Raw genomic sequence first — 144,179 nt, forward strand, 5'->3', positions numbered from 1 at the left:
TTACAAGCCCATTTAGTATATGCAGTGTAGCCTATACAATTTCCAAATATGCGTAAATGTTTATTAAGTTTACAATGGCAGAATCATTTTACAATCGTACACACAAATCTATATTAAACAACACACCAGCAGCACAAGTAATGCGAAAAAATATGTCGAGTGGTTAAACTTATCGGAATTCAAATGTCTCTTCAACTTGGTCTGTGACCAATCAGATTTTGTTGCTCACTGCCTTCAGCCAATCAGAGCTGCTGACGTCACGGTCGTCGCCTGAATCCCCTCGCTCAATGTCGCAATGTATAATTTATTTAATAAAACACTGAAAGCGCAATACATCGATCAATCTTGGGGATTCTGACCAGGGGTGCGTTTCCCGAAAGCATCGTTGGTGAACCATGGTCGTAAGTCCCATTGAACTCTATTGGTAACGACGGAACTTGCGACCATAGTTCGCTTTGGGAAACGCACCCCAGTTCAATCAAGTGACATCGCAGACTGACCGTGATGGCGACGACAATCGGCTAATCTAATGGCCTACGCGATCCTGAAAGAACCGGAGAAATGTGCTGCTATTGGGAGGTGAGTTGTAGTCTACCAGTTAACAAACTTTATTTTATTTTCTTTAACAAACGGAGAGCGATATTTCGGATTGATATCTCCTTTTTGAGTTTTTGTGTGGTGGTTTATGGACTTGGGTAAAGTTGGTTTTATATTCGCAGATTCGGACATCCGTATTCAGTAGCCTTGTTAATCACACTACATTGGACATTCAGTGGACATTCACAAGTAAATATGCCATTAAAACAATAACGTTACTTGCCTATTTTGATCAACTGTGAAAAATGTTGTAAGTTGACAATCGTTGGTTGTCAATATCATGTCGCTGCTTAAAATTCGCAAACATTAATTTATTGCACATTTATTGGAAAGTCTGAATTTATCAAAAGTCCGAATGTGCGAATATAAAACCAACTTTACCCAAGTTCCGCTCTGTGCTCTAGTGTCTCTGGACCGGAGCAGACTGTGCTCGCACTGCGGTGGTTCATGTGACACTAATGTGAAAGCGGACTTCATTTGCGTCAATGGAAAGCATATTTACACTGTCTGAATCGTTCCCTATTGTCTATATAGTGCACTATGTGCCACTCACCATGTAGAAGCTAGTAAATGTGTGAACAAATGACTGATTTCAGCCGCAGCTTCAGTGTAGGAGGGGGCGGGACTTCAGATTCTAGAGAGCACTTGATTGGACTGAAGATTTGATGACATGTTGAAGTGTAATGTGATGTCATAAAAAAATCCATGATCCATTTTAGCGGAAGTGAGAGACTGCAAGTTTTGAATGTTTATTCGGTTGTTAAGTCTGACGTCAAGCGGCAGCGCTTCCGGGTCCTAACGCTCTATTTCATACCACAAGAAAAGAACAAATGGTGCTAATATACATACACGATGTAGTGTAATACTACAAAAAATTATAATCATAACCTTTATCTCCATACCAAAATTCCAGATGGCCAGACAATGATTCATCTTTTATAAATCGTTAAAATATTAATGTCTGTGACGCTGTGAGCACGGAGACTGTTGTATAGACTAAGTATTTAAAATGTTTAACTTTTTAAAATGATTGATGTTTAATATGAATAAATATCGCTCATAAACGGCCGTCGATGGCATTCTCAAGTGAAATGAGTCGAGGCTTGGACCCGGAAACGGCATTCTTTACGTCACGACTTAACAAGCGGATATCTCCTAAATGTGAATTTTGTCATTGTTTTGGAACACACCAGCTTATTCATAACATTAAGGTTAACATATTCATACTAAAAGCTAAAAAAAAAAAAAAAAAAAAAACTTACATTTTGATTTTAGGGGGATTTTAAATTATGACATTTTAGTAGCTTTTATAAGTATGCTTTAGATGAAAAATATATTATTGGTGTGCACTGAGATAAATCTATGGCACTGACATATTTTAAGATCAGTGGAAGATTCAGTTAAAGCAGCTCAAACATGCATTTTAGTCTAAGACTAGCTTAAGTCTTGTCTGTGAAACCTAGCATTAGAGCTTTAATTAATCACAAACTATTTGTTTAATTTATTTAAAAACAATTATTCTAAACTATGCTTTGCTCTATGTGTGGCCGGTGCCTAGGAGTGGCGCCGCTAAATTTCAATAAATTAATTTAAACAAAATCAAAAAAAAAAAAAAAAAAATTATAAAGTTAAGGAATACCTGACTACGCCACTTTGGGAATTTCACCCAAAGAATCTCAAAAGACCTTGCACAGGTCCCCTACCCAGTGGCAAGCAAAACGTGGAGACACAGGTATCAAACAAATCTTTTATTAGAATAGCATAAAATCAATAAAATGAAAACAACTCCCAAAAAAACTGACACAGTCTTCGATCACTCAAGATGTCATTAATAAATGGCTCTTAATCTACACATCACACTCACATACCAAAATAAAGACCCCAGTGCACGCCAAAAACCACAGCACACAATGAAGAAACGCCACCATCATCTAAAGAGGAAGTCGTTGACCCTGGTCAATAGAGGCCAGCAGCTCCTAGAGAAAACTCTCAAACACAAACACACACACGCACAAAAAAAGGTTAATACAAATTGTTCTAGATCACAACTTACATGAATGTTAAACAATTCACTTTAACTCAATATCAAACAAAATAAGTGATAAACAAAACAATTTCACAATATCAAGAAGAGTAGATAACCCAATTCAAAACTCAAATTGAAAAAATAAATAAATCAGACAACAACAAAAATAAATCCAACCAATTAAAAAAAAATGAATATCTCAAACTCAAAAAGTCAATACAAAAACAAATTAATTACAAAAGATTAACAGAAACAACAAAATAGAAGCAAAAATAGCTTATACAAAAAAAATAGATCAAACTGATTTAGAAAGATGAATAGTGAAACAACAACAAAAAAAAAAAAAAGTTTACAAAAACACAGAATAAAGACTCAACTTTCAAAAACAAAACATGAACACAAAAAAATGAAATCCACTGGCGTGGGTCCACCAGCACGACAGTGACCCAACGCACACAGAGACTCAAAGTTTGACCTAGAACGAGACAGCGGTGATGCCACTGCGAGAATATTACCAACCCTGCAATATACGCAACCAAAAGGGATATAATTAAAGGCAGGGTAGGTAAAAAATGTATAAAAAACTTTTTCAAAATTTGTTTAAACTTTATTTATATATCAATACATATTTAAAATGTAAGTACTCTGAAAAAGAAAGTATAAAAATCGAGTGTCTGTAGACCTCTCACGACTGTTTTAAAGACAGCTCATTATTTCCATTCACTCCACCCCCTCCCTTCTGGGCTCCTTCCAAAGCCACGCCCCCAAAACGCATGAACGTGCGACTCCGACCACTGAGCTGGAAGACGCATTATTTACCTGAGGCAAGCGGAGAGGAAGGAGCACAGTGCATGTAGTGACATCATGTCAGAATCACATGTAATAAAAATAACTTTATAATTATGAAGATAAACAAACAAGATGTATTTTAGTACTCACTATCAAGCTAGCATATTGATATTGGTAAAGTTTAAAATATATATTTTTTGATTCGCTAACGAGCTAGTTATCTATAAGGCAAAGCTAAAAACAGGTTGCATGATACACGTTTTTCCATTACCATCATTTACACTGTGATGAAGATGAATTTCGTGTAAGATTCATAACATATACGTTGTTCTACAGATAAACAGAGTAACATACACTCAAATATCAACTCACAACTGCATTGCAGACACAAAATAATAACACACACATACAACAAAGTGTGTACGACACACACAGATACAAGATAAAGACATCAGTAAACATAGGTAGAGAATATAAAAACAAAACAAAGGCGAAAAAAACGTGCAGGTAAACTTACAGGTGAACATGGTAAAAGAGTTAGACAGAGGGTAAAATTATGCACAATTCAACACTATAGCTATCATTATTTATCGTCTCTACTACGGCTCGCTAAGTAATGTTATGTTAGCTATATTACGCAGCTACGTGTGCTAATGACACATGCTTCATGAAAAAATAAACAAAAAAATATGTATGATCAAAATACAAAAAGAAAGATTTACCTGTCCAGCAGAAATAAAGCCATCAAGGAGTCACTTTTCAGCCCCTTGAGTTCCCTCAGTTCTCACCATCGCTGGAGAGCCACGCTGATATTAACTCGCGTTTTATTTCTTTGTTTATCCAAAGACTTTTTGTTCATTGCCTTTTCTTGTACTGTCTTCCTTTTTTGCCTGGTTTGCCTTCACTAACTGCATAGGCCGGTACTGTGAATTTAGCTTGCTGTTTCTCTGCCATTGTTTTGGTATTCCTAGGATCCGTGCCTCTTGGATTCCCCAAATCAAACGTGCGCGCGCAAGTGGGCAGGTCATGTGTGGCAAAAGGGTGGTTGCCATGGTTGCGAGAGAGTGACAGCCGCCTAAGCCAATCCTATGTTTCGTCCCGGATGGAAATAATGAGCTGTGTTTAATACAGATTAAACGGTCTAGAGTCACTCGATTTTCATACTCTTTTTATCAGAGTTCTTACATTTTAATTATGCATGTATATATATAGAAAGTTTAAACAAATTTGGAACAAAATTTCTTACCTACCCTGCCTTTAACTTGCAATGATCTACAAAACAGAGTAAAAATAAAAAAATAAACTGCCACTTACCAAACGAGTACTGCGGGAACTGGATGAGGCCAGAAGATTAAATACACAGCCTATATGCAACAGCCGACGCCCGTATGAAAAACACAAATTTCGATTCGCAGCACTTCCATGGCTGATAAACATAATAAGAATCAACCGCATACCTGGAGAAGGACAGATGCAGTCACATTCATCAGCTGAACAGGGCAGCCACGGCAAAACGCCAAACATAGAACTGACCGTACGCACAGTCGCGCTCCTAGCAACGCACAAACCAAATGCAAATGCAAGTAAACTAACACATACCAAATTAAAACCCAGAAAAATGTAATACATCAAAAGCTGGATTAACCAACCTTTACCGGCCCACAGTCACGTTCAGCAGGACAAAAGCCAAACCACTTCCGGGAAATGACGCCTACCCAGGTACATAAGCCAATGGCTTTTATAGAAGATAATAATCCATGACGCAAATTAATGCCCGCCCTAGCAATTTCGGAAAGTCATGCCCATCTTACCTGTAACGCCACATATGCAAAGTAAAAAGGATGGATTAAATTAATCACCGTAAGACGACACAAAACCATGAATAAAAAAGTAACTAAAAAACAAAACAAAAACATGACCAGTACAGTAACTTTAGTCAAGATCTGTTTTCACAGTTTAAGCATTTAAAGTCCTGCTGTTAGGATGTGAGTTAAACTCAACTTAAGTGGCAAAAAATGTAGACCAAAGCTGTCACTTACTGACAAGAACTGCCAAGTGTAACTGGACTAATTCTGTGAACTCAATCGATTAGGTGGCAAAAAAAAGCACTTGATGGGAAAAAGCAGTTACACTTTAATGCATTTTGTTCACAGGAAGATAAAAGCCAGTTGAATTTCATCAACAGTATTTGTTTTAGATGATTCAGTCAGACCAGTAGATTTTACTTGCCATCATTTTCACTACTATTTTCTCCACTGTGTTCTCTAGTTTTATTGTAAACATTTCTTTGTTCTGATGTGTCTCCATGAATGAACACTGAGTGTTGCTTATTTTAGAAGCTGCAGCAATAACAGAAACCGGATGCTTGAAGAAAAGGCAAGAACTGATAATAACCACAGTCGATAAGAAAAAACAAGACATGTTCAACAAGGCAAAAAATGAAGTGCTTAAAAAGTTCAATAACTTAAAGGTATTAATATCACAATCATTAAGACAAACATGTATTAATTTGTACAATAACTAAACTGAAACTTCTCTTGTTCTTTGTGAAGCTCTACATAAAGAATGAACTTGAATCAGAGCTAAAGATGTCAGAAACTCTTACTGTTCCAAAGCAGCAAAATCACATTGATGGGTAAGAGAGAATGTCATATTACACCACAGAAACAAGTAAAGAAATACTGACTGATTATTCCCAATGACGGCCTCGTCTCAATCATCACAAGTGCTCAGAAATGTTCATGTGAAATTAACAACATCCTGTATTATGGTTTTCTAGATGTCTCCAAAGAGATTGAACAGCTGGAGAGCCTGTCAGAGCAATAAAACGCCCAAGAGAAACGACACAATTAAACACATTAAAGAGTAACACATTTTAAATAACTGTTTTTATTACTTTTACAACAAATGTCATCTTTTCATGTTCTTTTTTTAATTCACATTTATTTGTCTGTGTTGTTGTATTTTTTATATGTTTGTTTGGTGGAGGTTTTATCTTAAGTTGTTAACTTTCATTAGATTTCTCTGAAATGTGGGTTCATTTTAGATGACAATATATGATAGACAAATGATACTGTATTGATTTATCACAACTGTTTTACAGCAAGAAATGAAAACAACATTTAAAAAGGTTGATATAGCGGTGGCATTTTCAATATTATTTATTAATGATATTGTTACAACACAAGCTACCTCTAAAGCCCAGGATACACTGAATGATTTATGCAATCCTCTAAGATCATTACAAATCACACTGTGCGACATGGATCTATTAAACTTGGGTACGACATGCATGTAGACTGTACGATGATGACACCTGTTGACTCGTACACTATGATGCAACTTTCTGCGCTAGTGGTAAACAAATCACCATGTTGAATCACACTTTGGCAGTTGTAGTTTTTATGTGTGCTGAAAAAAAGGAAGCGGCGAAAGAAGAAGAGAAAAGACCTTTAGGTAAGCAGTTTTAAAGGATTAGTTAACTTACAAATAAAATTTTCCTGATAATTTACTCACCCCCCATGTCATCCAAGATGTTCATGTCTTTCTTTCTTCAGTCGAAAAGAAATGAAGGTTTTTGATGAAAACATTCCAGGATTATTCTCCTTATAGTGGACTTCAATGGCCTCCAGATGGTTGAAGGTCAAAATTACAGTTTCAGTGCAGCTTCAAAGGGCTTTAAACGATACCAGACGAGGAATAAGGGTCTTATCAAGCGAACCGATCGGTCATTTTGTAAAGAAAATACAACTGTATATGCTTTATTAACACAAATTATCACCTTTGTAAGTGCTTCCGCTTTTTGTATTCTTCAAAAAGCTTATGCTGTATGTCCTACGCCTTCCCTATTCAACTCACAGAAAAAATTTAACTGGTGCCGCGTTCGTTCTGTAAGTAGAATAGGGAAGGTGTAAGACATACAGTGTAAGCTTTTTGAAGAATACGGAAATGCAGTTTTGGCAGAGGCACTTGGAATGCGATTATTTGTTTATATAAAGCATATACAGTATTTTTTTTTTGGTCGAAAATGACAGATGGTTTCTCTAGATAAGACTTACTCCTCGTCTGGTGTCGTTTAAAGCCCTTTGAAGCTGCACTGAAACTGTAATTTTGACCTTCAACCATCTGGAGGCCATTGAAGTCCACTATAAGGAGAATAATCCTGGAATGTTTTCATCAAAAACCTTCATTTCTTTTCGACTGAAGAAAAAGACATAAATACCTTGGATGACATGGGGGTGAGTAAATTATCAGGAAAATTTTATTAGAAAGTGGACTAATCCTTTAAGAGCCATGATCACAGAAATCGCCACGATTGTTTCACAATGGCAATCTTTTGTTTGGGACAGCCAAAAATCGTGCAGTGTATCTTGGGCTTAATATGACAAATCAAAATATATCACTACTACAGCCATCTAGGGGTGTTATATTTGTAGTTATTGGTCATAACAACACACAACTTTTCCTACATGATGCGAAATAACGTGGGAGTCCTAAAGCCCGGGATACACTGCAGGATTTTTGGATGTCCCGGACAAAAGATCTTTTCCCTTCTTCTTTCGCCGCTTCCTTTTTTTCCCAGCGCACATAAAAACTACAACTGCTAAAGTGTGATTCAACATAGTGTTTTGTTTATCACTAGCGCATGCTGATGATGTTTTATTCTTCTATAGAAACTTGCATCATAGCCTACGATTCAATAGGCGTCATCATCATACAGTCTACATGCATGTCGTACCCAAGTTTCCATGGACACACATTCTAGGAAATAACGTCTGGAATGCCACTCAACGTTAAACATTTAACCTCTGAAGTCAGGGTACATTGATCAATCCTGACCTCAGAAAAACACGTCATTTCACATCACTTCCAAGATGTCGGCAAGTCCTGTTTCTAAATGTAAAAACAAAATTTAACATTAGACATTAAGTTTATGTAATGATATATTTGTTTTTGCTTTTCATCAGCTGTTTTCAAAGCGATTGTTATTTTTATTCTGTTTTTGCCATAACTGACACAAAAACGCGATATGCTCTGGCAACATCACAAGGTCAACGTGACGTGTGATGACTGGAATGCACTGAGGTCTGAAGTGGGACATTTAAATTGGGATATTCCCACGTCCAACCTGGGCTGCGTTTCCCAAAAGCATCGTAAGCTTAAGTTGATCGTAGCTGTATATACTGTATATATATATATGTATATATATATATATATATATAATAACATTTCTAGGAATGACAACAACAGCACTATGCGCTCCTCCATCATTTTGACTTTGCATTGCGGATCTATTTAAAAAATGTCAAAAAACTGCTTTTCAACACAGTCCAAGTTTGAATTCAAATGATTCGGCTCTGGAATGGCTCTGGAATTTCAGAATGAAACTGCGCACTATCTAGTGGACCTTTGTTTTCAAGCACTCAATTCACTCTCGCATGGGCTGTTGTACAGTACACACACTGTCCGTGCCATCACAATAATTGGGCTGGAGTGCGGACGTCCGCAAACCCTCCTGATGACGAAAAATTTTGTGATGTGGACGGTGTGCGGATGCCCTAAGTATACTTTGGGGTTAAGCCCATAATAACGGGCCCCCAATCCGCCTGCGCCCATATGCACATGCATACCTTGCATGCCCAGATGCTATGCCACTCCCCTTATGCCATCCTAGGTGTATATGACTTTCTTGTTCCTGACGAAGAAAATCAGAGAAATATTAATAATATCCTGATGCATCCAAGCTTTATAATGGCAATAATGCGTTACAGAACAAGTATGAGCTGAAGAAAGTGTCTCCATCCAGATCCATCCATCATAAACATATTCCATGCGCCTTCGGAGGGTTAATAAAGGACTTCTGAAGCGAAACGAGGACTATGTGTAAACAAAAAATCCATATTTAACAAATTATGAGCGAGATATGGAGAGGAGGAGCGCTGAAGTAAAACTCTGTCCTCTATTCAATATTCCGTTTCACTTGGAAATACGTCCCAACACTGGAGAAAAGTCGTTTGCAACTTCCGGTTCACAGGGACTTTAACCCCCTGGAGCCACGTGGAATATGTTTATGATGGATGGATGTGGATGGAGACACTTTCTTCAGCTCATACTAATGAATAATGAATCCAAAAATTTAATAATTTTTAAGGGAAAATGTCAACGCTTTTTTTCTGAATAAATAAATAAACAATTATCCCTGCTCTTCCCTCTATTTACTTCAGTTTCAAAATACTCTTGTACAGTTACATCCAGTCAAATTTAAAATGTAATATATATGTATATATACAATATTTCTAATTTCTTGATGTATTTACATTGTTAGAAAAGCATTGTTGGACTAAAATTTTGAAGTTCAGTTTATCTGAGTGAAACGGCTTCTCAAACAAGAAAAAAATGTAGGACAGGGCTTGATTTGATTTCATGTGAGTGACGGGTTGATGGAGAAAAGGGACTGAAACTCATTTGGCCATCTGACAATCTTTTTTGCTCATCCCTCATGTTGGTACACATGGTATACTCATTTTTGGAACTGATTATACTTAATTTTCATTGGTTTTAAACAACTGTGGGGCAGTGGCAAACAGAATACAGTTTGTCATGATTTTCATGCATGCAATATCAGCCTAAAGGAAACAAGATAATAGCTATTGTTGTTCAATTACATATTATTGTTCAATAAATAATATTTTATATAAATAACATGCCGTATTTGGTATTGATAAAGTATGGAGAATTAAATAACCATGTGGGGGCTGAATTAAAAAAAAAAACTTAGTGTGCTGATTGCATTAATATTAACCATATAAACAACAAATTAATTTGCTGATTGTGGACTTTAGGAAGAGATATCAGCAGCCTTACACTCCTCTTATGATCAGTGGGACCCCTGTGGAGAGGGTGAGTAGCTTCAAGTACCTTGGTGTAAACATCTCCGAGGACCTGACTTGGACTACCCACATTCAAACTCAGGTTAAGAAAGCCAGACAAAGACTGTACCATCTGCGACAGCTGAGGAAATTCAGAGTCTCACCAGCGATCCTGAAAACGTTCTATTCAGGGGCCATAGAAAGTGTACTGACTCAGGGTATCTCAGTGTGGTATGGGAACAGTTCTAGTCAAGATTGTGTGCTTAGCTGAGCGCATCTCAGGGTCTGCTCTCCCCTTTCTGGAGGACATCTATCTCAAACGCTGTAAAAGCAGAGCTGTTAAAATTTTTAAGGACACAAATCACCCTGGTAACTTTCTTTTCATCTTGTTGCCATCTGGTAAGCGCTTCCGTAGCCTGATGGCAAAAACTGAGAGACTTAGGCCCAATCCCAATTCTACCCCTTACCCCTTCCCCTTCGTTTCGCGCGTTCACGTGAAGGGGTAGGGGTGTCCCAATTCTCATTTGGTTGGAGGGGAAGGGGTAGGGGGAAGGGCCAGGTAGCCCTTCAAACAAAGATTTTTCGGGACCACACTTCAGAAGGGGTATGATAAATTTCCAACATGGCCGACCGAGCGAGCAGAGAGACCCATAAATGTAAGTATTTTCTTACGGTAAACAGTATTTTAGTAATAAATAATCACTTGTTTTATGTTGCCTTTAATCTTGTGTTCATGTATACGGTTATGTTCTCCGAAAAAAGATTTGTTAAAATCGCTATGAAAAAAGTTCACTAATGTTTTTTACTTTATGATAGTTCCACAACATATTTTTTTATATTTTATTGAAACCCGCATTGATTTGACAACATAAATTCAAATCCGGTGGCAGATAACTTGTCTTTTTGCCGCATGCCTGATTAATGTATTGTTTTGTTGTGGTTATGTCCATAAATACGTGTACGTTACATGATATAAACAAAAAGTGCATTCAGTTTGTATAGTATACTGTCCTGCATATTTTATTTTTATAAGCTCATTATCTTATTCTTTTCCATATTTTATTATTTTGTATAATTTTCTTGTGTTTGTATTCTTAATATTTGTATTGTCCATGGAGCGGACCTGATTTACATTTCACTGCTGGTCATATGCTCTCCATATAACCATGTATGTTACAAATAAAAGTCTTGAATCTTGAAGAAAACTAGTACACTTCTCCTTAAAAAACTGCATTTGTTTTTACAGCGAAAAAATGATTAGATTTTTAAAATAATGCTTTATTTAATATTTCTAATTAGTGATGCACCTATTTTGATTTTTCATGGCCAACTCCAGTTATTTTCTTTTTAGAAGCAAATTGGCCGATTCTGATATGATATTCTCAGATTTTTTTTTAAACCAAATTTATTTGTTGTTTACTTGTTCAAAAAATGTGTAGCTCTTTTGATATTAGAGGCAAACACTGCATTTTTATCACAATCCCAACAAAGATGTTATGCACATGAGCAGCTGTTTTTAATTTAAATGATTGTATAATTTCAAGATTAACAGCAAAAACAGCATGGTTTGACTTTATCTTAGTGAAATTATGCAACATAAGACACTTGCACAAAACAAAATTAACAGACGAAAATGTAAATTCACTCTCTGTCACTTGGCGCTTATGGAACAGCAGAAATATATTGTTTCCATGGTTACCGCTATAAACAAAGCAGCACTGCAGTTATAAACAGGCTAATACTTTATACAGAGATGAGAGGAAAAAACATCAAAGCTTTCCTGAAAACGGTTCCCCTCAGACATACGTTCATATCAAGCCCAATTCAATATTTATTTTATTCCTATTTTTAGCGAACAGTGAGCCTTATGCATTGTACAGTATTTTCTCTCCTCTTTGTGTCCATATTTAGTGTGCTAACGTCCTTTTTACAGACTTCGTAAATATTTCCACACAAATGAAATTGTGGGATATTATTACAAAGCACTTTGTTTGCAAGCCCAGAATAAAGATTAACCAATGTAAAACTAAAAAAATTTGGATTTGGCCAATGGACTAGTCATGCATTTCTATTTTTTTTTATTATTATTGTTCAAATAATAATAATGCCAGACTGGACACCTTTGTGTGCTGTATTCGGCCCGTGGACCATATGTTTGACACCCCTGAGGTAAACAAACATTTTAAATAACTTCTGCTAAAATCTCTCATCTCATTTTCAGCTGTGAAAAAATGTCGTTGACGAAAATAATGATTCATCAACGAACTTAACACTGTGCTACAGTAGGGAAATTATAATAATTTTGTCCTTATTTCTACACTTGCAAGAGATAAATCCTTGAGCTTTTTTTATGGGAAATGGTGGAGCTTTTATTATGAAGGAAAACTACCATTTACCATGGCATGCACGTCAAGTCATACCAGGGTGCTTGACTTGCATGCAGTGACTGTGGTTGTGATGACTGACGAGGGATATCAAAGAGAGGAAAAGGCAGGGGTTTGTGTGCTAGAGATGCACAGATCAGCAGTAATAGGTGCTTTCATACCATATTATAATTACTATAACTACAAGATTCTAGCTTGTAAAAAGCGTTCATGTTCTCGTAGAGCTCGTAATTACAGCTCGTAAGCTGGGAGTTTTCTGAAAGCTCCCACATGTATCACGTGTCCACTGTACCACCTGACCGTTGTAGATTCATTTAAACTTTGATAGTGGTGCCATAGAAATGCATAATTCCCAGTCAAAAGACGAGAAGAGCTCCGAATACAACGTCATGTGTTGTCATCTCAAGATTCCAGTAAATACGAGGTGGCGTGAATGCAGGATAAGTCACCCGAATCTGCTGTTAAAAAATAAACCATCCACCTGCCACCCATCTGAACCCATGAGTTTGTGTAATTTATCCACACCTGATCGCAACATTTCAATCTCATCCACCTGCAATTTGTTGGAATTATGGATGTAACGATTCACTGAACTCACATTGCGATATGATTCATAATACTGGTTTCACAGTATTTTTTTTTAACAAAATTAGATTTAAAACCAGTTATAAATGAAAAAGCATCCTTTTATTATTTCACAGACAAAAATCAACAAATTTCTTTGTAAAGTTTAAATATATTTTTTGTTGAATACAATGAAATTGAAAATAAATACCAAAGCAGTCCATCCAAGTTGAACCTATCTTTCCATAAAAGTGTTCCGCCTTTTCTACAGTGGAAAATGCACGGAACGGTTCGAGAATGGACACAGGCCTGCCTGTCTGAGTTTGTCGATAGCCAGAGGCGGCCATCTCGTAATTCTCTATGCAGGAAAAACCTCCATAAGTAATCCATATGACTCATACTCATGATTTGCATGAAAGGTCAAACACAACTTTAATATAGATGCAAAAGAGAGATGCAAAGAATAGGCAAACTCATGTGTTTCCTTGTTAACACAATGTAATGCTTATGAGGCTTTACCTTCATGTACTTTCACTTTGTTTTAAGAAGTCCACACCCAAAAGCTGAATCTGTGTACAGGCAGATCTAATATCAGATCTCTCATCGGAGCTCAACTTGATAGCAGAATTGACATCAGTGTCCTGTTCCACAGACATTATCCTGAGACATACAAGGTAACACTTCCCTCAAATTATTATGGATCTTAACTTTTGTTCATATGTAAAAACATAACTGTTAATAGCATTTTGTTTTTAGTTAGTGTCACATGAGTGGTGTTAACACTATACAAATAATTCACATTTATTTGTATAGTGCTTTTCATAATACATATTGTTTTTAAAGAGGCTTTACATAAAATGCATATCTACATTATAATTTAGAGTGATCTGTTATTAAAGGTGACTGTGTCCAAATTATGTAGTTTCAGAATACATATACAAGTCATGCAGTTAGCTAACCATGTAATAATTTAAGGCAGAAACAATGAGCTCATTGAAGTACAACCGTATCTGTTAATAAATAAATAAAAGATAGAAAGAAAAAAAAGTTTAATAATGAAACAATGTTGAAGCAAAAAGTGTTACAGTCATTCCAGGTCTCTAATATATCTAATAAAGAATCCTTTTTCTATTAAAATAAAGTTTAATAAAGAATCCTTACAGGATAATTGGATAAAATCACCTGTTAAATTACTTAAAAAGGAAATGTTAATAATGTTCAATTTCTGATATAAAAAGCAGGATATTGATCTATTCCACATATTTTCAATATTTGGAGGGGACTTACATGATTAAAAAGTTAAGCATTAGCTTATTATGTTCATTTTTAATTTTATTAATTTAATTTTTTATAATTTGTATGTAAATGTTTATTGACCATATTCTGGCCTGTTTTATATTCAGTCCTGAGGACCCACTTTAAAGTATAATCAAACTTAAAACCAAGCTCCACATATTATCTTGTGAGCCACAAAAAATAAAATAAAAATACAAGGACATCTTATCCTTTACTTGAACTTGAGTGGTGCAAACCTTTTCAGTCCAACTAACTAGGGTGACAACTTCGGCTGACCGGTAGGCTTCTGTTCAGCTATTTTTTTAATACCAGAGGTAGGTTTTTCTTAAGAAAAATGAGCATCTCTGCCTTTTCACCGTCCATTCGATTTCTCTTTTCATCCATCACATCAGAGGCAACGCTAAAAAGCCGTTCACTGTCAACGCTTGTGCAAGGCGCACACAGGTACTTGCGTGCAGCAAGAGCGAGGGCAGGGAAACGGGCCTGGTTGCACTTCCAGTACTCCAATGGACTGTGGTTCCTGGGAATTGTGGGTTCGGCCAGGTATGAGATGACCTATGAAGTAACAGAATACCAAAATATTACTTACGGATATATATATATATTTTTTTACTTTATGCTTTAGGCATTAACAGAGCTCTAACGTTTTTTTCCAGAAATCAAATGATTTATTAGTTGCACGTTTATTATTACTACCGTACACATAGCGAATTATGATAATAAATAGGCGATTATCTATGTTATGACACTGCAGAATAATAATAGCGAAAGTCGCATCATTAATTAGGATGCTTTCGGTCCAAAAGTGAAATATATATATATTTTTTTTTAAATAATAACCTACATTTGTGCATGTTTTATGCTTACCTGTGACGCTGACGCGGTCTTGTCTTGCTCCTCAAACATGACATTCTCCTCCAGAATTTCGTCATACATATCCAGCAGTGATCCTGTTCGGGTCCTCTTCTCTGGGGGATCCTCTGTGCTGGCATCTGCACTGCCGCTCATGTCATCCAAAACTTTGAGCAACAGGTCGCGAGCACTCCTCTTTTTTTCCTCGTCAAAGTACCGGTCTTTGTAGCGGGCATCAAGCATGGTTGCAACAGAATAAAGTGCCTCACAATGCACACCGTTGAAGCGATGATTGACGGCTTCCAGCAGGGTAGTTTTGGTAGTCTGCACTCCTCTGTCCGTGTCACTCGGCCGGCCAAGCAGTCGTGTCAGTGCCACAACCGCGGGGATCACATCAGCAGCAGAAGCCTCTGCAGAACTTATATCTCTGGTCAGCTGCTCAAAGGGGGCGAGAAGTGTGATCATATTTTCTATAATTCCCCACTGATTTGCCGTCAAAGTTGCAGGAAGCTCGAAATCAGCGGCATAAGCACCTAGTGCCCTTTTCTGCTCGACCAAGCTTCGCATCATATAAAATGTCGAATTCCATCTGGTAGCGATATCTTGTTGAAGTCGTTTTACCGACATTCCGAGCTCTTTCTGTACATCCGCCAGTCGACTGTATGCCAGCTGGGAGTGTTTGAAATGTCCAATTATTCTCCTTCCCACGGCCACAACATCCGCCACGCTGCGCTGAGACAGGACACCGTCATTCACCGCCAGTTGCAGTGAGTGTGCCATGCACGGTAGACTTGTCACACCAAACTCCATCATAGCTTTAGCCATGTTACGGGCATTGTCACGTAGCACGACATGCACTCGTTCTCTTTCTATTTTCCATTTCCCAAACATACTTTCAAATGCGGACGCAATTGCAGCTGCTGTGTGAGAACCGGAGCATTCCTGTGAGTGTAGGACAGCTTTTTTAAGGGCGAAATCTTCATCTATCCACTGGGCAGTGAGGCTCAACATGCTTACAGGACTCACGCTTGATGTCCAAATGTCCGTGGTGAAGCTAATGTGACACGCGCCGGCAAGGAGCTTTTCAATTTGACTGGCGACAACACTCTGGTAGTTCAGGTAAGGCCACGTCAGAAAAATAGCGCCGGCTAGGCATAGCATACCGCGGCTCTAGGTGCATCATTAGCCTCCTGAAGCCAACATCTTCCACCACGCTAAACGGCTGGTTATCAAGAGCAATAAATTCAATTATTTTGTCGTTAAGATCTTTTACCTTTGGGTGGTCGCTGCTGTATTTTCTAGCTTTGTCAAAGGACTGAAGTAGAGGCTGCTGATGGGTTTTTGCCGGCATTTTTTCCTTCTTACTTTTTAAAAAGTCTTGGTGCTGCTCAGGATGACGGCTCTTAAGATGTGTAATCATATTTGTAGTGTTGTTTTACGCCTCCTCGCATCACTTGTGCTTTACAAATATTGCAAATAGCAACTTTGTTATCTGTTTGACAGATCTCGAAATGCCTCCACACAGCTGACATGTTGTAAGTTTAAGTTTTTGGCGCTCAAGCTACGTTCATGGTCGACGTGCGCGCACATGAAACACGCCCTTTATCGGTTTGGCTCATCGGCAGAAATATCCATATCGGCCGATGCCGATGATGGTCATTTTAAGCTTTTATCGGCCGATACCGATGTTGTGCCGATATTATCGTGCATCCCTAAAAATACATTGTGTGTTTGCTTACAGCCACTGATTGATGAAATATAATGAGTGGAATGAATTCTCTCATAGGTACAAAAAGAAGGCGTGATAGTGAATCATCCAACTCGAGCATGGATTCCCCCCCGAATATGGGCAAGTAAAACCTGAATCTGTCCACCTTTAATTTAATTTAGAGACAAAGTAGCTACAGAGCAAATATGCAAATTACTCCTGCCTCCACTTACTTATCTACAAGTCAATGTATCAGAATGGTAGGCTAATGTGTTTTATGTGTTTTGATCTCTACGGAAGAGGATTAGGGCCAAGCAATAATAAAAAAATAAAACCATCTCGAGATTAAAGTTGTTAAATTTCGAGAAAAAAACTGAAAAAAATGTTGAGAATAAACACATTAAATTACGAGAAAAAATTCATTAAATTTCAAGAAAAAAGTCGAGATAAAATGTTGAGAATAAAGTCATTAAATTACGAGAAAAAAGTTGTTAAATTATGAGAACAAATTCGTTAAATTATGAGAAAAATGTCGTTAAATTTCGAGAAAAAAACCCTTTATTCTCAACATTTTATCTCGACTTTTTTTCTCGAAATTTAACGACTTTATTTCTCGTAATTTAACAACTTTTTATGAGAATTTGTTCTCAATCAAACAACTTTATTTCCACTTTTTTCTCAAAATTTCACAAGTTTTTTCTCGAAATGGTTTTATTTTTTTGTTATTGCTTGGCCCTAATCCTCTTCCGTAGAACTCTACAACGTCAGACACAACATAATTAATATGATTAGCCTTTTGCTTGACTACTTTATCAAACGGCTGCTAATAATATATTGCTAATGTTACAAACCATGTTCCCGTTCACCATCTCAGTCTGCCTTCTAAAAATCAATATCCTTAGAAATGCTTCAAACATCATAGAACGTCAGTGAAGAAAGAAATATAGTTCATCACAACATCTTAATATACATCATGTACATAATTCACTCGCTATATTGCTAATGTACCTGATTTTTCATAGCAACAGAAAAATATATCGGGATAACCTGGCTTCTCTTAAGACCCTCCTGCTTTCCAACATAGTAATGATGTGCTAAATCTTGCCAACGCATTGATGTGATTGGTTACAAGGTTGTTCGTGACATACGAAACACTGACGATTTCAAACCGCGTTTTTGAGACTGTCTTCGGTTTACTTCAGTTTTGAAGAGAAAATACTCAGCAATGGTGCTGACTTATGAATTTGCACATTGTTTGTTTCTACAATAAAAACTTGATTTTCACCACAGGGGGGTCTTCAAGTTCTCTGTTTCAGTTCAGTTTGCCTGGTTTAATTTTAGACTTTTGGAATCTTCATCTTCATGTGTTTGTATACAGAGTGGTGACACTGAGGAAAAGTATTTCAAACTGTTTCCAAGATTGCGCACTTGTAAAACATCTACAATAGTACAATTAAAGGTGGTAAGCCATTTTTTCAACTACGCTGTTGGACATTGTTGATATCTGAAATCAACCCAAACAAACCCACCCCTCTCTTCATTGCCCCGCCTCCAAAAATCACCCTCCAATCCTAACCACCTTGCTCCAAGTCGATCTTGAACCCCGGCCTGATCGCTGCTGGCCGGCGAGGCGAATGCACTGACGATGACGCTAAACACCTCATTTTCTAGCAGTCCTCAGTGTGCAGTGGTTTAACTGCTCAACTCTCACTAACTGGTCACTGTTGCACACGCAATGCGAGTGGATGTCTGTATATCACAGCTGACGCGTGACAAAATGCTTCGCGAAAAATAAAGTGCAGATGATGAACGAATGACAAGGAAGCACAAAAAAATGAGCGTACAGTACACGAGAGTAAATACAAAGTGTTCGTTGATAATTGCCAACAGCACAGCAGCTCCAGACAATCTAAACCCAGTGTTACTCACATGAGAAGCGGGATCAAAGCAGCCTCTGTGTCTGTTTTCAGGCCTTCCCTCTTAGCTCTCTCAAGCACTGGAAAAGTTTTCTAATATTAACACGGGTCCTAAAGCTCTTGCCCAGTCACAAACCTTCATTCCAGTGATATTCTTATGATTTTCTCTTGCTCGTTCTCTCCCCTCGACCATAATACGCCACCTAATGCTGATTGCTTACACGTTTGTTGTTGGTGTCGGCCTGACTAACTTCCAAACAATGTTTTTGAAAAATGGATACCCCACCTTTAAATATCTGTGATTTATATGTTTCTTGACTGCTTCTGAAAAGCTGTCATTGGAGAAAGATCAGGTTTGCTTATATACTGGTGTAGTTATGGCACCTATGAGCAGGGGCTAACTGGATTACGTTCATCTGTTACATATTAGTTGTCTGAGCACATTGTGAAGATTTATAAATGAAACAGTTAAAAATAAAAATAGAAAAAAATATTTTAAAACCCTCTCCACTGTGATTCCCTTCTTCACTGCACACAGCTATGAAGATCATGGAGAATGTGAAGAACACCATCAATAGAGCCACTGATAACTCATAAGAAGCTTCTATGATTCGAGACATAACTTCAAAGATAAATCAAATGGATAAAGTCAGCAGGAAGAAAGCAACCATTGGGATTTTTGGAAAATCAGGAGAAGGGAAGAGCTCCCTACTGAATGCAGTCTTGGGGGAAAATCATCTACTGCCATCTGGTTGCTTTGGTGCCTGTACAGCTGTAGTTACTCAGGTGGAAGCCAATCTGGAGGACTCCAGCTACATAGCAGAGATCGAACTCTTCTCCAAAGAGGTTTCCTTGTTTATCTTACCATGCCTTTAGTCAGAGTTCTTTATTAATATGTTAATAAAATAAAAAAAGAAAGAAAGAAATAAAGCCTTATTTTCTATATTTTCTGTACCTCTGCAGGAATGGGAGAAAGAACTTGAAGATCTTTTCACAGTTTTGTCAGATGAAAGTGAGGACAGGGATGATGACTTGTTTGACATGGCTGTAGAAAAGATTACTGCACTGTTTGGAGATGATGCAGAAAAGAAAACTTTAGAAGAGCTCAACAAAGATGACAAATTTGCTGAGATTGAAACCTTTTTGTCCACTAGTAAGAAAATCTCAGAAAGTGTTGTAAGTTTTTATGAGAGTTAATATGTTTAACACTAAATGTTTCATTACAGTATTAAATGTATAATAATGTATTCTGAATTCTTGTTTGGCAGTGAAGTTAACAATTTCTCCACAGGTCTCTGAATTCACCAATGTTGTTGCAAGTTACATTCAACACAGTGAGTCCAGTCAAGGTGACTGGTACTGGCCGCTTGTGAATTGATTGTCCAGATTGTCATGAACTCCTGAAACACGTTGTGTTTGTTGATATTCCTGGAACTGGAGACTGCAGTAAGATTAGAGATGACAAGTGGAAATCTGTAAATATATTACTACACTTTTCAAATCATTATAGAAACACAATCTATGCTACTACAACCATGTCATCTAAATCACCGTTTCAATCTTGTAGACACTGAGAAAGTGCTCTATTGTTTGGATTGTAAGTGATATCAAATCGAGCAATCACTGACAAAGAACCCTGGGGGATTTTAAAGCACTGTACTACAGAACTGGGACCAGGAGGAGAATGTAAACACATTAACTTCATCTGTACAAAGACTGATGACATCAATGTACCAGCCTATGTGAGGTATTTGATTAAAATTGAACTGAAGGGGACGTATAAGCTTGATATTAGTAACAGCACCTCTTAATACAACATATGCCTTAGTCTTATGATGCAAAGGTCAGGATTTCAGAAATAACAATTTGTGACATTTCTTTTGAACATATCTTTTTAGATCTGCAAGGCTTACTACTGATCAACTCACAGGAGACCAGGTTTGAAAAAATAGAAATGTTATAGCAAACATTGTTCCCTGAGAAAATGTACTGGTATACTCATATCATTGTAACTGCAATTTAATTAATTTACTGAGAGGAATATCTGCTCTACAGTATAATGCATAATCAACCACTAAATCAGATTTTAAAATACTTCTGTATTAAACAACTTATTCTCATATATTGGTGTATTCAATTATTCTTCATGATCAGGAAAAAGTATGCATACTTCATAGAAATGAACAAGCCAAGAAGAGGGTCAAAGAAAAGTTTGAACAATCCCATATTAAGGTTTTTGTATTTCCTAATTCTCTTTATTGTTATCAGTATTTTGAATGATTTCTACTCACATGTGGGTTTCTTTAATACAACTATTTGATTTAATTAATTTTTTTATTTTTCAGAAAATATTCAGAACAGACAATGATTTTCTAGTTTTTACTGTAAGTTCCAAAGCATTCTTTGACACTAAATTTAATCTGGAACCAAATTAAACAGGTAGAGTATCCCTAATACCATTTTACCACATTATTCATGAGAAAAATATATTTTCAATGAATCTAAAGTTAAATACTTTTTGAACCAGACAAAGCTCTGATCACATTAATCCAAATCTTGCCCTTGTGTTTTGGAAATGTTTTATACCTGTAGAAATCCCAAAGCTGCAGGATGATCTGAGGATTCTTAATGAGTACATTACCGGAGAACTGACCAGAGATTGTCAATGAAGCAAAGGGAGTTTTGTCCTTGATCCAGAGTGTCCAGCCGGATACAGACAAGGAAACAGTATCAGTCAGAATTGCTGATATTTCACATGCTTGTCTTCAGAATGCTGCCAAAATACCTTACTCTGTAATTCACTGCTGTTATATGGATGTTTCAGGTTAAGATGAAAAACAAAGTCTGCATGGAGTTTGAGGAGAGCCTGATGAAGGCACTAAATGAATTGGACAGTCGTTTTAACACCATTTATAGTGTTCTGGAACAGAGTCTCTCAAAGGGAGTGGAAAAATCAGTCAAATTATGTGATGCTTCCACAAAATCTGTGATTCAAGTGAGTGTGATTCAAGTGTTGTAAATAATCAGTCTCAATTTTCTTGCCTTTTTAACACTGGTATTTTTTGTGCTGTCACTCAGAATAATGGAAGGGGATTTCATCAAACCCTTGGAGCTTTGTGCAGGAATGGCGGGTGCTATTTCTTGAAAAGTAGGAATGAACTCCTAGACTTAAACGAGGCATTGGCCGAAAACCTGCATGAATGTCTTGAAGAAGATTTCAAACAGATTTTTCCGTAAGAGCTGATTCATCATATTCCATTTCTAGTGCCCCTTTGTTCAGTTTAGAATAAAATAAAAATAATCTTCAAGTGCTTGGTCAGTGGATGTTAAGGCTTCAGCATGATCAGTTATAGATAAGTACATATAATTAAGACAAGGCTGTTGACATTACATTTACAATTAACATTATATTGGAGCAAAATTAATGATTGTCAACATGGACCAAGTGCAGATTGCATTTAGAGCAGAAAACCAGCAAATGACTCTGTTGCCCAGGAAAATACAGATTGGGTTTAGTGGCAATGCTAGATTAATTTGAGGCCAAATGTTTTGTGAAGTAAACATCCTTAGGTTTGTTCCTATGATGTCCGGGCAGGAACAAAAATAAAATTGGGCTTGTTTCCCTCTAGCGATGGGTCATTCATGAAAGCAACATTCACTACAGAAAAAAAAAGAAATGATTAGTTTCACCTACTGAATCCCCACTGTGTCTTCTGGTTTAAGTCTTTTGTTCATTTGTCACATGACAGCTGCATAGGTTCTGTATATAGAAAACAGAAATTAGTTCATATTTACAATTTTATATGGTTATTACAGTTGTCCTTACAGTTACACAATCCTTTAAATCTGTATGATGAGTGGGAAAATGAACATTTCTCAAAGCAAGATGTCTTAATTGTAGCCCAGCAATAAACTGTTAACAGTGTATTAACAACTTTTATTTTCCCTTCAGAAAATATATAATAAAATATAAAAGCTTATTATATTAATATCTTGTGTGATTGAATAGATTTTGAATAAATTGTAATGCATTTCCCCCTCATTATGCATCAACTTGTTGTTTGGTTTATGTCTTTCTTTTTTCTAATGCATTGTTACTGAGGGAAAAAATTAAATTTTGTTTTCTCTTGGCTTCAGTGTGAGTGGACAAACAGGGAAGTCGGTGCAGGAACAGATTGACAAGTTCAGTATCACACAGAGTGATTCTGCTTATTTCAGATCTCCCACATTAAATCACATTCAGAAATTCATCAAAACAGAGGTGAGTTCAGTTATCTATAATCTGAGGCTTTTCCTCTGTGCCTGTCTTTACTTTTTTTGAAAACATATGTAAACTCTGTATCCATTTTACACTTACACAGACAGTTTTTTATAAACCAGTTGGTGATGAAATGTACAGAATAAACTGTTAATGTAGGACTAAAGTAAGCAGGATCCTTGATATAAAAAATTCTTGATGTTTCATGATTTTTCTGACTTATTTGTGTTTTTTTTCCCACTTTTTGAAAGGAAACTAAACTGAAGGCATCACTCAACAGAGAAGTTATTGATATGAAGAAGGACATCTTCTCGTCAATCCAAACAACTATTAAGAATGAAATGGCATCTTGCTACGAACGTAAGATAACATTAAATCCTGGTTTCACAGACAGGGTTTAGATTTAGCCAGGAGTAGACTTTAATGTAGTTAGGACATTTAATTAGCTTTTTATAAACGTGCCTTAGAAAACAAACATTACTGGTGTCCATCCTGAGACAAAAGAGTGAAACTGACATATTTTAAGATCAGTGCAAGATTCAGTTAAAGCAGTTTAAACAGGCATTTTAGTCTGGGACTAGTCTTAAGCCTCGTCTGTGAAACCGGGGGTTAGAGTTTTAATAAATCATTAAACTATTTATTTCAATTTTTTATTTAAAAAACAATTATTCTAAACACTAGCTCTTTTTTCAAAGTTGGGGTAGCCTATTTTTTCAACTACACTATTGGACATTGTTGATATTTGAAATCAACCCAAACAAACCCACCCCTCTCTTCATTGCTCCACCTCCAAAACTCACCCTCCAATCCTAACCACCCTGCTCAGAGTCGATCTCGAACCCTCAAGTGGCAATATATATGAGCTGTCACTTACTGAATGGGATGCCAAGTCTAGGACTAATTCTGTGAACTCAAATCAATTAGTTGACACAAAATGCACTTGATAGCAAAAGCAGTTACACTTTAATGGATTTTGTTCACAGAAAGATAAAGCCAGTTGAATTTCATTGAATTTCATATATGTACACCATGATATATATATACACGATATATATATATATATATATATATATATATATATATATATATATATATATATATATATGTGTGTGTACATATATATATATATAGGAAACACGATGCATTAAGCGTCGGGGGGTGAAAACCTTTGGAATGTGGTCAAAGGTCAAAGTCAATTGTATTTAATCTGTCTTCCGGGAAACATGCAAGTATCTTCTGTTGCTTCCGAAGGGCAGTACTAAATGAAAAAAATTTATATATTGAAATAAGAAACACTTGGACATCTTCATCCTGTTCAAAAGTTTTCACCCCCTGACTCGTGTTTCCTTCTGGAGCATCAGTGAATGTTTGAACCTTTTTTAATAGTTGTGTTTGAGTCCCTCAATTGTCCTCAGCGTGAAAAGATGGATCTCAAAATCATTCAGTCACTGCTGGAAAGGGTTCAAATATACAGAAGATGCTGGAAAACTGAAGAATCTGCAGGATTTTTCTGAAGAACAGAGCTCAGTTTAACTGTTCAAAAACAAACAAGAGACTCATGAACAACAATCACAAAACATAAAAACAGTCGTAGATCATCCAGGTAACCACACACAGTATTGAGTATCATGTGTTTCTCAATTATATTATATACCCATCTTTAAAAAAAATAAAATACTTACAGTGTTGTGCAAAAGTCTTTGGCCACCACCACCTTATGTAGCATATTTATAAGTTTTAAATCATATTCAATTTTTGAGGCCCTGTTTAGAAAATGCAGTCATTGATTAAGCCAAACTTTTTTTTTTTTTTAATTCAAAGATAGGGAAAATGTTGAGAAAGATGAGAAAATTGATGAGGCAAGTGGAGGGCAAAATAAACTGGAAAGAAGGGATGAAGACTATGCTTTCGACAGGGAAGATGACAGGAACAGCACAGGTGATAGGGAAGATGAGGACAGGAAAGATGAGGCTGGAGACAGGAACAACACTGCAGATGAAGATGAGGATGATGATGCAAATTCAGGGCAAAGTAAGCTGAGTGATACAGAGGAAAGGAGGGACGAGGATTATTCTTGTGACAGGGAAGATGAGGCTGGAGACAGGAACCATAAACATGCTGATGAACGTGAATAACGATGAGACAGACACAGGAAACTTGAGAAAAACAAGACCAGGACCAAAGATTTTTGTAGTGACCATAAAAACAAAACGTTGGAAAAAAATAAAGCCACAAGCAGGCTCAACTCAGTTACAAAAGCCCTGGACAGATGTCTTTTATGAAGCATTCACCAAAGTAAATCCTTGCTGTGTCCTTTCATTCAAGTATCAGCATGTAAAATGCCGGAAAAGTCATAAAAAAAGAGCACCTTATTTCAGGGCACTTGCTGTCTGTGTCTTTAATGATTGCTCAGCAAAATACAAATTTACAATTCAAACAAAGCCCAAACCATTCCAGAAGCATATTGACATACACGTCATGCGAATGGGTGATGTGACCCACAAGGACAAAGAATTGAAATTCAGAAATGCAAAATTCACTAAAAGAGGAAAAATTGCAGCAGCAATAGCAAAAGGAGTAAGTCAGCATTACTATGAATCACTAAGAAACACACCACCAGATGAGATCTTGGCTGGCAACATCTCCAGATGCCTTACTATGGATGTCCTAAGAGTAATATCCAGTGAAGTCAGGAAAAGTACCAGACTCCATGACGATGTTGTAATGGAGATGATGCTCTGTCAGAAGATCATGAAGGAAAGCAGTGGTACTGCCTCACAAGTGGCAGGTTACATTCAACACTTACAAGTGGACCCATTCGGTGTCCACTTGTATACAGATTGTGGTCTACGAATACTGGCAGAACATTTAAAAAACTCACCCCCAATCACATTGCATCTAGATGCTACAGGCAGTGTCATGTCACGGATCCCCAATCAAAACAAAAGAATTCTTTATTATGCCCTTGTTCTCCCTGGAAAGGGGAAGGATAAGCCACCCATTCCTGTGTCTGAGCTGATATCAACTGAGCACTCCATACCAACTCTCACATTTTGGCAGATGGAAACACTGAGACATCTAAGCCAGATAACGACACGGAAGGTCCACCAGGTTGAGACTGATTTTAGCTGGGCACTCATTGGTAGTGTCCTCCTGGCCTTCAACAAAGAAAGTGTCTCATCCTATATAAACAGAGCACATTTAATTGTCAACCAAAAAGTGAAAAGTGCAGATGCAGTGAATTTCACAGTGCTCCATCTCTGTTCATCCCACATTATAAAGGCTGTAACACAAGCCTTTTCAAAGGAAACATACTCTTTTGGTCTTCTACTTAACAGTGCCACCCTCCAGGAAGCGCTTAACATCTTTCAAGATATGGCTGTGTTGTTCACATCGGCAAACTATTCCAAAGAAGTTATGGCGGCAAAAAACACACTGGACCAAAAAATCCTAAAGTCCAAACCCACTTCAATTGTTGAAACACTTCCACCATACGTAGAAGACATGGAGAGTTCTAGCAATATCAGGACAATCTGTGGCAAATCTCCCTTCACACATGTGTTCAACAGTCTTCTAGAAAAGACCAGGGCCCTCATTTATCAATGGTGCGTACGGACAGATTTGTGCGTAGTGAGTGCGTAAGAACAGTTTCATGCAAAGTGTGGGATTCGCCAACTTGTACTTATACGTAGAAATGTGTGTAAATATAAGCACACCTCTGAGCATGCTTACGCAGATAATCTAGTGGTAGAACAGTGACACTACACACAAAAATCATTTAAGAGTGTCACAGTATGCATTAAGCAATCCACATTAATAGCATGGTTTCTTTCAGTGTTATATTGTTTTTGTAAAATGTTAAGAATTTTCAACTAAATAGGAATTATTAATTATTAAAATTTCTTATAATTTTATTTATCTTAGCTGAGTAACTTAAATCCATATTTGAAGTTTACTTAAATAGTCTATGTGTGTAAAAACTTGTAAAAGTAAAATTAAGTAAACTTTATTTTATTTTATTGTTATTGGAAGACTTTGCAAAAAATGCGCTCCACGGAGAGCGCGTTTTCTAAGATCATGCTGATCTGCTTGGCAAGAGCTCTCTTTGCCATTATTGCGATAAGGAAAAAACACAATCACGTGATTTTTAAAGGGAAGTTTTGTCACCATATATGGTTAATTGGAGGCGTTTCCGAATGCTAATGACCTTGAACGTGAACGAGCATGGTACTTACGCACATGTGGGATTTATCAACAATGATTGCTTACTCATGTGCGTAAGAACTGTGTGCGCACGTTTGATAAATGCGGATTTTCTTGTACTTAGGCACATTCTAAATTTCATTCGTTGGACAAAATATAGAACCTTTTCTACGCACTGTTGATAAATGAGGGCCCAGGTGTGTAGAGACAGAGAGTAACAAAAGTAATGAATTCTACTGCCCAGGAATTATGAATGTCCTCATGAAGAACTATATGGGCATTTTCCCCCTTTGGAGTGGCATATTGCTTGGGGACCTGAGCAGATTCTTCAAAGAGAATACCAAAGATATCAAAACAAGGGAGACAAATTGCCATGTGGAGCAGTGGTTTTCAATCGTGAAGAATCACATTTTACATCGAAAGAAGTTCCTGCGGCCTGCAGATTTCATTACAAAGATGTTTAACTCTCTGCAAGGAAGATACACACAACATCAGATGATGCATAGCCTTGATGGTCTGTCTCAAAATGCATCTCCCAAGCAACAGACCATTGACCAGCAAGAGGAGCAATGGGCCAAAAGATCCATATCTGAAGGATCAGCAAAGCGTCGATCAAAGTATTTTGATCCACTAGAAGCAGTGCCCCAACCAAAAAGACGCAAGACAAAGCAAACACCTGAAGATCATTCAGAGGACATGTCAGCCAAGGTATGATGAAATTCTCAACCATGTAATAAAGCTTTTGTTTACAATAACTCATACTACATTTAATATTAAGTTGTCTATCTATCTGTCATCAGATGATGCATAATCTTGATAGTCTTTCTCAAATTGAGGAGCAATCTGCCAAAAAAATCAATATCTGAAAGACCAGCAGTGCCTGAAGATCATTCAGAGGATACGTCAGCCCAGGTATAATGAAATTCTCAATCATGTAATTAAGTTTTTGTTTACATTAACTTATTTAATATTAAATTGTCTGTCTGTCTATTTATCTGTCATCAGATGATGCATAATCTTGATAGTCTTTCTCAAGTTGAGCAATCTGCCAAAAAAAATCAATATCTGAAAGACCAGCAGTGCCCAAACCAAAAAGACGCAAGACAAAGCATACACCTGAAGATAATTCAGAGGACATGTCAGCCCAGGTATGATGAAATTCTCAATCATGAAATAAAGCTTTTGTTCACAATAACTCATACATTTAATATTAAATTTAAATATTGCATTGCAGATCCAGTCTCTGTGGTCTAAGAAAGCATGTGAGATTGTCATTGCCGTCACACAGTCAAAGGACAAAAAAGGTCCTTTATCCTGCATCATTCAGAGCTGAAAACACTCCAGCCACATAAATGGCTGGCAGGGGAGGTGAGAAAAAAAAATTCATTCCATTAGGAAATGCTTTGCTTTTAAGACAATTCAAAAAATAATCTTTGTGCATAGAGGAATAGTAACCCATGTAGTGTAAATATGACAGTGTTAAGCCATTGTTAAAGGGATAGTTCACCCAAAAATGAAAATTCTGTCATAATTTACTCACCCTCAGGTTGTTCCAAACCTGTATAATTAGGGGCCAAGCCCCAAAGGGGCTGTAGCCCCTATTGTAATTGTACGTTTTCCCTTTTATTATTATTCTTCCTCCCGAATGGGAGTCTATGGCAGCCCTATCAACGGAACATGAGAAAATGATGAAATTTGGCACACTTGTAGTGATGGTCATGTCTAGAAATCTGACCAATTTTGGAGTCTCTAGGATCAACTCTATAGCGCCACCACCAGTTCAAAAATTCAACATTCTAAAGGTTATAACTTTTGAACCATTTGCTCTAGAAAAATACAATTTAGTACATCTGATTCGTCTCTTTATTCTGATGCTATTCAACTTCTTACATTAAGTCTCCGCCCATTACAGTAAGTTTCAGCACAGCGCCACCTACTGTTCCACAGATGTAATGATTATTGCAAAAACGCTTATAACTTTTGAAAACACTTTCCAAAATGTGTATGCTTTATGTCATTTCATTCCCTGGTTTATGCCGATTCCGACAATGTATCATTTTTCATTTTCCTTAAATGTACCTGTCTGCCATATTGAAGTAAATGAAAAACAGTTTTTTCGGTACTCCTCCTGCAAATTTTGGTGAATTTTGTCCAAAATCCGCTCAGATGATCTTTGGACCGAGCCGCACAGAAATGACTGAACGGATTTTTGATATTCGCTACCATTCCCGAGATATTCGTCTCTGAATGTGACCTTGCTTGTGTTTGTTGTCTTATGCTAGTTAGCTTAGCATGCTAATTGCTTAGCATGCTAACCAGTTGTCATTCTCTTTAATGTGGCTCTTCAGTTATCAAGTTAACCATGAGCTTCATTAGCATTAAGTTAGCTTAGCATGCTAATATGGTTAGCATGCTAAGTAATGCTTTTTTTGTGAATTCTTTGTTACACTAAACGTTCTCTTCCACAGCCTGTTGAATGTGCATCCTCAAGTAGCTCAATGTGTAAAGCCAATTACTTGAAGATCCCTGTACCCAAAGATAGTGGGTTCGAATCCCAGGTGGAGCGGTTTTATAAAATAGTGTGTTTTGATTCCTTATCTTGGATTAGAAATAAATGCTTTTTGTTTCATGCTGTGTTCATTTTCATCTAAGCTTATGTACATTCTGAGTTCATTCTCGCCGTAATTCTGAACCAGCTGTTTCATGTTTGTCCATTTTCTGCTTTTTTTCCTTTTCCTGCTCTGTATTGCGCTACAGCATGATGAGCTGCAGAATGATATAAAGTAAAGTTATTAAATATAACATTCAGTGCAGTTTTATAAAAATTCTTCATTTTGAGTTCATTTTCACATGAACTAATGAACTTCGACAGTTATGCAAGCATTCACCTGCACAGTGGTGCAATGAGATGAGAAATGGACTCTGGATCTGGAGGTCGTAGGTTCAAATCCCGTGGGGGGTGACTTTATACAAATGTGTGTAATGAGTCATTTTGATTCCTTTTTTATCCAAATAAGCATTGTACTAATCTTTATTCCTCTTGAATGAGATACAAGTGTTTTTAGTTCATTCCGTGTTCATTCTCTGAACTTCTATTGATTTTCATTTCATTTCCACCTGTCCTTCTGAACCAGCTGTTTTGCATGTACATTCAATTTTGCTGTTTTTGCTCATCCTGCTCCGTATTGCACTACTGCTCCTTCTGGGGCTTGGCCCCGAATTGCTGCTTGCAGCTATATTTTTCTTTGGTTCCGTTGAAACCTAAGGAAGAGGCCTGGTTAGAAACGTAATATTTCTTTTGCATGCATTCAGCAGTACAAAGAAATGTGTACAGGATTGGAACAACCTGAGGATGAGTAAATGACCATTGTTTTTGGGTGAACTATCCCTTTAAGCATGTTGTATCAATGTTAATCACCAGTTGAGAAGTACATTGGCTGCAGAAAGCCAACTTACATAAATGCTATTTAAATACTCTATCATTAGGTTGGATTGAGAAAGCCAACCTAGTGAAATGCTATTAGACAATTTTATGACTGTCTCTTCCACCTTTTTGAATCTGATCTGACTTCTTTTTTTTTTAGAAAAACTATGGTCAACTGGGAACATCCCTCTGTCAGGGTTAGTTGAAATCATGGAGAGGATGCAGGATCAAATACAGCAGCGATGGTTTATTAACAAAGACTTAAACACAGGAACAGAACTACTAACATTACATAGATGAGGACAGACAAATACATGCAGGAGGAGTGAGTCTTTTAAAGGGAGTGCTGATGAAGAAGTGCAGGTGCAGGGAATCCGTGATGAGCTAACTGGGTGCAGGTGTGGAATCAGAGGGATACTGGGAAATGGAGTCAGGGGACGGTGAGATGGACGGTGACAGTGACACTACTCCCGGGAGGGAGGGCGGGCGTCCTGGAGACGTGACGGGTGGTCCGGGTGCTGCAGGGTAGGTTGTCTCCAGGACAGTGCAGGCTGACCAAGGTGCCATGGTGGGTCCAGTGGCCTTAGCCTAGTCCCCAAGCTCAGCCACTAAGTTCAGGGACGGATAGCCCGCCCTAAAAAAAAAAAAAAAAAAAAAAAAAACAAACACACTCGGGCGAGAGTCAGGGTGTTTTGGACTGCCGGGACTCCCGTAAAGGGCCGTGGGTTGAAACGGAGCCTGGAGCGGGCTTGCGGAGAGAAGCGGTCACTGAAATGGTGGCGGACTTCAGCGCTGACCTAACTGATTTAATCATCAGGTCCACCACCTTGGCTCCCAGGTCAGCACTGTTGGAGACCTACTTTCTTCCCCAGGGAAAGTCTGACGGCCAGGAATGGACAGGACCGTTGAAGCAGTATGTGAAGGGATCCAGAGTGAGGAGAGTTGGCGAGGCCTTGTTTGCTTCTGATGGGACTGGATGAGGATGATAATTTACTTCAACTTCAAAATTAGAAGTGTTTAAATAAAGAACAAGATTTGTCGATTCAATTAAGGAGAATTCACAAGCAGGTTTGTGATACCAAGTAGTATCCTCATCCAGACCCATCAGAAAACAAGCATTGTGGGATGCATCCCAACCCACCTGATAACTGACCTCCAGGAACTCCTCCACATACCCCTCCAACAGCCTGCCCTTCTGCCGCGGTCTGCACAGTCAGTCTTCAGCCATGAGAGAAGGGTGTGCTGCTTGATGATCCATATTCATGGGGTCTGTCCTTCTGTCAGGGTTAGTTGAAATCATGGAGAGGATGCAGGATCAAATACAGCAGCAAAGGTTTATCAAAATACTTAAACACAGGAACAGAACAACTAAAACAACAAAGATGAGGACAAACAAATATATGCAGGAGGAGTGAGTCTTTTAAAGGGAGTGCTGATGAGGAAGTGCAGGTGCAGGGAATTCTTGATGATGAGCTAAATGGGTGCAGGTGTGGATACAGAGGGATGCTGGGAAATGGAGTCTGGGGACGGTGAGACAGACGGTGACAGTGACATCCACAGACATACATTAACGGAACCTATATATCTATCTGTTTTTCTGATAGACTGTATTGCCTTCAAAAAATGTAAACTTTAAAACAGATTTAAAAACTTCAAACTAAAAACCTTCAAACTTCATATTTTTAAAACTTTTTCAAACATTCTGGTCAAGCTTTCTCAAACTTTCTCAAACCAAATTCAACGTTTGTTGTGAAAAAGTTTTTATTTATTTATTTATTATTTCTGATCTTTTGTTCTTAGACAATCCAATGCTATTTTCAAGTATTGGCGAACAACAGTGACCATGGACAAAGGATTTATGTACTAGATCACTTCACAGCAGATGTTATAATTAATGGTGAAAGAGATCAAGTACGGAGACATAGTCTCTCAAAGGTAAAAAATATATTTTTTATCTTTAGTTATCATTAATAGTAAAAGATATAAAACATTAAAAGATAGTTACATAAAAATGAAATGTGTTTTTATATTTAAAATACAGGTGAACTTTGATGACTATGAGGGAATTATAAGTTTCCTGAATGTCAACCGGAATCATTGGGTGTTTTTGGTGAATACATTTTATAAGCCTGTTTTAATATACATGACACAACATTACTCTATTCTGTATGGTATATGATCATAATTCGGTTGGTTTGAAAAATCACTGAATGAATGAGTGACTTAATTCATTCATTCATTCATTCATTCATTCATTAGACCAGACTTTTTCAAAAGAGTTTTTCTACAGTTTTTGTTTTGTTTAATTCTAGTTACTTTTTTCTTTTCTTTTTTTCCTTTTTTTTTATCTTGCACAGTATCTCCATGTAGCATCCAGTCAGGTGTTTGTGGTTGACCCAGAAGGACACAATGAAGAAGCAAAATCCATGCATGCAGCCTGGAGATTTCGGTAACATTTTTGCTTTTTATGTACTGTAACAACTATGAGTAACAAATAAGAGAAAAAAAAGAAGCCTTAATGCCTAACCCCTAGTGTAAAGAGGCCCACTGGTTCTTTTTTGCGGTTTCTTGTCATGGTGTATTGAATGGTGAATAAAATGCTATGAACTTTGTTTTGAGAGAAAAAAAAAAAAAATCACTTCTCTTGGTTTTCCAGAGACTTGGCATAGAGTTTACAAATCTCTGGGTCTTAAATGATTGTTTTCGTAAGAATAAAATGACAGGTGTTGAGTCTTTGACATTGTTTCCGTATACTAGCCTTATAATTTTAAGAGTTTTTTTTTTTTTTTTTTAAAACCACTGTCAAATCCTTGAAATAAATTTACCTATTGACTTTTACTGTAAGTAGCAAGCATCTCACAATAATTAAGTGTTTAGTGAGTCATGGTGAGATACTATATGCAAAGACAATAAATACCATATACTATATAGGAAGTTAGTAGGTAATGATGTTTTAATTCTTAATATTATCCTGTCAATCATTTAGACTCACTTTTTTTCCTCTCACACTTTTTGTGTTTTATGCACCACAAGTACAATGGATAGTGTTGCCTTTCTAATAATATAAAAGAGAGAGCATAATTGGCTAACATAATGTGTCTCTTTAATTTAAAAAAGTTTCAGTGGGGATGCGATCGGGAAAATACCATATGAGCCAGGAAATGAAACACTTACTAAGAAGCAACTGTTTTGTCATCTATCTCTACATTTACAGTAGGAGTAATAAAAATGCTATTTGCATGAAGAATATTCATTTTCTTTATTTACTTTGTCTAGAGAGTACTTCAAGATGAGAAGAAACTCTCTCAGTAAAAATGACTGGGTGGACATAAAATGGAATGGAGGAAAAATGAACCATTCATTGCAACAAGACTGGTACAGCTGTGGAGTGTTTGTTATGCAGGTTGGTTTTCCTGCATGTACTACATGAAGAAAAACAAGTTCTTATACAGGCTAAACTATATTTATAATTTATAATTCTTATAAATTTGTGGAGAAGAATATTGATATATTGATATATATATATAAGATCTTTAGAGTGTACTAAGACAACAAAGCGGTCGGTACAAGAATAAGGCTACATACAGGAAGGGTCAGAGTAGACTCTATATTGTGTGGAGGCTTAGACTCTTTAATGTTTGTTCATTGCAGATTATGTGAACAGAGTACTGATTATCATTTATGCATGTTTTTTTTTTATTTTCTTCCTTTTTATCTTTTTTTTTGTATGTATGGCTGCTGTGGTGGACAGAAACAAAATTAACTTATCTTGTTTTATGTAGATGGCAAAGCAAGTTGTTGATGCTTTCCCAAATATCCCTTGCCATTTGAGTTTAAACTTTTCCAAGGAGAAATTAGAACATCTGCGATTGGCAATGGCAGAGGAACTTCTAAAAACCTCAGGTAAGTTATTTCTAATTCAAAAAAAGGCCATTTAATGTCATTTAAATTATGGTATAAAGTATAGACTTGTTTTATCACAGAAATATGTGTACCATTATTATCACATTAATATATGTATCATTTGCCAACACAGCTAAACATATAACTGTATGTTTTCAGTGTTCAAGAAGGAGCATTATTGCTCAGTATGTGCTGCTGATGCCTCAAAACCCACTGATGATCCAGCAAAAACATTTTGGGTGGGTAATGTCACATTGATAATACAAATCTTATGGGCATACTTATGCATGTAACAGCACAAAGAAACATTTTTAACAGACAACAACTTTTAAAGAAACATTTTTTTTTTCTGCACAAAATCAGTCATATTCAAACTCATTCATCACTTTATATCCTGACCGCAAGAAAATAAACAAAAAACTGGCAGTGTTTACATTCTAAATCTACTAAGGCCAGTGCAGCATTTTGGCCCCACCCCTTCATCTTCCCTAACACAGTCTACATCAGAAAGCATTCCTCCAGTCAGACATTAGACTTATTCAGACTGTCTAAAAATGTAGTAAATACTATTGAGAGAGAGAGAGGGGGGGAGAGAAGGAGAGTAATTGTTTACTTATCAATTTGATATTATTATTATTATTACTTATTTTTATTTTTTTTTCAGATTGAATGTCATCGTTGTCAGAGGTGGTTCCATGTGGCATGCCTTTCCATGTCTAAGAGACAGTTCAAGAAGGCTCAGAAGGTTGAATGGAAGTGTTCTTTATGTAAATAAGTTCTTTCATTCCAACTGACAATCTGTCTGTATACAAATATTGTACATAGTTCCCTGCATGCTTTCTAAACAAAAAAACCAATTTGTCAGTGGTGGCCAGCAGACAGAAAATAAAATGAAGAAAATAAATTAAAATATATTGAAATGTTTGTGTATCATCCGTTCTGTTAATCATTTCATTATTAAGACATCAATTTTTTGGTTCTATTTTTTGTAGGATATTGGCATATTTATGTATGAGCGTATATACAGTAATGAAAAATAGCCATTTTTACACATGATTTGACAATTCATTTTAATAAATATGAAAAATGTAAAAGGTGTGCATCATAGCTGACATGTAGATGAACACTTTACAGTTGTTTTTTTGACTGTAAATTATTCCCTTCAAATGTTATTGAGCTTTAAATTATGGCATATTTATGTATGAGCGTATATACAGTAATGAAAAATAGCAATTTTTACACATGATTTGACAATTAATTTTAATAAATATGAAAAAATTAAAAGGTGTGCATCATAGCTGACATGTAGATGAACACTTTACAGTTGGTTTTATGACTGTAAATGATTCCCTTCAAATGTTATTGAGCTTTAAATTATGGCATATTTATGTATGAGCGTATATACAGTAATGAAAAATAGCCATTTTTACACATGATTTGACAATTAATTTTAATAAATATCAAAAATATAAAAGGTGTGCATCAGAGCTGACATGTAGATGAACACTTTACAGTTGGTTTTATGACTGTAAATTATTCCCTTCAAATGTTATTGAGCTTTAAATTATGGCATATTTATGTATGAGCGTATATACAGTAGTGAAAAATAGCCATTTTTACACATGATTTGACAATTAATTTTAATAAATATCAAAAATATAAAAGATGTGCATCATAGCTGACATGTAGATGAACACTTTACAGTTGGTTTTTTGACTGTAAATTATTTCCTTCAAATGTTATTGAGCTTTAAATTATGGCATATTTATGTATGAGCGTATACAGTAATGAAAAATAGCCATTTTTACACATGATTTGACAATTAATTTGAATAAATATCAAAAATATAAAAGGTGTGCATCATAGCTGACATGTAGATGAACACTTTACAGTTGTTTTTTTGAATGTAAATTATTCCCTTCAAATGTTATTGAAGTTAGAATCATGCATACCAATTTCGGATGTAACTTTAGAGACGGTCCCTAAATTTACGAATATCAAACGTCTAACGTCAAACCAACTTTATGCCAGTCAGAGACGATCAATATCTGCGAGTCGGCTCAGACCACGAAAGGTATCAGACCTATTTAAATTCTGCACAGAATGCTGTATTTTAAAGTGATATAGGAGATTAGGAGGAGAAACGGTTAGAGATTAGAAGGAAACAGAGGTTTTACTGAGTTTAACGGCTCTGGCCGAGCTGACATAAACTAAAAGCTATTGTTTTTTTGTTTTTTGTTTTTTAAAGGGGCGGGGCTGTTCAATATATCGCCCTGTCTTCCTGTTTCAGTTAAAATTACTTCAACGCATTGAATAATGCTGCGCTTCCCAGTGGGCCTTTAACTAAGGCCTAATCCTGGCTTAATCTAAACCCTGTCTGTGAAACCAGGCCTTAATGTTTTATCTTACGTTCATAGCAAGATGCCATTTTATTTTCAATAGTTTTTTGGATTGATGAGTAGATGTCCTTCTTTATATCAGCAACTTCTCTGCTGAGTGATGCCTTCAGTTTAGTTTCCTTTCAATAAAGGGGAAAAAAAGACACAAATAAATTAAAAAAAACTAGAAAGAGGCTGAAGGTTTTTTTAATTTGTTTTTTAATATCAAGGACCCTGCTTACTTTAGTCCTACATTAACAGTTTGTTCTGTACATTTCAACAACAACTGGTTTATAAAAACAGCCTGTTTAATTGTAAGATGGAATCAGAGTTCAAAGAAAGTAAAGACAGGCATAGAGGAAAAGGCCCAGATTACAGATAACTGAACTCACCTCTGTTTTGATGAATTTCTGAATGTGATTTAATGTGGAAGATCTGAAATAAGCAGAATCACTCTGTATGATATTGAACTTGTCAATCTGTTCCTGCACCGACTTCCCTGTTTGTCCACTCACACTGAAGCCAAGAGAAAACAAAATAGAGTTGCAAATAGTGATGTAATATTGGATTATTTTACGGACGAGGACCTTTGAATATTATTCAGTAAAATTAATCTTAATTCAGTAACAATGCATTACAAAAAAAATTTACATTAACCAAACAGCAAGGGGAAGCATCATGAGGGAAAAATACATTACAATTCATCAAAAATGTATCCAATCATACAAGATAGCTTTTGAGATTTAGTTAGTAATGTGTCGTTCTTGAACGATTCGTTCATTTTGATGTGACTCGGGAAGAACGAGTCGTCTCGGGGGGTGATTCGTTCAGTCGCGCATGCGCAATATTCTATAGGTTCTGTACTGCTAGTAGTAGTTCACCTCTTTCAGTCAATGCAGTCTGAGCCGGAAAGAGAATTGATTAGTTCTTTTCATGAGTCTTTCAGGTTTTGAGTCGTTCCTTAATCACGTGACAGACCCATATGCTAAACCAATGCATTCTGAGCCGGAAAGGGAATTGATTAGTTCATCTTTCAGGTCCTCGGGTTGTTCGTTTCTTTTGTCCCGTGACGTAACAACATTGGCTAGAGAAATTAGTTAATTTACAACCTTCCTTACAAATGGGTGCACAGTAATTATTGTTATTATTTTTTATTATATTTATTATTTACTCTATTTACAGATAGACAGTCAAAAAGACAAATTAATCAATATTTTATTTATAACAGGGTTTTATTTATTAATAAAATAATAACACACCACAGACCCTCAAGAAACGGTAACAAAAACATAGTGACAGGAATGTCAGAAATAGTGTATGGTAGGGGTGTGACGAGATCTCGTGGCACGAGATCTCGCGAGACTAATATGTGACGAGATTTCTCGTCGAGGCGAAAAGTAGTCTCGTGATGTTGTTGCCATGACAGAGTGTTAGGATGATTAGGAAAGAATATGCCACCGCTTCGTTTACATTATGCCTCCACTGTCGTTTTGCTTTGTATTTAAATAAAAAAAAACATTTAATTCAGTTGGATAACGGTTGCCACCGCTCCATATTTACAGAGTTACGCGCGATCGCTAAAAGTGAAAGTGAACGCGAGCGCGCATTCAAACGCGATTTCAATACCCTGCATTTTGAAAGCGGCTTCCTGATGAATGCAGATATCTCTCAATATGAAAGCTATTTTAGGCTGGGCAGCGTAGTTGTAACCATCTCTTAGCTCTGTATCAAAGAAAAATTTTGACTTATTTGCACTTTGGTTGCACTTATTGTAAAGTGTTACCATAAAAAATGAATAACAGTTTTCTCTTAATCTTATTAAGCACAAATAGTAAGGTTTCATTTGTTAACATTAGTTAATGCACTGTGAACTATCATGAACTAACAATGAATGACTATTTTTATTAACTAACATAAACAAAGATTAATAAATACTGTAGCAAATATATTGCTCACTGTTAGTTGATGTTGGTTAATACATTAATGTTAATAAATGAGACCTTATTGTAAAGTGTTAACATTTTTATTTATACTGTTTTTATTTCTATGATCAGTTTGTGGAAAGGAGTTCAGTTAGGAGGTCAAAAGGGACTGAAATCATACAGATAAGAAGTCAGTCAGTTGAGTTAGTAGAAAAACCTTTTACAGTGCTTGAGTATTGTTGTCTTTTACTGCATATAATAATTCATACTCAGAAAGTATAACTTAAATGACATTCATTACGAGATGATTAGTTAAAACATTTCAAATACACCTGCAGAATATTTTTTTTCTAGTCATGTATTTTGCCATTGAGGATTTCTTAAAAATAGTGTGTAAAAATCTTGTCTCGTCTCGTGAACTCAATCTCGAGTCTCGTCTCATCTCGTGAGATACCTGTCTCGTCACACCCCTAGTGTATGGGTCTGTCACGTGATTAGGAACGACTCAAAAACCCGAAAGACTCATGAAACGAACTAATCCATTCTCTTTCCGGCTCAGACTGCATTGGTTTAGCATATGGGGCTGCCTATCACGTGATTAAGGAATGACTTAAACCCGAAGACTTGTCAGACAAGAAGTGAGGTGAGCTTATCATAAACTGAAGACCCAGGTAAAGAATGAATTAATCTTTTTTAATTATCTTATAGCATTGTAGTTTTGTATTGTTTGTAGTGTGATGAACGTTTGCATAAGTAGTAGATGTGTTGGGGAAGTAACACGTAACATTTTAATTACATTTTGCTAAAATGAACGAAATGACTTGAAAAAAGATTTGTTCATTTTGCTGAACGAGACTCAAAAGTCCGAGTCGGTAAAATTATCCGAACTTCCCATCACTAGTACACGTGTCCGTTAAGTCTACGAGACCGTATGGTCCCATTTGTCAATTTTAGGCTTCAGAAGGGTGCTCGCGATTGCCTCCTTTGTGGCCGATATGCGCCCTTGTTTTGCACTTTTGCTGAGCCCGCACTGGTGCGAGCTCCGCGGCAGACTTCTTCCCGACAGTCAAAGCGGCATTATGTCACGAAAGTGCAGACTCTTAGGAAGGCTGTGAGTGCAATTCCAGTGATTGGTGGAGAGACTGGATATAAGTGCCCCGCTCAGACCTGGGACAGGGAGAGAGAGACTGATGCTGCAATTTGAGATTATACGAGGCAGTGTGTCAACAGTTTATTTTATATGTTTGATTGTTGGGAGTCAACAAAGACTGTTTGCTTACCACTCAGATTTCTTCGCCATTTCTATCTGTGAACACTCTACACTAACCATATAAAATTGGAAATATGAACTAATTTTTGTTTTCTATATACAGAACCTATGCAGCTGTCATGTGACAAATGAACAAAATACTTGAACCAGAAGACACATTGAGGATTCGGGAGGGATTCTATACAGTGAATGTGGCTGTCATGAATGACCCATCGCTAGAGGGAAACCCAGTACAAGCGCAATCATATTTTTGTTCCTGCTTGGGCATCATAGGAAATAAAGGATGTTTACTTCACAACACATTTGGCCTCAAATTAATCTAACATTGTCACTAAACCCAATCTGTATTTTCATGGACAACAGAGTCATTTGCTGGTTTTCTGCTCTAAATGTGTCGTGGCAGATTTGATGTTTCTTTGTCCCTTCAGATCTGGTCTCGAAGAAAAACTCACAGAGTCGAAGTTCCAGGTCTCAGAAGTATTTAACTTTATTGTCAAGCAACAAAGTGAGATGCCAGCTCCGCATCTTAGGCTCCCTTAGCTGGGGCACAGTTTTATACATTTTTCTTATCTCTTAAAAAACACACCAAAGTAATATCATTGGCTGGTAATATTCGCTCTTACAGTTATTTTCCATGATATCATCTACGGGGGCTCTTCTCCCCCACACCTCCATCCTATGTACTCCCCGACCTTTCTGCCATAGTCATTAAAACTTCAGGTGTTGCTTATGTAAGGGACAATTTTCTTAGTAAGGGTGGCCGACTGCCAACTACTGTACAACTTTTACCTTAATTTCTCATGGCCTTCTGCCAACTGATGGTCAACTCTTTGTATCAAAACAGTCAACACTCCCCAGAGGCAAGAAGCCTTCACGTGATACCCTTTAATGATGGTCTTGTTCATTTCGCAGCCACCTGTTGTCTGGTGGAAAATTACCAACAAAATATGCTCAGTGGCCAAGTAAACTTGTTTGACCCTTACAGTTACATAGGCCGAAAGGGCCTCACAACACTTCTAGCTTTTATAGTAAGCAAACAAATTCTACAATTGTTTTCTATAGGATGGATAAAATACTCCATCAAATGCAATCTGCAGTGGGTCCATGTTGACCATCATTAATCATGCTCCAATTTAATGTTAATTGTAAACATAATGTCAACAGCCTTGTCTTAATTTTATGCACTTATCTATAACTAATCATGCTGAAGCCTTAAACATCCTAAGTTACTAGCCAAGCATTGTAGATTATTTTTTATTTCATTTTATTCTAAACTGAACAAAGGGGCACTAGAAATGAAATGATGAATCAGCTCTTACCGAAAAATCTGATTGAAATCTTCTTCAAGACATTCATGCAGGTTTTCCAGTGCGTTGTTTAAGTCTAGGAGTTCATTCCTACTTTTCAAGAAATAGCACCCACCATTCCTGCACAAAGCTCTGAGGATTTTATGAAACCCCCTTCCATCATTCTGAGTGACAGCACAAAAAAAAAAAATACCAGTGTTATAAAGTCAAGAAAAATTGTGACTGATTATTCACAACACTTGAATCACACTCACAGGTATTATCATTGCTTTTGTGGAGGCAACACATAATTTGACAGATTTTTCCACTCCCTTTGAGAGACTCTGTTCCAGAACACTATAAATGGTGTTAAAACGACTGTCCAATTCATTTAGTGCCTTCATCAGGCTCTCCTCAAACTCCATGCAGATTTCGTCTTTCATTTTGACCTAAAACATCCATAAACAGCAGTGAATTACAGAATAATGTATATTGGCAGCATTCTGAAGACAAGCATGTGAAATATCAACAATTCTGACTGATACTGTTTCCTTGTCTGTATCCGGCTGGACACTCTGGATCAAGGACAAAACTCCTTTTGCTTCATTGACATAATCTCTGGTCAGTTCTCTGGTAATGTCCTTGTTAATAATCCTCAGATCATCCTGCAGCTTTGGGATTTCTACAGGTATAAACCATTTCCAAAACACAAGGGCAAGATTTGGATTAATGTGATCAGAGCTTTGTCTGGTTCAAAAAGTATTTAACTTTAGATTCATTGAAAATATATTTTTCTCATGAATAATGTGGTAAAATGGTATTAGGGATACTCTACCTGTTTAATTTGGTTCCAGATTAAATTTAGTGTCAAAGAATGCTTTGGAATTTACAGTAAAAACTAGAAAATCATTGTCTGTTCTGAATATTTTCTGAAAAAAAGAACACATTTAGAAAATTAGGGGAAAAAAGAAGGATGTGTTAAAGAAACCCACAAGTGAGTAGAAATCATTCAATATACTGATAACAATAAAAAGAATTTGGAAATAAAAAAACCCTTAATATCAGAATTTTCAAACTTTTCTTTGACCCTTTTCTTGGCATCTTTATTTCTATGAAGTATGCATACTTTTTCCTGATCCTGAAGAATGATTTAAACATAAATATATGAGAATAAGTTGCTTAATAAAGAAGTATTGTGAAATCTGATTTAGTGATTGATTATGCACTATACTGTACAGCAGATATTCCTCTCAGTAAATTAATTAAATTGCAGTTTCAATGATATGAAAGATCTCACTGAACAGCAAATTTACTCTGGGAACAATGTTTGCTATATAACATTTTAAAATTTTCCAAACCTGGTTTCCTGTGAGTTGATCTGTAGTAAGCCTTGCACATCTAAAAAGAAATGTTGAGTCATTTTTTTTTTTTTTTTTTTTTTTGGTCAAATTATTGCAATGTACAAGACTAAAACAGATGTTGTATTAAGAGGTGCTGTATGTTACTAATATCAGGTTTCTAATAAGATTCTTCCCTTTCACTTCATGTGTGTAATTTTAATCAAATACCTCACATAGGCTGTTAGATTGATATCATCAGTCTTTGTACAGATGAAGTTAATGTGTTTGCATTCTCCTCCTGGTCCCAGTTCTGTAGTACAGTGCTTTAAAATCCCCCAGAGTTCTTTGTCAGTGATTGCTCGATTGATATCACTTACAATCCAAACAATAGAGCACTCTCTCAGTGTCTACAAGATTGAAACAGTGATTTAGATGACATGGTTGTAGTAGCATAGATTGTGTTTCTATAATGATTTGAAACGTGTAGTAATATATTTACAGATTTCCACTTGTCATCTCTAATCTTACTGCAGTCTCCAGTTCCAGGAATATCAACAAGCACAATGTGTTTCAGGAGTTCATGACAATCTGGAATCTTGATCGTCACACTCTTCACAAGCGGCCAGTACCAGCCACCAGGACTGGACTCACTGTGTTGAATGTAACTTGCAACAACATTGGTGAATTCAGAGACCTGTGGAGAAATTATTAACTTCACTGCCAAACAAGAATTCAGAATACATTATTATACATGTAATACTGTAATGAAGCCTATAGTGTTAAACAAATGAACTTTTGAGATTGTCTTACTGGTGGACACAAAGGTTTGAATCTCAGCAAATTTGTCATCTTTCTTGAGCTCTTTTAAAGTTTTCTTTTCTGCATCATCTCCAAACAGTGCAGTAATCTTTTCTACAGCCATGTTGAATAACTCATGAGTCCTGTCCTCATCTGACAAAACTGTGAAAAGATCTTCAAGCTCATTCTCCCACTCCTTCAGAGGTACAATATAGAAAATAAGGCTTTCTTTCTTTCTTTTTTTTTAAAAAATGTATTAACATATTAATAAAGAACTCTCAGTAAAGGCATGTTAAGATTAATGAGACAAACCTCTTTGGAGAAGAGTTCAATCTCTGCTATGTTGTAGCGAATTAACTCAAATGGGAAATATTAATAATTATTCATAACTCAATATGATTTATTAATTATGATTAATTATGAATATGTAAATCTGTTAATCAGATTAACTGGATATAGCTACATTAATCTTAATATTACAATCAATTAACCTGTTGTCCAGGGAACACTTAGTGTTGATTGTTTAATAATTCTAAGAAATGTTCATTTCCAGGTTATGGAAAAATAACATTCTTATTGTACCGTGCTACTTAGAGCATGGATTCAGGATCTAAATCACTTAAGAGGCAATTTATTAGCAGACGGAGTCAGAACCAAACATATATTGTGCACAATCTTTATTAACCCAGGTAAAAAAGTAGTATACTTTAGTGTATTTGAAATATGAATGAAGTACATGAATTATAAAACAAGTATACTTCTACTTGTTGTACTTTATTTAAAGAGTATTTGGTTTGTACTTTATAAAAGTATACTTCGAAAAAGATGTAATTAAGTTCAACTTAATAGTCCAAACAGTAAGTATACTAATTTATCAGTAATCAAATTATTTTTTAAATGTACTTTTTGAAAGTGTACTTTGTTGTAAATGTATTTTAAATTGTATTGAAGTTTTTTTTTTTAAGTGTATTAAATTTGACATACTTAGAGTGGCAATTCAGTGTACTTATGGGAAGTATATTTTTTTGGAAATTAATTGTTAGTATACTTTTTTTAAAGTGTACTATGTTCTCACTTCATTAGAAGTGTGACTTCTGTACACTTTATACAGTACACTCTAAAATAAGTGTATTTTTAGTGGCATATCAGAGTACTCTCATAAAATATGTTAAAATACAAAAATGTATAGTGGTAATTTAGTGTACTTTTAGTAAGTACGCTTATTTTTAATACAAAGTATAATTTATTAAAGTGTACACTGATTTCACTTCATCTGTAGTGTAATCAGTCAGTCTGTTGTTCGTTATCTGGCTCGGCTCGGTGTTCATCTTCAGTTCTCTCTTCACAGCAGTTCAGTCAGTGTACTGTTTGAGTACATGAATTACTCGGGGATATTGGTTTGTTTGAACTCAGAGGGAGTGTCAGCCACATTAAAAAAGTTAACATCTTAAGTAATTTGTGGATTAATGCGTATTGGAGACGCGAACCATTTAAAACGATTCAGTTCGATTTGGTGAACTGGTTCAAAAAGATCCGGTTACATCGAATGATTCGTTCGCGAACCGGATATCACAAACTGCTTTGTTTTGAACTCTCTCTCACAACAGACACGGAAAAGAAGACAATGCTGAATAAAGTTGTAGTTTTTGCTATTTTTGGACCAAAATGTATTTTTGATGCTTCAAAAAATTCTAACTGACCCTCTGATGTCACATGGATTACTTTGATGATGTTTTTCTTACCTTTCTGGACACACAGAGAGCTCTCGGACTAAATCTAAAATAAACTTTGTTCCAAAGATAAACGGAGGTCTTACGGGTTTGGAACAACATGAGGGTAAGTTATTAATGACATAATTTTGCTATTTGGGTGAACTAACCCTTTAATTTGAAGAACATGCATGTTCACGTTATGTCTTGGAATACAGACCTGACTTCCCAGATTACAAATTTGAAAATCCACTTAACTCTGCCATTTTTGCCGTCATTGACTACTGTTAATACTTCTTGTTTGAATTTCACTGATTAAGCAATATGGTAAAAGTGACAGTGGGTTGGATTAGGGCTGGGATAAACGATAATTTTTTTTACGATTAATTTAGCGATTATTTTTCGGTGCATCGATTAATCTAACGACTCTTTTTTGTTTTTGTTTTTTTCAGTCCGATTCTATTTCGGTTTGATTCGATTATCGATAATCTCCCCATTAATTGACTATTACCAATTTGTAAAAAGTCCAAAATAAAAGACTATACAAATGCAAAGTAATGCATTCTTAGTCAGAGGTAGCGTTCGATAAAACCTTGAAGCCTTAAACACATAGGCCTAGCTTACTAATAAAAAAGTGCATCTTGTAATTCTTCTTTCAGATGAAAATAACAAATTGATGTCATTCAATAAAAAAAAGGTCACCCAAAATACTTGTTTAGAGCAATTGAAAGAATACAGTAACCAATGTAAACCTGAGGGCTTTAAGCTATTTAAGTGCTTTTCCAACAAAAAATCAATAAAAATTAACAGCGACAGTGGGAGCCAGCAGCCTGTCATGGTGTCCTTCCTGAACCAACAGAATTTAACATTTGTTGAAAACACATAGCTTTAAGCTTACTGAAAAAAGTGCATCTTTTAATTCTTCATTCACATAAAAATAACAACAACGTATAGTAGTACACTCTGCCACTCACCTTTTTCTTAAAAAAAAATACTAATGTAGGTAACTAGAATTTAATAAATGGAACATTATTGTAAAGTGTACCGATTTGTTATACACCGATTCAGACGTCTCATGAGTTCAGTGTTGGACAGATCAGTTGTTTTAACTATTCATTTAAGTGAATCAGTTCAAATGAGTCATTAGTTCGCGAATCGGACATGTCATTATTGGACGTGTAGCCTACGGCAAGCGCTGTGTGATTATCCCGGCAGTTTATTTTTTAGCACAACTCGCACTCCGCGGTAATTCAGCAAAAAAAATATCTCAGAATGCTCCACGTGAAACTTTGTTCATCCCAGCCCTGGTACGGATATAACTACAAGGCCTCTGGCAAATTGGCGCAGGTACCAATACTGTGACCACAAGTGACATGTTGCGTTTATAGGCAACCCTCACAGGGAAAGGAAAAAAAGGCAAGCTGAAGGAGCAGCTTGAGCCAGAAAAAACCAATGCAATTTTAGGTACAGTAATGTCATAGTTATGAATCCAAATCCATTGTCATGATTGATTGACAAATCCATTATAATCAATGATTGTATTTCAATGTTATACATTGTCTATCCTGTTTTAATTCATCCCCATGTCTCTTTCCTGTTTTCACAGATGCAGTGAGGGAGCGATTCCCCAACACCGAGGTGGCAGAGATCCGGGCCCTTCTACGGAGGAAGTGCAACAATGAGAGCTACAAGGCCTCTAGTAACTCAAGTCAGAGCTACAGGTGCTGGTCATATAATTAGAATATCGTGAAAAAGTTCATTTTTTTTATTGTAAATTATTTTTAAAAATGAAACTTTCATATATTCTAGATTCCCTACATGTAAAGTAAAACATTTCAAAAGGGTTTTTTTTTTTTTTTAATTTTGATGATTAGAGCGTACAGCTCATGAAAGTCCAAAATCCAGTATCTCAAAATATTAGAATATTTCCTAAGATCAATCAAAAAATGGATTTTCAAAACAGAAAAGTTCAAGTTCTTTAAAGTATGTTCATTTGTACACTCAATACTTGGTCGGCAGCACATATTTCAGCAAATGACTTGCTCCTAGCACAAATTATAGCATCAGTGAAGTGTGGCATGGAAGTGATCAGCCTGTGGCACTGCTGAGGCACTACTGAGCCTTCAGATCATCTGTATATTGTTGGATCGACTGTTTCTCATCTTTCTCTTAAAAATATCCCATAGATTCAGGTCAGGCATGTTGGCTGGCCAATACAGGTGCTAAAGTCCTGCTGGAAAAGGAAATCAGCATCTCCATAAAGCTTATCAGCAGATGGAAGCATAAAGTGCTCCAAAATCTCCTGGAAGATGGCTGCATTGACTTTGCACTTGATAAAACACAATGGACCAACACCAGCAGACGTCACGGCCCCCCCAAATCATTACTAACTTCAGAAAATTCCCACTAGACTTCAAGCAGCTTGGATTATGTGCCTCTCCAGTCTTCCTTCAGACTCTGAGACCATGATTTCAACATGAAATGCAAAGTTTAATTTTATCTGAAAAGAGGACTTTCGACCACTGTTCACTGTCCAGTTCTTTTTTTCCTTAGCCCAGGAAAGATGCTTCTGACGTTGTTTCTGTTTCAGAAGTGGCTTGGTAGTCCTTTTCCTGAAGATGTCTGAGTGTGGTGACTCTTGATGCGCTGACTCCGGCTTCATTCGACTCATTGTGAAGCTCTCCCAAGTGTCTGAATCGGCTTTACTTGACAGTATTCTCAAGCTTGCGGTCATCCCTGTTGCTTGTGCACCTTTGCTTACCCAATTTCTTCCTTCTAGTCAACTTTGCATTTAATATGCTTTGATACATCACTCTGTAAACAGCCACCACATTCATTAATGACCATCTGTGACTTACTCTCTCTGTGGAGGGTGTCAATGATTGTCTCCTGGACCATTGCCAAGTCAGCAGTCTTCCCCATTAGTGTGGTTACAAAGAACAAGAGATACCCAGAATTTATACTGTAGGGATGGTCATTTAATGAAACTCAAATGTAAATATTCTAATATTTTGAGATACTGGATTTTGGACTTTCATGAGCTGTACGCTCTAATCAACAAATTAAAAAAAAAAACTTTTGAAATGTTTTACTTTACATGTAGGGAATCTAGTATAAATGAAAGTTTCATTTTTTAAAATAATTTACAATGAAAAAATGAACTTTTTCACGATATTCTAATTATATGACCAGCACCTGTAGATATGCATGTGTAGTAAGTTGTTTGCCATTGTTCTGTTCCCGGCATTTCAGAGAAAGTCGACTGTTCAAAGTTCTTCCTTTTGCCAATATCTGCTTTTGTGTGTTACTTTTGTGTTAATAATAAAGATCCTTTTCTGAAATGCAATTTGTAATCTGTTGATTTAATGTACTTGAACTGAATTTTAATGTAATACACTTGTAGTGTAATACCAACATTCATGCTTAAGTATAACAAAATGGGGATAAAATTACAAATGAAATGTACTATCAATTTGTTTATACCTTACACTATAATAACATTGCACTGAAAGTATGTGTCTATGATGTTTAGGTTGTAATTGAACTTCACTTCAAAAACATTATTATTGTCATAGTGGGACACTTTAAAAGCACTAAATATAGTTAGGAAGTGCATTTGTAGATCACTTGAAATGTTACAGAGGCATACTAAATTAACTGTTTATAGTAATTATAAGTATGATAGCAGTATGCACAAAATGTACTTAAACACAACTATAATTTGCACTGCAATGCCTTTTTAAGTGTATTTCCATTAGAATGGAAATACAATGCAATTGTACTCTAAGTGTGCTTAATTGCTCATGAATCTTGATTTTCATTAGTGTATTTTAGTGCACTTGAAGTTTAAAAAAAGTTGTTCCATTTTAGTATACAATTTACACTAGAAGTGTAGTTAAATATATGTTAAGTTGAAGTTAATACATAATTGAATACACTTAACTATACTTGGATTTGACGAAAATAGTACAAAATGTAGAAAATATACTTAGTACACTTTATTAAAGTATATTTTTAATAGAATTCTTTTTCACCTGGGAACTAACTCACAAACACATAACTAAACTAGCAAACACATAACGTACAACAAAGGTCACACACATACATACTGTAGGTAAGAATGAGTAATGGTAGGGTTGAACTGGAAGAGGTACTGTTACTAGAGCTATAGGAAAAGTCAAAGACAATCTGGAAAGGAATCATCAGTTTCTTCAGCAATGGCAAAGGTAAGTCTTACAAATTAATACTAAATCGCTGTTTAGTGTTAAAATGTACGATACTTGCAAGATGCCTTTAGGCTGAGGAGCGTCAGATCGCCAGGTTGAGGAGAGATCTTGAGGATTTCGTCTGAAGTTGTTGCCAGTCTTTTCTATGTTGGATGTTGAGCACATGGCTAGTTTGTAGGCCGAGATCCGTTCGGTCATCCAGAAGCAAGGAAAAGAGAGGGAGTGCCATTGTTCTCTAGCTTTTAACCTCTGGTCAAAGTCCAACCTCTTAAGGTTGATGCGGCCAATGAAGGTGTTGTATTTCCGCGACGTGAGCCAAACCCTGCAGTCTGCTTTTATCGCCACTAGTTCACCGGCTTGGTGTTTCCTGCCTTTAGAAAGACTCTAGAATGAAGATGATGAAGCGTTTATAAATTATACAGACTGCAAGCGTTTTCAGTTTAAAAATGAAAATAACGACATGACTCCGTGAATACAGTAAGAAACAATGGTAACTTTAACCACATTTAACAGTACATTAGAAACATGTTAATGAAACATTTAGAAAGGCAATTTACAAATATCACTAAATATATCAAGATATCATGCATCATGAACAGTTATCGATCCATCTGCCATTTTCACTATTGTCCTTGCTTGATGGTTTCACAATACTTGCAGAACATCTGATGATTCGGCTGTGCAGCTCCCCGACGTTAATACTGCCTTGAACACGGGCTGGCATATGCAAATATTGGGGGCGTAAATAGTAATGATCCCGACTTGTCTCAGTCTGTGTTGTTTTTCAGTGGTCTTTTGTACAAATGAGATTTACATAAAGAGGAGGAAACGATAGTGTTTGAGACTCAATATATGTGATTGCCATGTACAGAACTCTAATTATTCAATTATGCCAAGGTAAATACAGTTTTTCATTCTATGGCACCTTTAATGCAACAAATATGAAGTTAAATGGACAATCTCACCTTTTTATTTTGGAAATTGTGAAGTCTCAAAGGCACTTCATGGTTATTTTGACCATCACACGAGTAAAGTACTTTGTACCATCTGTGTGTGGATGACCGTCTGTCACAACCAAAGACCATTTTGACCCAGATTAACCCCTGATGCTCACATTTGACCCTACACAGTGTTACCTACTCAATTGTTTATTCATGACTTCTTCTGATCTAGGTTTTGGAATGAAACACAAACAATGAAATACCCCAGCAGAGCTGAAAAAAGAAGATATATTGTGGCTTAACTCTCTCCCCACCCCGTCTTGACCGGATGGCGATGTTGCTGCGGCCTCTCGGGCGCATCTCCTCAAGCCTGGAGAGGATTGCTGCAGCCATGGAGCGTGGCCCTTCAAGCGCACCACCACCTCCTGTTGTGCCTCTTCCTCCTTCCCCCACTCCATCTCCATCCACCCGTTCCACCAGGCGCACATCGCGCAATGCCATTCCCGGACCCCCAGGTGTCCAATCCCGCCGTGGCGCGCGTCGCAAAACTACCAGAGGAGGGAAAAAGAAATAAACTTTTTCTGTTTAAATATTTTTAACCTCATTTTCCATTTGTATTTTTTTTTATCAATTACTGTTTGCTATTGATTTTTCTTTTTGACAAAATACAAAGAAATTTCACAAATAAATACTTTTGAATGTTTTGGACTCGTTCTCTCTGAATCACGAGTATGGTTATATTTTTGCAATCTAGTATAACATTAGACCGAGATAAATTTGCTTACCTCACTATAGACGATGCAGCAGTTCTTCTGTCAAATAAGCTCTCCTCTCCCGTGCTGCTGCTGGGGCATTTGGGTTAAGTGGCATCGGCACATGCAGTTCACCATCACCTCTCCTTAAGTCCTCTAATATTTCCTCATCTATGTCAACAACACAACCTTGATTTATGGAAATGTTGTGTAAAACACAACACGCCACAAAGAATGCTGCGACCTTTTGAGGACTGTACTGTAAAGTGCCTCCTGATCTATCCAAACACCTGAAGCGCATTTTCAGTATGCCGAACGTTCGTTCAATTACACAGCGTGTTTGTGTGTGTTTTCTATTAAACTGCATTTCACGAATTGTTGCTGGCATCAAATATGGTGTCATCAGCCATGTCTTTAACGGATACCCGTTGTCCCCTAACAGCCACCCATCCAACGGGGGATTCCCCTCGAAGATGGCAGGAATGGTAGAGTTTGCCAGTATGAATGAGTCATGGCTCGAGCCAGGATAATTCGCAAAGACATGGGTGATTTTACTATAAGCATCGCAAATGACTTGTACGTTGATTGAATAGGTTCCCTTGCGGTTGATGTATACAAGTGCGTTTTCTGATGGGGCACGTAGCTGCACATGGGTGCAGTCTATAACACCAAGGACACCAGGGAACCCATACTTCGCACAAAATGCCTGCTTTGCTCTTTCCTGGTTGTCAGGTGTGACGGGGAATTTGATGTATTCCCCAGCATGTCGGACTAGACCTGATGTAACTGCATGTATAGCCGAACTTATGGCAGATTGTGAAATGCCTCCAATGGAGCTAAGGGGGTGCTGGAACGACCCAGATGCATAGAAATGCAATGCCGCTGTAACCTTTACTGCCACGGGGAAGGCATAGGGACATTGTGCATCAGTCCCCAACTCATCTGCCATCTGTCACAGCCTGTCGGGTCAGGCGTAGCTTTTTTTATGCATTCCTCCTCACTAAGGGAGAGATAGGTCTGTCTGGGCCGGTATACCCTCTCCCTCCGGCGTCTAATTCGTTGTCCCAAGACATACTCCATCTCACTGTGCAAAAGAAAAAAATATGAGCAAGCTCAACTTAACTGGTAAGTTGAAGACTAAGGTTTTTAATGTACTTACATTATGGTAAAGGTGATTTCACAGTCTTTTTTTTTTCAGTCTTTCAGTTTTTTCAGTTTTTCAGTCGATTTTTTTTCCTGGTTCTTGACGGACAAACCAATTTGTAGATGTCCTTATATACATATATGTCTTGCCACTATTGGGCAAACAGGTCTGATCCTTAATTACTACAATTAGCCTGAATAATTTGTAAGCTAGATTTATGCCTATTTTTTCACATCTTCGTGACACACCACAATGATTTCCGTCATCTCATGTGTTAATATTTTTTTAGCGTAACAATTTATGATTTGCAAAAATAACTGTTGCATCTGTGTAGATTACATGAGCAAAGTGTATGCGCGTTGTGCACGCTATACATTATGGTCAAGCATGCGCCCTTATATTAGCATAATGAACAACGCGCAACGCGCCACTGACTTTAGACTAGGTTTTTTCTGGTCAGTGGCGCAATTGTTTAATGGAACAGCAAAATAGCACCAGGGATTGTTTGCGCCGGAACACGCCTCCTTTTTTGCGCTGAACCACCCAGGGAGCGCAAGTTCATTCACTAGTTTAGCGACGTGCTTCTGTGGAGGGAAAAGCGCGCTTTGCGCGGGTGCAAAATAGGAATGACACATGCGTCGGTGTACAAAGTCAATTGCGCTGGGTGCAAGATAGGGCCCTAAGGCTGCCCCTGTTGCCAGTTTGGGTCGAGGATTTCCAGCCCAAAAGCTTATTAAAACCCGCCCACTCCAAGAAAAACAATGGGGTAATTTTGTTGCAACGGCTAAAGTTAGCTTGAATTTTTTCAGGAAACAATACAATAAGAACATGTGAGGCTTCAAGTGAAATGTATTTTATTGCTCCACAAATCTATTAACCAAGTCAAGTTTGTGTTGAAAGATTTTCATGAGAGATGTTTGATATGTTTTGCACGTGGTAACTGACAAAAATGCCAGAGGAAACGCTGAAAGTATGAAAAAAGCTTGTGTTTTCCTTCTTGATTGAGGTGAAGTCCATCATCTTTGTAAAGGGTTTGGACTATTTTTCCATTTTTGAGAAATGGTTTTGTAGTGTTTAGAAACAGAATATTTCTTGTTTGTGAAGTCCAGTGTTGAAGCAAGCTGTTGCATTGTTTGATTGTAGTTTTCATCATGGAGTCGTCGTTCAATCGTGGTAAAATAGCGCTGATTGCGAAATACAGAATGTGTGGATTGACCAGTGAGATTCTTGATATGAGAGTTTTCATTCGCTGAACGACAGTCGATGCAGGCGCTCCACTTGTGATGTCGTTTGTTCCTATGTGGAGAATCACGATTGTGTAGTTGTGTACTTTCTCAAAGAGTTTAATGTGTTGCTGAACGGATCTCACGAGAGTTGTGTCTGGATGAACCCAGCATTGAGCATTTGGAAAGTAGTCCTCAATATCCCGACACATCGAGTCTGTGAGGAAGCAGACCTGTAGACCTGTGAGAGAGAAGAAATGCTTGTTTTTACTGTGTTCAATAAATTAATTATGATTATATTGTGTTTATTAATATTGCATGTATTAGACACTTACCCTTTGGTATGATGTATGTTCTTCTGTTGATTGTAGTTGTTATTGTGCTTTTTTCTAAAGAGAGAATAAAATACACCTGTTACAAAATGATCCATTGAGTGATTAAACCATTGATTATGTTGATTGTTATAAAGTTAAAGTAAGTTAAAAAAAGTTTCTGTAGAGCTGGACATTTTAATGAGGATCAAATGACTGAGTTCAGCTTTCAGAATGAAACCAACCTCTTTGTTCCTCAGGATTTTCATGTTTCACTCTGAACGTTTCTTCAGTCTTCACATCTTCCTGTTTAACTCTGAATATTTCTTCAGTCTTCATGTCTTCATGTTTCACTCTGAATGATTCTTCAAACTTCACGTCTTTACTCTCAATCTCCACTTTAATAAATGCCATCTTTACAATAGTGTCACGTGGATCTCAGTTGCTTCACCAGTAGTGCTGCATTCATCAAGTGTGACTAAAGCAGTGAAACATTGAGGTTTTATACAGATTTCAGGGGGCCGTCCTTACAGGTGAAGATAAAGCAAACAAAGAATGTAAAGGATGTAAGCAGTTATAGTAACTTTCACCAGCTCTAATCCAATCAGCACAACTATAGCACTCATTATCATAAACATCAGGATTCACACCTTCATCAATTGCATTCACACTTAACCCAGCTATTGATTAGCATGAACAATGACACCAATTAAAGTAATGAGGCAGAAGCAGCAAGAGCCATTAAAGACAAAAGGTGAAAAACCTCACTTATCATGATTTTACATTTGAATTCCCAGAAATCTGAAGCAAAAGAGATTAATTTTAAACATTTACCCTTCTGCTGACTTTCTAAGGCTAAATCATTTCACCCAAATAATTGTGTCTTGTTTACTTTAACTGGTGTGTTATTGTTCATGCTAATAGATTTGTAAACTACCCAGGTGAAAAAAAGTACATTTCTATAATGTACTTAAAGTGCTCTATTTTCGCGCACTAATTTTCTACTTAATAGACTAAAATTCTTCTTTAGTACTACTTAAGATCATCTTAAGAACATCTAAGTGTACTCAAATGTGCTATTTTGAGACAGCATGAAATATGAACTAAAATATGCTTTTAATATAGTATCTCTGTATTTAGAAAATGTATTTAGATACTACTTATAGTACTTTTGAACCCATAGTGTACTAAGGTTTTGTACACATTAATAAAAAGATTAGCACGTCTTCAACAAGGTTTGAATATATTTGTGGATATTAACATTACAGTTGTAGATATTTACATTACAATTTCAATAGAGAGGACCTTGGAAATTAGTCAAAAGGGCACAAACGACCCACAGTTGGTTAATGGAGACCACCAGTGTCACGGGTTAACACTTTATCAAATATATGGTACTCTTCAATCCGCCTAATGACTTTGTAGTGAGAGTAAGTCACTAAGTTAAGGACCTTGAAGCTAGGTTTCTGTACATGTATTTCTGTGCAATCCAATATAACTCTAGTACCTGGGAACGTGCATTTAAAACAATCTGGCATAAGTTCATCCACAGTTTTCCTTGAAGGCCAAATTGGAAGTATTCCCAACATAAAGTACAAAAAGTTGACCCAGGTCACACAGATCCTGCTTACTGTTGACTGTGATATATGGAAACGGGTTGCAAGGTCCTGCTCAGGAAATCCCTGCCTTAACCTGCAAAGAAAAAGAAAAAAACAGGTCCATAGTGGACAATTTAGAGGCGCTAAAGCCTTGCCGAATTACCTCCACATTTGTATGTTTGAGTCGCTGAGCCTGACTCCATCCCACCATTTTTTCTGCAGTAGGTTGCAGGGCCATAAACACAGCTTTAAATGTAGCATAATCTGGGAACTCTGTATAAAATGATACCTGTTTATCATCACCCTGAAAATTTTACACCATAAACTGTTTTTGTTGAAGCTCTGCTATTAACACTTCTTGCGAACTTCCTCAAGTTGATCTTCAAGTGAGGGAGGCAGTGCAGCATATTCATGGTCTGGGTGTGGAGGAGACGTCTCTTCACTGGAAGTAAAAGAGAAACATATTGATGGACACATTAGGTCTTTTAAAAGGATACATGGATTACACATGTCAAATATACTGTAAAATGTATGAAATAGCATTTGGATGTTTGTAATTAAGCTTTACACTGATATAATTCACGTTAGACCACCGTTCATCAAAAGCAGCATAATTATTGGCTCAGTGACAGTGTTATAAGCACATACATGTGTTGCTCAATATCAAGTAACCAATTACACCTTTACATACACCTTTACAACACATTCACACCATCAACGAGGTCCATGGAAACATTACTGAAAATAATCAGCAGAGAAATAATGTCGCTACACAATTAATAAATGCATTATAAACTGGTAAATTCACTCATCTAAATACTACCTTGCAGTTCTTTTTTTTTTTTTTAATACCTTTATTTATAAAATTTTTCAAAGTATTAACACAAAGCTTCATACAAATAGTTATTTTTTTCTCCTCTTAAAAATAAATAAATGAAAAATAAATAAATGAAACAAACAAACAAAAAAAAAAACATTACAAAAAATTAAAGTAGCTTTTACTTTAACAAAAGAACAATATTATTGTAAGAAAATATAAGTTACAAATAATAACTAGATAAAAGTACATAATTAAATTAAACTCTATTATAATTGTGGTCGATACAAACATATACAACCATGAAACACTTACGTTCATACTAAAACATGTTCAAGTGTATTAGAGTTAGATGGCCTCTAGTTAGAAGGTAGGGTCTTCATCTTTTCAAAATATGCAATCATAGGTTTCCAGATTTTATAAAATTTTTGAATGGATCCTTTTTTGAGATATTTTATTTTTTCTAGTTTTAAAAATAAAATAAAATCACAAATCCACATTGAAATCTTCAGTGGGTTTTTTGACTTCCATTCTAACAATATTCTCCTTCTTGAAAATAATGAAGCAAAAGCAAAAACATTTTTCATATTGTTAGTTAAATGTATTCCATGTTCTGGTACACCGAAAATAGCATTTTCAACACAGGGTGTTGTATTTAAAACAATAAATGAAGCCTTTAACTTGAAGACAAGTGCCCAATAGTTATTCAGCTTTTGGCAGGACCAAAACATATGAATAATGTCAGCTTTATCACTTTTGCATCGATCACAACTATCTTCAACATTTGAATATATTTTTGACAGTTTAGATTTAGTGTAATATATGCAGTGAAGGACCTTGAATTGTATTAAACTAAGACGTGTAAAGGAAGTGGATCCATTTACTCTTTTTAGAGCATCATCCCATATTTCATCAATTATTACAGAGCCTATATCTTTGGTCCACTTTTCTTTAATTTTTTCAATTGGATTATTTCTTGCAAGCAGAATCATATTGTATAAAGCAGAAATTTGACCTTGGGGGGTCACAGGATTCTGTAAAATTTTATCCATCAGTGAGGTAGGGGGTAAGTTAGGAAAGGTGGAGCTTTGAGATTGAATAAAATGTCGGACTTGGAAATATCGGAACAGATCAGACTGTGTCAACTGAAATTTCTGTCGAAGGTCATTAAAACTAGAGAAAATGTTATCTATGTAAAAATCACTACATTTAGCTAACCCAGTACTCTGCCATTGCACATATGTGTGGTCCATTTGACCAGCGGGGAATAGAGGGTTGTTACTGAGAGGGCTTAACATGGAGAAATCCTTAAGTTTGTATGTCTGTCTAAATTGAGACCATATTTTTAACGTTGAACTTACAACTGGGTTTGAGGTATACTGAACAGGGGAAAAGGGTAATTTCATTGTTAGTAAGGCAGGAAGTGATATAGAAGTACAAGAGTATGCTTCTGCCTTACACCAATCTGTCAATGGGAAATTATACCCACAATTGACTTTTTGAAGATTTGCTGCCCAGTAATATACCATAAAATTAGGTAAAGCTAAACCTCCCTGGAATCGCTGTCTTTCTAAATGGTCTTTATGAATTCTTGGGTTCTTCCCTTTCTATAAAAATGATGTTATGAGCTTATTTAATGTACAGAAAAAGGCTTTTGGAATAAAAATTGGGAGGGACTGGAATAAGTATAAAAATCTTGATAGGACATTCATTTTAATACAATTTACTCTACCTGCTAAAGATAGGTATAATGTATCCCATCTTTGTAGATCAGTTTTAATTTTATTTATAAGAGGTAAAAAGTTAGTTTTATATAGGCCTGAAAAAGTTTGGGTTATATGTACTCCTAAGTATTTAAAGCCGGATTGTGAGATATAAAATGGGAAGGATGAGGTTTTAATTTGTAGAGCTAAAGGATTAATGGGAAAGCATACACTTTTAGAAACATTTAGTTTATATCCTGAGAAACTACCAAAAACAGAAAGATTTTGCACTATTTTTGGGACATTTTCAACTGGGTTTGAAATATATAACAACAGGTCATCTGCGTATAAAGAAACTACCTTGCAGTTATAACAATGATCCTCCTCTCTGGTCTGAACGAACTCCATGCAAACACAGTTGGCACAGCACCTTCTTTCAGCGTGGTGATGCCTTGATTTTACAAGGCAGTCTGGGAGGAAATGCTCAGAGTGCACTTTTGTGTGTGTTTTTATCTGCACCAATAAAGAAAATGTAATTGTTTAAATAATTTTTACAAGAATAATTTTATTGATCTCGACAAGACTCCTGAGCATCCTCTTCCTAGCTAGGGACACTGATGTGAACACTGATGTTCCCTAGGTTAACTAGCTAGTGACTAGAAGCTAATACAAACAAGCTCACTCAGAATATATATATATATATATATATATATATATATATATATATATATATATATATATACTTATACTTATACTTATATACGAGTGAATCTGTGGTGATAGATTTAAAGGTCACCTTCTTCGTGATCCCATGTTTCAAACTTTAGTTAGTGTGTAATGTTGTTGTTAGAGTATAAATAAAATCTGTAAAATTTTAAAGCTCAAAGTTCAATGCCAAGCGAGATATTTTATTTAACAGAAGTCACCTACATCGAATGGCCAGTTTGGACTACATCCCTCTACTTCCTTCTTTAATGACGTCACTAAAACAGTTTTTTGACTAACCTCCGCCCACAGGAATACACAAGAGTTGCGTTTGTAGAGTGTGTTTGTCGCCATGTCGTCGAAACGCTGTTATTTTCATCCCGCAGTCCAATCACCGGGTCTGATTCCGGCTCAAATTGATAGGGTAAAATTAAAGACATGTTTACAATAACACTGAGCGCATGCATCTCCACGTTATGGTAAGAGGCGTGACCTTTCCGGGCAAGATGCGCTCAGAGCTGTCGAATCACAACACAGGAACCGCTGGCACAATCAGAACTCGTTACGTATTTCTGAAGAAGGGACTTCATAGAACAAGGAAGTCATCAGCCCGTTTTTATGACAGTGGAAACAGCGGTATACAGATAAGTAAATTATGTGAAAAATACTGTGTTTTTTTACACGCGAAACATGAACATATGTTATATTGCACACTATAAACACAATCAAAGCTTCAAAAAACCCCGAAAAACGGGACCTTTAAATAACATACTACTAATTTTGGACTAGGCAGTAAATGTCATCAACCTGGCTCACTGCCTTAATCTATCCACTAAAACTTGAACTTGCTAGTTCTAGCTAGCCTGGTTAACGATACAAGCTAGTTATGGAGGTTTGTTCACTGTTAGATTTTTTCCTGTGTGACGAAGTGAACTGGGAAACACAGCAGTGCGGTGCCATTGCCGCTAAGAGAAATAGCAATGCAAGGTTAGGTTTTCTGTTAGTGCAAGATGCATTCTGGGATACCTGGCTGTTTCAAGTCTGCACAAATCACCTCCCGATGCATCCGTGATTAAAGGGGTGGATCAAAAACACATCCGGGAGTTTTCTGTACTTGGCTAGATGTGAACTTTTAATTAGAACAGTACTTGGGAAGCGAGTGATGACATTTCACAAGTCCACAAGAACAAAAGTACAGAGAAGAATGCATATTAAGAAATGGCTCTACCTTCCCGCAGAGTTCAGCTCCAGTCCTGCTCAACACACCTGTCTGTAATTATCAAGTGCTCCTGAAGATCTTAATTAGCTGATTCAGGTGTGTTTTATCAGGGTTGGAGCTACACTTTGCAGGTAGGTAGATCTTGAGGAACAGGGTTAGGCAGCCTTGATTTATGTTGTCAAATCGAGTATGTGAGCAAAGAAATTTAAACAGACTTTGTACATTTTTTGAGTTGACAACTTAAAGTAAAAAAGTTTGACCGTAATGGGAGCTGGTTTTGATGTACTGAGCTTTAAGTCTACAGTGCATCCTGAAAGTATTCACAGTGTTTTACCTTTTCCACATTTTGTTATGCTACATCCGTATTCCAAAATGGATTCATTTATTATTCTCCAATTTCTATAAACAGAACCCCATAATGACAACATAAAAGTTGGTTTGAAATCTTTGCAAATTTATAAAAAAAAAAAACTTAAGTATTCACAGCCTTTGCTCAATACTTTGTTGAAGCACCTTTGGCACCAATTACAGCCTCAAGTCTTTTTGAGTATGAGGCTACAAGTAGGGCTGCACGATATATCGCATGAGATTGTCACGCGCATTTCGTCAGTAAAGCCGGTTCCCTGATTACCGCTAAATCGCCATCACCTGCTTTCAAATGGAGCGGCATTTAATAGACAGAGCCGTAGTTCACTGAAAAGCCACGCAATATCGCATTCATTATCGAAGGCAATTCATCTGCGATATGAACGCGATGTTACGTGGTTTTTCATTGATCTACGGTTCTGTCTATTAAATGCCGCTCCATTTGAAAGCAGGTGATGGCGATTTAGCGGTAATCAGGGAACCGGCTTTACTGACGAAATGCGCGTGACAATCTCATGCGATATATCGTGCAGCCCTAGCTACAAGCTTGGCACACCAATTTTTAGGCAATATCTTCCATTCTTCTTCCACTCTTCTTTGCAAGACTTTTCAAGCTCCATCAGCCTTTTTCAGATCTCTCCAGAGATGTTCAATCAAGTTCAATTCTGGGCTTTGGCTGGGCCACTCAAGGACATTCACAGAGTTGTCCCGTAGCCTCGGCTTTGTGCTTAGGGTTGTTGTCCTGTTGGAAGATAAATCTTCACCCCAGGCTGAGAACCTGTCCAGAGTGCTCTGGACTTCATCAAGGATGTCTCTGTACATTGCTGCGTTCATCTATCCCTTGATCCTGACTAGTCTCCCAGTTCTTGCAGCTGAAAAACATCCCCACAGCATGATGCTGCCACCACCATGCTTCACTGTAGGGATGGTATTGGCAAGGTGATGAGTGGTGCCTGGTTTCTTTCTAGAGATGACGTTGCTATTCAGGCCAAAGAGTTTCATCAGACCAGAGAATTTGGTTTCTCATGGTCTGAGTGTCCTTCAGATGCCTTTTACTGAGGGGTGGTTTCAGTCTGGCCACTCTAACATACAGGCCTGATTGGTGGAGTGCTGCAGAGATGGTTGTTCTTCTGGAAGGTACCTGCTGGAGCCCTGTCAGAGTGACCATCAGGTTCTTGGTCATCTAGGCCCTTCTCCCCTGATCGCTGTTTGGCCGGGGTGGCCCACTCTAGGAAGAGTCCTGGTGGTTCCAAACTTCTTCCCTTTACAGATGATGGAGGCCACTGTGCTCATAGGGGCATTCAATGCTGCAAAAAATGTTTCTGTAGCCTTCCCCTGTCACAGTTCCCTTCTGTCCCTGACTCCATATCCCATGATCCTCCTTGTTTCCACACCTGCACCCACTTCCTCGTCATCTCCCCATCATCACTGATTACCTGCACCTGGACTTGTTCTTCAGCACTCCCTATGTAAGGACTCAAGGTGCGTTCACCGGCCTCGTAATTCCTGTAGTTCGTTCACCGGCCTCGTAATTCCTGTAGTTACAAGATTCTAGCTTGTAAAAAGCGTTCACGTCCTCGTAGAGCTCGTAATTACAGCTTGTAAGCTGGGAGTTTTCTGAAAGCTACCACGTGGCCGCTGTACCACCTGACCGCTGTAGATTGATTTATTAGGCGTTGATAGTGGTGACATGGAAACGCATAATTCCCAGTCCAAGGACCAAAAGGATGTGAACAGCTCCGAATATAACGTCACGTGTTGTCATTTCAAGATTCCGGTAAATACGAGGTGACGTGAATGCAGCTTTACTTCCCTGCACTCCCTGTCCGTTCTTCTTGTTGTTGTTATTAAGTTTGTTTATGGTGTTGCATTGTTGTTTTGCTGCTCATTTAAAAAAAAAACGTCTCTTGTGGAAGTTCTGCCTCATCCCTGCTGCACTACACCATTTGTAACATCCCCAGATCTGTGCCTTGATACAATCCCGTCTCGGAGGTCTACAGACAATTCTTTGGACTTCATGGCTTGGTTTGTGCTCTGAAATGCACTGTTAACTGTGGAACCTTACATAGACAGGTGTGTGCCTTTCCAAATCATGTCCAATCAAATGAATTTACCACAGGTGGACTCCAATCAAGTTGTAGAAACATCAAGGATGATCAGTGGAAACAGAGAAAACCTGAGATTAATTTTGTCATTATCCATATTGGAATAAGGCTGTAACATAAATAGTGAGTGAATACTTTCCGGATGCACTGTAGTTCTCCTAGTTGTAACAAAATCCCTCAATCAAACTTAACATGTGCTCTAACACACCATACATTAAAGGACAGTAACGACACTAACAAAACAAAAACTAGGTAAAGCTTGACTATGAGATTCTATGTCGCACACAGGGGAGTGCTATCTTGCCTATGACTGAATGATTAGACTCCTCCCGAACCACTATTTAAAACTTCATTAAGTGCTTTTTCCACCCATTTTTGAACTATCAACAATAAGCATATAGTGCATTTATGAATTGACTCGTCTACCTGTGTGTAAAAAAAAAAAAAAAAAAGATGCCATAATCCCGACCCCCCTCAACAAAACAGTGAATGACAGTAATTACTCATCCATAGCTTAATGTTTTCTTTTTATATGTAGTTCTTCCATAGGACAAAACTTTTAGTTTTTTATTTTTACCTGGAGGTTGAGTCGATAAGGAATTACCCATTTATGTTTACCTGTGTATGCATTCACTGAAATGAATCAAATAATGCACTGCAATGTTAATTTTTTCATTCAGTTTGTCTTTATTTCCGTAAACAAGTAGTAACAAGTGTAGTAACGGTGAAAACAAAACAAAACAACAACCGAACTTTGAGCAGAAAATCGATCCCGAGTCCCATGTTCATCTGCGGCGTGAACGCAGCCGGTATTTCACACAAATACGTATTTTCTGGTGCCATTTTAAATTGTAGAGCCATTTGAAACTCTTTCCACATGATGAACATGAATACGGTCTGAAATCTGTGTGACTTCTCAGGTGTATCTTTAAGTGTAATGGCGAAGGAAATTTTTTCTTACACTGATCACATTTCAATTTCTTTCCTCCAGAGGGAATTTGCAAATGTCGTTTCATGTCTCTCTTACGTGCGAAACTTTTCGCACGCTTAACACATCCCAAAGGCCTTTTTCCATTGCGAAATCTCAAGTGAGTTTTAAGCTTTCCTTCATTTATGAAATACTTTCCACAGTGTTGGCACATGAAAGACTTCTTTCCAGAGTGAGTTTTTAAATGATCATTAAAACGATTAATGCCTCTGATTCTTTTTCCGCACTGATGACATTTAAAACAGTTCTCTCTTGTGTGCATCCTCATCACGTGCCTATTAAGGTTCATTTGACCTCTGAAACTTTTTGTACACTGACCACATATGAACGGCTTCTCTCCAGTGTGAACTCTCATGTGGGTCTCAAGCTCCACTTTATTTATGAAACTCTTTCCACACTGATTACATAAGAACGGCTTTTTTCCAGTGTGAGCGTTCATGTGATACCTAAGGATAAGCTCCTGTGAGAAGCTCTTCCCGAAGAGTTTGCAAGTAAAAGGTTTCTCTCCAGTGTGAATCCTCATGTGCTTGTTAAGATTTCCCTTATCACTGAAACTCTTTCCACATTGTTGGCAGGTGAAAGGCTTTTCTCCAGTGTGAATTCTCATGTGGGCTTTAAGGTTTCCTTTTTGAGTGAAACCCTTTCCACACTGTTGGCAGGTGAAAGAGTTATGTGCATTGTGAATTCTCATGTGGGTTTTAAGGTTTCCTGTTCGAGCGAAAGTCTTTCCACACTGTTTGCAGGTGAGAGAGTCTGCGTGAATTCTCATGTGGGTTCGAAGGTTTTCCTTTTCACTGAAATACTTTCCACACTGTTGGCAGGTAAGAGAGCTCTCTCCAGTGTGAATTCTCATGTGGATTTTAATTTTTCCTTTTTGAGCAAAACTTTTTCCACATTGTTGACAGGTGTAAGGCTTCTCTCCAGTGTGAATCCTCATGTGAACATTAAGGGTTCCTTTTTGATGGAAACTCTTTCCACACTGGTTGCAGGTGTGAGGCTTCTCTCCAGTGTGAAGTCTCATGTGGACTTTAAGGTTTCCACTCGAATCAAAACTCCTTCCACATTGTTGACAGGTGAATATCTTTTTATTTCCTGTCTTTTTAGCTCTTTTTTGAGAGATCTTTTCAAACTGTGCAGACTTTTTTCCAGTCATGAAATCATGTTTTTCATCATGATCTTTCTCTTCCATTTCATTTAGCTCTTGACCCTCCTCTTTCAGCACCATCAGGTCTAAAGTGAAAAAGACAAATACAAGTTGACAACAGTTTAATGCTACAAAGCAAAAGGCATCAAAACCAAAAACATGTATGCTATATCTTATCCAGGATTTTTCCTGAGTTAAAAATGGTCTTCGATGGTGGTGTACAAACATGGTCATCACACACACAGTACAAATTACCCAACCTATGTGAACTGTGAGCCCAGTTCTGACAATAATCCCAAAATAAATGCAAAGAAACAGTGTATATGTAATTTCTCCATGAAATAAAAAAATATTCATTGTCTGCACAGATCATAAAACAATGTGCTTAGAACCATTTTATATTTAAAAATCTGTAAATTTATATTTAAAAAGTCACTGAGTGACTGATTTGAAATGATAAAGTAACATGTTACATAGAAAATTGCAGGGCTATTATTTTTTATTATTAATTCACAGATCATTTGACATACAGTTAAACAAACAAAAAGAAAGCATACATACAAAAAGCAAGTAAAGGTCGATGCCATTATAAATCACTGAAGCTGTCAATTACTACAAGATGTACACAAATCTGCACTTTTGAAAACTCCCGTTATAATCAATGAAGCTGTCTACGTTATAATGAAAGGATCCGTGAGTGGGCAGAACTCGTGCTCAACAATCTCAGCGGTGTCGAGGGGATTAACTTAAATATCTGATTGACAATAGCATTCACACCCTCAACAGATATGTCTGCATAAACTGCATTTTTTTTTTTTTAAATTGAGTTTCCGCCAAAATCACTATTGTGTCTGGTTGGTATTGAAAAGTCATTGATTAATTTTGCGCAAAATGTGATATCCGTTGTGTTATTCTGTCATGTTCTATCCCTTCCTTTCCAAAACGTGAAATACGCCAGCCTCCTTTCTCTGAAGAACGCGATATATCCACTCAACTAATCACAGCACACCATTCCATTGTTTACAAGCTGTTTTATTGACAACTTTCAGAGGTTGAAACACTGATTGAGCTATTACATGAGACATGATACAGATTTCGGTAAGTTGCACTGTATATTTTAACATGCCTTCAGATGTTTATTTCACGCTGTAACTGGTATTAAAACAGGACAGTATGTTCACATGCTGCTCCATGCTGCCGCTTCTCTTTAACTGAGGCACCAAAGCGATCTGTCACATCACATTATACAGCACCAAAACGCCAATAAAAAAAAAAATCTATTTTTTTACCCATCCCTATATTATTGTAAAACTGTGGTAAAACATTGATGTTTGGGTTTTAAATCATTAAGTAAACAACAAAATGCCAATAAACGGCCACTTATGTTCGCTTTACAATCTCGCTAGTTTCCAGTGATTTCTGTCTGAATAAATTTCTGATATAACTTCCATTTGTTGGTGAAATGCTGGGTTTGTGAGAGGTGAGAGGTGTGTTACGGGCAGGGTTTAGTGAAGCGCTGCGGAGCTTCTAGCCTGGCGGTGAAAATTCAAAATGATTTTTGTGTTCGGTCATTGAGTATCGAGTCATTCATTCAACCGATGGGGTTGGGGGGGTATGGGGGAGAGGGGAGAGAACAACCAATGAAGCACAGACATAGAACACACTCATTATACAGAATGACGAATATTAATATATGAGCACGGAGAAAATGACAACAAACTCCCAAGCACAAGGGAGAAATGCGAAAGAATATTTAATAGGGCTAATAATAATACTTTGATTAAATTAACGAGCACTGCAGTCTCAAAATCAGTCTTTTGTCTATTAGAATAATCGTGTCGTCACGTTCAGATAGACTACACCACTGTATCCATGTACAGTTTGCAAAAATAATTAATTTGAAGAAGACTTGATGAAATAGGAATGAAGGATCCACGTGGCTAGTGTTGTTAAACACACTGCGGAGCTCCGCACTGAAACCGATTATAGGCTATGCTCACTCCGCGTGTACATCATAACAATCGTACTTTTCATGTGTTCGTATTCAAACTCCAGTTCTGATCGCATCATGGGCAAAATACAAACAACACTCATGTGCTGCTGTGCTGAGGGAAACATACATACGGCTCGCGTGTTTGAACGCAGCTAGAGCAGGCAGAGGTGAATGAGCCGCACTTTTGTGACATTTGAATTCTCTGCTGTAACGTGATCTCGTGCAAACATATTTTCCATTTGTGCTGGTAGATTACAGCAAAACAATCCATATGCACCCAAACTTCTGCTCTGGTTGCGTCGCAGGAAAGCTCAGTGCTACAACACAATGTGTTATGAACACAAACGATATGTCTCTGAATGAAAGAGACCGAGGCGAGAGAAGTGATACTTCCTCATGTATAATACCACAATTAATCTTATGCATACTACAGCGCAGTGATTGGATTGAATGAGCTTTAAGTCATGAATAAATGTAGAAACTGTTGACATCAGCATGTTCGACCAGCCCATACTTGGAGCCAACCAGCACTCCAGATCCTGCCGGTAGTACACGATGACGTCAGATTTTGTGACGTTGCTCCGACTTTGCTTTTCAAACCGGAAGATAGATATCGCTCTGAAAATGCAAAAATAACTAATTTTAACTTTTAAATAAAATTAATGAATACCTTTAGTGTTTTCAATGATGTGCAGCCTATACATATCTGTTCACAGCTCAGGTTTCATGACCCTTTAAAAAAATTACTTTTAAATGTATAATAATTTTTAGATTTTTAATCCGAATTATCGAATAATCTAAATAATTGTCAAAAATCTGTGAAGTGCCTAAAGATTCACCTAGTGTCACATTCAGAAAAAAAAGATGCATCAAGATCAATAATCATTTTATCATCACAGGATTTGATTACAATTCAGAAGGCTGAGGTGCCAAGAGATTCTTACCCCAACTGCCCAAGAGGTGACATACTATTACTCATTTTAAAAAATCATTCCTGTATTTTATACGAGTTCATCTTTGAAAATGAAACCAACCTGTTTGTTTCTCAATATCTTCTTGTTTCAAACTGAATACTTCTTCAATCTTCATTTCTTCACTCTCCTGTTTAATAAACGCCATCTTGTTTGTCACGTAGATCTCAGTCACTTCACCAGGAGTTTTTCTGTGTGTTTGTCCTGTTTAAGATGAGAATAATTAACAGAAAGAAAAAATAAACCCAAACTAAATCTCTGGGTCTGTCTTAATCAGCTCGTAGTTCAGTGCACTGGTAAGGGAGTCAGTGAGAGTTAAGGTAGGCAATTTTTTTTTTTAAACACTTTTTGTTTTTCTGGTTGAAACTCTCTTCACATCCTGATAGCAATCAGTTATAAAAGTGGTCTAAATATTAAAACATGTACATCAATGTTCTGTTGGACCAAAATAAATGTTCATCTAATCAATGCATTCGGTCCGAATGCAATGATAGGATGTCCTACCTGCCTGTCAACATATGTATTTTCATACATCTGCTCACCCTGTTCACACATCCCTAAATGTAACACCATCTCTCATGATGAATTGCAGAATCTGCTGTGTGAGTTCATGAATTTTAAAGGTATATTGTGGCTTTGGAAAGGCTCTGAAGAGAGGTAAGGATCTAAAGGTGCTTTTTCTCTGCGTGGTATGGCCTTGGCTCGGGTTGCTTTTCCACTGCAGTTAGTACCGCTTTAAAGTGGGTAGGATTATAGACAGATCATTATAGTTGCACAGCCTCTACTACCATGACATCATCGTAAACGCTACCACCAAGAGGAACGTCCGCCCCTCATCTACTGACCATGGATATAGCAATTTCTTTTTTCGAGTTGCGTGCGACGGTCGTTTAACACTCTGAGGTCTGAGGTATCACCGGCGATACCACCGCGTTTTTTTTTCTTACCAGTGTGAAAGAGACTCAAAATACTCCGTCAATGTTGCACATACAATTAAGAGTTATACACCATTTTAATCTGTGGAATATCTTCTTTTATTTGTGTACACAGAGTAAAAACAAAATGTTGTGCTTTTTGTAAAATAAAGAAAACATGATGCGTGATCTCTCGTCTCCCTCTGAACGAAGTCCAATCTGATAGTTCTCAGAAAATGAACTGTAACTTAGTGAATACTAATCACAAAAAAATTTGACTTATGCCTAAAAAAACGTTGAAATGTCAGGTTTTAAATCATGTAAGTCAAATCGAAAACAAATATTCTCTGTTTATGTAATCTGTATGAAAAGAGAGCCATGTCAGAAGTCCGTGATTCAGCTCATTATCCACTAATGCGGCCATGCCCACGGAGCCAGCGCTATTCAGACGCAAATTCAGTCAATACATGCATACATCGTCTCAATCGTGTATTTATTATCTTGAAAAGTGTTTTGAATAGCCATAGTTAGCGATCTCTGGCCTCTGTTAGTTCGGTTAGTTCCTGGATTGCCTATTCTTCTTTAGCAGGCATTTGTGGACTAAAGGAGCACAGAGCGCCCTCCGGCTGCAAGTATGAATTGAAAACACAGTATCCAGCGCTCATAGTAATGACAATAAATCCTGAATAAATATTACTCCTCTGTATAGAAAATTGACAAACATATGAGAATCCATCAATATTTCTCCAAATGTGCATGCTTTTAAGCTAAAAACCTATATGAAATGCCATAGAGGTAACATAATTGTTCAGACACTTTGCATCACAGAAATACATTATATTTTAAAGAATATAACAGAATACCATTATTTTAAATTATAATAATATAAATATAAATAATATTTCACAGTATTGCTGTTTTGCTAGCTTGCTATTGCTAGCCACTCTGAAATTCCCTACCCTACCTTTAATGGCCTTAAATTACCAGATTAGCCAAAAAACACACAAAAATAAAAATAGAACACAAATTGTACAGATTATTATACAGTATTTCATATTTAGGCATTTATGATTAATATTTGATATTTATTGATTTGCAGATAATATTTAATACATTCCACTCATGAAAATATTTGCTATTAGTTTGTAAAAGTTGTCATTAAACCTATATGCGATTAATCAGATATATACAAAATAAAAATACTACAAATGATATCTGCACAAAGTGATGCGAATATACAAGTAAACTTGAACTAAGTTACGTGTTATTCAGAACGTGTGACTCGTGTTGTGGACGCGCTCTTCCTGGATCAATGTGCTGAAACATATAAATAACTCACAATGTTTTATTAAAATATTGTTCTCTTTATGATGTTATGTAAAATGACAGTCCCAATCAGTCATTATTAGTTGTGCATTGCTGTTTGAGCTGCACTGAGGGTGATGATCACCACCACGCTTTACTACAGCGTAAATTCTAAACCAAATGCATCCTAAGAGATTAATCAGATATAGATAGGCCTACACAAAACAAACAATATTACAACTTACAGTTGCACAAAACAAAAGGCTGTGAATGAACACGCATAGAGCATGAAAGCAATGTGAATGTTACTATTGTTTAATTTGTACAGTCTTAACATATTTAAATAATATTTTATGGGATATAACCTTGTCTAAGTCAAAAGCTCTTAATGTGATATGTTGTTTGTATTCTTTTCTTGCATTTCTTTAATAAATAATGTGATCAGGCTCTTTAGTATTACGCATACACATACAGAAGGCTTGTGTGCTCCACTTTAAAATCATCAAATATGCGCCTGAATAACATGAAACCAATTTTTCTTTGTTTTATCATTTTACCAATTAATGATTGTAAACTGTGGATGATGTGTTTAGATCAGGGTGCAAAACTTAATATTATAAATTGAAGCTATGGCCCTCTAGTAACTATCTATATTTCATACAATTTATACTGTGTTTTTTACCATATTACATGAATGTTCTGCCACTGTACCTCTAAAAGTTTTACTGGATCCATTAAGGATTATCTTGTAACTATCTTTGTATTTGTTTGTTTTGGAATATATATTACTTGTATTTTTTTGTTGTTATAAAAATATAGAAAACAGACTGACTGCCAGTGTCTCAGTTTTTAATTTGTATTTGCTGATTTTCTCCCGTTTTTCCTCAATGATGGTCAATTAAAGCATTATTTAGCTTTTTTGGTGTTTTTAAAAGTGCACGAGCTGTTTTTGTGACAGAAAAAGCCACTTCCACAACGAAAACCCTTATAATTTAATGTACATGAAATGTTCATATCACTTTAGGGACGTTTCTACAGTTATTAAGCAAGTAAATATGAGCATCTTGTCTGTACTTTTGTGTTAGTGCGCTTTACTCACAAAAATAGCGCTAATAAATGTTAGATGCAGCCTTACAATGTACACAGATTAACAATCCATCAATTTTACCACGCGTCCAAAAGCAATAACATTGTCTGAACAGTTTGTATCAATTTAAACACTTTAAATGCTCAGAAACACTAACCTTTCTTATGCCAAATCACAACAGACGCAGGAGCGCGGCACAGCCTGATGACGTGTTCCTCTCTTCTTCTTTGGCTGAATCCCAAATGGCACTTTCGGTCTTGTGGACACGCCTGCGCGTGTCCGTGGGTTTCATTGGTCAACTATATTCACAGTTCTGATTTGCCACACCGCTCCACATGAAAAAATACTATAGTAATTTAAATTAAATATTACAGTGTTTTTAAACTGCACTATAGTAAATTGTAGTATACTGTATTTTAGTATTTACAACACTTTGTTAGTGAATGCTACAGCACACTGTAGTATTAACTATAGTGAACTGATATAAATACTGTAGTATACTTTAGTTTTTACTATAGTAAACTAGTATACTTAAGTATAATATACCCTATAGTTGTAGAAAACTTAGGGTAGGCTATGCATTGAGTTTATATTAATATAGTTGTTATATTACCACTGCAAATTTAAAGTTACCACAACAAATTACTTCAAGTATTTACTATAAATTACTATAGGCTAGTATTTTTCATGTGGCAAACTAATTGTAATACAATACCCAATATACAAAAGGGATAGCCTACACAAGTGTGTAAACGAAGTGAAACGTTGCGCAATTTACAACTTAAAAAAATATGAAGTGAACAAAAAGTGCATAAAACTACATACATATAGGCTATAAACCCCCACAAACAGGAGGATCTTAACACTGAGAAAACTACTGCAAACTGAGCAGGGCAAAATCTGCAAACACAATAAAAGGTTTTTATCTTGAACTTATTCTTCATTCTTTAGTATAGCCCTACAAACAATATGTCCTCATTACCCTCCAGTCATCAAAGTACCCATAGATTGATTTGAAAGCAGACCTTTCTTTGCAATAATGTAATGATTACAGAGCTGATTAACCACACAGTGCTATGGTATCTTTTGTTAAACAGATAAAATGCAAAAATGCCATGATACACAAAAACAATATTACATACAATTCACAATGATATCAAGAAATTTAAAAGGATGCATGAAATGTTTTTGTCTGTGCAGTTCTTACCCATACAGCAACATAATGTGGCCCAGATCCGGCCCACATCTGATACATGTTGATTAGACACGGACCAGATGTGGGCCAGATCTGGGCCGACTTTATGTTGCTGTCAGGGTAGTGTATACAAGTTTATGAATACGATTTTTAATATAACTTCATAACCTACAGTCCTAACCTAGAATTCATAAATAATACTTTGTTGGCAATAAAGGGTTAGTTCACCCAAAAATGAAAATTGTCAATAATTACTCACCTTCATGTCGTTCTACACCCGTAAGATCTTTGTTCATCTACGAAACACAAAGTAGGATATTTTTGATGAAATCCAAGTGGTATATGACTCGTCCATAGACAGCAATATAACCACCACTATCAAGGTCCAGAAAGGTACTAAAGACATTGTTAAAACCGTCGACGTGACTGCAGTGGTTCAACCTTAATGTTATGAAGTGACGAGAATACTTTTTTGTGTGCAAAAACAAAACAAAAATAACTTTATTCAACAAAATCTTCCCTTCTGTGTCATTCTCATAATTGTTTATGCCCAGCGCTTTCAGGTTCTACGTCAGAACGCCGACTGATTATTGGCGTGAACACGTCACGTGAACAGCACAACGTATGCGTATGATGCCGACGAAGAAGCCGGCCAATAATGAGTTGCCGTAGACTGCTAGACTAGCTTTAAAGAATGAACTTTGAAGGACACAAGGACACAGAACACATCTTTGTGAGAACTGAGATGCAATGATCTTTTTACAAAATTCACCCAATGCACAATAAATAACATTTTACTTCACAGATGTTATAACCTATTGAAACATTTAAATACCTTATTTATATTATTTTTTACATTTTTATTTTACTGCATGTATTCACGAAAATGAACATGCATATTTAATGTTACTAGTGCTTTGTCAATGTTAAGATTCTTTTTAATATGCCAGTAAAACATACTGCAGGCTTTCTCCAAGTCTCTATCACTTTATTTCTGTAAATCAAAACGGCAAATGTTTACTTTTTACATAGGGGTACTTTCCTTTGTACTTGTTATCTTATTGGAATTCAACTTTTGATGGTTGATGATGACAGGATGAAAACACAAGGCTGCAAGATGACTTAAAAACACATAATGAGAAAAGAATATTCAATTTTATAACGACTTATATTTAAAAATCATAATTTACCTGATAAATATCTAATGCTTTAATATTACCTTCTGTAGCAAGGAATCTTGATCGGTGGAATGCCTCCCAATGGCCAAGTGCAACGTCTGTCACACCTGCTTCATAGTGCATCTCAAGTCAGGTGACAAAAAGGTTGAATAGTTGAGGGAGGTTGAATGCTTTTGTCCTTTGATGTCTTTCAAGACACGCATTGCAGCTTCAACATAGTTATTTGTTTGGTTGCCACATGTTGGTAAGTCCCTCCTATAGCTGAGAGCCCAACTCTCACATCAACTGTAAAGACTCTGTAGGTAGGTCAGGAACTTCTACCTACTTTCTACCTATCTACTGTTTTCTCTACCTGGTGGTCAAAGGGTTGTCCAGGGCTTGCTGGTAGAGTAATTCAACTGTACTCATCTCCCTGGCATAAAGCATGTCTTTTACTATGCTGAACAGTGTCTGTCTGTCCTTCATCTCAAATTTGTGTTCTTTGTTCCACAACCACCTCCACACAGCTTGCAGAAGATGAAATGTGCAGAGCAGCTGTGTGGCTTCAGGAAAGACCTGGGCTATAGCTCCCTTTTCAGTCATCTGTAAGAAACACATACGGGCCTGCCTCACCTCACCCTCCAAAAGCATCTTTTTTCAATAAGAACTTAAACAGCTCCAATCCCTCACTAATTGTCCTCTCATCTTCTGACTGGGTTATTACTATCCCATGATGAAGACCACCTGCACATGTGTGTGTAAGAAGGAGAAACATCCCGCAGTTCTCCCGGTCCATGTTACCAGAAGAATCCATAAAACACATTTCTCCACTATTGGAAAGACTGTGTGTTTGTTTCATCAACGGAGAACAAATGGCCACAAGTGGTGTTCCTGCTGAAAATATTCCAAGCTTTGCACAGCTGTCATCACATGCTGCATTGTGGGATTCTACCTGCCTTTCCAAAGCTGCTAGCATTCCCTCCCCACTCTGCTCTACAAACTCCTGCTTATTTACCATCTGATGCAGTCTGCAAATGAAATCAAGAATCTAATGTGCCTTTTACACAGACTACTGTACTGTAGACTACTGTTAAGACATTTTAAACAAATTTTCCTACACTAATTTAGTGTAAAGATGAATGAACTGATTTGACATTACCTTATAAAGCACACATTGTCCCTTACTTGGTTTTGTCACTGCCAATCTCCAACTCACTCCTGATGACTCACTAAGCTTTTTCACCCATTCCTTCACAAATTTCTGTCAGTGCCATCTTGAGCGACACATCACTTCTCTTTTTTTTCGGTATAGAGTTGGATTTGGTTGAAAACAGACAGCACACCTCACAGAGGAATGTGCTCAGTTGGTGTTGAACTGCTTGAAAACATTCAAAGGCAGGCCCAGGGAAATTCTTTCAGAGGCTCCTGGGGTATACGGCAGCTGCAGCGGCAGTAACCACACTCGGTTTGCTTCATATGAGACCGCTTCACTCTGGAATGCCGTCAAGCCTTCAGCCCGTGGTTGGACCACTTGTTTCTTCAGGCAGGAGTGCCCCTAGAGCAGGTGTCCCGGCATGCTGTGGTGTTCACAGATGCCTCTGCCACAGGCTGGGGTGCCACCTACAACAGGTATGCATTGTCAGGGGTGTGGACACTTCAAATGCCTAGAATTGCTGGCAGTACGTCTTGCCCTGAGCTGCCTAAAAGGGCTGTTACAGGGCAAGCATGTGCTGGTCTGTACGGACAACACTGCGACCGTTGCCTACGAGGCGTGCTTACGCCTTGAAGTGGAACCTGTTCATCGAGTGGTGTTCTTCTCGCAGAGAAGTCACCCAAAGATGTTCGATCAGAGGCATGCTTTCCTTCTTGCAGCAAGGGTTGGAGCTGCCATCAAAGTTCATGCTGCCACAATATCTGCATACCATGACCACATCGATGACAATGCTATTGGCAAGCATGACCTGGTCATCAGGTTCCTTAGGGGGGGCGAGATGGTTAAATCCTCCTTGACCCCCCTCCATACCCTCTAGGGACATTGCTCTCGTGCTTCGAGCACTCCAGAATGCTCCCTCTGAGCCCTAGCAGACTTAAAGATTCTGTCCATGAAGACTTTGCTTCTGGTTGCATTGGTGTAGTAGTGGACCTGCGGGCATTTTCATGCCTAGAGTTCAGGTCGGGCAACGGGTGGTACTGAGACCCTGGCCTAGCTATGTGCCCAAGGTTCCTATCACTCCCTTCAGGGACAAGGTAGTGGGCCTGCAAGTGCTACCCCCAGAGGAGGCAGACCCAGCCAGGCTTTGCTCTGTCCAGTTCACTGTACATAAACAGAACTCAAAGTCTCAAGACCTCAGACCAGCTCTTTGTCTGTTACGGAGGATGGCCCACTGGATAGTGGACGCCATTGCCTTTGACTTACCAAGCACAAGGTGTGCCTTGCCCACTCAGGTTGCATGCTCAAACTACGAGAGGTGTTGCATTCTCCTGGGAGTCTCACTGACAGATATTTGTAGAGCTGTGGGCTTGGAGACCCATTTAAACCTGTGTATGCATTATCTAAAGATGAATCAATTAATGCAGTGCAATGCACATTTTTCCATTCAGTTTGTCTTTATTTACATGGCAGCATTTCACACCAAAACAGAAGTTATATTGATACTTTTAGAATCAAAATATTAATTTATGAAATGGAGCAATGCATCTATACAAGGGTAATTAGAAGGTGTCTACTGCAAGCACCCACTAAAAGATAGATGTGACAAACAGAGTGGAGTGTTGTAGCTGATCATATTATGATCTGATCTGGGTCACATACATTCAACTACCACTTTATTAGGTGCAACTTGCTAGTACCAGTTCTTTACCTTCAGAACTGCCGTAATTCTTTGTGGCATAGATTCAACAATGTGCTGAAAATGTGTTGGAAATTTTGGTCCATAGTGACATTATAGTGAATGCAGCTGTTGCAGGTTTGTTGGCTGCACATCCATCATGTGAATCTCCCATTCCACCACATTCCAAAGCTGCTCTATTGGATTGAGATCTGGTGAGTGTGGAGGCCATTTGAGTACAGTGAACTCATTTTCATGTTCAAGAAACCAGTTTTAGATGATCTGAGCTTTGTGACATGATGCATTACCCTGCTAGAAGTAGTCATTAGAAGATGGATTCACTGTGGTCATAAAGGGATGGACATGGTGAGCAACAATACTCAGGTAGGCTGAGGCAGTTAAACAATGCTCAATTGGTACCAAATGCCCCAAAGTGTGCAAAGCAATTATCCCCCATACCATCATACCACCACCACAAGCCTGAACCGTTGATACAAGGAAAGATGGATCCATGCTTTCATGTTGTTTTCACCAAATTATGGCCTAATCATGTGAACATCACAGCAGAAATCGAGACTCATTAGACCAGGCAACGTTTTTCCAATCATCCAATGTTGTTGAACCCTGTAGCCTCGTTTTCTTGTTCTAAGCTGTCAGGAGTGGCACTCTGTGATCTTCTGGAGCTGCTGCCATCCTCCTCTGCCATCAACAAGGCCTTCTCACCCACAGAACTGTCATTCACTAGGATTTTCAGAGAATACTCAGAAAAAGAAAATATCCAGAGATACAGCCTAGAAATTCCAGTAGATCAGCAGTTTCTGAAATACTCAGACCAGCCCGTCTAGCACCAAAAACAATTCCACGTTCGAAGTCATTAATATCATCTTTCTTCCCCATTCTGATGCTCAGTTTGAACTTCAGCAGATCGTCTTGACCATGTCTACATGCCTAAATGCATTGCATTGCTGCCATGTGATTGGATTATTAGATATTTGTCTTAACAAGTAGTAACAAGTGTACTTAATAAAGTGGCCAGTGAGTATATAAAGGTGAACATATGAACAGTCTCATCCCAAAAAAATACACAAATAAACATTGAGCAGAAAATCCAATTTGGCCCACATTCATCTGCGGCGTGAACGCAGATGGTATTTCACACAAATACGTATTTTCTTGTGCCATTTTAAACTATAGAGCCATTTGAAACATTTTCCACATGATGAACACGAATAGGGTTTAAAATCTGTGTGACTTCTCAGGTGTATCTTTAAGTGTAATGGTGAAGGAAATTTTTTCTTACACTGATCACACTTCAACTTTTTTCCTCCAGAGTGAATTTGCAAATGTCGTTTCATGTTTCTCTTTTGTGTGAAACTTTTCTCACGCTTAACACATCCCAAAGGCCTTTTTCCATTGCGAAATCTCAAGTGAGTTTTAAGCTTTCCTTCATTTATAAAATACTTTCCACAGTGTTGGCACATGAAAGACTTCTTTCCAGAGTGAGTTTTTAAATGATCATTAAAACGATGAATGCCTCTGATTCTTTTTCCGCACTGACGACATTTAAAACAGTTCTCTCTTGTGTGCATCCTCATCACATGCCTATTAAGGTTTATTTGACCTCTGAAACTTTTTTTACACTGATCACATTTGAACGGCTTCTCTCCAGTGTGAACTCTCATGTGGGTCTCAAGCTCCACTTTATGTATGAAACTCTTTCCACACTGACTACATACGAATGGCTTTTTTCCAGTGTGAGCGTTCATGTGATACCTAAGGATAAGCTCCTGTGAGAAGCTCTTCCCGCAGAGTTTGCAAGTAAAAGGTTTCTCTCCAGTGTGAATCCTCATGTGCTTTGAAAGGTTTCCCTTTTCACCGAAACTCTTTCCACAGTGTTGGCAGGTGAAAGGCTTTTCTCCAGTGTGAATTCTCATGTGGGTTTTAAGACCTCCTTTTTGAGTGAAACCCTTTCCACACTGTTGGCAGGTGAAAGAGTTATGTGCATTGTGAATTCTCATGTGGACTTTAAGGTTTCCTGTTTGAGTGAAAGTCTTTCCACACTGTTTGCAGGTGAGAGAGTCTGCGTGAATTCTCATGTGGGTTCGAAGGTTTTCCTTTTCACTGAAATACTTTCCACACAGTTGGCAGGTAAGAGAGCTCTCTCCAGTGTGAATTCTCATGTGGATTTTAACTTTTCCATTTTGAGCAAAACTTTTCCCACATAGTTGACAGGTGTAAGGCTTCTCTCCAGTGTGAATCCTCATGTGCTTTTTAAGGTTTCCTTTTTCATTGAAACTCTTTCCACACTGGTTGCAGGTATGAGGCTTCTCTCCAGTGTGAAGTCTCATGTGGACTGTAAGATTTCCACGCTGATCAAAACTCTTTCCACATTGTTGACAGGTAAATTTCCTTTTATTTCCTGTCTTTTTAGCTCCTTGTTGTGAGGTCTTTTCAATCTGTGTAGACTGTGTTTCATCATGATCTTTCTCTTCCATTTCATTCAGCTCTTGACCCTCCTCTTTCAGCGCCATCTGGTCTAAGGTGAAAAAGACATTTGATAATTTGACAAGTTGACAACAGTTTAATGGCACAAAGCAAAAGACATCAAAATACTTAACAAAAAAAGCATCAAAACCAAAAACATGTATGCTATATCTAGGGTTGGGTATCGTTTGAATTTGAACGATTCCGATTCCGATTTCGATTCCTTGTTTCGATTCCAGTTCCTAATGATTCTCGATTCCGATTCTTTTAAGAGGTCTTTCTGAAGGAAATAGTCTGACCTTGTCCATCAATTTTAATTCTATGAACTTTTTACTTTTTATGAACTTTACTATGAATGTCTCACAGGGCTGTTTTCAACTACAATATAAATATCAAATCTATGAACTTGAATATAAATATTATAAATTATGAATTTACACATGAGTGTATGGCTGCATTTACACTGCAATCCTTAATGCACAAATCCGATCTTTTGACCATATCCGATTTTTTGGCCAGTGTGTTTACACTCACTTTAGACGCGACTGGTATCGATATCTGTGTTTACATTAGGCTACTTCCTGCCCCAAAATGATCGTCACTGATAGTTTTAAATGCACATAGTAGATCCTCGGGTTTTGAATGGCCGTGCTATTAAAATTATTTATATAATTCATGGAGTGGCCATGATTAGCCTGTCAGAATGGATAAGTTAACAGCTGTCATGGGTGTATTGCAGCGCGAATTCTGACTGAACGGATATAGACCGGAAAATAAAGGTAATTTGTGTTTGATATTTTATCTACATTTATTAGTTTTAGAATTCCGTTTTTTGAATGAATTCGAGCGAGCAAGGGAGAGAGCGCGCGCGTGCGAGCGAAGCTGCTGAATATATGTGTGTGCGCAATTTCTTTCATGTTAGACAAAGTTCCCACATTAATATTGAGCTGCGAATTTTTAGTGCGAGTGCATACATGCACGTCTGCTTCATAATACAACATTGAAGCTATAGTTTAGTGAGCAAACGTGCCGCCCTTGCCGTTTGATGGCTTGGAATTACAATAGGAATCGGATATGCGTGTTTAGACGTAGGTCGCATGTTCAGAGATCGGATATGTATCGGATTTAAAACCACATTTGGAAGTGGCTCAGATCGGATACGAAAAAAAACGGATCTCGTGTGGATTGCCAGGCTGGGGGTCGGAGCCAGAGGAAGAGGCAGCGGAGGACGGTCGGCGCAGCGCATCAAAGAGATTTATTTATTTCTACTCCATGAACTCGGAGGTGCTTTATCATGTTGGTCGTGCACCCTCCTATGCACGAAACAATCTTGCCGCAAATGTTGCATTTTGCCGAGATTTCGTTCTATTTAGAAAATTGAAGCCACACTTTGGACCGCCGACGCACGCTATCCATGTTCGACTCGCTCGGTTATGCCAACACTTTCGGTGGACGCTTCTTCGTTGGTGTTAAGCGGTTTCTTCCAGTCGGCGGACTGGGAATCGAAACTAGGAATCGAAATTTAAACTTTTGAACGATTCCGGGAAAATCGCAAAGCTAGTCCCGGTTCCAATCGATACTCGATACCCAAGCCTAGCTATATCTTATCCAGGAACATATACAGTACAAAGTACCCAACCTATGTGAACTGCAAGCCCAGTTCTGACAATAAATCCAAAATAAATGCAAAGAAACAGTATGTAATATTACCTTAAAAATATTACCTGTAAAAAGTCACTGAGTGACTGATTTGAAAAGGAATAAAATAATGAACAAAGTAACACGTTACATAGAAAAAGTTGCAGGGATATTACTTTGTATTTACACTCCAAGACTAAATTTACAGATTATTTGACATACAGTTTGACAAACAATCAGAAAGCATACATACAGAAAGCAAGTAAAGATTGATGCCATTATAAATCAATGAAGCTGTCTACATTATAATGAAAGGATCCATGGGTGGGAAGAACTCGTGCTCAACAATCTCAGCGGTGACGAGGGGATTAACTTAAACATCTGATTGACAATAGCATTCACACGCTCAACAGATTTGTCTAAATGCTCCAAAAACATGTAAATATAATATTATATAGATTAGTATATTTTCCATACAGTAAAATCTCTATCCTTTAGATTCTACATCCAATAAGCCAATGGTTACAGAATTACTTTAGATGGCAAATTCTTGACTCCGTAATCTTACAGTATTTTTCACAAATTAAGAAATTGTTTAAAAAAAAAAAAAAAAAAAGGCTAACAGGACACTCAGTAATCTGGCAAGTTTGTGCACACTGGAAATCATATTTTTTTCAAATAGCAACATGGTAACACAAATTTTATGCAACACACATTGAAAATTACATGAATATGACAGTGGGTAACTGAATACAGGGTGTGTCTACAGATATAAACTAACTGAATTTAAGACTTTTTAAGACATTTGTAATACCACCTCCACCTTGTATGAAATTTAAGATGAAATGGAAATGTATAATAATTGTATTACTTATGTAATATTTAATGTGTATTTAATGTAAAAATTAGGGCTGCCCCCAAATAGGTGACAAATCAACTAGAAGAGGTTTGGTCTTCTACTTTTATTTCTGTAAATTCACAATGCAACTGAAAACAAAGATAAACATTAACATAATCATAACTTACACGTTGTGGTAAGCTTTATGTGTGCAAATTATATATATATATGCAAAGACTCATTATGATTTATGGCTGATTATTATGAATGCATGATTATTCGACTAATTTTAATGAACAACTACTAGCAGACTAGAAAAATTTAGTCAAGGACAGTCCTAGTAAAATAAAACAACAGGGTATCTGCAGATATGAACAATTTAAATTTAAGACTTTTTAAGACCTTTTTAATACCACCTTACATGAAACCTGCGATGGAAACACACACACACACACACACACACTATATATCAGGCATGTGATCAGCTAGAGATAAAAAAAAAAAAGCAGGAAAGTCTGACCCTGCACCCAAGCCATGCCCCGGCACCTTTTTTTAAAAATAATATATATTTATCACATTAAAAGATATGTCATATATTGTAATAATGCATACAGTATTATTGTTCTGTGAAATTAAAAAGCAGCATTTAATAATCATGATAATAATTAATATAATATATTAAATGCATTAACAGAATTGTTATTATTAAAGTACCTGCAAAAAGTTTGGAAACAATTATTGATTTTAAAATCAAAGATTTTAAAATCAGAAAGTCCCTTCTGCTCACCAGGGCTGCATTTATTTGATCAAAAATATAGTACAAACAGCAACATTGTAAAATATTCTTACAAATAAAAAAAAGTTTTCTATATTTTATATAAAAAAAAAAATTAAAAAAAAAATGTATAAAATGTTATTTATTCCTGTGTTCATTTTCAGCATCATTACTCCAGTCTTCAGTGTCACATGATCCTTCAGAAATCATTACAATTTGATTTGATGCTCAAGAAACATTTCTAATTATTATCAATATTGAAAACAGTTGTGCTGCTTAATATTTTTGTGGAAATGGTGATATTTGTTAGTTTTCTTTGAAAAATAGAAAGTTCAATGAACAGCATTTATTTGAAATTATATTACATGTATCAAATATATTATTTATTAAATAGGAATATTCTGTAACATTTTTAATGTCTTCACTCTATCACTTAAAAGTATGACGAATTAAAGTATTAATTTTTTTTTTTTTAAATCCTACCACAAATGTTTAAATTGGATTTCCACAAAAATTAAGCAGCAAAAACTGCATTTTAACACTGATAATATAAATAGTGAATGTTTCTTGAGCAGCAAATCAACATTTCTGAAGAATCATGTGACACTGAAACTTCTTTGTAAACAACAGTATTATAAACAATTCTAATGACTAATATTGCATTCCCAAATCGAAATCGAAAATGAAAACATAGCACTGTTACAGCAAACATGCAGCGCGTCAGACTATTATTTACATAATTACATCACAGCCGTTGCAAATTATATATTAAATTCTTACCACCATTCATAAAAAACGTTACCAAACGAGTAACACGTTTCAGCGCTGATTCTACTCGCATTTGGCGCGTTGACCCATTTGAACTCTTTAAGGAACGGTCATATGTCACGTCTAAAAACGCATGGAAAACGCGTCGGCGCCACTTTCTCCTTTCCAAAGCGCTCGGGCGCTGCGGTAGCGTCTGCCGTTACTAAGCAACCATGAGCCGCGCTCTCCATGACGAGCTTGTTTCAGCAAAGGATATATGGATTTCCAGCATCGTGAAAATCACTTGCAGTAGCTCTGCCACAGCAGATTTATTTAAAAATGTGTATCCGTGTACAGCTCTGATCAGATATTCCTACATCTTAGCTGACCTTTGTCCTGCAGATGGCGCCGCGCGGCACTGGACCATTCCGTCGTTGACATATTAGAAAACATAAAACATAACATTCATAAAACATAAAACATCTTACTGATCTGCATGATTCACATGCGTCATGAGTTTAGACCCAAAAAAACGGAATTACTGATATATTCCGTCGCATTACTGCAAAAGAAGCATTCAGATGCTCGGCGTGTGCGTACCACTTTAATGCCCATTGTTCCCAGTTTAAAACATTTTCTACAAACGGCGCAGTTTGCCTCGTAGACATTTACTGGCACCGGCCTTAACCACCAAGAGAATTCATCTTTCTCAAGCCATAAATCATTACATTTGCGCTTACCTAATAAGGCTACCTGCTACCTCAATTCTCTCTGATGACGCAACGCAATAACTACCGCGAGAAAAAAAAAACCTTCTGTCCAATGATCAGTCAGTCATTGGTATGCTGGTCAGTTATAAAATTGCGTCTAAAAAAATACACAAAACCGGACGGAGACATTTCACTCGCTCGGTCCCATATGGAATTTAATACCTCCCTTGCGAAAATTCAAGACATTCCATACAATTTAAGACTTTTTTAGGCCTTAAAAACCTAAATTTGTATTTAAGACTTTTTAAGGATCCGCGGGGACCCTGAACAAAATAGCACCACTGTAATTTTTTTATATTTACCCCAGGACGTTCTTTACCTTTATAAAGACCTTTTTTCCCCCACCTTATTAAATGTATGAGTCATCTTTCATGTCAAATTCTTACATTTGATTGAATTTAATATTCACTGTAGGGCTGTTACCAATTAAATGAAACAATTTACACTGCAAAATTACAACTGCAATAAATAATGTTAAGAAATGTTGGAAAAAGTCATTGACCCGTTCACACAACCAATTTGTTCAAAATGCTAAATCATTCAGTGGTAAAATATCTCCCTTGTTATGTTACTTTATTATATCATATTACAAATAAAAAACATTTTTACCTCAGTCAGTTTCTTGTGAACAGTCACTGGGTCTGTCAGACTGGAGAAATTTTAGTGGTAATGTGACCAAAAATATTTAATCTCGAACCTCTGGAGTCTGAGGCTGATTTGGGGCTTGGGGAAGTTTTGGCATGCCCTGACATTTGTGCTTTTTTCAGTTGTTCATAAACATATAAATGACAAAAGTGTCACTACACTGTATTCAGCACAAACTAGGCTACCATAATATGTGAGGAACATGTATGTACATGTTTGTATTTTTGAAGGAATAATGTTTATGCGTGGTTATTGAAAAAACAAAAAACTTAAGTCACTGAAATAAGGCCAAAAAAAGTATATTAAATCTGTGTTCACAAGACTTGTGGGTATTGGAGGTTGTAGAGTAGAGTTTTTGCTTCAGAATTATGTAAAAATTATGCTGCCTACTCCTTCATATAAAACAATATATTGATTTAGTTTTTGTAAGACACTTTTTGTCAAGAAACACAGTATGCATGGAGGCGTGAATGATCATGAATAATGGGCCATTTACACCTGAGAAGACAAAAGAATCACATAATAATGACCTGAAATGACTTGCATATTAATGAGGCCTTTCAGTCAGGTAGGCTGTGAAAAAAACCCTCTGTAATAATGTCTCAGCTCATCATAAACAGCAATACTGTGAAATATTATTACAATTTAAAATAATGGTATTCTATTATATTCTTTAAAATATAATGTATTTCTGTGATGCAAAGTGTCTGAACAATTATGTTACCTCTATGGCATTTCATATAGGCTTTTAGCTTAAAAGCATGCATATTTGGAGAAATATTGATGGATTCTTATATATTTATGTCAATTTTCTATACTGAGAAGTAATATTTATTGTCATCAATATGAGTGCTGGATACTGTGTTTTACACGAATGGATCAATTCATACTTGCAGCCAGAGGGGGCTCTCTGTGCACATTTAGTCCACAAATTATTCTAAAGAAGAAGAGGACATTTCAGGAATGGTGTTTTTAATTCATACTTGCAGCTGGAGGGCGCTCTCTGTACACCTTTAGGCCACAAATTCATATAAAGAAGAAAAGGAACTAGGAACTAACGGCATGTCTTCTACAGATCGCTAACCATGGCTTTAACATCCAAATAAACACTTTTCAAGTCAATAAATTCACGATTGAGACGATGTATGCATGTATTGCCTCTGAATTTGCGTCTGAATAGCGCTGGCTCCGTGGGCGTGGCCGCATTAGCGGGTAATGAGCTGAATCACAGGCTCTCTTTTCATACAGATTACATAAACACAGAATGTTTGTTTTTCGATTTGACTTGCACGATTTAAAACCTGACATTTCAACGATTCTTTAGACATAAGTGTCATTTTTTTTATCATTAGTATTCATAAGTTACAGTTCATTTTCTGAGAACTATCAGATTGGACTTCGTTCATAGGGAGACGAGAGATCACGCATCATGTTAGTTTTCTTTATTTTACAAAAAGCACAACATTGTGTTACACAAATAAAAGAAGACATTCTATAGTTTCAACTGATATATTACTTATGTCTCTATGACAAGAAATGACAGAGTATTTTAAGTCTGTTTTGCTGCAATGTGAAAAAAATCCTGCAAAACGTGCCGGCGCGTTTTCAGACCTCAGGGAGTTAAGGACTTGTGGACACCCTGTGAATATAGCGCAAAATAGTTTAAAAACAAGGGTTATAAGTTTGTCAATTGTGCGTCTCCAGTCTGCAAATGTTAGAAAATCCCGCAAGTATTTCCATTTTGCATATTCTGACAACAAGCATCTTGTTAAAGGGTCCTGAAACCCCCTGTTTCAGCAGCAGTCAGTTCTCAATATAATTTTGAAAAATACTACAGAAGTTGGTGTGGTTAAGCTGCGGAGTGGAGGGGGATGAGGGGAGACCGACGACACAGCAACAGCTTCTGATTAAGAGAGTTTTATTTCGCTCCCATTAAAAGGGAACTACTAAGGGATGTCATCGATATAGAATGCAAACAAAATGGCACCGCCCATTGTCCAAATATGTTATGGATTTTTTTAAATTATATAAATCTTTCATGGGTTTTCTTCTACACATTTTAGTAAGAGACATCATTTACGTTATATTAAGCCATAAAAGTCTTAACACCAGGGGTTCCCTTTAATACACAAATAAATGCGCAGCGATCTACAACTAGATCAAGATGGTGCCGCGCATGGCAGCCACAGTGCTTAGCTCTTCAGTGTTTGTTCTGTTTTTGTTAGTTTTTCCTGTTTTCTGTTTTTCAAACACCATCAGTTTTACCAGGGATGAACCGCTGAACATTCGGCAGTACACACCACAATATCTTTTACCGGATTTCGATTATTCAGACGTTTTGTTGAATGTTGTAGTCGGCGGAGCGGCAGCGCTGTTTAGACGCTTCAGGACGCACAGACGGGGGAAGCGCGTCGGCGCCCTCGTGAAGCTCAGACAGCGCGGATTAAGAACGCCGCTGCCTAGCATCCATCTGGCGAATCTCCGCACTCTGCCCAACAAAACGGACGAACTCCTTCTGCTCTCCCGGACAAATAAGGATTTTTCTAACTCGGCTGCTCTGTGCTTCACGGAAACCTGGCTGAACGATGCCATTCCAGACAGCGTGTTAAGTCTGTCGAGCGTGTTAAGTCTGTCGGGCTTTCAGCTGTTTAGATCAGATCGCGACGCAGAATCAACTGGGAAATCGCGCGGCAGCAGGACGTGCTTTTACATCAACGAAAGGTGGTGTTCAGATGTAACGGTGTTAAAGAAGATGTGCTGTCCAGATCTTGAAACACTCTTCACTAACTGCAAACCGTTCTATTCACCGCGGGAGTTTTGCTCGTTCATTCTGGTGAGCGAGCAACAACACCCGGACTCTGTTTTAATCATTCTCGGGGACTTTAATAAAGCGATTCTCTCATGTTAACTGCCCAAATACAGACAGCATGTTACTTGTCCCACCAGAGACAGTAATATACTCGACCATTGTTACACAGCAATAAAGGATGCATATCACTCTGTCCCATGGGCAGCTTTGGGGCTCTCTGATCACTGTTTAGTTCATCTCATACCAACCTACAGGCAGAAACTGAAATCAGCTAAACCTGTAGCAAAGACTGTAAAGAGATGGACCACCGAAACAGAGCGAGCTTTACAAGCCTGTTTCGAACGGACTGATTGGAGTGTTTTTGAAGCTGCTGCCAGCGATCTGGACGAGCTCACAGAGACTGTAACTTCATATATCTGTGCATTCCTACAAAGACTCATTTATCTTACATCAATGACAAACCCTGGTTCACTGCAAAACTCAGCCAGCTCCGTCAGGCCAAAGAAGATGCTCGCAGAAAAGGGGACAGAGTCTTGTACAAACAGGCCAAATACACACTGGAGAAGGAGATCAGAGTGGCAAAGGGGAATTATTCTGATAAACTTCGGAATCAGTTCTCTTCTAATGACACAACTTCAGTGTGGAAAGGTCTGAAAGTTATCACCAACTACAAGACACCATCCCCCAGCTCTGTGGAGAATCAACGACTGGCAGACGATCTGAATGAGTTTTATTGCAGGTTTGAAAAAACACCATTAACACCTCCATCAACCCCCCTCTCCCCCACACCTGCAATTCAGTTCAGTGAAGATGACGTGCGCCAGGTCTTCAGAAAGAACAAGAGAAGAAAGGCACCAGGCCCAGACAGCGTTTCACCAGCCTGTCTGAAAACCTGCGCTGACCAGCTGGCCCCCATCTTCACACAGATCTTCAATAGATCACTGGAGCTGTGCGAAGTCCCCTCATGCTTCAAACGCTCCACCATCATCCCCGTCCCAAAGAAACCCAAAATTACTGGACTAAATGACTACAGACCTGTGGCTCTAACGTCTGTGGCCATGAAGTCATTTGAAAGACTGGTTTTGGCTTATCTGAAGGACATCACTGGACCCTTACTGGACCCCCTGCAGTTTGCTTACCGAGCAAACAGGTCTGTGGATGATGCAGTCAATATGGGACTGCATTATGTTCTCCAGCATCTGGACAGACCAGGGACTTATGTGAGGATCCCGTTTGTGGACTTCAGCTCTGCTTTTAACACCATCGTCCCATCACTCCTCCAGCCTAAACTAACTCAGCTCTCCGTGCCCACCTCTGTCTGTCAGTGGATCACCAGCTTCCTGACAGACAGGCAGCAGCTAGTGAGGCGGGGAAAATTCTCATCCAGCACCCTCACCATCAGCACCGGCGCCCCTCAGGGCTGTGTTCTCTCCCCACTGCTCTTCTCCCTGTACACCAACGACTGCACCTCAAAAGACCCCTCTGTCAAGCTCCTGAAGTTTGCGGATGACACCACACTGATCGGCCTCATCCGGGACGGTGACAAGTCTGCTTACAGACTGGAGGTTGAACAGCCGGCTGTCTGGTGCAGTCTTAACAACCTGGAGCTCAACACGCTCAAGACAGTGGAGATGACCGTGGACTTCAGGAGAAACCCCCCTGCTCTCCCCCCACTCACCATCATGAACAGCACTGTGGCAGCAGTGGAGTCATTCAGGTTCCTGGGCACCACCATCTCCCAGGAGCTGAAGTGGGACAACCACATCGAGTCCATTGTGAAAAAGGCCCAGCAGAGGTTGTACTTCCTTTGCCAGCTGAGGAAGTTCAACCTGCCACAGGAGCTGCTGAAACAGTTCTACTCTGCCCTCATCGAATCCATCTTTTGCACTTCAATTACCGTCTGGAGCAACTCAGCTACCAAATCTGACCTCAGAAGACTACAGAGGGTAGTCCGGTCTGCTGAGCGAATCATTGGCACAAACCTCCCCACTCTCCAAGAACTGCACTTAGCCAGAAGGGGAAAAAGGGCTAAGAAAATCACTCTGGACCCCTCACATCCAGCACACTCCCTCTTTGAACTGTTGCCATCTGGTCGACACTACTTCCCTCAAGCAATCCATCTCATGAACACTTGACAAACACGGAACACACAACACTATTACACATTATTTAGTTAAACACTTATTTATATCTCAATTTGCATACATAACTGTACATACAATTGTCTATAATATATATATTGTCTTTTGCTTTTTTTGCACTGTCTATCTTGTAAATTTGTATATTATTATTTTATTCTTTTTATTATGTGTCTTGTCTTGTCGCTGTCACTCTGTTGCACTGTGGAGTTTCTGTCACTAAAACAAATTCCTAGTATGTGTAAACAACATACCTGGCAATAAAGCTCTTTCTGATTCAGATTTTGTTCTCTGCACTGAATACAAACACGCTGTTGCTTCTTTTGAGACTTATTTTATGGGGTTTTTTTTATACGGCATTTGTAAATCCGTCATAATAAATTATTAACTGTCATTTTAATTTTTATATTTTACTGATAAGACATTTAACCTGTTAACCTGCACCACCGCTTTTGGAAAATCCCAAGAAATGACATACCCAAACTAAAACAGATACAGTTCATGAATCCTTTGCACTAAAAGCATAAGTAAGGTCTCATTTGAAAGCAGACACTTTACAGTTTATTGTAAAGTCATAATTAATTATTGTCATGATGAAGAAAATTGTTAAAAATAGCTTCAACATTTTGAAAAGTTATTAATTTATTTTTATGAAATATCTTTATGGAAATAAAAGTGAAGTTGGCCTTTTAGCAATCTAGAAATGCACTGCAGCTAAAGCCACATGTCTGACCATGTTACATTTCAAATCTGAAGATGATGAGTTTAAAATTCTGAGTTTTATTAAAAGTTTTTCAAGACCATTTCATGAGACTTTATTTTAAAGAGACTCTAAAGTGCTAACTGATGTTTATTGTCATCTATTCAAGTGTATTGTCTATATTGTGTTTGTGGTGCTAACATTCAGTTTCAGTCTCCCCTGAATACATTCACACCTCTCTGGCCTGCTTATGGCTCAAATTATTATTTTCTTTTGTCCCTATTATAATTACTATTCAAGATTTAATCCCTCATTTCTTTTACCAAACTTCTTCTTGAAAAAAAGAAAAAAAAAAAAAAAAAAAAAAAAATCAGTGAGCTGTACAATTCAAAATGATTTATTTGCATTAGCTCTGAACAGGTGCATCTCTGGGCTTGTTAGCATGTTAGCTTAGCACACCAACAAAACACAAACATTTATAAGATTAAAACCATGTTTTTGAGTGTTTTAAATAACCTTCTTTGATGTGATGTGGCTTCGGATAAAAAACAAATCAGACAGAAAATATATCATTGTATGCTATTCTGCACAATGAGAAAAGCTATCTCGATTAGCATTGCATTATTAATATAATCTATCTATTATTAATACCAGACATGGCGTAAGGAACAAAGATAAACTACATATCGTCACAATTGTGTATTTATTACTTTCAAAAGTGCCGATTTGCATATTTATTGATGTTTTCAGCGATCTCTGTGTTATTTCCTGGGAGGTCACATGATATGTTTTTTTCTTCCTTGAAGCATTTGTGGACTAGTGTGTACAGAGCACCCTCCAGCTGCAGGTATGAGTTGAAAACACAGTAGTCAGTGTATACAGCGTTAATATGATGACAACCAGTGTTGGGCAGTAACGCGTTACTGTAACGCAGTTACATTTGACGTAACTAATACTGTAACGCATTACTTTTTAAATAAATTAACTCCGTTACCGTTATCATATGGTGCGTTGTGCGTTACTTTTTTAATTAATTAAGTTTGGCTGAGGTGTGTAGCCTACAGCATAACCTGTTTACAGCAGTGACGTATTGTAGGATTGGAGGATGCCAACCACTGTAAACACGAAGACGCACTGTGGGCGTGTTTCCGTTTATTCAAGTATGTGCGGCAGTCATAGTGAGTCAAGGCGAGAACAAGACGAGTTTCTCAAAGTGGAAATATGCTCATTGTTTCACTTTAGTTGAGCACAAAGACAAAAACCTTTTAGTTAAATGTAAGCGTCTTTCTGGTTCGAATGTCCTATCAACTCCGATAAACAGCAACTCCAATATGTCAGCACCCCCAGAAACGTAATTCATTTAAGCCATTAGTTGACTAATCGCATTTATATTAATTACATTTTTTAAATACTGGACAGAATAAACCATAATAATGATCGTAATATAGGCTATAGCGCATGCATAAAGCTTGCCACAAAGAACTGGCAAAATTAATGATTAGGAATGTAACAAAAACAGCAAGGAGACATTTTAATTGTTTATTAATAAAGTAATGTTTTCTGAATCAGTGTCGGCTGCGAAGATGAAGTTGACATTGCTGACTCTCATCATCTCCGGATACTGGACGCGCCTAGAGAGAGAATGTACATTTCATTCGGATTAGGCTACATAATCAGAGTAGCCTATTTCTTTTCGTTTTTAGATATTTCAAGCTTTCTATAGATATATTTCTCATGTATGTGAGGCAAGCAGCCGCTGAGTTTCGGTTCATTTAGCCTATAAGTCGCGCTCCAGTTCACGCGCCAGTGATCGCGCCTGCGCCTGCCATAATTATATTGTCTGCTATATTTGCTTCTTATTTATTAAATCCAGGCAATTGGTTGATGAAACATTGATTAAAATTAAAATACAATTTTTACAAAATGAAATTCACTTTAAAGAAAGGCTTTCTTCGAAACAAAACTTAATGAAGTGGTCAAAATCATGTCTGACATACTCCATGCCTCCCGATATATTGCGCATCTTATGATGCATCTTACTCATTCTGTTCACTTTTCATAATCAAGTAAATTAATTTAAAACATAACATAGGGCTATTTAAACATAAATATGAAACTACATTTTCTTTAATGGCTATACCAACACGTATTGTACAGTACAGAGAAATTTCATAAGCAAGAGCGGATCACGAGTCACGAGTCGGATCAAGAATAATTTATTCTTAGATTTATATTTAATATTGGGGGAATTCAAGTTATTTGACATTTTAATTTTTTTAAGTCACGCAACAGTTACTTTCCCTGGTAATTAGTTACTTTTCTAATGATGTAACTCAGTTACTAACTCCGTTACTATTTGTGAGAAGTAACTAGTAACTATAACTAATTACTTTTTTAAAGTAACGTGCCCAACACTGATGACAACAGCGCGTTTTGGGTAAAAATTGAATAAATATTACTCCTCTGTATAGAAAATTGACATAAACGTACGAGAATCCATCAATATTTTTCCAAATGTGCATGCTTTTAAGCTAAAAGCCCTGAGGGATGTTATTTTGTGGAGTTTTTTTCATGACGATCTCACAGGAGTTTTTTCTCAATGGCTGAGGCTGACGCTCATATTTCAATGAAAAGGTAACAACTCCGTTTCTCATATTCATAACTTCCGATGCATATTAACAAATAACGGACATCATACGATATTAAGAGTAAAATAGAGATTAAAAATTGAAGCTTGAGTCTTAGATCTTTTTAATGATGTATAGTTTGTCAAGTTAATAGCTTCTGATTTCATCCACATTTCCATTTTTATTAATGAACTTACAGGATAGGCTATGCATTCATTTATATTATGAAAAGAAAGCTCAAGACTCCGTCAATTTTCAGTTTTCATCTTGAACACAATCTTTTCCTCTTTACTACTGTACAAGATTTTTTCCATCACTGCCAAAAAAAATTCCTTCAATGACGGAAAATTTTTGGTTAACGTGATTTTGAGATTTTATATATACATTATACACGTCACACTACCGCTGGTGGCAATTTCACCACCGCGTTGGCATGGTTGTCATGCTCGCTGTCAGAGCCCTACCAAGAGGTGATGCACAACATGTAAAAAAAAAAAATGCTTTAAATAGATTAATAATTTATATATATATAATTCATGTATTTTAAATGAACTCATCTTTGAGAATAAAACCAACCTATTTGTTTCTCAGTATCGTCTGGTTTCAAACTGAATACTTCTTCAATCTTCATTTCTTCACTCTCTTCTTTAATCAACGCCATCTTGTATGTCACATGGATCTCAGCTGCTTCACCAGGAGTTTTTCTGTGTGCTCGGACACTCTGTCCTATTTAAAATGAGAATTATGAACAAAAAGAAAAATCCCAACTAAATCTTTGGAACCTTCTCTGGAAACAGCTCCTAGTTCAGTGCACTGGTAAGGGAGTCAGTCAGCGTGAAAGTACTAGGTTTAAATACTCGGCGAACATAAAGCATATACATTTACATTTTTTTTAGGAAATGACCTATCGTTTCGCTAGATAAGACCCTTATTCCTCGCCTGGTATCGTTTAAAGCCCTTTGAAGCTGCACTGAAACTGTAAAAACCTTCATTTCTTTTCGACTGAAGAAAGAAATACATCTTGGAAGACATGGGGGTGAGTAATTTATCAGGAAAAGTTTATTCGAAAGTGGACTAATCCTTTAAAGATTATCTTGTAATATCTTTGTATTTGTTCATTTTCGAATATATATTACTTATATCTTTTTGTTGCTATAAAAATATAGAAAACAGACTGACTGCCAGTGTCTTATGGAGGACCAAATTACTCAAAATGAAATAATTAAATAAATCATGAATTCAATAAAACAACAATTTAATCTAACAGTTTATTGTGAAATAATTACAATATTTAAATTATTAATTCAATTATTAAATAAATCAATAAATAAATGTATTTATTTTGTAAAAATTCCATGAAAACACATTTGTTTAATATATTTCACAATATCCTCTTTCACACACTAGTGTTGTGTTCAAATATATATTTTTTCATAATTAAATGTGCTTTTTCAAAAAGCTGTTTTTCATAATAATATGCTGCATTTATTACGAATGACACCTATTTGACAAATCATATATTTCCAAAGTTTGATTTTCCGAAAGATTCTTTTCATAATAATAGAGGACTACTTACAAATGCCAATCAAAAGGCAGTGGGCGGTGCTTGGCGCTAATTGGTTTAAAGTTGAAGAACTGACAGGCAGACACGACAAATCGATCTTCGTGTGGTTGGTGACATTTGTCACAGAATGCCATGTTCCACCCTCATGAAGTTTTTTTCTCCTCATTAAAATCAAATGTTCAGCAATGATTGTATATCAAGAACAGGGACACGTTTGTGTGCATTTTGTTTTGTGATTACACTGGAAAGAATAGACCCTCCACAGCAGCATTAGTGATAGATACGCCGATCGGCCTGCACAGCACTGATGCATCTCAAAAGTTCAGTTCACCACGCCAGACCTTAGTAATTCATCCAAAAGGATTAGCCAATTAGTGCCAAGCACTGCCCACTGCCTGTTGATTAGCATTTGTGAAATGTCCATAATGTTCATTATTATGAAAATAATCTTTGGGAAAATCGTGCTTTTGAAATACATAATTTGTCAAATAGGCGACATTTGTAAATTCAGCATATAATTATGAAAAACGGCTTTTTGAAAAAGCACATTCAATTATGAAAAAATAATTTAAACAATAATAGTGAAAGAGGATTTAAAAAAAAAAAAATTAAACAATAAATGTTGTGTTTCCATGGAATTTTACAAAATAAATAGATACATTTATGTATTGATTTATTTAATTAATTATTAATTAAATTATTTTAATAATTATAAAATTATTTCAGAATAAACTGGTACATTTAATTGTTGTTTTATTGAATTCATGATTTATATAATTATTTCATTTTGAGTAATTTGGTCCTCCATAGTGTCTCAATTTTTAACTTGTATTTGTTGATTTTCTCCCGTTTTTCTTAATGATGGCGAATTAAAAAATTCTGTAGCTTTTTTGGTGTTTCAAAGTGCACGAGCTGTTTGTGACAGAAAAGGCAACTTCCATAACGAAAACCCTTATGAACATTTAATGTACATTAAATTATATCACATTAGGGACGTCAGTTATTAAGCAAGTAAATATGAGCATCTTGCCTTTTACTTTTGTGTGGATGCGCTTTACTTACAAAAAATAGCATTAATAAATGTTAGATGCAGCCTTACAATGTACACAGATTAACAATCCATTAATTTTACAACGCTTCCAAAAACTATAACATTGTCTGAACGGTCAGTAAACAATTTAAACACTTTGAAATGCTTAGAAACACAAACCTTTCTTCTGCCGAATCACAACAGACGCAGCACCGCAGCACAGCCTTCTTCTTCTAATGATCTTTTATGGCGGATAGCAAACCAAATTTTGGTGCATTTACCGCCACCAACTGGACTGTAGTGTGAAGCACTAATAGACAGCTAAAAAACCCAAACAAACAAAAAAACAACAACTAAATTCTACTGTCTATTCCTATTTCTTAAATATATTTTATAATAGCACCATAAATTTTATCTTGTTTTGCATGTTTTTTCAAAAGGCTTGTGAACACCCATTTTTTTAACTTCATTAATAAGCTTTAACCTTTTCCTTTTTTTTCATTTTATTAAAACGTGGTCTATTGTTTCTGCATGCTTACAATAAATACATTGACCTTTTTCAGGTTTTCCTAAATTTAACAGAGTAATTTAATCTATTATGCCCTATTCGGATGCGTGAAATAAAATTGTATCTTCTTTTCTATTCCTAAAAACACTTCTTCCATTTCATTTCTTCCATATGCTGCTGAATATTATATATGAATCTGCCCTTGCTATCACAGTTCTATACTTCATGCCATTTATTATTTATTAATTCTTTAGTTTTCCCATTAAACTCATTTTTGATAAGAGTTACTTAATCTATTTCTGTATGCTTAAGAGCCTGCGTAGCTAGCTTTTCAATCGCTTCATTAATCCACAAAAATGTTATTTAGCTTAATTTACTTATTCTTAACAAACTTGCAAGAATCTCATATGTAATGTCTTGCCTTGATGATTTTACTCCACTTGCAAGGCTTGATATTGCTGCGTTATGGTGTGTTCACACCAGATGCGAATGAAGCGTTAAGCGCGAGTGATTTACATGTTAAAGGTGCCGTAGAACGTGTTTTCAAAAGATGTAATATAAGTCTAAGGTGTCCCCTGAAGGTGTCTGTGAAGTTTCAGCTGAAAATACTCTATAGATTTTTTTATTCATTTTTTAACTGCCTATTTTGGGGCATCATTAAATATGCACTGATTCAGGCTGTGGCCCCTTTAAATTCTCGTACTCCCCGCCCCCGAACTCTCGACTCTAATAGACTGCATAAACAAAGTTCACACAGCTAATATAACCCTCAAAATGGATCTTTACAAAGTGTTCATCATGCAGCATGTCTCATTGCGTAAGTATGGTATTTATTTGGATGTTTACATTTGATTCTGAATGAGTTTGATGGTGCTCCGTGGCTAAAGCTAACATTACACACTGTTGGAAAGATTTATAATGAAGTTGTGTTTATGAATTATACAGACTGCAAGTGTTTAAAAAATGAAAATAATGACAGTCTTGTCTCCGTGAATACAATAAGAAACGATGGTAACTTTAACCACATTTAACAGTACATTAGCAACATGCTAACGAAACATTTAGAAAGACAATTTACAAATATCACTAAAAAATATGATGATATCATGGATCATGTCAGTTATTATTGCTCCATCTGCCATTTTTCGCTATTGTCCTTGCTCGCTTACCTAGTCGGTTGATTCAACTGTGCAGATCCAGACGTTAATACTGGCTTGAACATGGACTGGCATATGCAAATATTAGGGGCGTACATATTAATGACCCCGACTGTTACGTAACAGTCGGTTTTATGTTGAGATTCGCCTGTTCTTCAGAGGTCTTTTAAACAAATGAGATTTATATAAGAAGGAGGAAACAATGGTGTTTGAGACTCACTGTATGTCATTTCCATGTACTGAACTCTTGTTATTCAACTATGCCGAGGTAAATTCAATTTTTAATTCTAGGGCACCTTTAAGTCAATGCAAAGATGCAAATAATGCAAATAGACATCCTGTGGCATGTATTGAACGTTTCAGGCATTTGACGCGCATAACGCATGATTCGCGTGAATCACGCAAGTTGAAAAATCGGAACTTTGGTGAATATTCGCACCACGTTAAACAATCAGGAGCTTGCTCAAGTAGTGACGTGATTACGATGTAGCGAGCACAGGCAGGAATCCAAAACAACAATGGAGGACAAAATCATCATCGCTGTACGATACATCTTTGTAGTGTTGTCAAAAGTACCGACTTCGGTACCTAGTCGGTACTGAAATTTAAAAAATATGCTTTGAGCGCTGTTGAGTGGATTCATAAACATCTCTGATTGGCCGTTGTTTTCACGGCTCATTGGATATGTCTGTGATAGGCTTCAATGATCAACGCTGTAAAAACGTTGTAAATAGTCATCAATTAATCTCTTCACTAAGCGCTTACACAGATACACACGGGAGCGCTTGAAAGCAGGCGTCTATCGCAGATCGGTCCACTGTTAGACACCTGCTTTCAATCGCTCGCGGTCCCACTTTCAAAACGCTTTAAATTCAAACACTTCAGTGTGCTTTCAAATGCTCCCACGCGTTGATCATTGTAGCCAATCACAGGCATATCCGATGAGTGCGTCAACACAATGGCCAATCAGAGATGTTTACGAATCCGCTCAATATACACATATTGAGACTACAAGCTAGCTAAAGCCAGCAAAGTGAGTTTTTCAAATTGAGTTCGCAGTATTTTACAACTACTTTCCCACTGACAAGGTTGATGTGTTTATTCAGAGGAAGTGTGCAGAAACGAGACTGGAGACGCCTGGCAGAAGCCCCTCTCAAGAAGCGAGTAAACTCAAAATGTTCAAACATCCAACTAAGCATGAATAGTGAAATTTATTTGTCGCATCTGGTGTGAACCCCCCTAGAGTCAGAACATATTACTACTAAACTTGGTTTTACATCCTCTACCCACTGCAGTGCAACCACCAGAGCAAATCATTCTGCTGCATACACGGCTGCATGATCAGTTATTCTTTTCTTAATAGTAGTTTAAAACTTTGGAATATATACAGCAGCAGCTGTTCTTCCAGAGATAGGGTCTTTAGAACCATCAGTATATATACCCATGATGAATAAATCTGATCCAAATACTGCTGTGCAATAATGTTCTTAGAGGTATATTCAAATTGTCTTTCATTCAATGGGGGAAGAGCCAAATTGTGAATAACGTTGATTTTTAAAGTTATTCACAATTTGGCTCCTCCCCCATTGAATGAGTTTATCCAACAGAAATCTCTTAGTGGCCCTGGTTTACGAGTAACGCGAGCCACAGCTAGAGGTGATTGTGAGCCCCCATATAGACGTACATCCTTCTCTCAAAATGTTCTGTCATTTCAGGGCTCAAGGCTCTGGAACAGAATCCCACTTTCAGTGAGGGAATGTACAACTTTTATTACTTTTAAAACACAATTGAAGCGGTGGTTGAGGGAGACCCAAACATGCGATCATATGTGAACTGCATTCTAATATGTTAAGTTGGTAAGACGGGCCTGTGCAATATCCATATTTTATCACTATTTTTCTTTCTCTCTTAGACTCAGTGCAATACAGATGACCTGTAAATTATTTATTTATTTATTTTCTTTTCTTTTAATTAACTTGTCGTTGTTCTATTTTGTAATTTAATATTGACTGTTGTATTAGTGTGTTTGTGTTGTCTTATTGTGTTGTGTATACAGCTTTGTTTGTTTTGTTTTTGGTTTTTTTTGTTTTTTTTCTTTTCTTTCTTTTTATGTGTAACATCTACCTGCCTGGGGGTCTGCAGATGGAAATTAGCCTAAAGCTATAATCTGGCATATTTACATTTGTCTTAATGTTCATTAATATGCATTGTTCCCCCCGTTCTTCTTAAATAAATAAATATTTTTCATTCTCTTTCATTTTTATTTGTATTTAAAAATCTACTATAGGTAAAGTAAAAATCCACGGTGGTATTCTGGATAATATCACAGTTGGGCTAACATCAGTCTGCAATACAAACAACTTGTGCTTCCCTTTTAGCAATCCATCCAAATGTTTTTGTTTCCATGCTCCCAGAATTCTTCAATCACTCCCTTTACTGGATGAGACTCTTTATGTCCTTTTAAATTAACCCAATAATTCATTCTTATTTTATACCTACGAAGGAGATTCCCCAACCTCGATAACAAAAGGCAGAAACAAACTCAGTATAAATAGACACTAATAACATAACTCAAGACAGCTGGGTGCAATGAAGAGATAATGAGTACGGAAAGTGGGTTATGGGAAATGGAGTCTGAGATAGTGGCAAAAGTCTGGGGTGGAGTGGCCTCAGGTGGCTAATCAAAGGCACTCCAGTAGGTGTTCATGACTTTACCCCTTCTTTAAGGAGCAGATTCCAAATGCTCCACAAGGGCCAAAACAAAAATTTAAAGGAGGGAGGTGGAACAGAGGAGGATCAGGCATGGTGGGCCAGGTCCATGTAGGGGCAGGGGAACTATAGGTGAAGGCCTACCAGACGGCCAGGGCAGAACAGAACAGTCATGTGGCCAGTGCGGGGAAAGCTGCCACCAAAGAAGCAGCAACGGGCTTGAAGATCCCCGCAGATGACCACCACAGCACTGCAGACCGGCTTGAAGACCTCCACGGTGGCACAGACGACCACCACAGCGCAGCAGACAGGTCTGAAGGTCCCCACGGTGGTGCAGACGACCACCACAGCAGCACAGACGGCCTGAAGATCTCCACGGTGGACCAGACGACCACCACAGCCGTACAGATGGAGCTGTAGACCTCCACGGTGGATCCGGTGAATCTACAGGCCAACACAGATGATCAGACAAAACTGAAACATTGAGCACAAAGAGGTTGGCCAAAACAGGATAGGTAGGCGGCTCAGGAATGTACTCCAAGGCTCCATCAAGAACCTCCTCTCTGGTCTTGAGGCAGGCAGACAGTTCAGGAATGACCTCGACAGTCATAACAGGGCAGACAGAAAGTTAATCTGTCTCAAGGCTGGGCTCAAGGACAGACACAAACTCTGGAATGAACTTGTGGACTGGAGTGGGCTCTGTAGTGGGGTCATGGGCTGGAACTGATGTGTACACAGCCTACACACACCAAATGGCTGTGGCCATAATGGCCAGCACTGCAGTCTCAGAGGGTTCAGTCGTGACAGCCATTTCGGCTGTGGGCTCTGGAGCGGACTCACGGACTGGAGCGAGCTCTGGAGCAGACTCACGGGCTGGAGCAAGCTCTGGAGCAGACTCACGGGCTGGAGCAGGCTCTGGAGTGGACTCACAGGCTGGAGCAGGCTCTGGAGTGGACTCACGGGCTGGAGCAGGCTCTGGAGCGGACTCACAGGCTGGAGCCGGTTCTGTAGCGGACTCATTGGGTTTCTACTTTCTCCTTACCCTGCACCTCCCAGTGGGATTTAGAAAGCCAGGGCCTTGACTCAATGAGGGAGGGACAGTAGGGAAGTCTCTACAGAAGGGTTCTGGTTGACCAGGTGTTGCCCAATGGCTTTGATGGTGGAGATATCTGACAAAGTTCCAAAAATTTAGGATCTGAAGTCCATCCATCTCCCACTTAAGGCAAAGGGTCATCAAGGCATTTATTAAAGATCTCCTTAAGAGCAACATCATTATAATCCAGCCCCATGTCATAGTCCAAAAAGTCAAAAAGTCCCCTGTTGGTGCAGTGCTGTCAAAGCCCAAAGTCAAACCATCCGCTCCTTCTGAGTGGCCGGAGGAACAACCTGAATCCCCATACTGCTGGATCTAAATTGATCGAGGTTTATGTCACGTAATGCTCTGAGACTTGCAGGTAAGATCCAAGTGCAGCTTTAATAAGGGCAATCCAAAATCGTAGGACATCCAGGCAAGAGTTAAAACCATAAATCAGTCCACACAAAACAAGAAAACAAAAACCAAACAGAGAAACAAGAATTCAGAGTGCTCAAACATGGATGTAACAATAGTTAAACCTCAATAACGAAGGCAGAAACAAACTCAGTATAAAAAGACAGACACTAATAACATAACTCAAGACAGCTGGGTGCAATGAAGTGATAATGAGTCCGGAAAGTGGGTTATGGGAAATGGAGTCTGAGTTAGTGGCAAAAGCCTGGGGTGGAGTGGCCTCAGATGGCTAATCAAAGGCACTCCAGTAGGTGATCATGACACCTGTACATGTGATTTTTTGTTTTTTTTTATTTCTAATAAATTTTGCAAAGATTTCAAACAAACTTCTTTCCCAATGTCATTATGGGGTATTGTTTGTAGAATTTTGAGGAAAATAATGAATTTGATCCATTTTGGCTATAACATTACAAAAAGTGAGTGAATACTTACCGGATGAACTGCAGTTCTCCTATTTGTAACAAAGTCCCTTGATCAAACTTAACATGAGCTCTAACATACCATACATTAAAGGACAGTAACGACGCTAACAAAAACTAGGTACAGCTTGACTCGGAGAGCTATTCTGTGTCGCATACAGGGGAACGCCATCTTGTCTATGACTGAATGATTAGACTCCTCCCAAACCAATATCTGAAACTTCATTAAGAACCAGAATCTGAAAGGATATTGAGATACTTCTAATACTTCTTGAGTTATAGGCACACCAACTTTGTGAGAAAAAAACACAGAAAGTGCTTTTTCCCTCCATTTTTTAATTACAATAAGATTATAGTGAATTTATGAATAGACTCACCTGCCTCTGTGTAAAAATAAAACAAATCCATAACCTCCCCCCTCAACAAAACAGTGAATTAAACAATAATTACTCATCCATAGTTTATCTTTTTCTTCAATTATTTAGCTCTTCCACATGAACATCAACATATTTTTTTACCCGGGGGCCTCTGGTTGAATTTACACTAAATTACCCATTTAAACCTGTGTATGCATTCACTAAAGATGAATCAAATAATGCAGTGCAATGCACATTTTTCCATTCAGTTTGTCTTTATTTACATGGCAGCATTTTGTTTCAAAACAGAAGTTAAATTAATATATTGATAGAATCAAAATATGAAATGGAGCAATGCCTCTATACAAGGGTAATTACAGGGTGTCTACTGCAAGCACTCACTACATGATAGATGTGACAAAAAGAGTGGAGTGTTATAGCTGATCATATTATGATCTGATATGGGTCACATACAGCTACCACTTTATTAGGTACAACTTGCTAGTACCAGATCTTTGCCTTCAGAACTGCCGTAATTCTTTGTGGCATAGTTTCAAAATGTGCTGAAAATGTGCTGGTAATTTATTTCCATAGTGACATTATAGTATATAACTGTTGCAGGTTTGTTGGCTGCACATCCATCATGTGAATCTCCCATTCCACCACATTCCACAGCTGCTCTATTGGATTGAGATCTGATGACTCTGGAGGCCATTTGAGTACAGTGAACTAATTTTCATGTTCAAGAACACAGTTTGCGATGACCTGAGCTTTGTGACACAATGCGTTATCCTGCTGTAAGTAGTCATCAGAAGATGGATTCACTGTGGTCATAAAGGGATGGACATGGTGAGCAACAATACTCAGGTAGGCTGTAGCAATTAACAATGCTCAGTTGGTATCATGTGCCCCAAAGTGTGCAAAGCAGTTATCCCCCATACCATCACCACAAGCCTGAACCGTTGATACAAGGCAAGATTGTTGATTGTTGTTTTCACCAAATTATAACCCAATCATGTGAATGTCACAGCAGAAATCGAGACTCATTAGTCCAGGCATTCCAATCATCCAATGTTATTGAACCCATCCAAATTGCTTTCTTGTTCTAAGCTGTCAGGAGTGGCACTCTTGTGTGATCTTCTGGATCTGCTGCCCATCTGTTTCAAGGTTCGAAGTGTTTTGTGTTTGGAGTTGCAAAAACCTCACTTGACAGTCTTGCCATTCTCCTCTGCCATCAACAAGGCCTTTTCATCCACAGAACAGTCACTCACTGGATATTTTCTTTTTCTGAGCATTCTCTGAAAATCCTAGAGATGGTTGTACGTGAAAATTCCAGTAGATCAGCAGTTTCTGAAATACTCAGACCACCAAAAACCTTTCCACATTCAAAGTCACTAAAATCATCTTTCTTCCCCATTCTGATGCTCAGTTTGAACTTCAGCAGATCATCTTGACCATGTCTACATGCCTAAATGCATTCAATTGCTGCCATGTGATTGGATGATTAGATATTTGCATTAACAAGCAGTAACAAGTGTATTTAAAGTCCCCCTGTAGTCAATTACTTTATCCCTTAAAACTCTTTAATCTGTAATCTTTAATCACCAAAATGACATTTAAAAAAAATTAAAGTGAAAAAAATTTCTTCATGCCTTAAAATAGCTTGAGTGTAACTCTACACCCTTGCCTCATTTAATATACACGGATCAATTAATATGCAAATCAGCCCTGCCTCCACTCGCTCACTTGTCAACAGTTACTTTACATGAATGCGAGTGCATTAGCAGGTAGTTGCTGAATCGCAGGTGTTTGATTTAGGAGATGAGGTCATGACTGCAGCCGGTGATGAGACCGAAACCAGGATATCCAGTGCAAGTACACTTTGACTATTTAATTTTACTTATTTATCCGCTGTATTGACAAGATCTTTATGAAGAATATTGGTTTACTTATGGCTTTTTTGTGCACTTGAGCTTAACTGAGACGTTTAAGAGGTTGTTGTGACAACCTTGATTTATTGCAATATTGAGGTGTTCAGTTTTCTTTTGTTTTTAGAAAATAAACATTACTTTTTTAATCTTACAAATCAATTGTTTCTTATTTTCACTGGCATGTCTCTCAGGTGTCGAGGACTAGTGCATCTTTGAACCTACATTCAGCATGAGTAAAATACTTAAGTACTGTTAAAATCACATACTTTAAGACTTTTACTCAAGTCGTATTGGAATTGGAATTACAGACAGTATAGAGAGAACAAGCAGCCGTTTTCATCTGTGAACATGCATTAAATGTTTGACAATTCCATTGCTTTTTAGAGATCAGATTTAAAACAAAACATTCAGGATGAAATTCTGCAGGCGCCCGTGCCTTCTCCGTACATGACATAAATCTCTGAATATATCCTTGAATGAGCGCGGATTTCCAGCGTATTTACTTGAAGTTACCAGGTAGGCTAAAATCTATGGTTTGATCCATTCCAGAGGCGGCCAAAATCAGAATTTATAATGGACCGAATAGCTCTCTCAGAACTTGACGTGCGAATATGCACACGAATCATGGTCACACGCTCAGAGCAATATTGTTTTAGCTATCATTTATAGTATTAAAATATTTCAAAGGACAAAACATGAACTTTATTGGCTTTACTTCAAGTCAGTGTCAAGTTTGCATCTTAAAACCACCACACAGACAAATGAACAACATTAAAAACTTGATTTTCACCACAGAGATCTTTAATAAAGTGGCCAGTGAGGATATAAAGGTCATGTGAACAGTCTCATCCCAAAAAATAAACAAATAAACATTGAGCAGAAAATCGATTTGGCCCACATTCATCTGCGGCGTGAACGCAGCCGGTATTTCAAACAGATACGTATTTTCTGGTGCCATTTTAAATTGTAGAGCCATTTGAAAGTCTTTCCACACGATGAACATGAATAGGGCCTGAAATCTTTGTGACTTCTCAGGTGTATCTTTAAGTGTAATGGTGAAGGAAATTTTTTCTTACACTGATCACACTTCAAATTTTTTTCTCCAGAGGGAATTCGCAAATGTCGTTTCATGTCTCTCTTATGTGTGAAACTTTTCTCACGCTTAACACATCCCAAAGGCCTTTTTCCATTGCGAAATCTCAAGTGAGTTTTAAGCTTTCCTTCATTTATAAAATACTTTCCACAGTGTTGGCACATGAAAGACTTCTTTCCAGAGTGAGTTTTTAAATGATCATTGAAACGATTAATGCCTCTGATTCTTTTTCCGCACTGACGACATTGAAAACAGTTCTCTCTTGTGTGCATCCTCATCACATGCCTATTAAGGTTTATTTGACCTCTGAAACTTTTTTTACACTGATCACATTTGAACGGCTTCTCTCCAGTGTGAACTCTCATGTGGGTCTCAAGCTCCACTTTATGTATGAAACTCTTTCCACATTGACTACATACGAATGGCTTTTTTCCAGTGTGAGCGTTCATGTGATACCTAAGGATAAGCTCCTGTGAGAAGCACTTCCCGCAGAGTTTGCAAGTAAAAGGTTTCTCTCCACTGTGAATCCTCATGTGCTTGTTAAGATGTCCCTTTTCACTGAAACTCTTTCCACACTGTTGGCAGGTGAAAGGCTTTTCTCCAGTGTGAATTCTCATGTGGGCTTTTAGGTTTGCTTTTTGAGTGAAACCCTTTCCACACTGTTGACAGGTGAAAGAGTTATGTGCATTGTGAATTCTCATGTGGTTTTTAAGGTTTCCTGTTTGAGTGAAAATCTTTCCACACTGTTTGCAGGTGAGAGAGTCTGTGTGAATTCTCATGTGGGTTCGAAGGTTTTCCTTTTCACTGAAATACTTTCCACACAGTTGGCAGGTAAGAGAGCTCTCTCCAGTGTGAATTCTCATGTGGATTTTAATTTTTCCTTTTTGAGCAAAACTTTTTCCACATAGTTGACAGGTGTAAGGCTTCTCTCCAGTGTGAATCCTCATGTGCTTTTTAAGGTTTCCTTTTTCATTGAAACTCTTTCCACATTGGTTGCAGGTGTGAGGCTTCTCTCCAGTGTGAAGTCTCATGTGAACTTTAAGGTTTCCACGCTGATCAAAACTCTTTCCACATTGTTGACAGGTGAATTTCTTTTTATTTCCTGTCTTTTTAGCTCTTTGTCGTGATGTCTTTTCAATCTGTGTAGACTGTGTTTCATCATGATCTTTCTCTTCCATTTCATTCAGCTCTTAACCCTTCTCTTTCAGGGCCATCATGTCTAAAGTGAAAAAAGACAAGTTGACAACAGTTTAATGGCACAAAGCAAAAGACATCAAAATAGTTAACCAAAAAAAAAGCATCAAAACCAAAAACATGTGGACAAACACGGTCATCACACATACAGTACAAAGTACCCAACCTATGTGAACTGCGAGCTCAGTTCTGACAATAAATCCAAAATAAATACAAAGAAACAGTACGTAATATCACCCTAAAAATATTATCTGTAAAAAGTCACTGATTTGAAAAGGAATTAAATTATGAACAAAGTAACACTTTACATAAAAATAATAGCCCTGCAACTTTTCTATTAATTCACAGATCATTTGACATACAGTTAAACAATCAGAAAGTATACATATAGAAAGCAAGTAAAGATCGATGCCATTATAAATCAATGAAACTGTCTACATTATGAAAGGATCCATGAGATTTTTGTTGAATGTTGTAGTTGGCGGAGCAGCAGCACTGTTTAGATGCTTCAGGACGCGCAGACGGGGAAAGCACGCTGGCGCCCTCGTGAAGCTCAGACAGCGTGGATTAAGAACGCCGCTGCCTAGCATCCATCTGGCGAATCTCTGCTCTCTGCCCAACAAGACAGACGAACTCCTGCTCTCCTGGACAAATAAGGATTTCTCGAACTCGGCTGCTCTGTGCTTCACGGAAACCTGGCTAAACGACGCCATTCCGGACAGTGTGTTAAGTCTGCCGGGCTTTCAGCTGTTTAGATCAGATCGCGACGCAGAATCAACGGGGAAATCACGTGGTGGCGGGACATGCTTTTACATCAACAGAAGGTGGTGTTCAGATGTAACGGTGTTAAAGAAGATATGCTGTCCAGATCTTGAAACACTCTTCATTAACTGCAAACCGTTCTATTCGCCGCGGGAGTTTTGCTCGTTCATTCTGGTCAGTGTCTACATTCCTCCGCAAGTGCATGTGAGCTCGGCTTTACAGATACTTGCTGATATGATCACAGAGAGCGAGCAACAACACCCGGACTCTGTTCTAATCATTCTCGGGGACTTTAATAAAGCGATTCTCTCACGTGAAGTGCCCAAACACAGACAGCATGTTACCTGTCCCACCAGAGACAGTAATATACTCGACCATTGTTACACAGCAATAAAGGATGCATATCACTCTGTCCCACGGGCAGCTTTGGGGCTCTCTGATCACTGTCTAGTTCATCTCATACCGACCTACAGGCAGAAACTGAAATCAGCTAAACCTGTAGCAAAGACTGTAAAGAGATGGACCACCGAAACAGAGCGAGCTTTACAAGCCTGTTTCGAACGGACTGATTGGAGTGTTTTTGAAGCTGCTGCCACTGATCTGGATGAGCTCACAGAGACTGTAACTTCATATATCAGTTTCTGTGAGGATCTGTGCATTCCTACAAAGACTCATTTAACTTACAACAATGACAAACCCTGGTTCACAGCAAAACTTTGGCTCCGTCAGGCCAAAAAAGATGCTTCCAGAAAAGAGGACAGAGACTTGTACAAACAGGCCAAATACACACTGGAAAAGGAGATCAGAGTGGCAAAGAGGAATTATTCTGATAAACTTCGGAATCAGTTCTCTTCTAATGACACAGCTTCAGTGTGGAAAGGTCTGAAAGTTATCACCAACTACAAGACACCATCCCCCAGCTCTGTGGAGAATCAACGACTGGCAGACGATCTGAATGAGTTTTATTGCAGGTTTGAAAAATCACCATTCACACCTCCAACAACCCCCCTCTCCCCCACACCTGCAATTCAGTTCAGTGAAGATGATGTGCGCCAGGTCTTCAGAAAGAACAAGAGAAGAAAGGCACCAGGCCCAGACAGCGTTTCACCAGCCTGTCTGAAAACCTGCACTGACCAGCTGGCCCCCATCTTCACACAGATCTTCAACAGATCACTGGAGCTGTGTGAAGTCCCCTACAGCTTCAAATGCTCCACCATCATCCCCATCCCAAAGAAACCTAAAATTACTGGACTAAATGACTACAGACCTGTGGTTCTAACATCTGTGGCCATGAAGTCATTTGAAAGACTGGTTCTGGCTTATCTGAAGGACATCACTGGACCCTTACTGGACCCCCTGCAGTTTGCTTACCGAGCAAACAGGTCTGTGGATGATGCAGTCGATATGGGACTGCATTATGTTCTCCAGCATCTGGACAGACCAGGGACTTATGTGAGGATCCTGTTTGTGGACTTCAGCTCTGCTTTTAACACCATCATCCCATCACTCCTCCAGCCCAAACTAACTCAGCTCTCTGTGCCCACCTCTGTCTGTCAGTGGATCACCAGCTTCCTGACAGACAGGCAGCAGCTAGTGAGGCTGGGAAAATTCTCATCCAGCACCCTCACCATCAGCACCAGCGCCCCTCAGGGCTGTGTCCTCTCCCCACTGCTCTTCTTCCTGTACACCAACGACTGCACCTCCAAAGACCCCTCTGTCAAGCTCCTGAAGTTTGCGGATGACACCACACCACACATCCAAGATGATAACGAGTCTTCTTACAGACTGAAGGTTGAACAGCTGGCTGTCTGGTGCAGTCTTAACAACCTGGAGCTCAACACGCTCAAGACAGTGGAGATGATCATGGACTCCAGGAGAAATCCCCCTGCTCTCCCCCCACTCACCATCATGAACAGCACTGTGGCAGCAGTGGAGTCATTCAGGTTCCATGGCACCACCATCTCCCAGGACCTTAAGTGGGACAACCACATTGAGTCCATTGTGAAAAAGGCCCAGCAGAGGTTGTACTTCCTTCGCCAGCTGAGGAAGTTCAACCTACCACAGGAGCTGCTGAAACAGTTCTACTCTGCCATCATTGAATCCATCCTCTGCACTTCAATTACCATTTGGTTCAGCTCAGCTACCAAATCTGACCTCAAAAGACTACAGAGGGTAGTCCGGTCTGCTGAGCGAATCATTGGTACAACCCTCCCCACTCTCCAAGAACTGTACTCATCCAGATTGAGAAAAAGGGAAAATAAGATCACTCTGGACCCCTCACATCCAGCACACTCCCTCTTTGAACTGTTGCCATCTGGTCGATGCTACAGAGCCCTGAGCACCAGAAAGACCAGACACAGGAACAGTTTCTTCCCTCAAGCAATCCATCTCATGAACACTTGACTAACACAGAACACACAACACTATTACACATTATTTACTTAAAACGCTTATTTATATTACAAATTTGCACATATAAATGTACATACAAATTGTCTATATTATATATTGTTTTTTGCTTTTTTTGCACTTCGTCTATCTTGTAAATTTGTATATTATTTATTCTTTTTATTATGTGTCTTGTCTTGTCGCTGTCACTCTGTTGCACTGTGGAGCTTCTGTCACTAAAACAAATTCCTAGTATGTGTAAACAACATACCTGGCAATAAAGCTCCTTCTGATTCTGATTTCTGATTTTAGCTTTTCTAAGAAAATGTTTGTTTATTTATCTATTTTTTAGATAACTGGTATCAATCTCAGACAAAATAATTTGCCAGGTCGATAGAAACACTACTTAGAGGTTTTTCCACATTATTAAGCAAGTCACAGTTCTCATGCAATATGGGAGGAAGAAAGATCTTTCTGAAGATGAAAAGCATGAAATGGTACAATGTTGTGCAAAAGGCATGAAAACAACTAATATTGTCTGAAACTGAATGGAGATTATCAAATTACAGGTCCTTCTCAAAAAATTAGCATATTGTGATAAAAGTTCATTATTTTCCATAATGTAATGATAAAAATTAAACTTTCATATATTTTAGATTCATTGCACACCAACTGAAATATTTCAGGTCTTTTATTGTTTTAATACTGATGATTTTGGCATACAGCTCATGAAAACCCAAAATCTAAAAAAATTAGCATATCATGAAAAGGTTCTCTAAACGAGCTATTAACCTAATCATCTGAATCAACTAATTAACTCTAAATACCTGCAAAAGATTCCTGAGGCTTTTAAAAACTCCCAGCCTGGTTCATTACTCAAAACCGCAATCATGGGTAAGACTGTCGACCTGACTGCTGTCCAGAAGGCCATCATTGACACCCTCAAGCGAGAGGGTAAGACACAGAAAGAAATTTCTGAACGAATAGGCTGTTCCCAGAGTGCTGTATCAAGGCACCTCAGTGGGAAGTCTGTGGGAAGGAAAAAGTGTGGCAAAAAACGCTGCACAACGAGAAGAGGTGACCGGACCCTGAGGAAGATTGTGGAGAAGGACCGATTCCAGACCTTGGGGGACCTGCGGAAGCAGTGGACTGAGTCTGGAGTAGAAACATCCAGAGCCACCGTGCACAGGCGTGTGCAGGAAATGGGCTACAGGTGCCGCATTCCCCAGGTCAAGCCACTTTTGAACCAGAAACAGCGGCAGAAGCGCCTGACCTGGGCTACAGAGAAGCAGCACTGGACTGTTGCTCAGTTTTGCATGTCATTCAGAAATCAAGGTGCCAGAGTCTGGAGGAAGACTGGGGAGAAGGAAATGCCAAAATGCCTGAAGTCCAGTGTCACGTACCCACAGTCAGTGATGGTCTGGGGTGCCATGTCAGCTGCTGGTGTTGGTCCACTGTGTTTTATCAAGGGCAGGGTCAATGCAGCTAGCTATCAGGAGATTTTGGAGCACTTCATGCTTCCATCTGCTGAAAAGCTTTATGGAGATGAAGATTTCGTTTTTCAGCACGACCTGGCACCTGCTCACAGTGCCAAAACCACTGGTAAATGGTTTACTGACCATGGTATTACTGTGCTCAATTGGCCTGCCAACTCTCCTGACCTGAACCCCATAGAGAATCTGTGGGATACTGTGAAGAGAAAGTTGAGAGATGCAAGGCCCAACACTCTGGATGAGCTTAAGGCCGCTATCGAAGCATCCTGGGCCTCCATAACACCTCAGCAGTGCCACAGGCTGATTGCCTCCATGCCACGCCGCATTGAAGCAGTCATTTCTGCAAAAGGATTTCCGACCAAGTATTGAGTGCATAACTGAACATAATTATTTGAAGGTTGACTTTTTTTGTATTAAAAACACTTTTCTTTTATTGGTCAGATGAAATATGCTAATTTTTTGAGATTTTTTTGGGTTTTCATGAGCTGTATGCCAAAATCATCAGTATTAAAACAATAAAAGACCTGAAATATTTCAGTTGGTGTGCAATGAATCTAAAATATATGAAAGTTTAATTTTTATCATTACATTATGGAAAATAACGAACTTTTATCACAATATGCTAATTTTTTGAGAAGGACCTGTATTATAAGATTTGTGAGTGATTAAGAGCACAGCAGAGAAGGCATATTAAGGAAAGTTCCTGTCAAAAAAATTAATTGTATTAAAAGGGAAGTTATAAAAAAAAGCCAGTGTTGAGCAGCAAACAGGCTGCTGGTATCTCTGGAGTCTCAACAAGCTCTCCATGCAGGCTGACAGATGTGCATAAACATGCATTTTAACCACCACTAAACAAACCTCACAAAGAGAAACATTTACAGTGGGTTATCTTATGCTATCTTTATGCTGTCTTCTTGTTCACCTAAATGCCAGGTAAAGGCCTGAACACACCAAGCCAACGGTTGGCCGTCGGGCAGTTTTCATTTGTCGGCCATCTAAGTTTTCTCAGCGTGTTCCGCACCGTCTTCTGAAGTTGGTGCTCGTCTGCTTTTTTCGGCCGATTCGAATTGTTGAATCGGTGTCGGAGCTTGTCGGTCTGTCGGGCCATCTGATCATTCGGATTGGCCGTTCAGATACAGCCACCTGCTGGTACGGAAAGGCATTTCATCTTGCGCAGGCGCAGAATGACGTGCTACTTGGCCGTTGTGTGTTGAGCGTCGGTTTGGTGTGTCAGGGCAACTCTGGACACAGGCGCTGCCGACGTGAACCAACCCCACAGTCTGCTTTCGTCACCACTAGTTCGTCGATGTCGGCTTGGTGTGTTCCGGCCTTAAGGTGTCATTTTCCTTGCTTTACCCAATGCAAAAAAAAGTGTTAACTGTGTAATAGAGACTTTAAATTATATGCATCTGTGGTGAAATTACTAGTTTTTCATGTCGATACATGTTTATTTTAATGCGAACAATGCGCAATCATTTTAATTCAGCGCTGTGCAGCGCAAGAAAAATAGACTTTGCGTAATCGCTGCACTGCTCCAGACATAGCGCTCCTGGAACGGACAGCATCCATGTGCAGTTTGAACGCTCTACCGTTAATACTGGCGCACTGCAAACAAAGTAGGCCTATGTGTGAAACATTGCGCACAATGTTTGTGTACTTTAACCACCTCCAAAGATAGTGGGAGTCATGAGTCACTGGCATAGTTATTTTCGGGGTCGTGGACTGAAAAGTTTGGGAACTCGATTTAGATCAGGGGTCGGCAATTAAGTTCGGCATCGGGCCAAAAAAAATCTCACCACTGGATGGTGGGCCAGAACATAGTCAGGCATAATTTAAATTAATTGATGAAAATCACATTGTGCCACATTTGTGTTGCAGTGTCCGGGTTTTACACTGGATAAATAAATAAAGTGGAGTAGTGACTTGACAAGTATCTTCATTCACCAACTTGCAACACAGACCGCCTTGCTAAAACACATATGTGGGTCATGAGTCATGCTCTTAATAAACTATGTTGCTCTTATATAAACTGCGGATGCTAGCCAGATATTATTGCTGGCACCCCCACCTTGCCAACCACTGCTTTAGATTCTATATCCAATAAGCCAATGGTTTAAATGGCAAATTTTTGACTCCTTGTCTTACAGTATTTTTCTCAAATTAATTAATGGCTAAAATGAAGTAACCAACAGGACACTCAGTAATCTGGTGAGTTTGTGCTCACTGATTATTTTGTTACTAAGTTTTAATCAGGCTATTTGTCCGGTTGGGCAAGTAAAATTCTCTTTCACTTGCCCCTTAAAAAATACACTTGACAAGATTTAATGTTGAGCCCTGCACTCTGTGTTTGTGATTCCACCGCCTTAATGCCCATTGTACACTACAGAGTTTGACATATCTCTGACACAAGGCACAGTTTGCCTCATAGACATTTCCAAGCACCGGCTTCAACTACCACGAGAGTGCAAGTTGCGTTCAGTTAAAACTGCTCAAACATGCCTTTTAGTCTGGGACTAGTTTAAGCCTTGTCTGTGAAACTGGGGGCAAGACATTTTAATACTTAAGGCCTTTTATTGAGAAAACTTTATGGACCTGTGACCACCCTGTGAATATAGCGCAGCATAGTTTGAAATCAAGGGTTTGTCGATCATGCGTCTCCAGTCTGCAAATGTTAGAAAGTCCCGCAAGTATTTCCATTTTCCATATTCTGACAACAAGCATCTTGTTAAACATCACATACTTCAGTGAACGAGCACCGGTCGGCACAGACGGAGCGCAGTAGAATAGGAGTGTAATAATTCTAACTGAAAAATACACATTTTGCTCAAATATTTTTTTTTGTTAGTAATTAAGTGTAGGTTAAAAAATACATATAACAAAAGTGATCATGTTTATATGCACAGTAACAGTATTGTTGAAATAGCCCATTAATGTAATACAAGTACTATGTTCAGATGAGTGAATGACCTTCATACCTCATACAAGTTAACATTTTGTGCTGTTGTTTGCCGTTTTAATTTTTGCTTTAAAATAGAAGGCAATCATTGTTTGTAGGTATGGAATATAATATTTTAGCCCTTTTTTGCTTGTGATGTACAGCATAGCCTACATGCTATATTATTTTCATAGGCTTTATATTACACATTGTTTGGAGGGCAGCATTGGGCAGGATGTGAATAACATTATTTAAAACATTGGATTGAAAAATAATTTTCAATTAAAATATATTTTTAATGTATAATTTTAAGATTTTTCATCCAATTAATAGAATTTCCTAAAAAAAAACTAAAATACTAAAATAACTGACAGATTAATCAATTGTCAAAAAAAAAGAAAGAAAAAAAAGTAGATCAAGAATCGTTATGGAATCGGATGGTGAGGTGCCTAAAGATTCACCTAGTGTCATTCAGGGGAAAAAAAGAAATCCTGTATAGGAAAAAAAGATGCATCAATAATCATTTTATCATCACAGCCCTCTGTGGACACTCGTAGGACACTCATAGGACATTTTCTAAAAATATATCATTCCTGCATTTTAAATGAGTTCATCTTTGAGAATGAAACCAACCTATTTGTTTCTCAGTATCGTCTTGTTTCAAACTGAATACTTCTTCAATCTTCATTTCTTCACTCTCCTGTTTAATCAACGCCATCTTGTATGTCACATGGATCTCAGCTGCTTCACCAGGAGTTTTTCTGTGTGTTCGGACACTCTGTCCTAATTAAAATGAGAATTATGAACAAAAAGAAAAATAAATCCAAACTAAATCTCTAGTTCAATGCACTGCTAAGGGAGTCAGTCAGCATGAGAGTACAAAGAAGGGTAAGCATTTTTTTTTTTACTTTGTTTTTCTGGTTGAAACTCTTCACATCCTGATAGCAATCAGTTATAAAAGTGGTCTTAATATTAAAACATGTACATAAATCTTCTGTTGAACCCTTAGGACCAAAAACCTTTGTCCGAACGCAATGATAGGATGTCCTACCTTAGTTATCACTTGTAGTACACTATGGGTTCAAGTATACTATACATTTTTAAATACAGGGACAGTATATTTTAGTTCATATTTCATGGTGTCTCAAAATTTCACAGTTGAGTTCACTTAGATATTCTTAAGATTATCTTAAGTACTAAAAAAGAATTTTTAGTATATTAAGTACAAAATTATTACGTGAAAATAGAGCATTTTAAGTACATTATGGAAGTGTACATTTTTTTTCACCTGGGATGCGTAATCTAGCTGGGACTCCTTCCTTTCTGTTTACTGATGTGACGTAATGACGCAAAGACGAACTGCTGAAATCTGCAGAAATCCACCAGTATAATTTTATTATAAAATATTATTACAGTTGTACTATTGTGAATCAGGCTAAGGTAAGGAGATAGTTTTGAACATTGGCTGGTTATGTTTTGTTTTTAATGGATCCATTAATTAAGGATTATCTTGTAACTATCTTTGTATTTGTTTGTTTTGGATTATACCTTATATCTTTTTGTTTCTATAAAAATATAGAAAATAGACTGACTGAAAGTGTTTCACTTTTTAATTTGTATTTGTTGATTTTCTCCGTTTTTCTCAATGATGGCGAATTAAAGCATTATTTAGCTTTTTTGGTGTTTCAAAGTGCACGAGCTGTTTGTGACAGAAAAGGCAACTTCCATAACGAAAACCCTTATGAACATTTAATGTACATTAAATTATATCATATTAGGGACGTCAGTTATTAAGCAAGTAAATATGAGCATCTTGCCTTTTACTTCTGTGTGGATGCGCTTTACTCACAAAAAATAGCATTACAATGTACACAGATTAACAATCCATTAATTTTACAACGCTTCCAAAAACTATAACATTGTCTGAACGGTTTGTAAACCAGTTAAACACTTTAAATGTTTAGAAATACAAACCTTTATTCAGCCGAGCCTGATGACGTGTTCTTCTTCTACGGCGGCTGGTAAGCAGCGTAATAGGTGCATTACCGCCACCTTCTGGTCCGGAGTGTGGAACAGACAAGCTTTATATTCTATTTATCAGCCTAGTCTCCCTAATAAAATCAAAGGCTTTACTATTAATTTCACTTGATTATTTTATAATCAATTAGTTAAAACCTTAACATTTAATTCTTCTATCATATTGTTCTTGTTCATACTTAATACATTCAAGAATCACATGAGGTATAGTTTCTTCAACATGACATTGTTCACGTTTCCCTACGTGTGTTTCCCTACCATTTTAAGTGTGCAATTTAAATTTTAATGTCCTAACATTATTCTATTATAAATAACCTCTTATTTCCTTGACTGACATTTTATCTTTCGATCTACTTTATTATTTAAACTGTAAAGAAACGAGTGATGAATGCCTAGTAGTGACTTGCTTGTTTGTGCATGTTTTTTTGACTCTTATAAACGAAGTTTCCATTGACATGCATCATATGACTGACAGACGGCAACGTTTGGAGTTAAAAATCATCATTTGTGTTCTACTGAAGAAACAAAGTCACCTACATCTTGGATGCGCTGGGGGTAAGCAGATAAACATCAAATTTTCATTTTTGGGTGAACTATCCCTTTAAAATCAACCCGATCACATGAGAATGCGTATGCATAGAATGAGTATGCATATGATCTGATTTCCAATCCATTTATGAAACTCATCCTAAAACACATAAATCGGCACATTATAGAAATTAGATTAGTTGACCTGTAAAATGTAAATATTGATCAGAGTTTAGATATCGAAAAGCATCAGAATGGAGAGCTTCATTGCTTTCTTGTTATTCACCGTGCTTGATTCTTGGTACTTGAAACATCTCAGTATACTGGTCTCAGCTGTCTTTTTCCTCTTATAGGAGTCTATCACTATGAGGAAGCTGACAAAGTAAACATAAATGCTTCTTGAATTTTTCTTAAAATTTCAAAAACTGAGAGCCGTGACTTTCAATGTACGTCTTCTCACTCACTTTGCTAAGTCAATGTAATTGGGCTCCACTGTGGGCACACACTGCTTTTGTTTTTGAAAGTGCAAATGGGAGCCCGTTGAAGTTGGTTCATGGAACCAACTGTGTTGCTGTTCAGATCATTAGCAAGTTTCTGTTGCGTAAAGCCATGGCATGCTTTGCAACAAAACACTCAATCAAATTTTAAACTTCTGCAGAGAATGCTAAGTATCCTAGGGTGCAGAAATGTCAGAGATGAAAGGAAACCACAGACATAGAAAGTGGCACAGACGAGGAGATGTATGTGTTTCTCTCAGCAGTGCCAGAAACTGTATTGATACACAGTAGGATGGTACAAAAAGGTCTGGTTTATACCAGCAGGGGCTACTACCATGCTAAGAGAAGAAGAGTGTGTGCATTAGATTAACAAATGGATGCCAGACTGAAATTCAGAACATCATATAATTGCCAGCAGAAGAGGGAACAGAGATTGCTCTGTTATTTAATACGCAGCACACTTGTGTACTTTTTTTCAATATGTTTTAATATCTTCTTAAATCTGGTGTAAGGTCTATATTGTTAGAACATGTGATTTTCACTCTAAATTGTATTTATTATTGTCATTTAATCTCGGTTGTTGAACAATAGCACACTAAGGAAGAAATTCAAGTGATTTGAGTGTCAGAAATAGAAGATGGGCTCTGCCTTTTGACCAAAGACTTTATAGAAGACATATCAGTTGATGATATGTTGGCAAAACTTCCAGTTAAATTGCATTTTTTGCACTTGAGGAGGATCACAAAACTTGAGCACTTTTCAGCAGAGATAGAAGTTTAAAACCGACCAAACCACAATCAGAATAACTTATAAGTTATTGATTAACTGAGCTGTTTATGATATTTAAAATGAAACAATGAAAATATGTCCTAATTAGGACTAGGAGAGAAATTACTCTATTTAATATATTGAAAGAGAGGACCCCAAAGTTTCAAAAACTTATTTGAACACTTCTTGATGGGTAGTCTTATCTTTTCTAACTTAAAACAATAAAAACATCTGACAACCAGCGAGAGTGTGGACGCGGCATTTTGGATTTCCAATATTAATCTTCTATCAACAGATTGACAAAGTCAATACCATCCTGTTTAAAAGTTCAAAGGATGGTGCTATGAGGCAAATTGAGAACAATGCAGTAATTCAGTTCATTCGGTTCAATTCTCTCCCCAATAATAAATGATGGGATCACATGAAGCTCTTCTTCATCTTCCTCGTCTCGCACTTGTTTTATTTCTCTCTCCTCACCTTCACCAATCACATCCTCTTCATGTCTGTATACTTCCAGATGTCCTGTAAAATAATTAAGATCAATTAAAATTAGATTTTTATTTTAGGAAAGCTGCAGATCTTTCTGTGGAGTTCAGCGTGTGTGAATTGTGTCTGTTTTCATTCATTAGTGATCGATTTGAATCACTCACACAAAAAAAATATACCTTGCCATCCGTGACAAAAATGTGGAAATTTTTAGAAATCCTTTTTTGGTATTTAAAGAAGTTATCCTTACATTTATACTGTATTTTAATTGCGTCTTTTTATCTACTACTGATTCTTCGAAAATCCTTTTTAGACATTATATAGCTATTTTCAGAAAATTTATAAATTGGAATAAAACTGACAATAAAAATAATGACTCTCCAATATGAACTCAAACACTCTTTTTTAACATGTTTTTCTAATCACATTTGTCACTAATTTAATACAGGGATTCTAGAGAGCAGCATTCTGATAAATATGCACCGTTACATATTCATTACAATTTTCTTCAATATCTAATGCATGTTTCAATAAATCAGTTATGACAGCCGCAATTTAAATGTTTACATAAAAAAAAAAAACTAAATAGAAATATGATTATATAATTCTAAACTTTATTTATTATTAAAAAAACACCATTGAGTGTAATTTAAGTGTTTGTATATAATTAAGTTAATTTAACCTTCAATATTATTATAGTAGTATCAACTGACTTACATGTATAGTTTACAGCATGAGTTGAGAGATTTTTTTCCTCTAGAAAATTTGCCATGTACTGTAACTGAAATACTACATCCAAAATAATCGATATTGAATCTATTCTTATCCAAATCATAATCGAATCGCAAGCGTGTGAATAGAAATCAAATCAAATCGTGAAAATTGTGTCTATACCCAGCACTACTAAATGTCACTAGATGACATCATGATGGCAAATTCATTGATTCATTGATAAATATGAATAGAGTTCAGTGGGCAAAATAAGAATCTAGATAAGGTTTGTCCAAGAGGTTGCTAGATTTGGACCTAAACTTTTGAAATAAGTCTCAAAAGAGGTGGGGAAGTCACTAAATCTAGTGACAAAATCCCTAAATTGGCAACACTGTCCACAGCTTCCTCCTGATTTCCTGTTCATTATCAGCCCAGTGAGTTCACCTGTGCCTGGCTTGTTACGGTGTTTGTGGGTGTATATATAAGACCTTTTGCTCAGTCTTGAAGTTCTTTTGTTTAGGTAGATCTTTTGTGCATGCATTGGATTACCTTGAGAGACTTTTACCCAGATCTTTTGACCTGTTTGTTTGAGAACTTTATGTTATTGGACATTGTTATATATATATATATATATATATATATATATATATATATATATATATATATATATATATTAGTAGTCAACATTTGAAGTGGGTCAAGAAAGTTAATCAAAGTTGTCCTAAGAAGAAGGTTTTAGGACAACCTTGATGAAAGGTTTGGATCCACTTCAAATGTTGACTACTGTGTGTGTGTATATAATACATACAGTTGTGCTTTTTGCCCTTGCAGAATCTGCAAAATGTTAATTATTTAAGAGGGATTTTATTTCAGACTTCACATGATTCAGTATTTATACACAGTGTCAATATCACTGAATCAATGTAAGATTAGACAAGCTGTCAGACGAGGAATAAGACTTCCTAGTTCCTACATTATTGTTGACAACATCACACTGATTCTTTGATGGTTTGAGGAGTTCATTAGTGTATTAGTTGTTTCTTGCATTGAGGTCGTCTGTCCATCAAACACTGAGCAGCAGCAGCTCTATGACATCACAGAGATCAACTGCTGTACAGGATAAATCAGAGCTGTGAAGAAAGTCCTGAGTGTGTCTGCTGTTTTCAGTGGCTCTCTGATGTTTCAAAATATGGCTCTCAACACTGTGAAGAACGATGCTCTATCAAGAGCAGAGTCTCACGTCGAGTCGTATGAGAACTCTCAAAGAGCTTTACTGCGCCAGAGGCTCTCAGCCGCCACCCAAGACTGCTTCAAGCTTGGGACGAACGCCCCTGGACCGAGTGTCCCTGTAAGACCACGGGACCTGGACAGTGAGACGAGATGCAAGAGGAAACGTCCCAGAAGCCCTAGTGGTGGACACCAGAAAGCAGCTGACCTCAAGACAGAGAAGCAGAAGTTTTCTCTTCGTTCTGCTGTAACTGAGTGTCAGGCACTGCTGGAGGGAAAAGAGCACAGAATCAAGAAACGTCCTGTAAGGAAGAAACCTGAATGCTCTGTGGATGATTCTGCTTCTGAGGGTCCATCCAGGAAGAAGTTTAAACATGGGCATGACTTTGGGTCAACATTCATCAAGCCTCAGTACTGTGATGGACTGTCACGGAATAATAAGGCGGATGCAAATGCAAGTACAATCTCATTTATTGAGCTTCACTCCAGAAAGTTAACACAAGATACAATGGGCTGGCAGCAGGAGAGGGGTGATCACAGGGACTTCGATGGGCCGTGAAGCAGGTGAGATGAGGTGGTGAAACAGGTCCGTGGTGATGCAGATCAGTGGAAGTCCGGGGAGAGTGTAATCCAGCGTGGGTGCGTGGAAACAGGAACACGAAGACACGAAGACTCCACTCACAGGTAAACTCACGAGGAACACGAGGGGAAAACACAAGCGGGACTCCAAACAACGATCTGACAACAAGAGACGAAAGACAGGGCATAAAGTAGGCTGAGGTGATGAGATACAGCTGCCGCTGATCAAACAATCAGCGGCGACGCCCACACGAACAGATTACGTGACAAACCACACGCACACAAGACAACAGAATGAGACAGCGGATCAGCAACCGTGACATGGACACCAGAGCGGCCCACAGATTCCTCCGGTGACTTCCTCATCTCACAATACTAGGGTATGAGCAGTCACTGGATTACAAAATGTGTTAAATTTCTTCTAATACATAAAATACAGGAACACCATCTTTGTGTTTGATTTGTTTGGACCCTTCATCTTTACAAACAAAGAGTTGATTGTATCTGAGATAAAGTCACATCTCACTAAACACAATTAATAATATACAATCTTTCAGGTGTCATCGTTCACCCCCTTCAGACGAGATGAGTCCATCGAGACAGTGAATCATCCTGTGATGGGACACTATGGATTCACTCATTCTCTGGAGGATTCATCCAAGAAGAGGTTCAACAGAGAAGGCATTGATCAAGTGTCGACTCTCGTCCCCCTCTGGCAGCAACAAACCATTGAGGACATGAAGAGGAGCGCTCAAAGAGAACGTCAAGAGGCTGCTCGTGTCACACATATGGGACTGGACTGCAACATCCTGGCCCACAGAGCAGACAGCCGAGTCCTTCAAATGTACAAGGAACTTGACAGATTGTGGCGCTTCTAGCTCCTCTGGCTTCCTCTGAAAATGTAAACATAAAATAAAAATTAAAAAAATGACATATATACAGCAGAAACCAAATGTTAAATTAACAGTGATTAATTAATCTGAATTAATCTGTGGTTATATAATCCACAGTTTTAAAGTAACTGATGCAGTGTTGAAGTTAATGAGATAATAATAACTAGTAATCTCGACTATAGAAGTGGGAATTATGCTTTTTGTAACTTTTGTAACACTTGAAAAAGAAAGCATGTACTTTAATTATTGCTGCTTGTTTAGGCAATCAAATCTGAAGAACTGGCCAAAGTGCATCATGTGACCTGACAGAGATCCTCCAGCTTTTTCTTGCAGTGAATGTCACTGGTGCCTCTTTCCTCAAACTTGAAAAGGTAGGGAACACCAACACCTTTAACACAAGCCATATAACATCTGTGCAATTGTTTTGTGGAATGAATATATATAAAAGACTACATGATCAAAAATCTTGTGAGAAATTAACCTTTGATACATCATCGGAAACCTAGGACAGAATTGTATAATGGTGCGTTCACACCGGACGCGAATGAAGCGGTAAGCGCGAGTGATTTACATGTTAAGTCAATGCAAAGACGCGAATTGACATCCTGCGGCGCGAATGACGCGGCGCGAATTGAGCGATTCGCGCAAGTTGAAAAATCTGAACTTTGGCGAATTTCCGCGCCGCGTTAACCAATCAGGAGCTTGCTCTAGTAGTGACGTGACGTAGCGAGCTGAGGCAGAATTTCGAAACAACAATGGAGGACAAAATCATCGTCGCTGTACATCTTTATACATTTATAGAAACAGAAATAAAAAGGATCGTGTTTGAAAGAAAGTGAATGAGGAGGTCGGACAATCTGATAAGTTGTAAAAAACGGTCTTTACTCAATTAGAGCTATATATATATATATATATATATATATATATATATATATATATATATATATATATATATATATATATACATATTAAGACTACAAGCCAACTAAAGACGACCAATTGATCTTATTCGCTGTAATTTACAATTATTTTCCCACTGACAAGTTGTGTTTATTCAGAGGAAGTGTGCAGAAAGCAGTGGGAGAGTCTGGGACACATAAAGGAGCGGGAGAGCCCCTCTCATGAAGCGAATTCGCGTCTGTTGTGAAGGGATTTTAACGCGCGAATGAAGCGAGTAAACTCAAAATGTTCAAGCGTCCAACTACGCGCGAATAGCGCGATTTATTCGCGCAAGTCGCGTCTGGTGTGAACACAGCATAACAGTTACAAAAGTGAATGTGAAACTTTCTGGTCAGCAGATGCTAAGAGATGGCAAACATTTACTTGTTCTGAGGAGAGAACAGATAAAGGGACCAGTCCTCATGGTCTTTACACCACTTACCACACCACAGCTTTAGCAATATAGAGAAACAATATAATTGGGATTACTTTCAGAATTACACACCAGTAATGTTTTTCTTTAGGGTACGTTTATAAAAGCTACTTAAAGGTGCCCTAGAACCCTTTTTCACAAGATGCAATATAAGTCTAAGGTGTCCCCTGAATGTGTCTCTGAAGTTTCAGCTCAAAATACCCCATAGATTTTTTATTCAATGTTTTAACTGCCTATTTTGGGGCATAATTAGAAATGCGCCGATTCAGCGCGCGTCCCCTATAAATGCTCGCGCTACCCGTCCCCGAGCTCGCGACTCTATAATACATTGCATAAACAAAGTTCACACAGCTAATATAACCCTCAAAATGGATCTTTACAAAGTGTTCATCGTGCAGTATATCAGATCATTTAAGTACAGTATTTATTTGGATGTTTACATTTGATTCTGAATGAGTTTGATAGTGCTCCGTGGCTAAAGCTAACATTACACACTGTTGGAGAGATTTATAAAGAATGAAGATGTGTTTATGAATTATACAGACTGCAAGTGTTTAACAATGAAAATAACAACATGGTTCTGGTCTCTGTGAATACAGTAAGAAATGATGGTAACTTTAACCACATTTAACAGTACATAAGCAACATGCTAACGAAACATTTAGAAAGACAATTTACAAATATCACTAAAAATATCATGTTATCATGGATCATGTCAGTTATTATTGCTCCATCTGCCATTTTTCACTGTTGTCCTTGCTTGCTTACCTGCATAAAGTCTATTGATTCAGCTGTGCACAGATCCAGACGTTAATACCGGCTTGTCTAATGCCTTGAACATGAGCTGGCATATGCAAATATTGGGGGCGTACATATTAATGATCCCGACTGTTGCGTAACAGTCGGTGTTATGTTGAGATTCGCCTGTTCTTCGGAGGTATTTTAAACAAATGAGATTTACATAAGGAGGAGGAAACAATGGTGTTTGAGACTCACTGTATGTCATTTCCATGTACTGAACTCTTGTTATTCAACTATGCCGAGGTCAATTCAATTTTCAATTCTAGGGCACCTTTAAATATCCTAATTGAACTAAGGCCTAATCCTGGTTTTAGTCTAAGCCCTGTCTGTGAAACCGGGCCATCATCTTGCTATTCTTATTAATACTGCTGTAGGATTTGTGCTCACTATATTACATTCTTGAGAAAGATTTGATATGAGAAAAGCGCTAAGCCTACAAGATTTAATTTGGTAGTCATAAAATCTATTGATGACTCAAACTCATATTATGTGTGCATCATTATTCTGAATATAGATGTTCTGTACCGACCTGATGTTGTTACCGATTCTGACACAGTTACCTCCTTTTGAAACCTTTATACAACAATCAGGGAGAGATATTTCTTTATACTGTCTCACTGCTCCTTTAACAAACGACAAAACAGGACCATCACAATGCTCTTTTTACACATAACTTTTGGAAACGTCAATCTTAGAAAAACCTCTAGATATTTTAGATATCCTGCGTACGATCTGTGTAACAGGATGACATGTTCATCTGACCAATCTTTTTAACTGTCCTAAATAATTCTCAAATGGAAATCCAGAAATGTTGTCAAGTGGACCATGGCATTTCACATCATCAAATAAGTGAACAAGGCCATGCACATTATAGACCACATATTCCTTGCCCTAGAGCTTCACACAGTGCTCAAGCTTATGTGTTAATGTTTGTAAATGCAAAGTTCCTATACTGCCGGAGCGAATGCAACCAGGGACATGGCCCAGGGGAGAAATTAGTGCTCTGGGAACTATCCTAGTGGCTAGTTCATGAGTTCATAACTATATTTGGTGCGAAAGACCCTAATATCTGAAATCCAGACAAAAATCTCACTCTTTTATTAGTTGTTCCAAATATTTTTGAGCACATCATTGGACAACCTTTAATTATTTCACCAAACTCTGAATTCTTCTGACATCTGGTTTATTATGTATTTACACTTTTACGTACTTGACACAGCAGCATGTGAACGGGACCTTTATTTTGGGCCGACGATGTGATGTCACAAGGCTGCGCCGCGCTCCTGTTGTGATTCGACTAAAGGTCTGTGTTTTAAGTGTTAAAATCCGTACAAACCGTTCAGTCCATTTTGTATTTTACAAGCGATGTAGAATTAATTATTTATTTAATATAACATAGTAATGCTTTATTCATGCGTGTTGCTTTTTAAGAGTAAAACGTGTTGACGCGCGAGTAACACAAAAGGAGCGTCTCATTTCTTCGCGATATCGTGAATCAGTTTATCATAAACATGAATTCAGTCACTCGCTGCCAAGTAATGACGGAGAAACGGAGCTTTTTGAACTCCGAGTCAATTGAACTAAATGCTTCGCAAAACGATTCAGTGATTCGATTCGTTCGAATCACCGCGCGCTGAGGAGACATGCTGGTCAAAACAGTGTAAATGCAACGAGAAGAACAAACACAAACATCTGATGAGAACTTTGCAAACAAACTACTAATGTTTAATTAAAGTGCAGTCTATTAGACTAGATACCAGTATAAATCATACCAAAATACATTTTCAATACAAATTGTGTTCTTTTATTCATTTGAACTGCTGGATTTTGAGTGTTTTTGACTAATCAGATCAATAAGGCCATTAACTCTCAATCTGACTGACTCTCACTGAACTACTGAACTAGAGCTAATTGAGTAAAACTCTGATATTAGTTTGGATTTGTTTATTTTTGTTAACTATTATCACCTTAAACATGAGAGACTGTCAAACCATAGGTCCAAACACAGAAAAAAACTCCTGAGATCCACATGACACACTGTTATAAAGATGGAGTTCATTAAAGAGGAGAGTGAAGACATGAAGATTGAAGAAACATTCAGAGTGAAAGAAGAACAAACAGGTCAGTTTCATCCTCAAAGCTAAACTCAGTCATTTGATCCTTATTAAAATGTCCAGCTCGACAGAAATAAATATTTTGAGTGTCACATTAAAGGGTTAGTTCACCCAAAAATGAAAATTCTGTCATTTATTACTCACCCTCATGCCGTTTCACATTCGTAAGACCTTCGTTAATCTTTGGAACATAAATTAAGATATTTTTGTTGAAATCTGATGGCTCAGTGAGGCCTTCATAGGGAGCAATGACATTTCCTCTCTCAAGATCCATAAAGGTACTAAAAACATATTTAAATCAGTTCATGTGAGTACAGTGGTTCAATATTAATATTATAAAGCGACGAGAATATTTTTGGTACGCCAAAAAAAACAAAATAACGACTTATTTAGTGATGGCCGATTTCAAAACTAAGAATCAATAGTTTCATCTCGTATATTGTGTCATATCTGACAGGGTGACTATCGTAACAGACACAAATATTGTGTAGTCTGAACTCTGGCATAAGAATTCATAGTTATTTTTATGTCTCTGCATTAAATCAAGAATATAGCTGTGATTTGCACTTTTTTTTAATCGAAACTTTTAGACACTTTATTTAATATTTTATCTCATTATTTACAGGGGAATAAAATGGACATTTTGGCTCACAGGCCTTCCTTGGTGTGTTGAATGCTCTAAGGGTTAATGAGATTTAATTAATTAATATTCAATCTCATTAACCCTAAAAGGGGCGACGTATCCTGGGGGATGCAAACATTTGAGAGGCTGTGGGGAGAAGCAGGGAAAGTTTGGGTCTTATTTCTTGGTTTCATGTTGAAAGGGTGTTTGTTGTGAATATTTAGATCTGGTGACTTTGTTCAAACATTTTTTTTGTTTAGCTCATGGGCAGCATTTAAAAACAACATGACCACCTGTAGTGGGAAATCTACTTCGCTTATGATAAAAGTTGATACATTTCACATATTTGCAATATTTGGAGGGGACTTGCATGTTTAAAAAGTTGTTGTTTAGTGTTATCTTATTACGTTTATATTGAAATTTTATGAATTTAATTTTTACATTTTAATCATTTGTCTGTTAATGTTTGTGTCTCCCAGGATAAGTTGCACCTATGGGGGTATAAATGAATTGAAAACAGAATGCTTGTTTGACAATGTGCATTACAACATCATAGCCAGATTTTTAAAACTTTTAAAAAATTTTATTCTCTCATAACTTAAACTAAACTTTCCTTGTAAAATTCTCTTGAACAATCAGTATAATGCTGTATAATATTTAATATGCAAATTACTAGGCCCTATAAATTATCAGTACGACTTAAACTTTGCTGAAAAATTTGTTTTACTCAATTTACTTCATGCCTTCTGTCCTCTGATTGATAGTTCATACTTTTTTAAAGTTGCTAAGACATCTTTAATGATTTTAAGAAACTGTACTAAAGCAACTTGGGTTTACTTTGATTATTCATACATTATTTTTTTAGGTTAAATATTAAAAAATCTTTTTAGATTTTTTCATGTTAATGTAAATGTCAAATATGACAAATTTTGGGGAACATTTTCCATCTCTCAATTATCATTGATTTGTAATGAATTGCATATATTTGATGTATATTTGTGTTTTTGTTGAGTATCATACTTATCATAAATAGCAATAAATTAATTTTCTGATGTCTCTTTGTGGTCTTGCCCTTTTTAGGGTTAAAATTGAAGAATGTTACTAATCACTTGATTGTGTTAAACATCAATTATCCTCACACAATACGAATGCATCTACTAACAATTTATTACAACACTAGACATAATATTCATGAAGTTCAAAGTCCAAAGCACAATCCACACCAAGCAAGAAAACAGAAGATCCTACAATCAAGAAAAATCATAAATTAGTGAATTAGACCAAAAAAACCTTACACATCAATTCAGTAAATACACAGTAGTGAAAAAACTTAATGATTGAAGTCATCAGAAATACATCGTCATTAATCAGCATTGGTTTTCACACTTAGTATATTCAATTTATTTTGTGATATTTGTAAAAAGTCATTTAATGCAGTTTTCTCTACATCACATTATAGAAAAACAGAAAAATCGAATTCCTCATTCATACCATTAGGAGCCAGTGATTTCAAGTTAAAGATCCAAAATGCTTCTCGTTTCGATAATTTTTTTATTTATATCACCACCTCTTGAACCTAAAACTTCTATCCCTATACATTCCAATTGTTTAATGTTATGTCCCAGCTCACTGAAATGTCTAGCGAAGTTATATCTTGACATCCTGATTTTTTCATTAAAGGTCAATATGTAATATTGTTGCAGTAAAATATCCTAAAACCACTGGGCCAGTGTTATATATTTTGTTCACTTGAGTACTTACAACATCCCTAGATGTTTGCAACTATTTGTAAATCATGAGAAAATTGCAATTTTAACCAAGGCTCCGGGACGTGTGAGGAGTTGCCTGTCAATTGCATCATACCTGCGTTACCCTCGGTTTCCGGTTTTATTTTGTAGAAACCATGGAAACGCCAAAGACACTTTAATATTTACATGTTTTAATAGACAAGGGAACAACTGTTTTGATATATTTATAGACAGTAAATTAATTATTGTTATATAGCTCAACACGTTTAGTCTTATTGCTTAAATCTAAGAGAAAAACACTATTTTGTCAAGTAGCTAACATAGCATAGTCAGATGCAGCTTTATTTTTAGTAACAGTAACACAGCATTTTCTCCATCATACAGTACTTTTTTAAAATTAATTGCATGCCATTTATCAACACAAGCCATCCAATATTTAATATATTCTAAAATCGATCTATCTTACTGCAGTGTGTAACAGTGTCTCACAGCAGCCGTTGAGTGAACGCACAAAGTAACGTTATAACATCATTTTCAACACTCTCAAATGTATCTAATATGATAAACAGAGCTGCGTTACCTCATACTCATGACCGGAAAAGCGGACGCGGCGCCGGCGAATGTGTCATAATAAAAGTCCTGCTGCTCGTGAGGCATGTGTTGCGCAATCGCTCCAGCTCCTCGTTCAGCTCCACAACACTCGGTCCTGCTCTGCATTAATAATCACATCCATGAACATGATTTCTTCCCGAGTCCTATCCCTATTCTTTTCCACCGGCTGTGATGTGAAGACCACATGTCCCCAGATTCCACGCTCAAATTTGGCGTCATCAAGCTACGCCTTTGTTTTGAATAGGCGCCCCCTAGCAGATGGAAAAACTACATAGTGCACCTTTAAGCCGTAATTTTAACTGTCGTTATGATTTTCTATTATATATCTTTTGACAAGGACACTTTAACATATAGACCACATTATGAGTGGTGCAGGTGATACAAGATTTAATTTTTAAGCACTTGCTTGTCATTGGACAAATAAATTGATTACATTTGATCAAGTTCTGGCAATAGTGAACTGATGGTTTCCCTGTTGATCTGAATATTGTGTTGATTGTCACCATTGTTGAATTTTGTATGAGTGTTAACTTGCATATCTCTCTTTTAACACCAGACATGATGCCACTGAAAGAGGAGAGTCAAGAACTGAATGAAACGGAGAAAGATCAGTATGATTTCATAACTAGAAAAAAATCTTTTAGTTGCTCAGAGACTGAGAAGACTAATGCACGAAAAAGAGCTCAAAAGACAGGAACCGGAAGTTATTTCACCTGCCAACAGTGTGGAAAGAGTTTCACTCAACGTGGAAGTCTTAATGTCCACATGAGAATTCACACCGGAGAGAAGCATTTCGCCTGCAAACAGTGTGGAAAGAGATTTCATCAAAAAGGAAACCTTAAAGTCCATATGAGAGTTCACACCGGAGAGAGCTTTTTCACCTGCCAACAGTGTGGAAAGGGTTTCAACAGAAAAGAAAACCTAAAAGTCCACATGAGAATTCACACTGGAGAAAAGCCGTTCACATGCAAACAGTGTGGAAAAAGTTTCAGTCGAAAAGAAAGCCTTGAAAGCCACATGATAATTCACACTGGAATGATGCCTTATGCATGCTCTCAGTGTGGAAAGAGTTTCACACATAAACAAACTCTTAATGCCCACATTAGAATTCACACTGGAGAAAACCCTTACATATGCTCTCAGTGCGGAAAGAGTTTCGATCACCTTGGAAACCTTAAAATCCACATGATAATTCACACTGGAGAAAACCCTTTCACCTGCCAACAGTGTGGAAAGAGTTTCAATCGAAAAGGAAACCTTCAAGTCCACATGAGAATTCACACTGGAGAGAGCCCTTTCACCTGCAAACAGTGTGGGAAGAGTTTCACTCAAAATGGAAGCCTTAACATTCACATGAGACTTCATACTGGAGAGAAGCCTTACACGTGTCTTCAATGTGAAAAGAGTTTCACATATCAAAGAGATCTGAAACTGCATTTGCAAACTCATTCTGAAAATTAATTGCAGTGTTCCTCAGTGCGGTAAAGAGGTTTACATAAACAAAGCAATTACACACGCAAAACTCACAAAAAAATCGATCGCTTTATATGATGAACATGAAATTTAGGCTTTTATTCACATATAAACATCAGTGAACATAAACAAGCTCACCCAAAACTGATGGGTGCGAACTTACCTCATTGGTACCTGCCCTTTTAGCAAGTATGCATGAGTTTCCATTTATCATAATTCTGTGCGTTGATGAATGTTTATTAGTAAAAGCCATCATATAAAGCGATCATGTCTCTTCCGAAAATTTGGACGAAACCATTCAATTCATATGGATTAATTTTACAATCTCTTTATGAACTTTTTGAAGCATCAAAGTGGTAGTTGCGTAGCTGTCAATGCAGGAACAGAAATCAGATTTGCTCAGGTTTTATTAAAAATATCTTAATTTGTGTTCCGAAGATGAACAAAAGTCTTATAGTTGACATTTTGGTAGAATAAATTAAGCGGTTTCATACTGATTACATGTTTGTTGTGGAGTACCACAAGGCTCAGTATTAGGACCATTGCATTACTGAATGGTAGTCCTGTAAGCTTAATAAACTCCAGCTATTCTAACATGCAGCAGCAAGAGTGCTTACTAGAACCAAGACTATATTATATATTATAGCCTTAAACTGCTGATCTTAATTACCTTGCTAATAAAAATAGTGTTTTCACTATAGTTTGCATATTCATATCCATTGCAGAATTGATGTTATGGTTCATTCAAATGATCGCTGGACGGTTCATTTGCTTGGTCGTAAAAGTAGTGATTCATTCAAAATTCCCTATAAATGAATTAATAATTCCATTTGAGCTAAATTGACCTGTTTCCCTTACAGATTGTTAGGCTGCAGCATTAATTAGGGCAGCCAGAACAAGGAACACTTAGCATAATACCCAAATGTACTTGTTACACCATGAATTCCATTTATATTAGTATGTCTGTCTCATCCTTATCCCAAAGAATTCAGCTTGATCTGATCCGTAGCCAGACTAGATGTTGGACCTGCACCCAGGAATGTCCACAACAGGAATGCATTGTGTTTGATTTGGTATGATTGAGGAGTGGCTGTGGAAAACAGTCAATTTCAGATGGAGGAAGATCAGCTCTATTTGAGTTTCTACTAAATGGGCAGAGTTCTTGGGTATTACGTCCATCCAGGGTTAAGTGGCAACAAATAAAAGGGAAAAATAAAACATCTCCCTGCCCAGTCACTGGACAAATTAAAAAATAAAATGTTGAGAGCTTCAAAAGAAAAACCAGTGGATGTATAAACTTCAAGATGACCCACAGCCCAAAATAACATACAAAAGAGCTTTCTCCTGCTCTATGGCCCTTTCGATCATTTGTTGCCTGGAGGCCCATCTTGTTGTAGCAGTTAATGAGTTTATGACCAGGCAAGCCAAGTTGTGCCTTAGCGATGGCCAGTTCACGCTGTCTTTTCCAAGTTTGAGAAGGCACTCATGAATCTCTTGCAGACCCCAACCGCATGATCAACCTGGTGCACCTTCACACCTCTCTCTGTTTAGATACATAAGAAAAGTGGTGTGTGTAAGCATGCTGTAATATTAGCAGTTGCGCTGTAGTTGTTTTTCTGCTCCTCTCTTCTTCTTTTCATCACTAATGCTCAATCATCACTCGATTTATTAACTTCAACACTGCTTCAGTGTTACTTTTTTACATTCTGAGTATGGACTCATAAACAACAGTATTAGTTTAACACTTGGGATTTTGTTTTTTGGATAATGCTTAGCACTTTTCTTTCTTTAATATTATAATTCATGAATATTCTTCTTCATGGATCTTTTTTATTAATTTATTCTGCCTCTTTAAAATTATAATGGCCTCTGTTGTCAACAAAAGGATTGAGAAGTTGGATAATTTGTTCTTTCTCCACCCACAACTTGTCCTCCATTGTAGGCAGAATATAGACAAAGCCCAGTTAATTATTTCTCCTTGGAAATTGCATTTCAAACCCATCAAGATCTGAATCAGTGACAAGGCCAACAAACTCCCTACTAGACTTCTTCCCTTTGTAAGTGATCAGCAGGCAATTGCCTGTCTTTTATGTTGCCCAATGATACCTTAAGTCCTAAAAATATGCCCTAAAAGATGGCAAGCATGAAGGGCCAAATTAATTTGTTGTTTTATTGGTTGCAAGTCACAAATCTAAATCAGATGTGAGACATGCTTTGCAACCTTTTTGTCATAAAGTGCCCTTTATACCCATATGTATAAATACGCAAACATATTTTTAATATTAACATCAAATTAGTGCAGAACTATTTCTGAAGCAATTTTTCTTAAAATTATTTTTAAATTTGTCAGAATCTTTTGTTTGTTTCCAGGTTTAAATTAGACTTTGAAGAACAGATTTCCAATTGGAAATACATCTACGCTAATACATCTTCCTCGTCTCTGGAAGGAAATTTCACATATGTGTCAATTCGGCGACACAGGGCTAAGGCCACTCGATGGACAGCTCTGCAGACAGTGGATTTGTGTATATTTTTTTTAGGTGGGACACAACCAACGTCACCTGTCCCAAGTGCCAGTGCTACAGCTGATGATGATACAGCAGGTGAGTTTTCAACAATCCCAGATCAAGATATTTATATGGATAATAAACCATGCCTTTTGTGAGTTTTTTTTTTTTTTTTTTTTTTTTTTTTTTTTTTGACAGACAGTTGAATTACCTTCTAATATGACATCTAACATGGCTAGCTTTTATTATTATTTTTATTATTATTTTCATCTTTAATATCTGAGGTCAAAGCTGATTCTTCCCAGTCTGCCATAAATATATTGGCGTAAAAGGGTGCAAATTTCTTGCCCATTGCTGTCCCCTTATTTGTCTACTAATTTGAGAATATATTGATCTGGCCTTTTTACTTTTCCATAAACTTCTTTACAGCTTTGAGGCCTACCTCAGTTTCTATATTTGTGTATATATAACTATCTATATCTATGGTGAAGAGAAATGCATCTTTAGGTATTTTTAATTTTAGATATGAAATCATAGGTATCATTTAAATAGCTAGGGTGACGTATAGATATGAGGTTCAAAAAATATTCTATATATTCAGCTGTGAAATATGTCTCACTGGTATAATCGGATACTATATTTCTCTGGGGATGCTCCATTTTTCAGGCTCTTTATGAATTTTGGCCAATAAATAAAATCTTCTAGGCCTGGGAGGGGGGGTCTATCTCCTAATAAATATTCTTTTTAAGCCCCACTAATTGTTTTTTTATCAAGCATTTCATCTAATATCTCTTCTACCATAATTCTAGTTTGTGGGTATATTGGTTCCTCTAGTGTGCAGTAGTGTTCCTTCACTGCCAACTGTGTCTGTCCTTCCCAAATATATTGAGTTTTATCCATAATAACTGTTGCTTATCAGCAGGTTTGATAATAATTTATCTAATAATAACTCTAAGAGGGCTTTTCTTTCACCTCTTGTGAGGTTTTCTGGTGTTTTTAGGCCCCAGTTTAGGTGTTTGTGTGTTTAGTTGTCCGCTCTAATTATTTGTGTAATCCGCTTTGGGAGGCTGGATCTGAAGCTCTCGTGAAGGGAATTTTTTTGTTTTTGACTCTTTTTACCCTCAAAGAAATTTAATTCTGCGGTGGTAGGCCTGCATATCCTTCATCAACTGAAACGTTTGAGTTTTAACTCCCATAGGTGTGGGGATGAAATACGTTGTTCTTAAGATAATAATTAACAATGAATTTATTTTGTTCCTGTTTTGGACTCTCAAAAAAATCAACAGTGTTGTAGTATGGCTTTGGCCATCAGAGCTCTCCAGTGTATCCATCACTTTGGACCAAAAATTGTTCTTGGGGAGTGGTGGGACATAACTGGTAATAATTTGCTCATAAAGTGGTAGTGTTCTAGCAAAATTGATCATTGGAAAGAACACCTCTGTTTTGGGCAGTCTCTTGCTTTTGCACAGAGCTTTGCAGTTCAGTGATAGCTGCAATCCTATACCTCTGTTGTTAAAACTAATGGTGATAACTAATAAACTAATAAAAGTTTGCTGCGTGAAACTCAACATTTTTTCTGTTCAAGCCACAATGCGACGTTTCGGTACAGGTAGTACCTTCTTCAGGCTGGCTTGAAATAATTTATAAGAAATACTGGTATAATATGAAGAAACAATGAAAATAATAGGCGTTCGTGAATAGTTGACCATCCGCAGCTGTAGTAAATCAGCGAGTGAGCTCTGTGGGTATCCAACCCTTTAAATAATATTTCCATGGCTGTTGCCCAGGTCGTGCGTAAAAGTGTTAAAATACTAACTGTTGTACTGGTTGTGCTTTCCGTTACCGCTCACTAATTAGCCATTGCCTAGGTAGCATTTCCTTATTTCTGAGGATCCTGAGTAAACCCCAAGACTATGATGAACCTCATTTTATGAGTCTTGTTGAAACATTTAAAAGATTGTTTCAGCAAAAAAAAGCTAAAGTGCAGACGAAAATAGAGTGAATTCTCATGCTTCCTCTGTCCCAGTTAAACCAGTGACTTGGTATAATGGCGACAGTCCAGGAATCCTGAAATTCCACAACAGCAAAGGACAGCATTTTGCTAGACAAATTAATTCCATAATGTCAGCAGTCATGTAGCAGAGGCACGGCTACAAAAGCTTCATTATATGGTAAAAGAACTATTTTGTTTGTGAATTATCACAGGTATAACTTGCAGTTCCACTCTCAAGTCCAAGTAATCCATGTACTAGTCTGATTCCAAAAGCTGAAGAGTCAATAGGATAATGATAAAATGTTTCTATGTTTGTAAAGAAATCACACACCAAATATGTGCCCCAGATTAACTGTCCAATATATTATTTACAAGGCCAATCTTTCCCTTCAAGTTAAAACAATTGTCACCTGCTCCACAAGAAATACTTTTTTATATATACTGTATAGTAATGTTTGTATTATTTACATGCCTTAAATCCCTGAGGTACAGGTCCAGAGAGTTTGTTTTTTTGGATGATGATGATTGACACTTCTCCACTTTGTGTTTTTCATGTACACGTTGTACAACTTGCTGAACCACATCTTTTTTTGTACCATTTTACCTAAAAAATTGCTCAAATGGAAAGTTAGATCAAGAGGTCCACATTTCCTTGCATCCTGTGTTAGGTGAATTAAGCTATGTACATTGTAAACAATAAACTCAGAACCATATATTTTTGTGTTATTAAAATGTATTGATTTTTTTGATTATTCTATCCTTTTTCAGGTAAAGGCCTGTGGGATCTACTGGACAGTCATGTTATGGAAACCAGAAAAATGTAAAATGCAACTGCAAGATGCCACAGTTTAAGTTCAATGCTCCTATTCTGATTAAGGTTTTAACATAGTTGCTTTTAGAATATTCTTTTTATGTTCCCATTTTACACGTTATAGAACATAGATTGATTATTGACACACGTCATTACATCCCATGTGATGTTCCCTACAGAATTTCACCCATCAACATAGGCTACAGTTCCTCTGGATGAGAGTACGAAGTAAGGACTGGTGGGAGAGAGTTTTAATGGAATTTTTTTAAATGATGCTGAATGGAAAGAAATTTTTTGCATTTCCTGGAGATCATTTGTAAAATTATATTCTGTGATGGAGGTTGTCATGAGTCCCCAGGAGGTCACCATGTGTGCACCTGTGCCTTTGGAGATGCGGGTGGCAGTGGTCCTGTACTGACTCGGTAGCTGCGGGGAATACCAAGTAATAGCTAATCAATTTGGCGGTCAAAAAGTTTGAAATGGTAATGGAAAGGAATGGTATCCTATGCAAAAATCTCATCCTGGTTCCTAGTCTGGAGGAAGCAAATGAAATTGCTCACAGATTTGAAATGGGAACATCTCATTCCACAGAAAATCGATGCGTTGACGGGACGCACATTCTCATACTTGTGCCAAAAGAAGGATAACACTGTATAAGCAATAAGGTATGAGAGGCTGTGCTGTATCAGTGCTAGCCTTGAGTATCTTTATTACTTTTATAAAACGGTTACCACACAATACAAATATTAAAGCCAAAAAATATGTATGAATGCAACTTTGATGAAGTAAACTTTCCCTGAAGCTTTCCTTCCACCGGAAAAAATAGTCCCTGACCATGAACAGCAACAGAAGTTACATTATAAAACCATTAGATGGCAGCAAAGACTGTCTTTATGAGTGAGTTAGTCAGTAGCGAAGACTTTTACATTGAAAAAACTAAATTGTTGTGCACACGGAACAAGACGCAACTGACAAATGCTTTGACTAGCGCTGTCAGTCACGGGAAAACCCCTTAATTGTTAAAAGGACAAGATAATACATCAGACATTTAAACAGATTTTTTATTATGAACATAGGACTGACCTGAAGGAAAATGCTAAATCTGAATGCAGGTAATAAACTCACACTCTCGATCTCTTTCTCACAACACTCTCTTACATAATACAGTAAGCTTCAATGAACAATGTCAATTGAGAACATACAGTTTACATTGCTAAGAGTGTTTGCTAAGGGTGTTGTGTAGTGATACACAGAACCGTTGGGTGAAGCGGTCATGGCCGTGTTTTATCATGAATAAAACACAGCTATTGACCAATCAGAATCGAGGACAGGAAATAACCATTTTATAAGTCGTACGTAAAACTCTAGAGTCTAATTTGTAGTGTACATTGTCACTGAATTTATCTGCTAATATGATCAATAAACTCAGTATCAGCTACACTTTAATAATGCTAATGTTTTTTCTTTTTTATCTAGCTTTTGGAATGTAAGTTCCTGGAAGTGTGCATGATGCAAACGTACTGCGGCAATCACAGTGTATCGAATCATGATTCAGATCGCGTGTCAAACTGCCAACGGCTGAAATCACGTGACTTTGGCGCTCCGAACAGCAGATTCGATACACTGATTCATTTATGATCCGATGCTTCATGAAGCAGTGTTTTGAAATCGGCCATCACTAAATAAGTTATTTCGGGTTTTTTTGGCACACCAAAAATATTCTTGTCGCTTTACTCACATGAACTGATTTAAACATGTTTTTAGTACCTTTATGGATCTTGATAGAGGAAGTGCCATTGCTCCCTATGCAGGCCTCACTGACCATCGGATTTCAACTAAAATATCTTAATTTGTGTTCTGAAGATGAATGAAGGTCTTACAGGTGTGGAACGGCATGAGGGTAAGTAATAAATGACAGAATTTTCATTTTTGGGTAAACTAACACTAAAGGCCCAGGTATACTTTATTTTTCGCGTTCCACTCCGTCTTGCGCCCAGCCGTGTCTGTGCAGCTTTCAAAGTATATGAGTTTGACACATGTGCAGTACCCCCTAGTGGACTCTTTCTGTCTCAACATTTACCTCATGGCTGCGTTGTTGTGCTCACACTGTCCATACAGTCACAAAAATTGGGCTGTACACGACTAATTAATTAAAAGATTAATTAATAAGACTGTTCTCTCTCCCCCAACACACCTCTTCCGGAAGCTCAAACGTGCTGTGTAACACACAAGAATGAATTGGTCATTGGTTCCGCAGTACATTTGATTTTCTGGAAGAGGTTTGTTCTTGTGAGCCTCAAACAAGAAGGTGGGAGTCATGCATACCAGTCATTGCATAATGCAATGACTTTATGATGCAAGTGCTTTTATATTAAGAAAAAAAATTCTTTTAAACATAGTTTTGTTGATATTTAATGGATTAGTTCACCCAAAAATGAAAATCCTGTCATTACTCACCCTCATGTCGTTTCACACTCAGTGAGGCCTGCATTGCCAGCAAAATAATAATTTACACTTTCAATGCCCAGAAAGGTACTAAAGACATATTTAAAACAGTCCATGTGACTGCAGTGGTTCAACCTAATGCTATGTAGCGTCAAGAATACTTTTTGTGCGCCAAAAAAAAAAAAAAAAAAAAACGACTTTATTCAACAATATCTAGTGATAGCCGATTTCAAAACACTGCTTCATGAAGCTTTACGAATCTTTTGTTTCAAATCAGGTTCGAAGCATGAAAGTCACGTGATTTCAGTAAACGAGGCTTCGTTACATTATAAATGGTTCACGTGACTTTGGCAGTTTGAGTCACACTCCAAATTCGCTCTGATTTTAAACAAAAGATTTGTAAAGCTTCATGAAACAGTGTTTTGAGATCGTCCATCACTAGATATTGTTGAATAAAGTCATCATTTTGTTTTTTTGCGCACAAAAAGTATTCCCATCACTTCATAACATTAAGGTTGAACCACTGTACTCACAAACTGTTTTAAATACATCTTTAGTAGCTTTCTGGGCATCTGAAAGTGTTAATTTTCTTGCTGTCAATAGAGGCCTCACTGAGCCATCGGATTTTATCAAAAATATCTTAATTTGTGTTCTGAAGATGAACGAAGGTCTTTCGGGTGTGGAACGGCATGAGGGTAAGTAATTAATGACAGAGTTTTAATTTTTGGTTGAACTAACCCTTTAAATATAAAATAAAATGGTTCCTACAATCAATGGTCTAAACACTGGAATATATATATTAGGGATGTTTGCTACGACTAATTTGATAGTTGTTTAAATGTAAGTTTTGTAACTGACTAGTCTAAAAGTAAACCCCAGAAGATGGTCAAAAATACATTTAAATACATTAATATATTAAAATACTTAATTATGAATCAGACAGTCAAATCAATGAATGCCACTAAAAATAGGTCACTATCAGGGCTTGACATTAACTTTTTTGCTCGCCATCCACTGTGGTTAGTGGTTTTCCAAAGTTACTAGCCACTCAGCATTTTCACTGGCCACAATTTTGCAGTTGGGAAATTACATTTTATATGATTAAAGTTGACTTTGGCATGCTAAAATTACTTGAGTTTGAGTCATTTTACTCGATTAGCTAGATTTAAAACCCTTTTAAATTAAAAACCACCTAACCACATAAATCAAGACTAGGCCTACACGGTATATCAGATGGTATGTACGGGTGGGCAAGGGATGGGTAATGTGACCATATGATAAATTTTATAACTGTATAAAAAAAACAACAATGAAGCAAATGAGCAAATTACAAATACAATAGTAAATTAAATAGCCTAAACTTTTTTTTTTTCAGATACAGTAGGTTTTTTTAACATTAATTTAATATCTTTTGTTGTTTGATTAACATTAATAACAGACAGGTATTTATGGGCTGCTGAATGCATATACAGTTATGTTCAAAATGATAGCAGTGTGTTTAAAATAGTGAGTAAAGCTCAAAATCCTTATATAATAACCTTTATTTCAATACACACAAATGCATTGGGAACACTGCACATTCTATTCTAAATCAAAACATGAAGAAAAAATTATCAAATTGGTTATTACTTTACAGAAAGTGAAGAAAAAGGAAAACCATTTTTTTTTTTTTTTTAAATAGCAGTGTCTGAATTTTTCTTTACAAACTCAAACATTTACTGTGTAAACTGAAAATTTTTGCTTTCTTGTGAATCATTGAACTAATATTTAGTTGTATAACCACAGTTTCTGAGAACTGCTTCACATCTATGTTGCATGGAGTTGACCAACTTCTGGCACCTGTGAACAGGTATTCCAGCCCAGGACGATTGCACTACATACCACAATTCCTCTGCATTTCTTGGTTTTGCCTCAGAAACAGCATTTTTGATGTAACCCCACAAGTTTTCTATTGGATTAAGGTCTGGGGTTTGGGCTGGCCACTCCATAATGTTAATCTTGTTGATCTGGAACCAAGATGCTGCTTGTTTACTGGTGTGTTTGGGGTCGTTGTCTTGTTGAAACACCCATTTTAAGGGCATTTCCTCTTCGGCATAAGGCAACATGCCGAAATACTCAAGTATTTTGATGTACTCAAACTGACCCATGATCCCTGGAATCCAATAAATAGGCCCAACACCATAGTGCGAGAAACATCCCCATATTGTGATGCTTGTGCCACCATGCTTCACTGTCTTCACAGTGTACTGTGGCTTGAATTCAGTGTTTGGGAGTCGCCTGACAAACTGTCTGCGGCCCCTAGACACAAAAAGAACAATCTTGCTTTCATCAGTCCACAAAATATTGCGCCATTTCTCTTTAGGCCAGTCAATGTGTTCTTTGGCAAACTGTAACCTCTTCAGCACGTGTTGTTTTTTCAACAATGGGACTTTGCGGGGGCTTCAGTGGGGTCAGTGTGAACAGGATCACAGACACGTTCCAGTATGTCATTTTTTTGAAGGGAGGGCCTCGGGCAGACAATTCCCATCACGTGAAAAAAAAATGAAGGATGGGCAAAAGGAGCTCCTGTCACAGGACTCAACATGACAAACATGCAGAATTAAGTGTAATTAAACTGTCTATTAGGTGTATTTCTAATGATTGTTTAACTGCTTTGAACAGACGCCCTTCTTTTGTACCCATTAGTCATTGAATGTTGACGTACATACATTTCTTCAGAACATACAGTGGTGTGAAAAAGTGCTTGCCCCCTTTTATTTTTTTGCATGTTTGTCACACTTTAATGTTTCAGATCATCAAACAAATTTAAATATGTGTAAGGTCTGCACAGGATCAAAAATTAGCAGGCCAACTATAAACTGTGTTTAAGATTTAACTCCTTGAACTTTTGTTTGTAAATCTCACATTGGCTCCAAACTGGCTGACATTAACAGCTCACTGGACACATTTTATAGCTATATTGATAGATTCCTGAAACTCTCCCTTGTGACTTCAAACGATTGTGGTCAACTCGGATCAAATTACTGCAAGCAATGTGGCTGCAATCCAGACACCAGCCAAACCCCAATACACACACACGCCTAGAGATGGTATGTAGTTATTATCAAAATATGACTGTAACAAAGTGTACCTATCATTGTCTTTCAAGTTGCATGTATGTATCCCTAGTGTATAAGCTTAGTCATGACTGTAGTTGTGTTAGTTTCATTCTAAATGATAAAATTCAAGTATAAACTGTATCTCCCCTTTTATGTTTTTGCCACCTGACAAGTTTGGTTTCTTTGTAAAGCTAACTTTATGCCTTATTCGACAATGTATGTCACATTACTGTAAAATGCATTGTTCTATTTTTAATGGTACTTCAAAGAAAATGTACTCTGATCTAACACTTCATAAACCATGCAAATGGAGACAAAGAAAAGTTTTCCCAAAATTGTAAATTGTCTTTCTAAATGTTTCGTTAGCATGTTGCTAATGTACTGTTAAATGTGGTTAAAGTTACCATCGTTTTTTACTGTATTTACGGAGACAAGACTCGTTATTTTCATTTTTAAACACTTGCAGTCTGTATAATTCATAAACACAACTTCATTCTTTATAAATCTCTCCAACAGTGTGTAATGTTAGCGTTAGCCCCGTTAGCCACACAGGCTACTATCAAACTCATTCAGAATCAAATGTAAACATCCAAATAAATACTATACTTACACGATTAGACATGCTGCTTGACGAACACTTTGTAAAGATCCATTTTGAGGGTTATATTAGCTGTGTGAACTTTGTTTATGGTGTTTAAGGCAAGCGCGAGCTCTTGGGGCGTGGAGCACGAGATTTAAAGGGGCCGCGTACCCTGAATCGGTGCATTTATAATGATGCCCCAAAATAGGCAGTTAAAAAAATTAATTAAAAAAAAAAAAACTATGGGGTATTTTGAGCTGAAACTTCACAGACACATTCAGGAGACACCTTAGACTTATAGGTCCGTGGTCCGTGTACGTTTTGATAGTTTGTTTTCCAATTTGAAATGAAATAGGCAGAAACGAGAAAACGTTTCCCGTTTTTTCGTTTGTTAAAAAAACGGAAAAACGAGATTTTGACTCGATTTTCGTTTTTTTCGGGTCACGGATAGAAAACGGAAACACGACTTCAAAACTCGTTTTCCACATGTGGGCGGTCATTACACGCCCCTTTCAGCCGATTGGTCAATCAAATCTGAGCCAGTGACGTCATTTTCAGTTCGTTCAACAAAATAACAGTCCTCTGCCGCTATATCAGTAGATGTCATAAATCGGCTTTCTTCTGTGCAAACTAACGCGTATTTCACAGAAATATTTATTTCAGAAATGTTAATCAGCACACAGACTGTTGTAATGCTGTTTGTAGTTTAATATGCATAGTGAAACTGCACCCACATAGAGGAGCGGATGAAAAGCACAGATTTAAAAAAAAAAAAAAAAAAAACTATAGTTTTTATTTTATTCTATTTTGAATAAATACAATAAATCACAATAAATAAGTAGTGTAAGCAATTTTGAAAAACGAACAATAGCTCATCTCTCTTTATTTATTTATTTATTTTATATAGCCTAACATTGCCTGCTGATATAGGCTAATGTTAATAACCCTTTGGTTAAAAGATTGAGGGAATATGTAAAGATCAAACATTAAAGATCAAAATTACAGCTACATAGCTATTTTAGTTATAATATATTTTAATAATATATAATAATATTATATATATTTTAATAATATATAAATGTTAAGCCAAAACGAATTAATTTAAAGCTGAATTGAAACGGAAACCGGCGTTATAACTACCTCTCTAATTTGACACAAATCCAAATGTTTCAATATTCACGATTTGGAGGCTAAACTATATTTATTATTTAAACGCTTTTATTGTAGCCTACACAGACTACTTAAAATGAGCAGTATAACTTTTTATATATTTGGTTGAATGTATGTTATTTTGACAGTTAACAGGCTGTGATGTCAAGTTACTAAAAATGATGTTGCGCGTGAGGCGCCGACGCGTTCACTTGAATTTTCTTATCCTAAAAGCCGAAACAACTTAAAATACTCAGACATTTATGGTCAAATATATGTAACACCATTCGAATCTGTGAAGGGTTAAATAGGCCTATTATTTTTGTACTCACAATAAAAACAAAACATTGCTCGTAAAATAAACAAAGACATTTTCTGCCGTCTCGGTTTCCTTTCTGTGAACTTCTCAAAAATGAACCGACACTCATATTGTCGCATTTTTCCCCCTTTCATTTTGGTAATATGTTAATTACTTAAGTGAAATAAATTTCGCGCATAGACATAGGCTATTTATTCCTTTTATATAATTGAATCCTTTGTTCTCCATTCACAGAAGCGCGGCACCTGCGTGATGATGATGAATCCTCATGTTCTGTTGTTTATTCTGCTATTTGTTCATGTAGGTTAAAACTAAACCCCTGGGATTTTTTAATGATTCACAGACATTTATCAAATTTCGTTTAATTCTAATTTAATTAATGAAACGATGATCACATCAGTTAAAAAGTCAGGGGGAAAAAACAGAAATTATATTGACAAAGCAACAATAATTTTCGTTTAGTTTAAGTTTTTCAAAACATCCACAGAACTGCATACAGTAAATTTTCCCGCTGTTTAAGCTACGAATATTTACAAAATAAAATAATTACAAAGATGATAAAAGATAATAAAATAATTACAAAGATAATAAAAGTTCTATGTTTAATATACGAGAGTTTTTGTTTTGCTGTTGTCCACTAAAGCAATTGACGCAGAATCGCCAATAGCCGTTAAATCGAAATTGAAAGTAAAATGTTCAGGGCCATTTATAGCTAATTCATTCAAAAGCGAAGGAAAGACAGAAAAAGTGAGGATAGCAAGTAAACTGTGACATATAATAATGTTCACTGTGTTCATAAAAGTGTTTAATTTAAGATATAAAATCAGCACGGCCATTTATAAGCTAAGGAAAACTAAAAAGCCCCCCGATGGTGATAACGTTATGGTGTTGCCACCTAGTGGATAGCCTATTTTCTAATATGACTGCATAGTCTACTGCAAGGAATGCGTCTGCTAAATGATTGAATTTAAATGTATAAAATGTAAACAAAACATTAAAATAAGAAAAAAAGTGCAGTATAGAGTGAGTATAGAGTATAGAGTGCAGTAGCCACTGATCTATAATAGAGAATAGTCTATCATTATGTATAGCCTATTGATCGGTGGTAGTAGCCCAAAGGATGTCATGCGCTTGGTAATGGATGTAGAGGCATTTACATTTTACATTTTAAAAACACAATGACAGCTTAAAAACAGACTTAATTAAATTTACTGTAGGTTTTTTATCTGTGCAAACATATTTCTGTGAAATACGCGTTAGGTTGCACATAAGAAAGCCGATTTATGACATCTACTGAGGACTATTATTTTGTTGAACGAACTGAAGATGACGTCATTGGCTCAGATTTGATAGACCAATCGGCTGA

At 37.3% G+C, this 144,179-nt stretch overlaps 8 protein-coding genes, 1 long non-coding RNA gene and 1 pseudogene across 14 annotated transcripts; 4 read left to right on the forward strand and 6 right to left on the reverse strand.

Moving 5' to 3' along the window:
• Nucleotides 1-5,617: 5,617 nt before the first annotated feature.
• LOC125245361 lies at nucleotides 5,618-6,936 on the forward strand. The gene is made up of 3 exons (XR_007179502.1): nucleotides 5,618-5,882; nucleotides 5,965-6,047; nucleotides 6,192-6,936. It is a non-coding gene; the product is annotated as an uncharacterized LOC125245361 (long non-coding RNA).
• Nucleotides 6,937-13,515: 6,579 nt separating this feature from the next.
• LOC125244499 lies at nucleotides 13,516-24,584 on the forward strand (annotated as a pseudogene).
• Nucleotides 14,638-16,465, reverse strand: LOC125245328 (zinc finger BED domain-containing protein 4-like). Its single transcript, XM_048155854.1, has 2 exons — nucleotides 15,393-16,465; nucleotides 14,638-15,080 (listed from the first exon to the last, which is right to left on the reverse strand). Exons 1-2 carry the CDS (start codon nucleotides 16,386-16,388, stop codon nucleotides 14,820-14,822), a joined length of 1,257 nt encoding a protein of 418 aa, XP_048011811.1. The 5' UTR covers nucleotides 16,389-16,465; the 3' UTR covers nucleotides 14,638-14,819.
• A 219-nt stretch (nucleotides 24,585-24,803) lies between the features above and the next one.
• Nucleotides 24,804-28,830, forward strand: LOC125245318. 2 transcript variants are annotated; one of them, XM_048155842.1, is made up of 5 exons: nucleotides 24,804-24,862; nucleotides 25,081-28,170; nucleotides 28,263-28,374; nucleotides 28,468-28,610; nucleotides 28,697-28,830. In XM_048155842.1, exon 2 carries the CDS (start codon nucleotides 25,348-25,350, stop codon nucleotides 26,899-26,901), a length of 1,554 nt encoding a protein of 517 aa, XP_048011799.1. In that variant the 5' UTR covers nucleotides 24,804-24,862; nucleotides 25,081-25,347; the 3' UTR covers nucleotides 26,902-28,170; nucleotides 28,263-28,374; nucleotides 28,468-28,610; nucleotides 28,697-28,830. The 2 variants fall into 2 exon arrangements, with proteins under 2 accessions (XP_048011799.1, XP_048011800.1); XM_048155843.1 differs by having other exon boundaries at nucleotides 24,818-28,170; nucleotides 28,241-28,374.
• A 22,618-nt stretch (nucleotides 28,831-51,448) lies between these two features.
• On the reverse strand, nucleotides 51,449-52,360 carry LOC125244500 (putative nuclease HARBI1). The gene has a single exon (XM_048154573.1). The coding sequence runs from the start codon at nucleotides 52,358-52,360 to the stop codon at nucleotides 51,449-51,451; it is 912 nt and encodes a 303-aa protein (XP_048010530.1).
• Nucleotides 52,361-54,334: 1,974 nt separating this feature from the next.
• On the reverse strand, nucleotides 54,335-58,033 carry LOC125245329. Of its 2 annotated transcripts, none has more exons than XM_048155855.1 (2): nucleotides 55,977-58,033; nucleotides 54,335-55,781 (listed from the first exon to the last, which is right to left on the reverse strand). In XM_048155855.1, exon 1 carries the CDS (start codon nucleotides 58,031-58,033, stop codon nucleotides 56,864-56,866), a length of 1,170 nt encoding a protein of 389 aa, XP_048011812.1. In that variant the 3' UTR covers nucleotides 54,335-55,781; nucleotides 55,977-56,863. The 2 variants fall into 2 exon arrangements, with proteins under 2 accessions (XP_048011812.1, XP_048011813.1); XM_048155856.1 differs by having other exon boundaries at nucleotides 54,335-54,615; nucleotides 55,597-58,033.
• A 5,230-nt stretch (nucleotides 58,034-63,263) lies between these two features.
• On the reverse strand, nucleotides 63,264-68,691 carry LOC125245319 (gastrula zinc finger protein XlCGF57.1-like). Of its 2 annotated transcripts, XM_048155845.1 has the most exons (3): nucleotides 67,762-68,691; nucleotides 67,242-67,345; nucleotides 63,264-64,820 (listed from the first exon to the last, which is right to left on the reverse strand). In XM_048155845.1, the coding sequence occupies exon 3, from the start codon at nucleotides 64,813-64,815 to the stop codon at nucleotides 63,388-63,390; it is 1,428 nt and encodes a 475-aa protein (XP_048011802.1). In that variant the 5' UTR covers nucleotides 64,816-64,820; nucleotides 67,242-67,345; nucleotides 67,762-68,691; the 3' UTR covers nucleotides 63,264-63,387. The 2 variants fall into 2 exon arrangements, with proteins under 2 accessions (XP_048011802.1, XP_048011801.1); XM_048155844.1 differs by lacking the exon at nucleotides 67,242-67,345.
• A 7,253-nt stretch (nucleotides 68,692-75,944) lies between these two features.
• Nucleotides 75,945-95,213, reverse strand: LOC125245321 (zinc finger protein OZF-like). Its single transcript, XM_048155847.1, has 3 exons — nucleotides 95,130-95,213; nucleotides 92,932-93,081; nucleotides 75,945-78,720 (listed from the first exon to the last, which is right to left on the reverse strand). Exons 2-3 carry the CDS (start codon nucleotides 93,014-93,016, stop codon nucleotides 77,309-77,311), a joined length of 1,497 nt encoding a protein of 498 aa, XP_048011804.1. The 5' UTR covers nucleotides 93,017-93,081; nucleotides 95,130-95,213; the 3' UTR covers nucleotides 75,945-77,308.
• Nucleotides 95,214-104,267: 9,054 nt separating this feature from the next.
• Nucleotides 104,268-115,501, reverse strand: LOC125245324 (zinc finger protein OZF-like). Of its 2 annotated transcripts, none has more exons than XM_048155851.1 (3): nucleotides 115,418-115,501; nucleotides 114,077-114,226; nucleotides 104,268-105,890 (listed from the first exon to the last, which is right to left on the reverse strand). In XM_048155851.1, exon 3 carries the CDS (start codon nucleotides 105,847-105,849, stop codon nucleotides 104,479-104,481), a length of 1,371 nt encoding a protein of 456 aa, XP_048011808.1. In that variant the 5' UTR covers nucleotides 105,850-105,890; nucleotides 114,077-114,226; nucleotides 115,418-115,501; the 3' UTR covers nucleotides 104,268-104,478. The 2 variants fall into 2 exon arrangements, with proteins under 2 accessions (XP_048011808.1, XP_048011807.1); XM_048155850.1 differs by lacking the exon at nucleotides 115,418-115,501 and adding an exon at nucleotides 114,732-115,297.
• A 9,091-nt stretch (nucleotides 115,502-124,592) lies between these two features.
• LOC125245338 (gastrula zinc finger protein XlCGF8.2DB-like) lies at nucleotides 124,593-136,122 on the forward strand. 2 transcript variants are annotated; one of them, XM_048155886.1, is made up of 3 exons: nucleotides 124,593-124,645; nucleotides 125,339-125,463; nucleotides 128,995-136,122. In XM_048155886.1, the coding sequence occupies exons 2-3, from the start codon at nucleotides 125,391-125,393 to the stop codon at nucleotides 129,897-129,899; spliced, it is 978 nt and encodes a 325-aa protein (XP_048011843.1). In that variant the 5' UTR covers nucleotides 124,593-124,645; nucleotides 125,339-125,390; the 3' UTR covers nucleotides 129,900-136,122. The 2 variants fall into 2 exon arrangements, with proteins under 2 accessions (XP_048011843.1, XP_048011842.1); XM_048155885.1 differs by having other exon boundaries at nucleotides 124,598-125,463.
• The last annotated feature ends 8,057 nt before the right edge of the window (nucleotides 136,123-144,179 follow it).

Source organism: Megalobrama amblycephala, linkage group LG14 (assembly GCF_018812025.1).
Source record: "Megalobrama amblycephala isolate DHTTF-2021 linkage group LG14, ASM1881202v1, whole genome shotgun sequence".
NCBI lineage: Eukaryota > Metazoa > Chordata > Actinopteri > Cypriniformes > Xenocyprididae > Megalobrama > Megalobrama amblycephala.

What these genes read in the sequence shown, in the direction of transcription:
- LOC125245328 (XM_048155854.1), bottom strand. Translation starts at nt 16,388, where the DNA reads ATGTTGAGCCTCACTGCCCAGTGGATAGATGAAGATTTCGCCCTTAAA. An exon ending in AGACCGCGTCAGCGTCACAG is followed by an intron (nt 15,081 to 15,392) that starts GTAAGCATAAAA and finishes GTTACTTCATAG; the next exon opens with GTCATCTCATACCTGGCCGA.
- LOC125245318 (XM_048155842.1), top strand. Translation starts at nt 25,348, where the DNA reads ATGAGGCTGGAGACAGGAACCATAAACATGCTGATGAACGTGAATAAC.
- LOC125244500 (XM_048154573.1), bottom strand. Translation starts at nt 52,360, where the DNA reads ATGGCAGATGAGTTGGGGACTGATGCACAATGTCCCTATGCCTTCCCC.
- LOC125245329 (XM_048155855.1), bottom strand. Translation starts at nt 58,033, where the DNA reads ATGGTATATTACTGGGCAGCAAATCTTCAAAAAGTCAATTGTGGGTAT.
- LOC125245319 (XM_048155844.1), bottom strand. Translation starts at nt 67,846, where the DNA reads ATGGCGTTTATTAAACAGGAGAGTGAAGAAATGAAGATTGAAGAAGTA. An exon ending in AGATATTGAGAAACAAACAG is followed by an intron (nt 64,821 to 67,761) that starts GTTGGTTTCATT and finishes TTTTCACTTTAG; the next exon opens with ACCTGATGGTGCTGAAAGAG.
- LOC125245321 (XM_048155847.1), bottom strand. Translation starts at nt 93,016, where the DNA reads ATGGCGTTGATTAAAGAAGAGAGTGAAGAAATGAAGATTGAAGAAGTA. An exon ending in CGATACTGAGAAACAAATAG is followed by an intron (nt 78,721 to 92,931) that starts GTTGGTTTTATT and finishes TTTTCACCTTAG; the next exon opens with ACCAGATGGCGCTGAAAGAG.
- LOC125245324 (XM_048155851.1), bottom strand. Translation starts at nt 105,849, where the DNA reads ATGGAAGAGAAAGATCATGATGAAACACAGTCTACACAGATTGAAAAG.
- LOC125245338 (XM_048155886.1), top strand. Translation starts at nt 125,391, where the DNA reads ATGGAGTTCATTAAAGAGGAGAGTGAAGACATGAAGATTGAAGAAACA. An exon ending in AGTGAAAGAAGAACAAACAG is followed by an intron (nt 125,464 to 128,994) that starts GTCAGTTTCATC and finishes TTTTAACACCAG; the next exon opens with ACATGATGCCACTGAAAGAG.